We start from the raw sequence: 119,738 nt of genomic DNA on the forward strand, positions 1-119,738 counted from the left end.
TTGCTTCTAGGAGCTTTTATAGTTTCAGGACTTAAAGCCCTTAATCTATTTTGAGTTGGTTTTTGTGTGTTTTGCAAGACAAGGGTCAAATTTCATTCTTTTACATGTGGATATTCAGTTTTCCCAAGACCATTTATTGAAGAGACTATCATTTCCCCATTGAGTATTCTTGGCACACCTGTCAAAGACCATTTGACTATATATGCATGGGCTTATTTCTGAACTCTGTATTCTGATCCATTGCTCTATATCTGTCCTTATATCAGACCATATTGATTTTTGATTACTCTAGTGTTGTGATATGTGTTGAAATCACTAAGTGTGAGGCCTTTAGCTTTGTCTTTCTTTCTCAAGATTGTTTTGGCTATTCAAGGCCCTTTGTGGTTCCATATGAATTTCAGGATTATTTTTTCTATTTCTGTAAAAAAAATGCCATTGGTGTTTGATGGGATTTCATTAAATCTGTAGATCACTTTGGGTACTATGGATATTTTAACAATGATTATCTTATGATCCATGAACATAGGGTGTCTTTTCATTTATTTGCATATTCTCTAATTTCTTTCAGTATTTGTAGTTTTCAGTGCAAAAATCTTTTGCCTCCTTAGGTAAGTTTCTTCCTAAGTATTTTATCCTTTTGATGCTATTGTAAATAAGGATGTTTTCTTAATTTCCCTTTTGGATTATTCATTGTTAGTGTAGAGAAATCCAACTAATTTTTGTATGTTGATTCTTTATTCTGCAACTTTACTGAATTCACTTACTAGTTCTAAAGCTTTTTTGTGGAAACTTCAGGGTTTCTACATATAAAATGTTATTTGTGAACAGAGATAATTTTACCTTTTCTCTCATTTGGATTCCTTTTATTTCTTTTTCTTGCCTAATGTTTTGGCTAAGACTTCCAGTACAATGTTGAACAGAAGTGGCAACAATGGGCATTCTTGCCTTATTCTTGATCTTAAAGGAAAACATTTCAATTGCTTACCATTGAGTATAATGTTTGCTGTGGGCTTTTCATAAATAGCCTTTAATATGTTGAGGTGAATTTCTTCTACACTTAGTTTGTTGACAGTCCTTCCTATCATGAAAGGGTGTTGCTTTCTGTAAAATGTTTTCTTCATATATTGATATAATCATGAAATTTTGATCCTTCTGTTAATAAGGTGTATCACATTTATTGATTTGGGTATATTGAACCATCCTTGCACCCCAGGGATAAATCCCACTTGATCATGGTGTACAATCCTTTTAATGTGATGTTGAATTCAATTTGCCAGTATTTTGTTGAGAATTTTATATCTATGTTCATTGGCCTATATTTTTCTTCTCTGGTAGTGTCTTTCTGGCTTTGTTTCCAGGGGTAATGCTGGCCTCATAAAATGAATTTGGAAATATTTTCTCCTCTTCATGTTTTTTGAGGAGTTTGAGAAAGATTGGCATCATTTGTTCTTTAAATGGCAGAATTTACCTATGAAGCCATCTGGTCCTGGGATTTTCTTCATTTGTGGATCCATTCAGATTTTCTATTTCTTCATGATTCCATTTGGGTAGGCTATATGTTTCTAGAAATTTATCCATTTCTTCCACGTTATCCAATTTCTTGGCATACACTTGTTCTTAGAAGTTTCATGACCCATTTTATTTCTGTGGCATCAGTTGTAATGTTTTCTCTTTCATTTCTGATTTTATTTGAGTCCTCTCTCTTAGTCTAAAGGTTTGTCAATTTTGTTGTTCTTTTCAAAAACCCAACTCTTTTATTCTTTTTTTTCTATTCTCTATCTTTTTTTTTTTTGAGAGACAGAGCAGGGGAGGGGCAGAGAGAGAGGGGGACAGAATGTCCGAAGCAGCAGGCTCTGCACTGTCAACACAGAGCCTGATGCAAGGTTTGAACTCACAAACCATGAAATCATGACCTGAGCTGAAGTCAGACGCTTAACCAACTGAACTACCCAGGTGCCCCTGCTCTAATCTTTATGATTTCCTTCCTTCTGATATGTCTGGGCTTAGTTCATTCTTTTTCTAGTTCCTTGAGGTGTAAAGTTAGAGTTTTTATTTGAGATTCATCTTTTTTAAGGTGGGCAGTTTTTGCTTCCCTATTTGTACTGCTTTTATTGTATCCCATAGTTTTAGTGTTTTATGCTTTTTCTTTGATTTGTATCAAAATATTTTCTAATTTACATTTTGTTTTCTTTGACCTATTGTTTGTTCAAGAATGTGTTATTTAATTTCCACATATTTGTCAATTTTCCAGTTTTTCTTATGCTACTGATTTCTAGTTTTATTCCATTGTGGTTGGAAAAGATACTTGGAGTCATTTCAATTTTCTTAAATTTGTTAAAACTTGTTTTGTGACCTAGCATGTGATCTATCCTGGAGATTGTTCCATTTGTACTTGGGAAGAATGTTTATCCTGTTACTGTTGAGTGGAATGTTCTATGTATGTCTGTTAGGGCCATTTAGCCTATAATGTTGTCAAGTTCTGCATTTCTCATTTATCTTCTGCCTGGATGTTCTATACATTATTGAAAATGAGATATTGAAATCTACTCTTACTACTGTGTTGCTGTCAATTTCTCCCTTCAGTTCTGTCAATGTTTGCTTCATATATTTATATCCTTTCTTCTTGGATGCATATATAATTCTTATATCTTCCTGAAATTGGCCACTTCATGGTTATATATTGTTTTTTGTCTCTTGCAACACTATTTTACTTGAAGTCTATGTTATCTGGTATAAGTATGGACACCCCTGCTGTCTTTTGGTTACCAGTTGCATGAAATATCCTTTTTCATCTTTTTACTTTCAGCTTATATGTGTCCTTAAATCTAAAACGAGTCTTGTAGACAGCATGCAATTGAATTTTTAAAAATCCATTCAGTCACTCTGTTTTCTTGAAGATTTTAATCCAATTACACTTAAAGTAATTATTGATAGGCAATAACTTGTTGCCATTTAAAAAAATTAGAATCTCACTTGTTGTTTTGTCCCTCTTCTCCTCTTTTGCTATCTTCGTTTGTATTTCTTTGACTTTTTTCCGTAGTAGCATCATTTCTCATATTCTTTTGTGTGCTTCTTAAAGGTATTTTCTTTGTGGTTACCATAAGGCTTACCAAGAACACCGTATAGTTAAAACAATCTACTATAAGATGACAGCAACTCAACTGCAATCAAATACAACAACGTTATACTTTTACTTCTTCCCCACCATACACTTGGTTATTGATGTAACAAATTACATTTTATATTGCATATCCATTAGTATATTTTATAGTTTTTATACTTCATATTTTAACTTCCATACCAGAGTTAAAAGTGATTCACACATTGCCATTTCAGTATTACAGTATTCTTTACTTGTCTGTATATTTAACAGTGAGCTTATATTTTCCTATGCTTTTGTGTCGCTGTTTTGCATCTTTTCAACTTGAAGGTCTCCCTTTAACATTTCTCATAAGGCAGTTCTAGTGGTGATGAACTCCCTCAGCTTCTGTTTATCTGGGAAATTCATTTAATTTTAAATGGTGGTGTGGCAAAAAAAAAAAAAAAAAAAAAAAAAAAAGGGAACATTTTGCCAGATAGAGTATTCTTGTTTGGCAGCTTTTTCTTTCAGCACTTTGAATATATCATTGCACTCCTGGACTGCAAGGTTTCTGCTGAGAAATCCACTGATATTCTTATAGGGTTCCCTTGCATGTGATGAGCCACTTTTTTTCTTGCTGCTTTCAAAACTTTGTCTTTGACTTTTGATAATCTCATTATAATGTATCTCAGTTTGAAATCCTTTAGTTTCCTCTTATTTTGTATCTGTTGGGCTTCCTGAATTTGGAAGTTCATTTTCTTACCCATTATTTGTGAAGTTTTCAGTCATTATATCTTGAAATAAGCTTTCTGCCCTTCTCTCTGTCTCTCTCTCTCTCTCTCTCTCTCTCTTTCTCCTCCTAGGACTAGTAAAACACAGATTGGTCCTTTTTTTGATGTCCCGTAATTTCTTTAGGGTTTCTTCACCTTTTTTTTTCTCATTTGACTGGATAATTTCAAATAATCTTTTCTTCAAATTTGCAAGTTCTTTCTTATGCTTGTTCATGTCTGGTGTTGAATCTAAGGAACTTTTCAATTATTGCATTCTTCAGATTCAAAATTTTGTTTGCTTTTTTAATATTTTCTCTTTGTTGAACTTCTCATTTTGTTCATTCATGATTTTCCTGAGATCTTTGACCATCCTTATGACAGCTGTTTTGAATTCTTTGGTACGTAATTCATATACCTTTGTTTCTTTAGGGTCAGTTCCTGGAGATACGTTTTGTTCCTTTGGGCTGTTTTCCCTTGTTTCTTTATGTTCCTTACAACTTTGTGTTGGTATTTGCACATTTGAAAAATAGTCAACTCTCCCATTCCTTACAGACTGACTTCATAACAGAGAAATACCTTCACCAATCAGCTGAGCTAGAGATTCTGGGGGCCTCTAACCCTTTTTTTTTTGTGATGGTGTTTTCTTGGATTTGTGCATGTAGATTCTTAGAGAGATTTTTTTTTTTTCCAGGAGCTTGTAATCTCTTGCTCCCTCTGGTGTATATCTTCTATACTGTTGGTCCTCTGAAGCAGCAGCATGTTGCCCAGCTCTTTTTTTGTTCTCTGCAGCCCCAAGGCATCTAGAGTATGTATGCCAGTTCCTGTCTGTTTTCGGAGACAAGTGAGACGGAAATGCCAGAATGTCACGTGCATACTCCACTACACTCCTCTCCAACTGAGGGAGAGGCCACCAAATTATATTAGCCTTTGTCTGCTGGGCCATGGGCCTTCTCGAACAGCAGCATGCCACACAGTTCCTTTTTGTTCATAGTGGCCCTGAGGCATCTAGTGTATGCTGGGCCCATCCACACTCTGAGATAGGCAAGGTAGAAGCCAGTCCCTCAGGGAGCCCCCCAAAATCCAGAATGGTGGAGACATGTTCCAGTCTTCTCTTCCCCCACTAAAAGAGAGGCTGCTGAGTTATGTCATCTCTGTCTATTGTACTGTAGTTCCCTAGGGTTTTAGCATGCTCCAGCTCATTTTTGTTCTCAGCAACCTGAGAACCAGGCACCTAGACTATGCCAGTTTCCCATCAGTGTTCCAAGACAGGTGAAACAGAAGCCAGTCCCTTGGACAGGCTCCTAAAAGTCAGAACGTTGGATGTATGGTTTAGTCTTCTCTTTCACTTCCTAGGTAAACCTGGAGCTAGGAGTTTGCTGCATATTGCATGGCACTGTGCCAGGGAGAGGGGCTGTGGCCAGAGCGTACCACAAATGCTCCTATGGACTTCAGTGTCACTGGTTTCATGCTTGTCCTTGGGTGCAAAAACCTCTTAACTGGCTTTCTGAGTTCTCACACGGGGAATTGGTTCATATATTGTTGTGGAATCTATTTCCCTGGGAGGGAGGAAGGTCTGGGGCTTCTATTCTAGTATCTTATTGACATCACTCTGTATCTGTGAGTCTTTTAATAGGTGAGAGAAATTACTGTGCCTAAGTTTTAACATATTTTTCTTCTTAAGCAGCTAAATCTAATCCTAATGGATGCAGATAGATGCCTACTTTAGGTGGTAGGTAATATTATACAAAGTCTTAAAGCTTTATAAACATAGGATGATATAAATCTAAGATTCAAAGTATTTTTCTTCTCACAAATATTTTATGAAAAAGAAGTTTAAAAGAACAATGAAAATACATAAAAGTGCAGTTCTCAGGAAAGCAAATCCTCCTCTTTGATTTATTTTTGTTTTTACCCATAGGAAAACAATGGTTCTCATGCTGTTTTGGTTAATTAGGAAGAAAAGAACAGACATCCAGATGTTAATCCTTTAGCCAGCCTCAAACTCCACATTTTTTTGTGGGGGGGGGGTCTGGATACTTAGTCTGCACCACAAACCAGAGTGAGCTTATACTAGATAAATGGCTTCATTTTATTTATATTTAATCATTTGGTAAATGAAATAAAGCCCTTATAAGAGATAATAGACCTCAGATTTAAAAATAAATATTGAGACTAGATAAATATCTCTGCTTTTTCATGACATTTATCTGGCAGCAAGAACCTATTAGACTGTCATGATGTTCTATTCCATTGACTGATCTTCGGGCTCCCTTTTATAGAAGGCCAATCTTTTGGATGCTTTTACACTCATCATTTATATGTACTTACCTACTTATCTCTCCTGAATCCACTAGTATTCTATATCTGAATTCCAATTTTGTATGTCTCAGGCAAAACACAAAATCCAAATGCACAGTGGTTTTGACAAAAAGAGGCTAGGTGTCACCATCTGAATAAAAACCAATTTTACCGAGTAGCGGTGGCCTAGAGATTCAGTTACGTGAAGGTTCTAGTTGTGAATTTCAAGTAACTATGGTGAGCTACTTACCTGCATGTTAAATACAGAGATAACATTGACAACTTTCTGAAACATCTTAATTGAAAGAGAAAATATAATTAAGAGACTGAATAGACTTACTTTTTTCTTTTTTCACTAAGTTTGGGTTGTACAACTTCTAGCCAAGAATAAACAGAATTTCTCTGTCAGTCTTTTCCGAAGTAGTTCAAATAACCAAAGCAACCAAAGACATCTTAGGGTTGTTTCAAAGTTGTGAGAGTTTGGGGAAGTAGGGAGAAAGTTTGGAAAGCTTCCATTGTACTTAAAAGATTGAAAACCAATGAGTCAAACATCCCCCTCATACAGCGCCCGCTTATCCTCCTTTGCACATCTGTTCTCCTCCATGGCTTTATGTCATATGTTTTTACTTTCCTGCCTACTCTTAGCCCTGCAGAACCAGATAGCTTTCAAAAAGATTAATTTTATTCTGTCTTATGCATCAGCAACAAAATTTGTCAACTTGAATCTTTATTATTAGCAATCACATCAAAGCTGAAAAAACCCAGCATGATTTCTTTTTCTACCTTAGAAGTTGAATTTGTCACACTAAAAAAAAAAAAAAAGAAATCTTTAGGCTTCTAAATGGAACATGTTTGACTTAGGAATCATTGAGAAAGAATAGGCAGGCAGAACAAATAAACAAACAAACCCTCCCCCAGCAACTCTTTTCTAAGGAGAATCAACTTAGAAAAAGAGGAAGATACAAGAGGTTAGGTGGTAATCAGGCAGCAGGAACCCACTTCTTGTAGCAACTGCATGCAGAATAATAATGATTTTGGACAAATGCTAACATTTATTCAGAGCTAGACATCAAGATAAACCCTTTATAGGCATTATCCTAACCATCCTATGAGACAGATTCTCTTATTGTCACCAACTTATAGATAAGAGAACTGATGGTAAGGAAAGTTAAATTACTTTCTCAAAGTCACACAGTAAGATTTGGTGGAGCAGGAATTTGACATCAGGTCTCATTTCAACACCTCCACTCATTCATTGCTGAAGAGCTGTTCTCAGTCAGTTCTTGTTCTCAACCATTCCCCCAAACATGACTTCTAACAACCTTTCTAAACATTTTTCTTGCTTCCCTCCCTGCCTACCCAACTTCTCTAAACAAGTCAAAGCAAACTACTTTAAAATATCAAAAACCCCAATTAGTCCAGACTCCTTTCTTTTGTAAGTGACAGACACCCACTTGAGCAAAAGGGACATATGGGATCCCATAACTAAACAGTTCTTCAGGTGAAGCCAGGCATAGGTGTACCAACAGTGTCATTAGGTCACACTTTTTATCTATGGACCACTTTTTATCTACTGCTTTCCTCAGTGTGGCTTTAGGCTCAGTCTGCATTCTCCTTGCATTCATAGCATGGCCACAAGCAGCTGTAAATTTAATCCTACTTTGGCAATCCCAGCTTTCCCGATGGTTCTAGCCTCTCATAATTGCTTCTCTGTGGGCAGGCCTGGGATATATGCTCACCCTTGGGGACACGGGAATGACTTAACTCCCTTCAAACTACATGTTATGGGCATGAGGGATGGCTGTTTCTCAAAGGAAACTCAAGATATTAAGGTATCATTGATAAAAGAAGGGAATGGAAGCTGGGTTGGCAAGCACAACAGACCTTGCTCTGAAGTCTAGCTGCATGCCTTTTCCCATATTTTCACTATATGAACCCATTTCCAAAGCTTACTCTCCACCTCTCTAATAAGACTGAGAGCCATACTCAAAAGTTTTAAAACTGAATTAGCCACTGGTCTCCTTCTCATACCTCATATCTGTTCTACTACCTATATCCTTTGACCTGGTGTACAGCACCTCCATTGGCCCAATTGGCCAGAGCAGAAACCAGCCATAATCACTGATTTTCTTTCATTTTTCTTCCTTACTCTCACATCCAGTCAGTCACCAAACCCTGTAAATCCTACCTGCTTAATATCTCATGACTCCTTCTAAGTCTCTCCATCCTTCCTGCAACTGACCTAGCTCAGATTTCCTCATTTCTTGATTATTCGGCTTATCATTCTGATAAATCTTCCACTTTTCAAATATAGCCTATAAATTCCTAGAAAAAAATCTTTCTTTTTTTAAAATTGTTTTTATGTTTGTTTATTTTTGAGAGTTTGCACATGAGAGCGGGGGAGGGGCAGAGAAAGAGGGAGACAGAGGATCAGAAGCAGGCTCTCTGCTGGGCTCAAACTCACAAACTGTGAGATCACAACCTGAGCCAAAGCCGGATGCTTAACCAACTGAGCCACCCAGGCACCCCAAAAATTGATCTTTCTAAAGCACAGATATGATCCCATCACTCCTCCTTCCAATCATTCAGTGACTCCCTATTGTATGACTGCCATGGTCCCCAGTTTCCTCATTGTTAGAGGAAAGGATTAAATTGATGATTTCTTGGATCTTTTCAGCTTCACTATTCTGTTCATCTTTGCTAACCCAAAGCACTTAGCTTTCTTTGGTTATCTGGTAATGGATTTTTCTGCCTTTTGGACTATAGGCTGGGACCCCAGCTCTTTCTGGATATCACTCCTAATTATATCTCATGAGAATGCTGGGCCAAGTTATATTGAGAAGTCATTTCACATTGAGGACAACTGGAAAAGTGTGAGCGTGAGCATTCCAGAGTCATAATCAGTGTCAATTATCCAAGACATATCTGATCTTTTAACTACCACTTCTGCGTTCATGCAAATGTTTAGCAATTTTATCAGAGAAAAACTCTATATTTCTAACATCAGAACTTCTTTCAACAATAAGAACTATAGATGTAGAAGTAGAAATATTTTTTATCACAAGACAAAAAGCAGGAGTATTAATTAATTAATACATTATTCATTACCAGGTCATTATTTGACACCTGTTGAACTATACCACCATAGGGGTTCTCAATCACTCCTCTCCTCCTAATGCTGAATATTAGAGGAAACCTTAAAAATGACTACATATAGGAAACTGTTAAAATTTTCAAGTTAAAAAATTTACTCTGGCCAAAGGAACACCCCTATCTTCACTTGCCAATTTAAGGTAACTTTACAGAGATTCATCAGTTTAAAATAGAAGCATTTGTGTTTTAGTACTGCCCTGCACAGCAATAATTGATTATAGTGCATTCTAATAACATATCCACACACATACATTATAGTACCCAAAGGTATAATTGACACGTATTTTTCTCATATCCAGTAAGGTAGGGTGTACATTATTACTTGTTCTTGACCAATGTGACTGATCACACTGGGCTGTCCCTCCTTCAGATAGAGTGATAGGTGACAGTTTACTTACTTGTGCCTGGTTCCTAATCTGCCATTACATTGTGTACTGGCAATCATGTTTGACATATAATAGCTAAAAAATGCTTAAAATGGATAATTCTGGATGTAGAGAAAAAGAGTCAAGAAAGAAAATCAAATCTCATGTTAAGAATGCACATTTTTTAGGGCTGCTTGTAAGAGGAGCACTATCGAGAAATTGATCAAGAAAGCAGACAGCAAAGCTTAGCCATGAATTAGGGATTGGTGGAAGTTTTTGACATTAAGAAGGGTATCACAGACATCAATAAATACTTACTGTGCAAATATTGTGTGCCAGGCATTAATCTAGGTGCTGGGGATAAAGCAGGGAACAGGGACAGAAATTCTTGTCCTTCTGGGGATTACATTCTAGTAGAGGGAGAGATACAAGAAACAACATAAATCAGTAAAAATATATAGTTAGTAGATAATAATGGTTGGGGCAAAGGGCTGTAATTTACATGATAAGTTATAGGGGTGCCTGGGTGGCTTAGCTGGTTAAGCGTTGACTTTGGCTCAGGTCATGATCTCAAGGTTTTTGAGTTCCAGTCCCACACAGGGCTCTCTGCTGTGAGCACAGAGCCTGATTTGGATATTCTCTCTCTCTCTCTCTCTCTCTCTCTCTCTCTCTCTCTCTCTCTCTCTCTGCCCCTCTCCTGCTCATGCTCTACCTCTCTCTCAAAAATAAATCAACATTAAAAAATTTTAAATAATAAGTTGCAGAAGACTTCATTAACAGAGAGGTGAAGGGGCAAGTATATCTTTTGAAGAAAATTCCAGGAAAAGAAAACTGCAAAGAAAACTTTCAAAGTTTACACTCATACTAGTTAGTAGGTTTGAGGGCTATCAAGGCAGCCAGTGCGGCTGGAACTGAAGGAGCAAGGGGAAGAAGAATAAGAGGGTAAGTCAGAGAAGTAACAAGGGCCAGATGGCAGTGGACCTTTTGGGCTGTCGTACAGGCTCTGGAGTTTACTTTGAGGGACAGGTACAACATTGACATCAATCAGAAGATAGGATCTGACTTATATTATTCCAGCTGCTATTTTGAGAAGGGGCTCTAGGGGGCAAAAGAACAGAAGCAGAAGTCTCTAAGGTTTAGGTAGCTGAAAAATCAGAGATGCATTTCCAAAGAGAAAGTAGTATAATGACTAGACACAGCACTGACTCAGTTATCTAAACCATTTCCATGAGGCACCCTTTGAGCAAAACTTTGGAAAACTTTCTGAAAATTTTTTTAATGTTAATTTGTTTTTGGGACAGAGAGAGACAGAGAGCGAGCAGGGGAGGGGCAGAGAGGAGACACAGAATCTGAAGCAGGCTGCAGGCTCCGAGCCATCAGCACAGCTGACAGGGCTCGAGCCCATGAACCCCGAGATCATGACCTGAGCCAAAGTTGGCTGCTTAACCAACTGAGCCACCTAAGCACCCCATCTGAAAGTGTTTTTAAGGTGGTTTATACCCTAAGATGTACTAAACCTTAAGTGTTGAGATCTGACAGTTATAAAATTACTGATGTTTTTTCATATTCACCCTTAGATGGCAATGATTTGCATAAGATAAACCCTTTGATTTTAATATTTTCTTTCTGGATAGTTCTGCATCATTTTTATGTGACTTCCTTGACAAACCCACTAAAACTATTTTTCCATCCAGAGTTTTGCATAATCTGAATAAGGAAATCCTGAGGAAGCACTAGGAACTGGGCAATTCAGCAAGATCACAGAAACCATGTGTTGGGAGTTGCTCGTCAGCAAATGCTGCCAGAGATTATGTAAAGATCAGGATAAATCTCGCAGATAAGGGCAAAATAATTGTCTTTGGCAAGATTTTGTATAGGCTGCATATTTCTTTGTGGGGTCACCGCTACTTCTAAAGAACCCAACTCATTATTATTTTGGGACATAATTTTCTGTATGCCTGAATATTTCCTGTTTCCCTGTCCAGAGTTCCCCCAAATATTCCTCTCCCCAACTATCTGCTGCCCTGTTGCATAAGCACTATTGATTACAGGGGACTTTATGGCATTGGACAATGGGAAGCTAGCAAGATACTCTGGTTACCATTGCCGTATAACAAATTACCCTAAAACTTGGCAGCTTAAAACAACTATTTTATTTTGCTCCTACTATTGTGGGCCAGGAATTCTGGAAGGGCTTGGGATGGTGGTTCTCATGGAGCTTCTGTCATCTGAAGGTTCAACTAGACTGCATATCCAAGGTAGCTCACTCACCTTGGGTGGCTGGCAACCCAAGAACCTGTAAGTGGCCTCTTCATGTTATCTGCGCTTCCTCACAACATGGCAGCCTCAGAATAGTCAGATTCTTACAAGGCAGTTCAAGGCTCCAAATATGAGTGCTCCAACATAGAAGATGGAAGCTGCATCTTTTTTTTTTCAGCTTTGGATGTCATGTAGTATAGTTTCCATCACATTCTGTGGGTTATAAGCCCACTCAGATTCAAGAAGAGGGGGCACATACCCTACCTCCTAATGAAAGGAATGGCAGGGTCACATTGTGGAGAAGCACATGGCAGAGGAGATGTTGCTAAGGGCCATATCTGGAAGATGTAATCTCCCACACAGAGTTAGTAAAACCAGATTGTGTGAAGTCACTGGAAAGTGTACCGGCCACAAGACTGTGGAGAGGCAAAGAAAGGAGGTAGAAACTGCAGAATGTTTACATTCTTACATTCATAACAGCAAAAAGGAGCCAAGAAAACAATGGGTAAACTTTCAATAAAGGCTTCATTCTGCATTCTACACTCCAGGTTACCTTGCTATGATGCTCTCATAGTAATTCGTTTACCATTTCACAAACTATTATTGAGTGCCCACTACATGTGCCAAGGACTGTTGTAGGCTCTTGGTGCATATGAGTAAATCAATGTAACAAAAAGCCGTATGCTCATGGAGAGTGTTTTCTAGTGGAGTCATGATATGAAAATAAAAACTACTGCTTACAAATTAAGTAAGTGGCAATTGGAGGCAAGGCCTCATGTGGCCTAAAGAGCTAGCCCTACCCTGAAGGATGCCCTGGACTGAAGTTTTGCCGGGTACAACAGACCAAGTGGTGAGGTCTTTGGGAAAGACATTTGTAGGTAAAAGGGTTAATGTGTCCTGTGAGTTTAAGAGGACTTCCGGATGCCACTAGCTTCCTGCTTCTCCCAAATCATGCTGTTTCACATCCATCTTGTGACCTTTGTTCTACTTGTTGGCATCACTGTCCAAACACCTAGGAGCCCCAACACTTCACCCCACCCTGTAAACACACCCGTTGTCATGTACTTTGGAGTTCCATACAGACACCCTGTATTTTTCATGTGATTTGCTAATAAATTAAGGCAGGTAAGAATGTGCCAGTCCTAAGACCAGACCTAAAGAAGTCTTGCATGTTTTCACTTGTGCTCTTGCCCCTGTGCCACTGCCATGTAGGCATGCTGGGGTTGGCCGGAGGATGAGAGACATGTGAACTAGACAGCCCAGTTACACCAATCACCCCAGGCAACAGCCAGCCCGCCCCCAGACACATGAACGAGCCCAGCCAAAATCCCAGATGCATGAGCAATGAACTTATTGTTACAGGCTGTAAGAGCTTGTGGTTGCTTGCCATGCAGCATTTTGGGGCAACAGAGGAGGTGATGCAACTGGGAAAAGGCAGAGCTCCCTCTCGTGGAGGCCTGCTTACAGTTTTATTTTGAAGTCAGGCGGCACGAATCCCTGCCATTGCTGCCGGGATGTATAAAAGGATAATCAAAGTCAAAGTTAACAGAGTTGCCTCTAGATTCATGACAAGGGGGAAGCGTGGAGAAATGAAGTGGAATAAGGCTTCATTTCTGCCTGTGAAGGTTTTCATTTTATGTCTCCTTGTCTGAAGGAACGAAAGTCACTCCTAAATGCTTCCTACGCCTGAGGGATGAGGAAGAAGCCCCACGGAGAAACTGAACATTCCAGTTGCTTCTTTGATACCTTTAACTCAGCAAGCTCCCTGCCTAAAAGTGGACTTAGCTTTTTTATTGTTATAATTAAAAATAAAACCTGTTGGGGTGCCTGGGTGGCTCAGTGGGTTAAGTAGCCCACTTTGGCTTAGGTCATGATCTTTTGGTTCGGGAGTTCAAGCCTTGAGTAGGGCTCTGTGCTGACAGCTCAGAGCCTGGAGCCTGCTTCCGATTCTGTGTCTCCCTCTCTCGCTGCCCCTCCCCTGCTCATGCTCTGTCTCTCAAAAATGAATACACGGTAAAAAAATTTTTTTAAATAAATAAAAATAAACCTGTTTTGGCAGCGTTTTATAGGATGGATGGAGGCCATACCATCCACTGTGTGGACACGTCAGTCCTGGCAGTAATCCTGGCACACAGAGCTCCTTTTCCAGAATGCATCAAGCAAGGACAGAGGGGCAGGCCATTTAATCTCTGCTTCCAGATCATTGTGACAATTAGCACTTTTGAGGAAAAAATTGCCTCCAAACAAAAACTGGCCTTTCAAGTAAGTTGCTCTCCCCACATAGTGTCAGGAACGTTTCTACCAGTACCAGGAGACACTTATTCTTTTGTGTCCTGCACAGTCCCTATCCAAATGCAAATACCCCTGGGAGAGGAAACCTTTGGCCTTCACTTGTCAACACTTTAGGAAAGGAAGATTTTAAAACAGCTGAGCAAAAGAAAGGCAACTTGTTTGTGTAAGTGCTCATCTTCTTTCTCAGCGGACTACAAGCTCCAAGAGGCCTAGGACCATCTCTACTTTGTTTATCCATCTATTTCCACAGTCCAGGACACATAGGAGACCCTCAATGTCCCCTGGTGGAAGGAGTGCAGGAGGGAAGAAACACAGGGAGGAAGGGAGGAAAGAGGTACCTAAGAACAAAGGGTGAAAAGGCCTAATTCAAATTCTCCCGCAGTATTTGCCTTTATATTACCTAGTTACTGACGCTTACTATGCATGCATGGGAAGGAGGGGTCTCTAGAGTAGGAGAAAGACAGAACCCCCTCTCTCTTACCTTAGCCTGGTGTGGGTCTTTGCATTTTTACTCCTGTACGCTCCGAGAAAGGCCACGCGACAACCAAGGCCAACGGGGTTTTCCTATGGGGGCCTTCCACCGATTCCATGCTTGAAACGTGATGGCCCCAGCCTTTGGGATTGAAACATTCAGAATGAGAACGCCAAAGTGACCAAGATGAAAAAACAAGTTTCAGGACGGCGCTCCGTTTTTTCCTAGTTCCCCCCCCCCTCCCCCAGCTCAGTGGCTTCTCAACCTTTACTGTGCGTGTGAATCACCTGGGCTCCTGCTAAATATGCTGATTTTGATTCAATAGGTTTGGGACGAAGTCTGAGCATTTTTAACACGCTCCCAGGTGGTGCCGATCTGCTGACTCGAGGACCACGCTTTGAGTATACTGGGGACTCGAGGTCTTTCACCTCCACCGCCAGGTGCGTGTGTACGCCCAGCCTCAGCGTTCCGGATCCGTGTCCCGCGCGTCCCTGGCCTTCCGCCGGGAAGGGAGGAGCCGGGGGCGGAGCGGGAGGAGTGGCGCGGGCCCCGCGTGGGTCCTGCCGGAGATCACCTCGGCCCCTTGGAGAGGCGGCCGAGCTGCGGCGGCGCAGGAGGGGGCGGGTTCGGCGAGGGCGCGGCCTCTCGGAGGGGGGCGTACGACGCGCATCCCCCGCGGCCGCCTGGGCCACTCGGGAGCTTCGCGGCAGCCGGGTGCCCCACTTGGCAACCCGCTCTGTGCTTCTTCCTCGCGCCCGCCTCCTCTTGTCACCTCCCGTCTCAGCCTCCTTGCTCCATCCTCGCCGCATCAACCGCCGGCCGAGCGCCTCCGAGAGCCAGAGGTGGTGCGCGGGGCTGCAGGGCGCGCCCTCAGGCGGACCCCGGCCCGGCATTGGGGGGCACGGGCGGCAGCATGGACACCAAGCGCTGCTTCGCCAACCGCTTCGATGACTACCAGGGCAGTCTGCTGGCGGGCCAGTGCGAGGAGGCGGTGGCGCCCTTGGTCACCGCCACCATCGAGCGCATCCTTCAGGAGCTGCCCCCGCTCGGGGGCGGCGCTGAGGCCCGGGGGGCGGCGGCCGCGGCCAGCAGCTGCCAGGGAGGGCTGTACGGCGGCGTGGCCGGGGTGGCCTACATGCTCTACCACGTCTCGCAGAGCCCGCTCTTTGCCGGGGCCCGGGAGCGCTACCTGCGCTCGGCCAAGCGCCTCATAGACGCGTGCGCCCGCGCGGAGGAGTGGGGCGAACCGGACGCCGACACCCGTGCAGCCTTCCTGCTCGGGGGAGCGGGCGTGTACGCCGTGGCCACGCTCGTATACCACGCCCTGGGACGGTCCGACTACGTGCAGCCGTTGGGCAAGTTCCGGGCTCTGTGCGCCGTCTGCGCGCCGGTCTCCTTCCTGGAGTGCGGCTCCGACGAGCTGTTCGTGGGCCGGGCGGGCTACCTGTGCGCCGCGCTGGTGCTCAAGCAGAAACTCGCCCAGGAGGTAAGAGGCAGCCCCGGCCGCGGGGGGGCGCTCGCCGCCTGCCCGGCCCTTCCCGGGACTCCTGGCGGCGGGAGCAGCAGCGCTCCCTGGGTCTTCTCTTGGCCACTCTGTTTGGCGCTGTCATTTCCTTAGTCTACAGAGGTTCATCTCCGATGTTTGTCTTCCCTCCTCTCTCCTTCAGTCTCTCATTTGTTGGGATTCCGCGCCTCTGCGCTTTGTTCGTGTTTTGCGCCGAATGTGGTGGCCTCCCCAGGTGCCTCTTTGCGCAACAGCTTTAGGGAGGCCCTTTGAAGTGAGAGAAGAAAAACTCGAAAATGAAAGGGATTTCCCTTTCTTTGACCCTCCTGCCAAAAAAGCTGAAGCACCCTCGAACCTTAAGAGGGCTAGCAAAGTACTGGAAGTTTTGGGGGCTGGATATGCTATCATTGTTTCTATCGCTAACGTGGAGGTAAATTGCTTTGGCGACTGACCTCCCCCATTACCTGCGCCCCGGGTCTGTAATTCAGAATTCCTGCCCAGCTGCGGGTCTCCTGTGCTTACTGTTTGCTTACTATTCAGTTCATCTCAGGGCTCTTTGAAAATGTATATCTGATGGGGCTTAATGCATAAATGCAAACAGAATTCTACCCCATTGTAACAGAATGTGCATTTTTTCATTTTAAAACGCGTAGTTAGGATTGTCAAGACAACAGCATACTTGACAGGGCAGGTTTTCTTAATGAATAGCTTTCCAGTGGCTCCTTGAAGTGAATTGGATCTCACAACTACATATGGGTTGTTTGTTTTTTTTTCTGGATCCGCTTTGAATACAGCATGTAACTATTAGAAAAGAATGTGCCAGTTCCTGTGGTGTAGGGGGAAAAAAAATCCTCCAAAGGATCATAGTAACTAGAACGGAAAGAGGCATTTCATTCATAATCCACTGGAGCCAAATATTGTTTTAGGGAGGAAGTGACACATTTAACTTGACTTTATTTGGGTGAAACAGGCGTTTGAAGAAAAGTTAAAGGTGCACAGAGTGTTTTAAAAGTGTAATTAGATAACTTCCAAGATAACAGGAAGACTTGATATTTTTTTGTTTATTTATAGCAGGTGAGGTTGATCCACGTGAGAAAAAAAATCACTAAAGACTGTGCACTGTGCTAGCAGGGCAGCAAAGATCTGTGTGACAAAGTTGTCTTGAAATAGTTCACTCTGCTTCTGAGTCACTGTATCTGCTAGCAGTTCCCTAAGGGCCCTTCCAATTGTATGAAACCTTTCGGAAGGCCACGGGGCTATTTACATATCATTTGCATTACATTTGCATCTGCTCCTCAGACCTTGCAGTCTGGTGGTAGGCAATTTTCAAATTCGGTTTTTGCTTCTTTCCTTTTCATGCCTTGGGGCCTTCTCTCCAGAATGAAGTGACAGAGTGGGAGACCCATCAGGTCATACAGGTGGAAACAGACCAACAAGGACTCCTTGCCCCAAAACTGGTGACCCAGGGCCAGCCTGAAACGCTGATCCAAAAAGACATTTATTAAGACCTCTCTTCTGCCTTCCTGCCAAGCCAGATGTATCTTTTTATACTAATCAATTTGAGGTGCTTTGGCCCCTGCTCCCAGGAGATAGAACAAGTTCTGAGGGTTAACATACACACACACACACACACACACACGCACGCACGCACTCTTAACCTGAGCAAGGAAGCCAGTCTCCGTGCCAGCCTCAGCTGCAGTAATCTGAGAAATTCAGGCTTGAAAGGTGCAGGGCAGGGGCTAAGAATGCCTGGCTTGAAGCCCTTATGAGGGGAAAATAGAAATCTTCTGTCCCATCCCCACTCGCACGTCCTAGCCAGCATATGGCTTTGCCCTCAGTAGATGATCCATAAACCTTGATTAAATTGAGTTGCGGACTTCTGTCATTTCTCTCTAAAGAATCTGTTCTTCTCTCCTGGGTTTCCTTCTTTTCAATGTCACTTATATGCACTTTCCTCTGGCAGTTCCCTCAGTTCTCATCCTAGTCTAGATCCTCCCCACACTACTTGGCACAGCCCTGGCACCTAATAAATAGTTGAACAAATGAATCCCCATTTACTAGGATTAGTGCAGTGTACTCTGGGCTGGATTCTCTCAAGAAATTGCATGTACCTCTGAGAAACCAATCTTAAAAGTACTTCATCATGTTATTTCCCCATTCAACATCCTGCGGTGGCTCCCTATTACCTTTTCTCCAGTGGCTTCTCATCTTTTTTAGAGCTAAGACACTTAAAATGGCTGACAGGGTCCCACATGATCTGGCCCCCCTGCATACCTCTTCCACTTTTGCTCACTCTGCTTCGACCACACTGGCCTTCTTGCTGTTTCAGGCATTTATTGTCTCGTGATATTTGTACTCGCTGTTCCCTTTGCGTGGAATACTCTTCCCCTAGCTATTTTTATAGCTAGCTCTCTGACCTTGTATAGGTCATTCCCTCATCAGTGAGGCTTTCCCTATTCACCCTGCTTAAAACTGCAACCTCGTCCCCTGACTTCTGCCCTTTTCTTGTTTCATTTTGTTTATGTTCTTTCCCAATTAGAATATAAGCTCCGTAAGTGTGGAGAGTTTTTGTATTATTGCTATATTCCCATATTAAGGTGGCGCCTGGTACATATTTAGTTACCTCAACCTTTCTTCTGGTATTATTGCAAATATTGTTTACTCTGTGGCTTGCTTTGCCACTCATTTTTAATGGTGACCCATTTATCAATATTTTCCTTTATGGTGGTGGCTTTTGGTGTTCCATTGATAGGAATCCTTTCCTACCACCAAGGTCTCAGCAAATCTGTGTTGACTGAATAAGTGAATACTGGTCTGTTAGAAATTTTTTTGGCGTAACCTTTAGACCAGTGTTTGTTGAACTTTAATGTTCAGAGGAATCACCTGCAGATCCTGTCAATAAAATACAGACTGATTCAGCAGGCCTGGCATTGGACCTGAGAGTCTGCATTTCTACCAGGTCCCAGGTGCTCCTGCTGGTCCAGGGACCACGCTTTGAATAGCAAGGCAGTCCAGTGCTGCATAGGTTTTGGCGTTATACCAGTCATGCCTGCTAAGAGATAGCATAAGATACCTTTCTCTGAAGCTTGATCTATTTTTTTCTAAGGTTGTAGTTGAGAATACTGATTACTGTCTCCTATCATGCTCTTGTTGTAAGGATCCACAAGGGGAATTTCTCTCAGTACTTAGACACAGGAATAGTTGTGCTCTTCCTGGAAATTGATTGAATTTTCTAATCTTCAGAATATGTCACATAACTGACATGTTCCTCGCTTGATGGTGGCTACTGGGAGGCAAATGGCAAGAATTGTCCAAATAAGCTTGGGTAAAGTGCCTTATCACACGTACTTTTGTATGCTAGTGTTTACCTGGGGGTTTATAATTTTTTTCTTTCTTAGTTTACTCTTTTCTGAATTTTCTTTCTTACATTTGATTTTATTGTTGGCTTTTATAAGATTCAGAGAGAAGAAAAAAATGTGTGTATATGCATGTAGAGAAAGACAGCAAAAGGAAGTGTCACTCTTACCAGGTAAGATATTTTTGTTCAATTTGGCTCTCCTGGAAATACTCAAGGGAAGTAGCTTTGATGGTTTGTTAGGCAGATATCCTTGAGCGATGGGACACTAAAGTCCTGTGAAATCACACCATAAAAATTTGTACTGGGTCCATTATGCTTTCCAGATTGGTGAAAATGTAGCAGGGAAAGGGAAGTTAGAAAAAAAAGGTGGAGGGATAAAGGGAAGGCCTAGGGGCCACAGTTAAAATAATTTTGCCAGTGGAGACCTTGGACAAATAATTTGACATCTCTGAGCCTCAATTTCCTTACTTGTAAAATGGATAAATGATAGCTTCCTCATTAACTTATTCTGTCATTTATTCCTTCATTCTGTGAATGTCAGGTTTCTACATGTTCCAGGCACCTTGCTGGATGCCAGGAGTTAGTAGTGAACAAAAATCAATATAATTATGTTATCGCAAGTGCTCTGAAAGAACTTAACAGAAAATAACTGGGGGCGGGGCAGGAGAGGGGAGGGATGCTGCTTGGCAGACATTAGCCAGGAAGATTTCTCTGTGGAGGTGATGTCCTGGCTCATCACTGAAGCATGAGAATGAAGTGGCTGCTTTAAGAGCAGGCATTCCACGCAGAGGAGACAGCAAGGACGAAGCCCCCAAGGTGGGAATCCGCTTGGAGATTTCACAGAAATGGAAGGCTGCCAGCATAGTGGGAGCAGAGCGAACAAGGACTAAAGGGATGGGGGAGCTCCAGACCAGGTAGGGGTGGGGAGCACGGTCAAATCAGATCCTGCAGGGCCAGGTCAGTCAGGAGTTAGCACATGCTTCAGGTGTAAACGGTAATGTCTGTATCTTCGTTACCTTTGAAAAAGATCACCCTAGTTTTCTGTATGGATAGTGGATTGAACAGTATTAAGAACAGTCATAAAGGGGACTGGTTACAGGGGTCCAAACCCCTTTTGTGCCAAGGACTCCTTTATAAATCTGGTGAAGCCTTAGCATTTTTAGATGGATAAAATTAACACGTAGGACTACAAAGGAAACCAATTACATTGACATCCAGTTACCAAAACATTTTTAAAATTGTGATGCAGTAGCGTATGTGTTTCTTTATTAGCACGTTAAATAACAATATTTTGCAGCAACCCTAAGGATTGTGGTACCTTTGAAACAGTGGTGAGGGTCAACGATGTTTCGAGCTGCCTTCAACAGCTGCGGTGTGACAGGAATATATCTGTGATTTTATAGGTGGCAGAGTCACAAGTACTTTGGTAGTTTGTGGTCTTCATTTGTAACGAAAAAAAAAAAAATGCTAAATTGTTTAAATGAGATTTGAGAAAGCCCAGATGTGATTTTATTTCCCCAACCAAAGGGAACTGTTCGGGAAGTTGCTGTGGTGACTCACTTTAGGTAAAGTGCCTAGTGTAGTGCTGGGTGTATAGTAGCTGTTTAATGAAATCAACCTTACTCCCTTTCGTGTCTACTAACAGAAAATCGAAAGTGATTCTGAATAGCCCATAGAAAATTACATGCAGTAATTTGAAGGAATCTATCTTCTTGCCATGATTTAAAAAAATATATATGTATATTGCTGGATTGTTAATTGGGTCCTTGGCTCACTCCTAAGGCGGGTGGTTGGCAGCTGTGTAAGTGGGGATGCTTTTAGCTGCAGATAATAGAATGTCCAATAAAAAGTGATCTAAATAATGGAGACATTTATTACCTCACTTTTTTGTTTTTTAATTTTTTTTAACATTTTATTTTTTTTGAGAGAGAGAGCATGAGCAAGGGAGGGGCAGAGAGAGAGGGAGACACAAATCCGAAGCAGGCTCCAGGCTCTGAGCTGTCAGCACAGAGCCCGAAGCGGGGCTCAAACTCACGAACCGAGAGATCATGACCTGAGCCGAAGTCAGATGCTTAACCAAGTGAGCCACCCAAGCACCCCTATTACCTCACTTTCTAAAGGGTGTCAAGCTAGGCAATTGCAGATTGGTCCAGCAACTCGAGAAAGTCATCAGAACTCCAGCCCTTTCCAACCTTTTTCTCTGCAGTTCTCAGCATCTGAGCTATCTCTCTAGGGTTGTAAGATAGTTACTATCATTCCAAACATTATGTTCCCTTACACCTGAAGTAGAAAGGAAGGATCTGAGGCTTTTTTCTTTTTTCTTTTTTTTTTAATTGTATAAAACGTTTTCTACTTGAAGAATTTCCCTTCTGTCTCATTGTCCGGCACTGGCCACTTCTGGTTTCAGGGGAGGCTGGGAAGACTAGTGTCCTCCATTTCTAACCTCTGTCATTGGATGAAAGTTCTGACCAGAAAGAAGAAAGGCAAGGGAAATGGCTGTTGAGTGGTTACTAAAACGTCTACCTCTTGACACCCCTCGGCAAGGTCTGTCTTATCACCTCCCGCTTCCTTGGCTATTGTGAATAGTGTTGTAGTGAACATGGGGATGCGTACATCTTTTTGAGACCCTGTTTTCATTTCCTTTGGATAAATACCTAAAAGTGGAATTGCTTGATCGTCTGGTAGTTCTATTTTTAGTTTTTTGAAGCACCTGTTTTCCATACTGTTTTCCATACTGACTGTGTCAATTCACATTCTCACCAACAATGCGCAAGGGTTTCCTTTTCTCCACATCCTTGCCAACACTTGTTGTTTCTTGTCTTTCTGATGATAACCATTCTAACAGGGGTGAGGTAAGATACCATAGTGGTTTTGATTTGCATCTCCCTGATGATTAATGATGTTGAGCACGTTTTCATGTACCCATTTTGGCTATTGGTATGTCTTCTTCAGAAAAATGTCTATGCAATTCCTCTGCCCATTTTTAAATCAAGTTTATTGAATTGCTAGGAGCTGTTTATATATTTTGGATATTAACTCCTTCTTCAAAATATGGTTTGCAGATATTTTCTTCTATTCCATAGGTTGCCTTTTCATTTTGTTGATGATTTCCTTTGCTGTGCAGAAGCTTTTCAGTTTGATAGAGTCCCACTTACTGATTTTCGCTTTTGTTGCTAGTGCTTTTGGTGTTGTATCCAGAAAATCATTGCCAACACCAATGTCAAGGAGCTTTTTCTTTCTTTCATGTTTTACAGCTTCAGGTCTTATGTTTAAGTCTTTAATCCATTTTGAGTTAGTTTTTATGAGTGGTATAACATAGAAGTCCAGTTTCATTCTTCTGCATGTGGTTATTCGGTTTTCCTAGCACCATGTATTGAAGAAACTATCCTTTCTCCATTGAATAGTCTTGTTCCCATGTCCGATATTAGTTGACCATGTATGTGTGAATTTTTTCTGGGCTTTTGATTCTGTTTCGTTGGTCTATATGTCTGTTTTTATGCCAGTACCAGACTCTTCTGATTACCATAGCTTCGTAATCAGGAAGTGTGATGCCTCCAGCAGTGTTGTTCTTCCTCAAGATTGCTTTGGCTATTTAGGGTCTTTTGTGATTTCATATGTATTTTAGGATTCTGTTTTTTAGTACCATGTTGACTAGGAGTGGTGAGCATGAGCACCCTTGTGTCTTGTTCCTGATCTTAGAAGAAAAGCATTCAACCTTTTATCATTGAGTATGATGTTAGCTGTGGGCTTCTCTTATATGGCCTTTATTATGTTGATGTATGTTCCTTCTATACCTAGTTTGTTGAGAGTTTTTATCATAATTGGATGTTGAATTTTGTCAACTGCTTTTTTTCTGCATCTGTTGAGATAATTGTATGATTTTTATGTCCTATTAATGTGCTCTATCACATTTATTGATTAGCATGTGTTGAACCATCCTTGCATCCCAGGGATGAATCTCTTTTGGTTATGTTGTATGATCCTTTTGACGTGTTGTTGAATTTCGTTTTCTAGTATTCTGTCGCAAATGTTTGCATCTTTATTCATTAGGGATATTGGACTGTAGTGTCTTTATCTGGCTTTGGTATCAGGGTAATATTCCTTCTTTTCAGTTTTTTGAAAGTGTTCAGGAAGGACTGATGTTAATTATTTTTTAATCGGCTTGGTTGAATTCTTTAGAACCAGTTGGTCCTGGTCTTTATTTGATGGAGGTTTTCAATTACTGATTCCATCTCCTTACTCCTTATTGGTTTGTTCAGATTTTCTATTTTTTCATGATTCAGTCTTGGTAGATTGTATGTTTCTGTGATTTCATCCATTTCTTCTAGATTGTCCATTTTGTTGGTGTATAATTGTTCACAGTAGTCTCTTATCCTTTGTATTTGGGTGGTGTCATTTATAATGTCTCTTTCTTTCCGATTTTATTTATTGGAGTCTTCTCTTTTTCTTGGTCTAGCTAAAGGTTTGCCAGTTTTGTTTATCTTTTCAAAAAAACAATTCTTAGTTGATCTTTTCTGTTGTATTCCTAGTGTCAGTTTTGTTTCAGCTCTAACCTTTATCACTTCCTTCCCTCTGCTAACTTTGGGCTTTGTTTTTTTTTCTTCTTTCTCTAATTCCTGGAGGTTAGGTTGTTTGAGATCTTTTCCTTCCTGGTTTTTCTTAAAAATTATTACTGTCCTCTGGGCATCTGTGTGGCTCAGTCGGTTAAGTGTCTGACTTTGGCTCAGGTCATGTTCTCATGGTTTGTGAGTTCAAGCCCCATGTCAGGCTCTGTGCTGACACCTCAGAGCCTGGAGCCTGCTTCGCGTTCTGTGTCTCCCTGTCTCTCTGCCCCTCCCCAACTTGTGCTCTGCCTCTCTCTCTCTCAAAAGTAAATACACATTAAAAAAATTATTACTGTCCTCATACTCACAAGGTAAAACCAAACAATTAGAGGATACAGAAGGATACATAACAAAATGAACATCATTGTTAATGATTTTTTCTTTTTTAGACACATTCAATGTAAAATACCTATATCTTTATCCATCTACACAAATGATCATATTATATATATTCTAGAGTTTATTTTCTTAACGTACCTTGGACATCTTTACACATGACTGCATAGAGAGAGGTCTCATTCTTTATACTGGTTTGATTACATGGCCGTACCATAATATAACCATTATTGATGGACATGAAATGGATTTAAGTTTTTTTTTATTTTTTTGCTGTCGAAACCAATGCTGTAAAGAACATACACAGATAACAAGCGTCTATACATACACGATACTTACATGTAATGTGCACCTACATACATGTCTTTTTATACATGTATCTTTGCCTTCTGTTGCGCGTATATACATGTAGGTTAAAAATTTTAAAACACAATTGCTCAAAGTTTACAGATACTTTTCATTTGCTAGAGATTATCAAAGCTGCTTTTCAGAAAGATTTCATCAATTTCCTTTCCCTCCATGAGTGTTTGGGAGTGCTGGTGTTTTCCTCATTATTTTTGACGTTGGGTTTTATCGGACTTTTAGTATATGACAGACTGATGGGTGGAAAATGAGGATGGAAGTTTCTAGGGTAGAAAATGAGTCCCCTTATTGTTCCCTTCAACCCCCACCAAACAGAATACATAGGCAGGATTTCACTCAGTCTGGATGTGAGTGGTCTCTGTTTCTAAGCAGCTGTGTACTGCACCCCACATCAGCAAACCCCTGAAGTCTGGCTCGATATAACGGCAAGTTGGGGAATGTGGATTTTTGTAGGCTGAGTCCAGTTCCTAATCGCCTGATCATAGACTGCCTAGGAAGTGGGGCACTTCTGTGGATTATAGCTTAGATCTTTTGTTACTCTTGAGCCAGAACCCTGTAACTGCTAAAAGGATGTAAGAACAGTGATGGATCACTTACTGCTTATGCTGTTGTAAGCACTTTACATATTTTATGTTATTTTATACTACCAGCAATGTTATGACTTAGGTACCATTACACTCTCCATCGTACCCAATCAGGAACCTGAGGCACAGAGAAGTTGTGGAAGTTGTTCCAGGTTACACAGCTAGTCAGCGGCAGAAATAGGGTTCTACCCTCTACAGGCTGATTATCAAATCTGTGCTATCAATTAGTGCTTCTCACACTTTATTTTTTTATTATTTTTATTTTAGAGCCCAAATCTAGAGGGAAGAGAGAGAGAATATCTTAAGCAGGGCTCCACACTCAGCTCTGAGCCTGATGCAGGGCTTGATCCCACAACCCTGGGATCATGACCTGAGTGGAAATCAAGAGTCAGACACTCCACCGACTGAGCCACCCAGGCGCCCCTTTGTTGTGCAGACTTTCATGTGCACACAGATCTCCTGGGGATCTTGTTAAAAATCAAGTTTTGATTCAGCAGGTCTGGGGTAAGGCCCAAGATACTGCATCTCTATCAGACTCCCAGGTGGTATTGCTGCTGGCTCATTAAGCAGACTTGAGGAAAAGCTCCAACTCACTGTTTTTCTTCCAATTTTATGGGATTGCCTATGAACGGATTTGACCGAGTCCCCCAAAACTTCATGATTTTCATCATTTGTCTTTTGTACTGAAGATGATTTCCATAAATGCCAGAATATTAGCTTTTCAGTTTGCAGTTAATGCTTAAGGAAAAATACCCTGCCTTGGCCCATCCCCTTGTAGGTTTAAGGACTCCGTTAACATCTGTGAATGAATGCATGGATTTCCTTTTTTTTTTTCTTTCTGGTAATTATACTTTCATACTATATACCCCAAAGTTTTTTTTTTTTTCTTAGAATTCCTTTAAAGGCTCAAATAGACCAAATTCCAGCAGTTTTAAATCATTTCATAATAATATAAAAGATACTTTATTACAACATTTCCAGATGAGATAGAAAATATGATCTTGATGCTCATGGAACCACTCCCATTTTAGAATCATCCAATGTAATTTACCCATGTGATGTATTGCTGCCCTACTGTAGTTCACATGGAAAATGCTAGACCTTTTCCCGTTTATTTTTTACGATACGGTGATTTAACAAACCTACTCAGTAATGCAGATTTTCTTAGATAGAATTTATTCTTAGCTTTCATCCAGTAATCCACATGCCACTAAAACCTAAAATTTCCGTTTATATTGTAATTATTTGGCAAGAGCATGGTTTGTAATTTTCTTATTAATGAATACATTGGGGAAAATGTGCACAGTAAAAATTCTTTTAAATGTATTGAATTATTCATTTGGCCAATAACTTAACCTCTCTGTGTTCTCTGAGGAGGTTGTTTTTATGGAATTTCACTATATTGATTGGCCTCTGAATGTGAAAGTGATAGATTGTATTAATTTTTTATTAACTTGGCTGTTTTCATTTTTGCTGGTTAATGAGTGATGTTTGTCATGTGACTGGCTCCTACAAAACACATAGTAGATTTCTTTCGAGTGTCAGGGAGTTCCTTTAATATCTCCACATGGTGATGGTCTCTTGGCAAACTGGCCAACAATCCATGATGTGGTCAAGTTAGTGTTTTTCTTCATGATTCACTTGTACTGACTGATCTCTGACCTGTATTCATTAATTAAGTACAACACCTCGGATGTGTGGTTTGTCCCAAAGAAAAAAAACATGTTCTCGTGCATTATTTGTATATGTCTAAGTCCACTTATCTTCTCCTAATTGTTTTCTTTATGGATTTAGTTACTAGGGAAACCTACCAAGTTAACAGACTCATTACTCTTGGGGTGCTAGCCACTTGGACAAATTAAATTTTCAGGAAGTCATTTGATCCATCTTTTAGCAAGCTGAACAAAGAATTTGTTCTGTGTAAGATCATATTTCCTTTTCTGAATAGCTTTACCCATTCAACAGCCCAAAAATATAGGACTTTGACACGTTCAAGTGCGAGTATTGCTACCTGGCCCATAAAGAAGCTGTTTCTCAGATGAGAGGCAGTCTTACATACTTCATGGGTGAGAACATCATCTAAATTAGAGGTGGCAAAACAAATATTGGTCATAGCACTATGTGCAGTTACCTGTCACTGTGCCCATCTGCTGGCTCCATTGCTTTGCATGGAATGTATTTCCCTGTGCTCAGTGGTGTGTTGAAATCTAGTGTCCATGGCAACCAAAACATTACCAGTCTCAAAGCAAGCACTGTGGGGACCAGCTGAATCTCCACTTATACAATGACTTTAGGAGGGAGCTACATTCCTAGCAGACTTTACAGCTATCTAAGGCTGAATAGATCCAGTGCTCAACCAGAAAGGAAGTATTCTCATGCACGTTCCAAAAATATTATCTTACTATTTGAAATGTTCTTTTCTTCATGAAGCAAAGAGAAGTGCACATGCATCATGAATCACAACTGCTGAAGTAGGTTGGTCTCTCAATGAAGGCATTAGAACATAGTGGTCAAGGGCAGCCCTTTCAGAGTCCAATAGCTGTGGGATTGAAGCCTGGCTCCACCACAGTACTTGGTTGATCTTAGCCAAGTTTCTTAGCGTCTTTGAGCCTGAATTTCCTCATCTGCAAAATGCGATCCAAGCAGCACTCACCTTGCAGGTGTGTTATGAAGATCCATGGCGGGGGGCACCTGGGTGGTTCAGTAGGTTAAGCATCCAACTCTTGATTTGGGGCTCAGTTCATGATCTCAGGGTCATGAGATCGACCTCTGTGGTGGGCTCCATGCTGAGAACTCCCCTCCCCCACTCTCTGCCTTTCTCCTGTACTCACTGGCTCATCTCCCCCTTCTCTCTCTCTCTCTCTCTCTCTCTCAAAAAGATCCACTGAGAATGTGCATGTAATGTGCTTAGAGGGTCTGTTAGGCACAGAGTAAAGACTGTAAGTCAGCCATTATTAGTATTTTGAGTATTATCATCAATGTGAAGTGATACTCTGTGTTGGCTAAATAACATAGGTATGCTTTTTGGACATTGAGCCAGTCTGTCTAATATTCCCTGTGGTGGCATTCAGAGCCACTGTGCCCCTCCTCCCCCGCCCCCAGTCACAGCAACAGACCTTTGAGATCTTCATACAGAGGCCATAAAGGGCTGGAGGGATATCTCTGCCATGCCATGCAGGATTAAGCTGAGCAGCTCAGAGAAATTGTGTGTCAAAGTAAATTGAGTGGCTGGTCATCACCCCTAAGACCCGAACTTATGTGTGCTGCCCTCTGCACTTTACTTTCTCTGGGAAAAGGACTGTCCTTTTCTTAAAATTTCAGGCTCTTTGTGGACTTATTCTAGGAATTGGCTTTCTTGTGTCTCTGATGTGTACTCCTCAGAGTAAATCACCTAATTGGCTTTCAGCGAGTGGAAATTGCTATGCAAGTGATGTTGGAATATTTCTTGGTCTGTTCCCCTAGAATCTGAGTGGCAGATTCAGGGAACTCTCTCTTGCTCTTAAGTTCTCTTCTTCTAAAGATCATTTGCTTGCATGGCACTAATTCAGAATTTGAGATGAATTTCAATAGTTGAATCTCTGGTGAAGTGACAACATCAAATGAGTTTTCCTCAGCAAATGTTCCAGATCATATATATTTGGTAGCTTGTTTAAGAAAAGGATTAATACAATTAAGGATTCTTTCAAGTGTTTCTTAAGCTTCTGGGCCCAGAAATTACGTTTTTCTTGCATTAATGCACTTTTCTATTTGCGTTTCAACACCACGTCACATAGGCTCACTTGTCAATTCTACGAACTTAAATCAACCTTTTTCTCCTTAGCTCCCAACTCCTGTTTATATTCATTTATAACATAGTCTTAATATTTACATTGCTCTAATAATAAAAGTATGACTTCCTCCTATCCCTGATCATCGAGTGGTTATGTATGTTCATTAGTGGTGCTTACAATCTTCAATACTACCAACTGGCTCTAGGTCTTGGACTTCATCTTTATGGGGGTCTGTTATATTTTTCTCTGATCTGTGGCCTTAGGTCAGTATTTCTCACATGTGAGCATGCATTAGCACCCCTGGAGGGCGTGTTCTAACACACATGGTTGGGCTCCATCCCACTTTCTGATTCTGTAGGTCTGGAGTAGGACCTGAGACTTTGCACTGTTAACAACTTCCAGATGCTGCTGCTCATTTGGAGACCACATTTTTAGAACCACTGCCTTAGACTATTCCCATAACCTTGAGCAGACCTCTCAGAAATGTGGGAACTAGGTGAAGGCATAGGGTGATAGCACCCCAAACCTTTAATCACCACCAGAAAATAGCTCAAGGACAGGACTTACTATATGACAGGCACTGTGATCAGCATATTATATCCATTTTAGGGGAAAAAAATTATGACTGAGGGAGGTTCAGTAACTTGCCTGTCATCACACAGCTGGTAAAGTTGTTGAACCCATGTTTGTCTGACTGTAGAGCTACTTCACTTCCAGGGCTTTAAGTCAGGTAAGACTTGTGCATGTTTTTCTACTGAAGAGGAGAGTGAGTTGTACCCAAACATTTGGAAGAATAGACTCTATGAAGCTGAAGTTGTTACTGAAGTTTAACTTAAAATTGAATAAAAATGGGGGCGCCTGGGTGGCTCAGTCAGTTAAGCATCCGACTTCGGCTCAGGTCATGATCTCGCCGTCCATGAGTTCGAGCCCCACGTCGGGCTCTGTGCTGACAGCTCAGAGCCTGGAGCCTGTTTCGGATTCTGTGTCTCCCTCTCTCTCTGACCCTCCCCCGTTCATGCTGTCTCTCTCTGTCTCAAAAATAAATACATGTTAAAAAAAATTTTTTTAAAGAATTGAATAAAAATGGCAGTACAAGAAGGTGTTCTACAATTGTCACAAACTTCCAGAAGCCTCAGCTTTCTGGAACACTAGAAAGGTTCAGGAATGGGAGGTTCTCAAAACCCATGGTGGTAGTGTGGGGGCTTGAGTCAGGTCTGAAATAGAACTAGCTGCAAGTAGCATAGCATGGTTAGATCTCTGGATCCTTTCCCAAACCCAAGCAACTAGATTATGGTCTTGGGCTAGTTCTCCAAGATCTGACTCTGGGATGTAGATTGATGTGGAAGTGCTTCATCAAGAAAGTGTGTCTAGGAGAATCCAGCATGAGGGGGGGGGGGAATGGGGGGTGAGAGTGAAGGACAGGAAGCCAAGCAAAGGTGTGATTTAGGTTAAGTCCCAGCTCTGTCTCCTCCTGTAGAGGAGCTCTGAAGTGTAAGTTACATCACAGAGTTTGTCCTGATTAGAGGCCCACTCTTACACCAGAAATTCACTGCAGCTGGGGATGTGGGCTGGAATCTTCACAGGTATGTCCATTCTGTTGGCATATGGCCAGTGTGGCTCTTGTAGCCTAAAAATTGAACCCTGGAAGAAGGCTGCAGGTGAGGGTTGTTAGAAGCAAAACACATGGACCCTGGGGGGGGGGGGGTGGATTCATAGATTCAGTGGAAAGGATCTGAGGGGATCTGGTAGGAACACACAGTTCCAGACCTCAGTAGAAGCCTTGATATTCACTTTCTTGACAGATTGAATTAGAGAACTCTAGGCTTTGAGGCCCAGGTCACAGTCAAGGGCAGAGATGAGGTACTTCACTGAAAATAGCAACATTACATGCTGAATGGTGAGACATCTCCCCTGCCCCCCACAACACGCACGCACGCACACACACACACCCTAGCCTCTTCCTTAACCCCCAGAACACTAGGAGACACACCCACCAAGTGGCAGACTGAAGGAGGGCTTATGGTTGTGAAATAGATTCAGCAAAAAAGAACCACAGATATTGGCATCTGTAGATGTATCCCCTCCCAGTGACAAAGCAGTTACACTGCCTTGTCACCCTACGGTAAATCCCACCAATTGGCTAGCATTCTTCCCCACCCAGAGTTCCCAGTTAGCTTTTTAGGTTGAGGTTCTTAAATAGAACCTGTCAGAAGACCTTTGAAGAAAGCATCTGATGTGAAAGACAGTGATCATAACAGGAAAACCAAACTTGGAATAAATAGTTAATATTGGGAGCAGAAGAAAATTTCCTGAGTGCCCAAATCTATAATTAATACTGTCAGAGAGGAAAGCGATCACATGTATGAAGTAAAGTCAGGATGTTATTGAAAGCAGTATTCAGAGGACAGAAAAAGAACTCTTTGAAATTAAAAATATGATAGCAGAAGTAAAAATAATTCAGTAGAAAGATTAGAATATTAAATTGGGGAAATGTTCCTTAAAGTCCAGGCAAAAGACAATGAGATTGATAAAAAGAGCAAAGACTGATTAGAGGAAGTCCAGCCTCTGTCTAGTAGTCCCAATAAAATAGAACAAAGTAAATGAAAGGGAAAGATGATGAAAAAGACTCAAAAATAGTTTCAGGTGCAAGACCTGAGTTGTCAGATTTAAGGGGCCCAACAACATGTTGAATGGAAAAAAAAGAAAGAGCTGCTTTTTTAAAAAATGTAATTTATTGTCAGATTGGCTAACATACAGTGTGTAAAGTGTGCTCTTATTTTCGGGGGTAGATTCCCATGGTTCATTGCTTACATACAACTACCCAGTGCTCATCCCAACAGGTGTTCTCCTCAATGTCCATCACCCATTTTCCCCTCTCCCCCACCGCCCCCCCATCCATCTTCATATGGTTCTCTGTATTTAAGCGTCTCTTATGGTTTGCCTCCTCCCCTCTGTGTTTGTTAACTGTTTTTTTCCCCTTCCCTTCCCCCCATGGTAAAGAAGAAAGAGATTGTAAAGACTTCCAAGGAGAAAAAAAACAAAACTGGCTCTGTAAAAGGATTAGCATTGGGCTTTGAATAGCAATTGAGGAAGCTACAAGACAATGGAGCAAGGCCTCCAAAATTCACCGAGAAAATTACTTATCAGCCAGAATTCTATAGCAGCCTAAATGATCAAGTGTGAGAGTAGAAAAAAAATATTTGCAAGGTCTCAAAAACAGTTAAAATATTTTTTCTTTCAAAAGCAATTTTTTTTTCTTTCAAAAGCATAAGACCTGAGTACTCTAGGCTCACAGAATATATGTTAAAAGAATTTAGAGGCCAGAGGTTCCAAATAAACCAGCCACCATCTGGAACACTGCAACAACTTTTTAACTGGTAAAAAAAAAAAATATTTTTGATCCATTGCAAAGGAGGACTGAACCAAGAAATAGGACAATATGGGAATCTCAAAACCTGGAGCCCCAATGCAGGTGGAATCATAGGAAGCTCCCAGAGTGATGGTAAAGACAGCCCAAGATGACAGCTGGGCTTGAAGGCAGCCTTGAAGGCAGCCAGTGAGTACTGAAGCAGGGCTAGAGCTGGAATGTTGACAAGAGAGGGGAAAAAATTAGGTGGCCTACCTGATATGTTTCCATATACCTAAGGGAGTTTTGTAGGTCAGTTGGAAAGTTCGGGCATGAATTTGTTACAGGCAGAAAACCCAACAACAATAGAAAAAGAAAAGACCGTTATTAACCCTGAGGTGGGACCAAGTAGGAGAAAAGAAATGGTAATCACTGTACCTAGTTTTGCGCAGTGAGTGTCGATTGAACCAAATATTGTTTTGGCAAAAAATGTAATAAAACTATTTTGGGTGTTGGAGAAAGGAAATGTATGTATGGAGAGATAAGAGAGCTAAATCTTCATCTTCCATGTTAGGAGATTAATAGCACCTAAAATGGAAAATTCAGGAAATCGCTGTATAAGAAGAAATATGAAGATAAATAGGTAGCAAAAATACAGGTAATTGTTTGAAGTTTTTGCCTCAGAGGAGCAGAATATAGATGGAGAGGGGCGGGGCAGGAGCCTGATACTCCTTTTTAAAGCAATGCACGTGTATTTTTTTTTTTTTTGAGAACTCTCAATACCAAGAAAATAACTCTTTTTAAAATTAACCTTGTGCTTTTGAGTTGTGATCTCTCCATATTCTGTTCTGTTCTTCACATTTATGCTGTTCCTGCTCAATGATTCAAAAATGTGCCGAGAGACCGTTTATGGAATGTTACCTAGTAACGGAAATAATGTCATTTATAGGTAAATTTTGTCAACAAATATTTCCTCGTCAAAAATCTGGCTTGATCTATCCCTTATATCCTTAGAAGTCCTACTAAATTAAGAAATAATGGTGTTTCATTCGTTTGAATGGTCAAATAGCTTTGTGTCCGTTAAAATCTTCATGTGGTTCAATTTAAATAGTCGTGCCTTCCTTAAGCCTAAAGTATTGGCTTTATTAAGGACCAGAGCTACATTTGAGCTTGTACCCAGGAAGGAGGAGGAGGAGAGAGCCCAGTTAAAATAATTACAAGTGAAAAGATGATTAGAATATGATAAAGACTGGTTGAAACACTTATGTAAAGCAGAACAAGAATAAAGTGCTTCCAAGTCATTGCAACCAATAGTAACTAATAATTATATAGACCATTAAGTCTGCTCAGTACTTTTCACATAAGCTATCCCATTTAGTTCTCACAATATCTCTTTAAGTTAGGTATTATTACTACTACCATTTTCAGAATAGAAAATAGAAAACCTTGCAGAGAGGTTAAGTAGACTTCTCAAGGATAAAAGGTTGATAAGTAGGATAAGGATAACATTTCCAAGTCCAATACTTTTGATAGGAACCAACCAGTTGGAAAGAGACAAGAGATAGAGTTTACCTATAGGACTTAAGGCTCCCAATTGATAATGGACTGAATCTAGTCTGGAACTCATGTTCTCCTCTGAGGTCATTGTCTGCTGCTGTGGGCTGGCGGTACCATTAATGTTAAAATTCCCCATTCCCTAAATATACTAATCACTGTTCACTGAATGGCAGATCATCATTTCCATTCATGGAGAGAACCCTTGGAGTTGGCAGAGCCCCTAAATCGGCCCTGGGGATCCAGGACTGAATTAGTTGCTCATTCCCACCCCCGGTTCCTCACAGCAGCTTGAAAAGTCAGAGACAGGAGGTGTCTGGAAGGCGTTCAGGTGCCAGTGAGACGTGCCCAAATAGAGCATAGTCCAAGAACTGGTAGTATGATGTTGAAGACCAGCATGGGCAATAACAGGTGAGGATGGAACGTAGATGGCAAATTGTGAGATAAATCATCCTTAGCAGAAAGTTTCTAACACCACATTTGTTATTTTTCTGAGTTTCTTTTGTTATTTCTCTCACAAGCCCTTTTTCTTAATCATTCCCTTTCCGTGGCATGTCTGGCTGCCCTTTTGGGTGTACCGTTCACTGCACATTTCATGTTTGTTTTCATCTTACACGTTTCCGAGGGAACCTTCCCTGCAGCGTACCTGGGGCAACTCCGAGCCGTTAATCTCCACTCCCTTCTTTCTACTACTGAGCCGAATAATAAGCACAATCCTGGCAAACAGAGGATTCTTAATACTTATTTACTGAAGGAAGGAAGGAAGTAATGCAGATGAAATGTTTTTAATTTCATAAAAGTAATAACCCCCTTTATTTGAAGCTCAAGAAGGAACAACCCATGTTTTAAAAGCAGCTCTTACCTAAATGTGATGTAGCTTTTATGGGTCTGACAGCAGAGCCACTTAGGATTAAATATTTGATGGACAGGATACTTGGTTACTCGTGAATATTGTCATATTTTCTCTCACAATCAGCTTTGTGACAGCCAGAGGATGGTAAAATTCTACCACTTTCACATTACAAAATGAGAAATTTACCCAGCTTGTGACAGTTCGGAATGATCACTTCGGCATTTCTGGGCTGACACATAGTACTCTCTGATTGTTAACATTAGAAACTATAATTTTGGACTTGTACAGTACCTGACATCTAAAAAGGTTTCTCTTTTGCTTTTTAAAATAATCTACTTTTATATTCATGTGGGTGATAAAACCTTCTGTATGTTTCTCAACCTTTATCTCCCCCCGTTGTAAGTTTGCTTTGTGCTTGGTAACCACTGACAGATGTAGACACCTGATCAGCTATTAGAATGTCTTTTTTGTTTGTTTTGAAGGACTTAAGCTTTTCCTGTAAAGAAGAAAATAACTTACAGCAGAGAACTGTCACTTTAATTGCATATGAAAATACTGTTACTTAAGCAGTTGTTAAATATTTATGAACCATGTATATATAAGAGTGGAAGAGTGCAGGCACTTTCTGTAAGTATACTTTTACTATAGCTAAGAAATGAATGCCTCATCAAATCCTTGCATAGTGAATCAACAGATAGCTGAAGAGATCATTGAATCTAAGAAATTAGAAGGAAATATGAACCTGATTTTTTATACAGCATCCTATGACTTAATATTTCTTTTCAGCTTAGTGTGAGCTTTTAATGAGCAAGATGGTACCCGGTACGGCACAGCTGTTTCTGATTTCTGCTGTTGAATATAGACCAACATGTAACTAACTCCCCATCAGCATTCGCAGCAGAGGAAAACCCTCAGTTCTTCCTCTTGGTGCTTGTGACTTCTTAGAGATTCTAAGTAAAACTGTGTCAAATGGCTTTTAACATTTAACTTTCAAGCTTAAAAGCATTCTGTGTTTTCCATCAGGCAAGCTGTGTTCCTGTCCAAATGTGAATCAAGGGCAGAATAATACCGCTTTGATTTTTGTTACTGCCTGGCATTTTGGTTTTTTTTCTAGATTTCGGGCCAAACGTGGTACCTTCTGAGGAGTACCTAGTTCTGAAGTTCTGTTCTCTGGCAGTTAAGATGCTGTGATGCCTTCAGTGTGTTCGCAGTGGATTTTGATTGCCAGGGATTTCTGTTTTTAGCTTGGTTCAGTTTCACCATAGTGTGTCCAGAATAGATTTCATTGTAATTCTCCTACTTGTTTCTGTTGTGCTTCTTGTATTTGTGGATTCTTGTCTTTAATCAGTTCTGGAAAATTCTCTGCCATTGTCCTTTCAAATGTCACCTCTTCTCCATGTTTTAACAACTTTATTGAGAGATAATTCACATACCATACCATTCACACATATGGAGTACACAATTCCATGCTTTTAATATGTTCATAGGGTTGTGCAAATATCACCATGATCAAATTTAGGTTTTTGTCACCCCAAAAGGAAACTTCGAAGCCAATTAGCAGTCACTCCTCCATTGTACACAACCCCTCCTCCTACCCCCACTGCCCTACACAGCCACTAGTCAACTTTTTTGTCTTCATGGATTTGCCTATTCTGAACATTTCATTCATACAAATGAAATAATATAATATGTGGCCTTTTGTGACTGCCTTCTTTCCCTTAAAAAAATGTTTTCAGAGTCTGTCCACGTTCTGGTGTGTATCAGTTCTTCCTTTTTATTGCCAAATCATTTTCCATTATGTGGGTACATCACATTTTATTTCTCCTGTCATCAGTTGATGGACATTTAAGTTATTTCCAGTTATTGACTACTGTGAATAATGGTTCTGTGAATATTCTTGAACAGGTTTTTGCTGGACATAGGTTTTCATTTCTCTTGGGTATATATCTAGGAATAAAATTTCTCAGTCAAATGGTAACTTTAACATTTTATGAAACTGACAGCCTGTTTTTCTAAAGCAGCCGCACCATTTTCTATCAACACCAGCAATGTATGAGGGTTCTAGGTTCTCTACAGTCTTGCTAACACTTGTTATTATCAGATTTTTTTTGATAGCCACGTCAAGTGGGTGTGAAGTGATATATAATTGTGGCTTTGATAGATATTTTCCTGGTGACTGTGATTTTAAACATCTTTTCATCTGCTTATTGGCCATTTGCAAATCTTTGGAGAAATGTCTTTTGGCCCGTTTTTAATTTGTAATTGAATTATTTTTTATTAGCGAGTTGTAAAAGTTGTTACATATATTTGTGTTGTATATATATGTATATACGTGTGTGTATATATATATATATATTTTTTTTTTTTTTTTGAGGGAGAGTGAGCGCATGACCATGGGAAGGGCAGAGGGAGGGAGAGAATCTTAAGCAGGCTCCATGACCAGTGCAGAGCCTGATGTGGGGCTAGATCTCATGACCATGACATCATGACTGTGAGATTGTGACCTGAGCCAAAATCAAGAGTCAGACGCTTGACCAACTGAGCCACATAGGCCCCCTGATTATATGTTTTGAATACAAATACCTCATCAGAAATAGGATTTGCAAATATGTTCTCCCATTGTGTGGGTTGTCTTTTAACTGTATTGATGAAGCACAGAAGTTTTAATTTTATAGAGCCCAATGTATCTACTTTTTCATTTGTCACTTGTGCTTTTGGTGTTCTAAGATGAATACCTTGAGTTCACGATGCTTCCCATTTTTTTGATACCGGGGCTTCTCTACCTTGGCTGCACATTGGAATCACCTGGGGAACTTAAAAATTCCTGAAGCTCAGGCTGTGCTCTAGAACAATTAAATGAGACTCTCCTGGAGTGGGGCCTAGGCATCAGTGGTTTTATAGTTCCACAGGTGATTCCAGTGTGCAACCAAGGTAGAGAACCAGGGCTCTGTATCCCTCTGGGATCGGAATGGACATACAATATCTTTTGTATCACTTCATATTGCTTATCCTCTCTTTTACATTTGCCATTTAGTTATTTCTCTGTGTTACATTCTAGGCAACCTCTTCAAATCTATCTTCCAGTTCACCCGTTCTCTTGAGCAACATTTCACCTATTTCGCCCATCCATTCAGTTTTATGTCTGTCAATTTTGTTTTTCTTTTTTGTAAGTTCCAGGTGAGACTTTAAGATTTCATGTTGCTTGTTAAGTTTTGTGATTTTACTTTTTTTTAGAGCTTTTTTTTCTATTTTATTTTATTGATCTAATTTAATGTCAAACTGGATAACATACAGTGTGTAAAATGTGCTCTTGGTTTCTGGGGTAGATTCCCATGGTTCATTGCTTATATACAACACCCAGTGCTCCCAGCAATAGCACTACGTGGAGCTTTTTTTTTTTTTTTTTTTTTTTAAGTTTATTTATTTAGCGTGAGAGAGAGAGAATGTGAGAGCAGGGCAGGAGCAGAAAGAGAGGAGGAGAAAGAGAATCCCAAGCAGACTCCGTGCTATCCGCACTGAGCTCCATCTTATGAACTGTGAGATCATGACCTGAGCTGAAATCAAGAGTCTGATGCTCAACCGACTGAGCCACCCAGGAGCCCCAGCCTTTTTTTGGAGCATTTAATGCATTGTTTTGGTATATAGTATCCATTAATTTAAGTATTGGAAATCTTTGGTGGTCTAATTTTCTTGTTTGTTGTTTCAGCATATTGTCACTCATGGTGGCTTGTTTCCTTGGGTTTTTACTCTTTTACCATGCACACATATTTGGTTGATTTTAGTAAGTGGTGCCTAAACAGGATGCTTTCTTACAGAGATTTGTGTTTGTTCTTTCTGGGATTCAGGAATACCCCCAGCCTGGAACCACTTTGGCCTTTTTCCTGAGTTCCCAGCTTAATACAAGAGATATCAACATTTGCCCTCAGGGCAACCTTCCCTTGCTTATCACATATACTTCAGCTCATGTTTTTTGTTTTGTTTTACTTTTTTAAGGGGGACCTTGGGACTTCCCCTTACTGTATTTGAGCCTAACTATGTATTGGTAAATAGGTCTTGTGAAGGATATACAGTATTAAATCGATTATAAGACTTTGCCATTTATATGATGCATTTTTCTCATGTACCAGTGAGAAAGAGCAAAAACAGTCCATTAAACTGACAATACTTTTTTATTTCTTAAAGAGTTCTTTTTAGAGTCATTTTAACATTGACTTTTATCATAGATCACTCTTGTGTACATCTAGAAAAATATAAGCAAAATAAATTTGTTACGGTATTCATAAAACTTTCTCACATTCACACTCCAACAGGTCTGAATTACTATCTCCTTTGACTCACTGATGTCTGTGATTTTTCAGCAAATACAGTCCCCTGTGCCATCAAAAGCATTGCAATGCAACATTTCTTAAAAGAGTGTTATACTGGCATTTTTTTCCAAATAGTTGACATCCATTTTGGATGTTTTGATGCACATGCACAGACCACGTGAGCCAAGTCCTACTGCCTCCAGACAGAGTGATTTGGAGATACATTCTGATTTCAGAGATGTTAAAATGTAGAAAATAGGTGCATCTTAGAATTGATGAAATTACGTTGTTCCTTTATTAAAAGGAAAGGCCTTTCTGAGTATTTAGACCAGTGCCACTCAAAGAGTATCTTGCAGGCCAATGCCATTCTGTAAATGTGTTACTGGTCTAAAAAGGTATAAGTACAGAAATTGAGAGTAAGCACTTAGGGACTTCTTTAGTAATTACACCAAAAACTTTTGTCAGTTGGATCTAATAATAAAAAAAATGGACTTGTATTTAATATGTATTGTAATTTAATTTTCTGGCAGCGGATCAGTACGTTATTTTTTTTTTAATTTTTAATTTTTTAAAATTTTATTTTTTTAAATTTTTTACATTTATTTATTTTTGATAGGCAGAGAGAGACAGAGCACAAGTGGGGGAGGGGCAGAGAGAGAGAAGGAGACACAGAATCCAAAGCAGGCTCCAGGCTCCGAGCTGTCAGTACAGAGCCCAATGAGGGGCTCGAACTCACAAACCGCGAGATAATGACCAGAGCTGAAGTTGGACGCTTAACTGACTGAGCCACCCAGGCACCCCAAATGTTTAATTTATTTTTGAGAGAGGGAGACAGAGTGCAAGCAGGGGAAGGGTAGAGAGAGGGAGACACAGAATCCGAAGCTGGCTCCAGGCTCTGAGCTGTCAGCACAGAGCCTGATGCGAGACTCAAATGCACGAACCGTGAGATCATGACCTGAGCCATAGTCGGACACTTAACCAACTGAGCCACCCAGGCACCGACGTATGTTACTTTAGAAATAGAAAAGCAAAATGGGTCCTTCACCACTGATACTCTGAATGGCATTGATCTTAATAGTTCTCAAAGTTTAGCTTCCAGCAAAATCACCTGGATAGCTTGTTAAAAGACAAGTCTCTGTGCTTTGGGTTAAGTGTGGGATGGGATGTGAGAATTTGTATTTCTACCAAGTTCCCAGTTGATGCTGATGCTGCTGTTCTAGGAACCTCACTTCCGGAAACACTGCCTTGGACCACCACACTGCTAGAAGCAGAAATATTTCCAGCTCGGTTTATAGGGCAAGAAATCCTGATGTTCTCTTGGAAAATGCCTGCTTCTCGTGAACACTCTTAATGAATTTAAAATAAGCTCTCTCAACTTGAGTTTCATCTCCTTTCCTTGATACACTGTCGAGAACACCACTGACTTGCAGAGCTGACACAATCCATGGAGGCTCCGGGGTACATGTGATTTTATTTGATTAGATGATCACACTCTTAGTAGAGCAAAATGTGCCTTTTACTTTTTAAGCAAAGTGGTACCATGATTTGGGTATACATAAGCTCCCAGTTCTTAAATAATGCTGCGGACGATCTGTCAAAGCATTCTAGGGTCTGACCAAGTAGCACAAGTGCCCAGGATAAACCTTCGTGGTGGCATAGTGGCATAAACCAGACAGCACACCAGGCTTCTGGGATATTTGTGTTGCTTTGTTGAAGTGACAGGAGGAAGCATCTTTATGAGACGCCTGTCTTGAATATCCACAGCATAGCTCCTGGCAACAAGTGTCATCTTGAAGAATGTGTATTAACCTTAGAGACCTTGATAAATGACCTTTTAGGGGAAAATTAATATCTTCAGACCAGTTGAATATATTAATCATTGGTGCCATGGGCAGAGTAAATTTTTTTTCTGGCTGCCATGGCAAATACTATAAATCTTTGCAGCGTCCACAGGCAACATTTATGGCCCACTGAATGTTAGCCGCTGCCTGCCATTTGCTGGCATGGGAATACTTTACATCCCCTGAGTTCTGGTGTTGTAACGTGCTAGCAACGTTCTTAGAGTTTTAAACCAGTGTTTCTCCAACTTCGATGCATCTGAATCACCTAGATAACCTATTAAAGATCTAGGACAGGACCTGAGATTCTGCATTTCGTAGAAGCTTCCAGTGATGCCATTGTTCCTGCTCTGAAGACCACACTTTGAGTGGCAAGATGCTAAACGCTTTTGAACCACCTCCTTTCAGAAGGGTACCCCTTCTTTCAAACTAGCAAGTGGGGTCCTGGCATAGCTCTTCACCCAGAAAAGAACATTAGCCTCCTCACCCAAACTAGTCATTGCCCACATCCTTCTGTTCACTTAGAACATTCTGCTTACTCTGTGGACAGTCTTCTCATCAGGAACCACTCCTTTTATGTCTGTGTCCTTTAAGGTCTTTTTGCTTTGGTCATTAAAGATGTCAACTTTATTCCCATCAGAAAATGCTGTTGAGCCAAGAGTTGTGATGAGTGTCACCCTGAAAGTAACCCCACAGCATCATATCAAAGGAACAAACCCCCAAGTCCCAAGGAGAAGTGTAGGATGCAGGCTCTGTGCTGTGCCACCTGATGACGTCCTCAGAAGGCTATAGTTTTCACATGCAAATCCAACTTAGTGATCAGTGGTGCATGGAAGTGAGTACCGCTTTAATAACATAGTTTCATTGCTTGCTTTGGTCTCGAGGGGGCAATAGAAGTGATGAGAAGAGATATTATTAGAGTCTATGTGCAGCCATTGCTCACTGTGAGGCCCTCGTATGCTTCTGTTCCCAAGGAGCAAAAGACAGTATTCTAACAGGGATTATCTCAAACAAGGAAATCTACTCAGATCTGAACGTGAAAGCTGGATTCCTCTCCTGGCGGAATGTATCAGTGATGCATTTAGTTGTGGTAGCAAACCTGACTCACAGTGGCTTAGGCAGATGGGGTTTTTATTCTACCATGCAAACAAGTCTGCAGTTAGGTGGCTGCTGGCATGCGTGTGAGAGTTGGTGGCGTACCTCTTTGCCTTTCCCACCTGAAGGTTGCAGGGTCTGTGGTGAAGCTCCAGATACAATGTCTGTGTTCAAGGCAGGAAGCAGAGGAAAGGCTGTCCTATGTCTGGACCCACCAGGGAAGCAAAATCTGTCCACAAAATCTCCAGCAAATTTCCCCATCTGTCTGTTGACCAGAACTGTTGGCATGAGCACACAGAGGGGCCTGGGAAAGCTCGTGTTTATCTGGGCCACCTTAAAAGCTGTTGGGGTTCTGTTAGGGGGAAACAGACACTGGTTAGGCACCTAACCATATGCCATACCTAACGTAACCAGAAGCAAAATTTTTCTGCCCTCTGTGACTAAACTTTGCTCTTTTCTTAGAATCCGATATTCATTACTAGGAAATAGGAGAAGTATATGCTGAGAGGGAGGCTTGGTACAGGGAAGAAACAGCCTTTCGACACCCAAACTTGATTCCTTCTGAGTCAGATACATATGCACATTGGGTTTTGAAGGAACAAATTACACCTAAAATTGAAAGGAATGGTAAACGGACATTGTGCACACAAAGTAGCTTGGAAATTCAAAAACAGAATTTCCAAAGTCATAAATATGGCAGTACCCCTTATCCTACAGTTTTATTAGCAAGTTCAAGTATTAAACAGCTTGTGTTGTCAGCTTAATGAATCCCTAATGACTCTGAAAGAAAACCTTGTACTATTAATTATAATTAGAATGCCTCTTGGGACCCTTCAAGATTCACTTCTTGATAAGGAGCAATCAATAAGGTGTTTGGATAAAGAATAAAGCAACCTGGAACATGAAAATCGTGAGAGTATATTCCTTTTAAAAATGTTCCTTGGACATTGATTCTTAAGTAATAAACATCTTACCAGTGATGTTACTGTGTTTGCTGTTGATTTTTAGACAACATTTTGTATCAAGTAGAGTTAATTAGACCTGTGTGAGATTATGATTTTCCACACTTTTGAGCTGGGTAACTGCCTTTTCCCCCCTCTCCTTCTTCATTTAACCTTATTAAAATAATTTAGTTGCTAGAAGTTAACTCTTCTTTTGAAGATGAAGAAAAATGCAATTTTGAGGAGAGGGCGATGTATTTCTCTTGATTAAAAACATGGTGCGTATGGTCAAGATCAGGCTTTTCAGGTTGGCTTTGTAACATTTTGAAGGTGATTGCCTTGTTTAATCCCCTTTCTCCGTGCTTTCTGGCTCTGAATTAGCTCAGACATTTTTATCTGTAGCCTGGTCACTGGATGAAAGGGAATGATGATTTCTGTCTTGTGCAGATTTTAGAATTTGGAGGAGAATAGTGAAATAAAAGGCAACGTTTAATTTTATTTTACTCATCTAGAGGAAATAGAAGTGTTTCACAGGCTCCTGTACAAAGTCTGGCAGGAGATGGTGATTATGAAAAGATATGGGTGGGGCCTCCTTTACTGTGTCTCGAGTCTGGAGATTAGTTCTTAGAATTCCCTTTCCTGCTTCCAAAAAGAGTATAAAATAGTTCGTGTCCAGGTCTAAAGGATGGGCAGGGTCTCGGTAGGATTATGTGGCAGAGATAGAACAAAGGAGAATTTCAGAGTTTTTCATATACTCCTCTGAGTGAATGAACAAGACTCCAGGTCCCTGGGAGCTATGAACAGTGGGAGGCTGGGCTCTAATTTCACATCACATTAGCTCATCTGCCCTTTTGACATACTTGTAAGTGTTATCCCCTCTTTCGTGTTTGCACAGAACTTGGAAACTGCTTCCACCACGGCACTTGGCACTTTGGGTCCTGAGCTGTGCCAGGGCTGAGAGCTCCTCGTGGGCAGACCCAAGAACTCAAACTCTAGGGGGCAAGGAGTGTGTGCTGTCTTATTTTCTGTCTTCCTTGGCACCAAATAAATAGATGCATGAATGGGGACGCCTGGGTGGCTCAGTCAGCTGAGTGTCCGATTTCAGCTCAGGTCATGATCATGGTTTGTGGATTTGAGCCCTGCGTCGGGCTCTGCGCTGAGAGCTCAGAGCCTGGAGCCTGCTTCAGATTCTGTGTCTCCCTCTCTCTCTGCCCCCACCTGCTCGCTCGCTCTCGCGCGCTCTCTCTCTCTCTCTCAAAAATAAACATTAAAAAATTAAAAAAATAAATAGATGCATGAATGCAGAACTCCACTCTGATTGTTAGTTTTTATGTCATTTTATGATCCACATTTTCATTGGAAAGTCGGGCCTGCTTTCACTGTACTTATTCAACTTGTTTTGAGAGAATTCTCGGTATGACTTTGAAGGGTACTTGAAATATCTTGACCTTTTCTTTTCAGAGCACAGTGATTAGAGGGGATACCTTGTGCAGCAGTCAAGGGAAAAAATGGAGTTGAAGAGAATGAAAAAGGCGTTGAGGTTGATGGGCATGGACACATTCAGGTTTTGAATTAACCTTACACGTTGCCGCCTAAGAAACATGCAGTAAAATGGGCAGCTCTGTTGTTCTTGGGAGATGAAAATATTCTCTCAGCTCTGCACAACGAGGCTGTAACATTGAAACGCTGCCAGCCTCCCCACCGGGCAGCCTGCCCACGCTTCACCCAGGCACTGAGTTCTTTCTCAGCTGCTCTGGCGTCTGTGCCCTTCCTGCCGTTCCCCGCTTTGCCAAAGGCCGGCCTCCCTGAGCCATGCGAGAATCTGCCCTTTGTTGTACTTGAGCAGAGATCATTTCCAACATTTCAATTGCTCTTCCCCTGGCCAGCCAGAGAGAGAGAAGCAGTGTGACAGCTGTTGGACTCCAAAGTCCAAATGGAAGGGCTGTTTGGAAGTTAAGCATCCCATCCTGGACGTGAGTGGCCTCCCTCCAGGTCCTCCTGGGTTCAGAGTGGTAGTCGGGTGGGCCTTTGTCCTAAGCGATACTGCGAGAGATTCCACAGTGCTTTTAGCTCTGGAGCTCCTGTTATGAGTCATCTGGAGAATTCTTTCAGAGACACTCAAGCTTGGGCACGTGTGTCAGTTACCAATGCAAAACAAAACTACTTCACAACTTAGTGGTTTCTGTTTTGTTTGTTATTGCTCCCCAGTCCATCTGACAGTTCTGATGTGGGCTGCACTCGGCTGATGGTGCTGATATATCTGGAGTTAGCCGAAAATATATATGTACTCTGATATATCTGGAGTTAGCAGCTAGAACTGGCTGGTGGAGGATGGCCTCACCTGTGTGCCTTTCTGTTGGCCAGCTGTTGGCTGGAGCTATAGGGGTGACTGGATTCCAGGAGTGGGAGTAGAAACACGCGAGGCCTCTTGAGGCTTAGGGTCGAAAGTGGTGCTTCATCACTTCCGCTGCGCGTTGACTAAAGCAGGTCAACCGGTCACATGACCGGTCCACTTTCAAAAGATAGACTGTTGGACTCCCTTCCCCCGTTGCTGAGAGGAACTACAAAGGAAAATTGCAAGGGCGTGGATGCAGAGAGGGAAAGGCTTGGTGTCAGGCTTTGTAGTCTGTCACAGTGTGTGATAAGAGAGGCAGCGTGAAGCAGTGTGTTGCGCCTGCATGTGTGGATGTGTTTTCTAAGGCTTCTAGACTTCTGGGAGGCACAGGCAGGTGTGTGTGACAGAGAAGGTGTGGGGCAGGTGCTGAGTTTTCCACACACCCCCACAACCCCTTTTCCCTTAACAGGTCTCATTGAGGCTGCCACAGGTAATCACAAATACCTTTCTTCACCTCACAGGTATCAGACCCTTGATCCCTCTGCCCCTCTACATGGCCAGTGCGAGGTATTAAATGTATGTAACTGCAAGGTGAGGCCTGAATGATGCAGTGGTGCTCATTGACGTGCCTTTGCTGTTTGCTGCTCACATGAAAAACAAAAAAGAGATAGCAGGTTTTTGTCTTTTTAGAAAAAGTATCTCTAGTTTTAAATTTTTTTAACTTTTAATTTATTTTCAAAGAGTGAGCACAAGTAGGGAAGAGGGGCAGAGGGGGAGAAAGAAAATCCCAAGCAGGCTCCACACTAAGCGCATGGCCTGGTGTGGGGCTCGATCCTATGACCCTGGGTTCATGACCTGAGCCGAAATCAAGAGTCAGATGCTCAACCACCTGAGCCACCTAGGCGCCCCTGGATAGCAATTATTAATCCCAATTATTAAGCTATTATATGGTGCTTTGGACATAATTCTTACCTTAAGATTGAAATACAGTGACTCAGCACCTGAGATTTTCCTTCTCAGACCAATATAAATTCACATCCCACCTAATAGCTATGCACGTCCCTGGTATGTGTATTTTTGTATATTCACCTCACCCTTGACTTCCTCTTAGTTATCCTACTCTAATTTTTATTTCTGTTACCCTCATGGTGGCCTATGAGGCCCTGTATAATGGGCATCCTCCCTTCCTGGCCTCACCTCTCTGACCTCATCTCCTCCCTATCTCCCCCGGCTATCACTGCTGTAGACACACCAGCCTCCTTCTGTTTCTCAAACACCTGGTCACACTGCCATGTCAGGGTCTTTGTGTGAGCTGTACCCTCGTCTAGAAAGTTCTTCCCTCACACATCACTTTGGTTAATATCCTTACCTCCTTCAGGTCTTTGATTAGATGCCACCTTTTCAATGAAACCTACACTGACCCTCCCGTTCAATACAGTATGCTTAGCCCCTTCACCACAACATCCAAACCTCCTTCCCTGCTCTACATTTTCTTCTTTCCTTAACACCAAGCACCTTGTAGTACACTAGATAATTCAGCCATCTATAGTATTAATTGCATAGTGTCTGAACTTCCTCCTCTTGGGTGTTGGGCTTCCCCAAGACCACCCCAGGACCAATGATTCACTGGGAAAACTCAAAGGACTCAGTGTAATAGTTATAACCATGGCTATGATTTATTGTAGCAAAAGGACACAAAGCAAAATCAGCAAAGAGAAAAGGGGCCTGGAGTGAAGTCTGGAGGGGGAAACTGGATGCTAGTTTCCAAGGATCCTCTCTCAGTGGATCCAAAGGACATGCTTAATTTCCCTAGCAGAGAGTTGTGACAACACGTGTGAAGTGTTGCCCATCAGGGAAGCCCATTAGAGACCAAGCGCCCAGGGTTTTCACTAGGGGCTGGTCATGTAGGCACGCTCTTCCTGGCATGTCCCAAAACTGTAGCCTCCCAGAAGGAAAGCAAGTGTTCCCAAATAAACTATATTTCTTGCTTGCACAAATAGTTTAGGCAGAGCAAGACACCCTTACTAGTCCTGGGAATGGTTGCCCAGAAATCCAAGTTCCCAAACGCCAGACGAGGGCCAGTCTTGGAAGCAGGCCTTTCTAATGATGGCAGTCTCAGGCCTGCTGCGATAACTCTTCTGTCCACACCATGCAAGAATATGAGCTCCTTGAGGACAGAGATCTTTGTTTTGTTCCATGATGTATCCCCTGGAACAGTGTTTGACACATAGTAAGTGCTCAATAAATCTTTACCAAACGAAGAGATGGAACTCAGACGCTTGAGTGGACTTTCTCTCCTGATGTACCCTAGTGAGGCTTTACCCGAACCGGCCGATGCCTATACTCCCACCCAAGGCAACTCCCTGTCCGGGAGGCTTGAAATACACTGAGCTTCCACATCCTAATCAAATTCTCTTGTTTCACGTGTAAGTCCATCTCCTCCACAAAGTGTCATTCTTATGATGGGCTCCTGCAGCAGAGGAGCTGGAAAGGACCTTCTCCCCCCACAAGTCCATCTGTGCAGGAGCAACGCGTGCAAAGCAGCCTGGTTAGTTGCTTAGTGAAGACCCCGGTCTCTTGATCCCATTTTGCCCCTTTAACCACATCTGCTTTTTTGCGGTAGCACAGTGCTAAGTAAATGTTATATTGTCCTTGAACATTGTTAGCTGGTTTGGACCAAACAGTGGCCCGGGTTGACCATTTGACTTGTGTCCAGTTGTGACATTTATGCAAGCAATGTCTTAGTTTCTTCTCTTAATGTTTATCCTTGAACGCAAAAGTGCCACGTTAAAGGACTTTTCCCCCCACACCATATACGTATCCTTGCTTTTCTGTGTTTCCAGATCCCGAAACCGTTTTTCACTGTGACTCTGTAAACTCTGTAGTTTACCTATTATCACAGACTCTTCAGGTAAAAACCTCATTTTTCATTTCCCGCTCCCTCAGTAATAGAAAGATTAAGCTAATTTCAAAACTACTTGTGTCAGGATTTCATCCCACCTGGAAAATCTATCTATTTCATCAGAAGCTTGCTTGTCACATTCCGAAGTTTGACAAATGGATGGAATGAATCATTTCTTGAGATTCAGCAAGAGGCTCCCAGCCCACGTTCTGTGTCTCCACTTAGGATTGGTCTCGGCTCAAAAATACCGACCTGAATTCATTAGCAGGAAAAGATGAAAGGTTTCCAAAAGGAGTATCATGGTACCCTCTTGCCATATAAATCGTACGTAACATTTGCTATCAAAATTAAGTTTTGATATTATTGCAAGGATGTGTTGAAATACCATTCCTACTGAGAGAATATGCCAGGTTGGCATCTTAATAACAATCCTACCGAATGCTGAGTCACTTTTGTACAGGAAAATATTCTTCTGAATGGAAGGGGAATTATGAATCTATTTTTAGGACAAATAAAAAATAATTGCACATCAAGGTTCCTGGACTGATCAGATGAATTAATATTTCTGGCTAAGAAATGATAAATTCTGAGGGAGATAAACTGTCAGGGAGCATTCACCAGCAACTTTAACAAATGACTTGATCTTGACAGAAACGTTTTAAATACTGCTTCTAGCTGTTTAAAGTATTTAGTCATTTTGACAAGATTGGGTTAGCCTTTCCTGAAACTTTAAAAAATCTGACATGAAAAAAAAATGGAATCATATGCCATGACATTACAGTACTTGGCTAGTGCTCTTGAAGGCAGCGACCTTGTTACTTTCTACAAGTGGTAAGGACCTTAAAAGAAGTTCTGTCCCAAGTTCTTCATTCTAAAGGTGAGAAAACTGAGGTCCGGAGAGGTGCAGTGTCTTGACGAAGGCCACACAGTAAACTAATAGCAGAGTACAGAACAGGACTCAGGTCCTTTCAATTTCAGGTAACTGTACCATTCTGATCCAATTTTATGTTCTAAAGCAGTGGTTCTCACAACCCAGCAGGCCTCGAAATCACCTGGAGGGCTTGTTCATACACAGGTTGCTGGGCCTACTACAGAGTATCTATTTCCAGAGGTCTGGGCTAGGGGCAGGGAATTTGTATTTTTGTCAAGTTCTCAGGTGATGTTTGATGGTCCTGATGCTGTGACCATACTTGGAGGACCACTGAGTTAAGGGGTAGAGGGAATGGTCAGGAAACTAAGAATAAATGCAAAATTTTCTTGGGGTCGGGGCGGAGGTGGGGAGAGGAATGATCGATTTTAGCTAGTCCTGAGTATCTTTGTACTCAGACAATGGAAGATCTGTTAGTAATTTTATTTTTCCCATTGCACTTGTAATTATTATTAAATAAGGTTTCTACTGTTTGCACAAATAGCTGGTAAATTGCTTACCTGACTTAGAATTATGATGCACTGGGTGCCTGGATAATGGGTGAAAGGGACCATAGCAAACCAATGCCAAGGAAAAGAAAATACCTAAGATCTATCTTAAAATATGGAATGATGGCTAATTGTAAACAACTCTTCAGAATCTAAGTCCTCACCAGGAAATCCTCAAATTGTCTTTATTCATGTTGAATATTCACATTCATGTCGGAAAAAGGAGAGCCAGAAGTGATGACTGAAAACAAACAAAATCAGGTAATTGAGTTGACAGAGGGAATTGAACTTAAAGCAGAAATTGAATCAAATTGCCAGAAATGCGCTTTAGGTGTTCCTCGGTGCTACAGAATGGGAAGTCTTCCGAATATTAAGATTAAATCTAAAAACTAAATTCGCTCAATAGATTCTAAGACACATCTTTTCATTAACAAAGGTTCTTTACTTATTTCCTGTTTTTATCTTTTTGTTGCTATTCATTAGCTAGTTAGATTTAAATGGATGCTTTTTAATATGTTGAGACAAAATCAATTTTGGTGGTAGCATCCTTCCCTCCCACCTTCTTCCAGAAACCTTCTCCCTGCCAAAAAGAAACACATATTTCTTTGCCCAGAATCCCTCTTTATTGTCCCTCTAACCTTCCTTGAGTGGGTAAAAATTACTCCTTGCTGACCTAGAGGCTAAATCAAGGTTTGGGGAGAAGGGGAGAGAAAAGAGAGCAGGGGGTGGAAAGGAAACCAAGTAGATTCTGGGACTTAAGAAATCTTTGGTGTATAAAAGGTTCTGAAGCATCTGGAATGGACAAAGGGATTGGAGAGTGGGGAAGGGGTTTGAGGAAGTATTACTGAGGGTTATGAATGGATTTCTATTATTGTACTTTGAAAGACAAGTAAAGAAAGGAGCTGCTTTTTGATGATCTGTAGCTGCCAAAAGAGATGTGGCTCCAGGATTGGACCACATGGGTCCTTGGATTTATTAGGTTTACCCAAAGTACCTAAGACTCAATCTCTGCTCTAATAAAATTTGTTTGCAAGAGGGAATCCAGGGAATCCGCAGAAAATTAGGTTTCCAAGGAAACTGGCCTGGACAGGATGAGGGGAACACTATGCCTGTCTCTTGGTTGACAAATATTTACAGTCACATGGAAGCTCTTGGCAAGATGGGAAGCTTTCCCTATTGCTCTAGCAGAACTGGTGAAAGAGGTAGAGGTCTGGAGGTCCAGGAGAACACTTGAGACTGCAAGCTTCAGAATGGGGAAAATCTACTCTGGCTTTCAAAAAAGGGTTTTGATTAAACACTCTGAGTTAGCTTTCCATTCTTGGGAAACTACATCAGTTATCTACTGCTGCCTAACAAACTGCCTCATGAGACTCAGTAGTTCAGAACAACAATAATCATTTGTTTTGCTCAAAAATCAGAAATTTGAGTAGGGTTCATCTCAGTAGAGATGGCTTGTTTGTTCTGTTATCAGCTGGGAGGGTTCAACTTCGGACTAAGGGAACCATTATTCAAGATGGCTCACTCACAGGGGTGGCAAGTTGGTGCTGGTTGTCTCTTGGGAGCTCATCTGGCGTTGGGAGCCTTGGTTCCTCTCCACATTGGCCTTTCCACAGACTGACTGCCTGGGCTTTCTTACACCATGGTGGCTGGATTAAGTGAGCACCCTGAGAATATGGCAGAAGTGCATGGCTGTTCATGACCTAGCCTTGGATGTCATATAGCGTCACTGCTAAAGTACTCTGTTGGTCAGAGCAGTCACAGTGGGCATCGGGGCTCAAGGGGAAGGGGAATGAAAAGGTTCTGGAAAAGCATGTGGATGGGCTGTTGTGGACATTTCTGGGTAATGTAGCCTGCCACACAGGGGAACCTGAGACATGCTTTAGGCTTTAAATTAGTGTCTCCCTATTTCTCATCTTGTTTCTTTCCCCCCTTTTATCCCTGTAGACAGAATGCTTGGCCCTTACTAATAGTCTAATCCCAGAAACCGCCCCATTCTTTTTCTTGCATCTTTGTTTTAGAAGCCAGTTTTGGCCATTTTTAAACATTTTGGGCCACAGACCTGGAAAGGAGAGAATAAAAAAGAATTGAACAGGAAAAGCAGAAGTTGCAAGTGTTCATCAGTGGCTTTGCCAGCCAGCAGAGCCCTTCCTCACATGCCAAGAGGTCCATCAATTTGAGAACTTCACCTGTAGTTGCCACTATATTTATTGTAAACACTCCTTGTCTTAGTTCAGGTTCCCCTAAAGTATACCCTGAGATAAGGATTTGGGAACAGGTAGTTTACATGGGAGGTGATCCCAAGAAGCATAGTGAGGGAGTACAAAGTGAGGTCAAGGGGAGAAAACCAACAAACTGTGTGATGATAAGCAGGTTACTTGTAGGCAGCTGGGGCACAATGCAATGGGGACCTTTCAGAGCTGGTGTAGAAACACACCGTAGCGTTGTCCCTTAGGAGGAGTGAGTAATGTGGCGTGTTTGTCTACCAGTTCCTGTCCCTTATTAGTTGGGTGCATTAACTCTAACACCTCCAGCCTACCCCATGTCCAGACCAAACACACCCATAAAGCCAGGGAAAGGCTTCAGGCAAAGAGCACCAGTCTTTACACGATCTCCCAGATGATCCGGCTGCTTCAGTCCAAGACAGAGAAGCAGAGTGCTGAATGCCAAGTAGTTTTCTCCCCTCTTACCAGCGACCCCCCTGTCCCTTGGCCATCTCCTCTGCTCCGTGGCTGTGGCCTTGTCTTTATCGTCTCCCATCCCAAACCATGGTTTGAGATGTGTTTGCTTACCTGTCTTACCATGATTTGTGTTCTATTCATTCTATCCTTCTCATGGATATAGACCTAGTCGTCATTTTAAGCATGAGGATAGGCCCTGCGGTCCCCTTCTGATGTGGGAAATTTGAGAGTTCCCTAAATGGGCCAGGTCAAAGTAACAGTAGTTCTAGATAGAGGGTGCAGGAATTGAAGGAAAAGACTGTGTTTTTAGGCCCGTGTTTAACGATGGGGCTCCCAGACCACCAGCGTAACTGGCTGTGAGTTCATACCGGAGGGCAGTTAACTGAGGAGCCTCACTGCATAGGCTTTGGATCGAGTGCCCGTGTTTGAATCTCAGAGCTACTCACTCGTGTGTTCCTCCTAGGCAAGTTACTGGAGCCTTCTGTGCCTTATTTTCCTCATCTGCAAAGTGTGTCATAGGATTGTTTTGTGGATTAGATGAGATAGGACATGAAATGCATTTAAAATGATGCCCAGCAATCACTAAGCATTCAGTAACGTTGTTGTTTTATTATTCTGGCCCATATCTCAGACCTAGTGAATCATAATCTCTGAGGATGGAGCCTGGAAACCTGAATTTTCTCACCAGCCCCTGAAGTTTGAACACCACTGCTCCAGGCTGAGAGGTAGAGAGAGATCAGGTGATGTCAAGACAAGATTGATTAGCACAGTAACACCTCATTTCCCTAGAAGCTTTGGGAAATGAGGAGTTTCCTGTGAGTTCTCCAGATGGCTGATACTTTTTTCTTGCTTTAAACACGCAGTCTTAAAAGTTAAAGCTTGATGTGTTATTCATTCCGAAGTCTAAATTCTATTACATGCTTACGCAGAGAATTCTGTAAATAGTAATGTTGTAGCAATATTTTGGGGGTGACTCAACTTCATCAGACAGCCAGGCAGATAGTAAATATGTACTGACCACTGTGCTATGTCCCTTTGTTGTAGCAGGTACCGGGGATACAATGACAGGCAGGACCAAATCCCTGCCCTCAAAATGCTCACTGTCTAGTGGGGGAGAGGGCCGGCAATGGCAATGATACCGTGAGAGAAGTGATAGACCAGAAGGCTGTTTTGAGCTTTATCACAAGGATGTCCTAAAGGCTAATGAAGTGGGAAGGTCTGTGGCCCTCACGCTGGGTCATCTGAGTGCTTGGACCTGCTGGTGGACAACTCCTGCATCCTTGCCTTATTGTCAGTTGACACTCTTTGCTCTGTCAGTTTGTCTGCCTTCAAATGATGTTCCCGTCCTCATCTAATGCACTGCTTCTAATCTGCTATGAGGTGGAAACCAGATACCTTAAACTTGCTGGAGTGTAGACCTCTCAGAAAGGCCTTCTCTGACCTTGCCATTGAAAATAGCATGCCCCACTGTTGGTGGGAATGCAAATTGGTGCAGCCGCTCTGGAAATCAGTGTGGAGGTTCCTCAGAAAATTAAAAATAGACCTACCCTATGACCCAGCAATAGCACTGCTAGGAATTTACCCAAGGGATGCAGGAGTACTGATGCATAGGGGCACTTGTACCCCAATGTTTATAGCAGCACTCTCAACAATAGCCAAATTGTGGAAAGAGCCTTAATGTCCATCAACTGATGAATGGATAAAGAAATTGTGGTTTATATACACAATGGAATACTACGTGGCAATGAGAAAGAACGAAATATGGCCCTTCGTAGCAACGTGGATGGAACTGGAGAGTGTGATGCTAAGTGAAATAAGCCATACAGAGAAAGACAGATACCATATGTTTTCACTTTTATGTGGATCCTGAGAAACTTAACAGAAACCCATGGGGGAGGGGAAGAAAAAAAAAAGAGGTTAGAGTGGGAGAGAGCCAAAGCATAAGAGACTCTTAAAAACTGAGAACAAACTGAGGGTTGATGGGGGGTGGGAGGGAGGGGGGTGGGTGATGGGTATTGAGGAGGGCACCTTTTGGGATGAGCACTGGGTGTTGTATGGAAACCAATTCGACAATAAATTTCATATATTGAAAAAAAAATAAAGAATAGCATGCCCCATCCCCCCCCCCACCCCGCTCCCACCCCACCCCCCCACCACACACTGCAGCCCCTTACCCTGCTTGATTTTTCTTCGTGGTATTTATCATAATCCCAACCTGATGATCTATCACACGTATTTGTTTATGTTCTGTGGTGTGCATTTTCACTAGAATATAAGTGCCACGAGGGCAGGGGCCCTGTCAGTTTAGTGCACTTCTGTATCCAGCACCTAGAACATGGCCAGGCTCAGACGAGGCCTTTGGTAAATACTTCTTGAGTGAGTAATAATAGCAAATGAGTTTTTCTTTATTAAGGTATACCTTGCATACAGTAAAGTGCGCCCATCTTCCGTATTCAACTCAGTGACCAGTGTCTACATGTGCACACGTTATAATGCCACCCAGACCAAGATACAGAGCATTTCCAGCACCCACCCAGCAGGCTCCCTCAGGCCCCTCCCAGTCAGTGCCTTCTCTAAAAGATAACTGCCCTACTACATTCTCTCACCATTGACTGTTTTTCTCCATTCTTGACTTTCATATAAATGTAGTCATGTAGCTGGTGCTTCTGATGTGTCAGCCTTCTCAACATTATGTCTGTGAGATTCACCCATGTTGCTAAGTGTAGTGGCAGTTCATGCTTTATTTCATTGCTCGAGATATTCAGAATAAATTTATTGCAATATATTTAACCTGGTCGGCTCACATGAGGGTTGTTTCCAGGTTTGGCTGATAGGGAAAATGAGTTTGAGGAATGGTCCTTGCAAAGTTTTGAGCAAAGGCCATAGGTTTTATGGCAGTTGTTTTGGATGGTTTCCTCCTTACCCCATTTGTCAGTCCTACATTTGTGCATCTGTCCCCTTTTTCCCTCCTACTTCAAGATTCTGATTTCTGCTTGGACCTGTGATGAATGTCTAGTACTAAATCACATCTGCAAAACCTCCAGTTGGCCTGGTAGAGAAAAAGCCACATTTCTGGTGGTTCATCCCAAGACATAGAAACAGAATGCTGATTATCCCTTCTGATAGCCTTCTCTCTCTCTGTCTTTTGTCCTTGATCCTTGTTCACTTTCTGCTGATTCCTTCCACTAACTGGGGGCACCTTTGGGCCTGATGTGTTTTATAGCAGTGTGGCTCAACCATGGCTGCACATTATAACCACTTGGGGAACTTTAAAAATAATACCCATGCCTGAGCTTTACTCCAAAGCAATTAAATCTGTATCTCTGAGAGTAGAGCCTGGGTTTTAGATTTTTTGAAAAGCTCTCCAGACGATTCTCAGGCAGCCAAGTTTAAGAACCATTGCAGGACACACATTGTCCTAGGAAATAGCGTAGATGTATAGCATCAGGTGAGCCCCTTTCCCCCAGTCGGGCAGAAGCGACTTGTTTCCACAAAACTTACCAGATCGTGCTCTTGTGAATGCTGTTCCCTTTATGAATCTTGGGGAGCAACATAGGAGAACTTCTTAAAAATGAGGAAGCCAAGGAACGTGGCTTTTTCTTCCACTATATTAGCCACTCCATGGTGTCCAGAGCAGTCTTAACTCAAGTTTGGCTCGTGAATTATAATTTAGATCAATCGTTTAAACTCCAGGCTGTGGCATGGATGCCTTGACTACCATTGAATGGGTGCTTCAGAAAGACTGTTACTGTGATTTTTTTTTTTAAATGAGTATCACGTGTAAACAGAATTAGTACCAATAGGTCCTAAGTGTCATGAGGTCAAGGTCTAGTTTTAAATCCTGTTTACTGACAACACTCAACAGTATATTGTCCACTACAGCTAATATTTACCAAGTACTTTCTATTTATTTACTGCCCTCAGCATTTACAACTCAATCCTCACTGTAACAATAGTCTTACTGAATACTTCTCTGCTGTGTCCTTTTATAAGCTCTTCACGCATATTCATTCATTTACTCTTCTCAACAGAGAGGTTTTTTTTTTTATTATCCCTATTTTACGGGTTAGGAAACAGAGGTAGAAATTGGTTAAGTACTGTTTTAAGGAGTCACAGATAGTAACTGGTAGAGCTAGGATTCAGGCAGTTTGAGCTCAAGAGACTGTTTTCTTTCTCTGTTTTTGGTTTAACATATTTATGAAATCTGTCCAAAAACGTGGATTAAAGAAAAAAATTACATTAAGAAGGACTCTTGGAAATTCAGCCTGTGATTTAGAGACGTTTAGACTTATTTTAATTCTAGTATTGTTAACGTAGTATAATATGAGTTTCAGTTGTACAAAACTTCCATACAACATACCCAGTGTTCATCACACTGAGTGCATCCTTAATCTCCATCACCTATCCCACTCATCCCCCTGCCCACCTCCCCTCTGGTAACCATCAGTTTGTTCTCTGTAAAGAGTCTGCTTCTTGGTTTGTCTGTCTGTCTGTCTGTCTGTCTCTCTCTCTCTCTCTCTCTCTCTTTGCTCATTTGTTTCTTATCTGGATGACTTATTTCACTTAACATTATACTCTCTAGCTCCATCCATGTCATTGCAGATGGTAAGATTTCATTCTTTTTGATGACTAATATTCTAGTGTGTGTGTGTGTATGTGTATGTATGTGTGTGTGTCTATGTGCGTGTGTATGTATATGTATACACACACACACACACACACAACACATCTTCTTTATCCATTCATCAGTTGATGGACACTGGACTGCTTCCATAATTTGGCTATTGTAAGTAATGTACCCCTATAGATATAGGGGTACGTGTGCCCCTTTGAATTAGTGTTTTTGTGGTTTTTGTGTGAATATCCAGTCATGTGATTACTGGATCTTAGGGTAGTTCTATTTTTAACTTTTTGAGGAGCCTCCATATTGTTTTCCACAGTGCCTGCACCAGTTCGCATTCCCACCAACAGTGCACAAGAGTTCTTTTTTGTCCCCATCCTTGCCAACACTTGTTGTTTCTTGTGATTTTGATTTTAGCCTCTGACAGGTGTGAGGTGATAGCTCATTGTAGTTTTCTTGTTGCTTTCCTTGATGATGAGTGATGTTGAACAAAGTCCTAAAATTAATATGGAATCACAAAAAAAAGCTCAAATAGCCAAGGCCATTTTGAAAAAGAAAAGCAAAGCTGGAGGTATCACGATTGCAGACTTCTAGTTATGTTACAAAGCTGCAGTAATCATAACAGTATGGGACTGGCACAAAAATAGACACATAGATCAATAGAACAGGATAGAAAACCTAGAAACGAACCCACAATTTTATGGTCAACTAATCTTCGATAAAGTAGGAAAGAATATCCAGTGGGAAAAATGCAGTCTCTTCAACAAATGGTATCGGGAAAACTGGTCAGCTACACGCAAAAGAATGAAACTAGACCACTTTCTTACACCATACACAAAAACAAATTCAAAATAGGCTAAGGGACTAAATGTGAGACCTGAAACCATAAAAATCGTAGAAGAGAGCTCAGGCAGAAATGTCTTGGACATTGGCCCCAGCAACATTTTTCTAGATATGTCTCCCGAGGCAAGGGAAACAAAAGCAAAAATGAACTATTGGGGCTACATCAAAATAAAAGCTTCTGTACAGTGAAGGAAACAGTCAACAACACTAAAAGGCAACTTAGTGGATGGGAGAAGATGTTTGCAAACGACATATCCAGTAAAGGGTTAGTATCCAAAATATATGAAGAACTGATATAACTCAACACCCAAAAAACAAACAATCCAATTAAAAATTGGGCAGAAGACACGAACAGACAGTCTCCAGAGACTGTTTTCTTCTCTGTCCAGTGCTTGTCAAATTTTAAGGTACATAGAAATCACTTGGGGATCTTGTTAAAATGCAGATTCTGCCTCACTCGATCTGGGGTGGTGGCTAAAATTCCACAGTTCTTACAAGCTCCCAGTGGTGTTGATGCTGCAGGTTCATGGTCCACACTTTGAGTAGCAAGGACATACTCTATGAGATCATTTCTATTACTGTCTCCATTTTCAGGTGATTACTCTGAGGCTCAGAGATGATAGTGGTTTCACCAGCTTAGCAAATACACAGTGAAGCTGTAATTAGAATTCACACAGTGGGTTCTCAAAGGTGATTGTTAACCACTGAGCTGGGGTATTCAGTAAGTGGTTCTTGAATGAATAAGTAAACTGACGTTGGGTGCTGGCTCCAACAGATCACCCCTGCAAATTCAGAGGCTAGAATGTATTAAATAGAGCCCAGGTAATTTGTCTTATGTCGGTACCTTTTAAACCTTGGAAATGAATCTATCAGCTTTTATCTTGACTACATTTTCTTCGTACGGCCCAAACAGGTCAGTTCACCACTTCCCTGTTAACAAAGAGGAAACAGCACAACAAATTTTCATTGGGGATATCTTTCTGTGGGACTTTTTTTTTTTTTTACCATTGCCTTTGCTTTTGAAAAAGTGACATAAACCTGGCATCCTGCTGACAGGAATATTTCTTATTCAACTGTCTGAATGGCTTTATCCATTCAAAAATAATGCTGTTATTTAAGGTTTGGTCATCAGCAAAGAGATTATTTTCCACTTTGTGGATGAAAGGAAATATTTCCTTCAGTAGCCTTGGCCCCCATACTCAGTGCAATTGTGTGGTGGATGAGATTCAGGCTCCCACCCCCCCACACCCCCACCCCCCCGCTGACTCTGTCCTAACACCATAGATTTTCTTCTTCATGAGGGGCCTTCTGAGAACCAGGCCCATCAGAAAACAAAGTAAGAATCAAATTTAATGTTCCTTGCGACGATTCAACCATTACAGGTTCCAGGAAGAACTCTCTCTGCACTCCCACCATTCTGGATAATGTTTTCTAACCAGATAATGCATATATGTGACAAAGAGGTTTTGCCTGGAGGCAAATTTATTTACTTATTAGATTATTTTAAGTGGCACTTCTAGGCTTAGAGAACCAGAGGGAACAAAGTGTATAATATAAAATTTATAACTCCTAAAAATACGTGACTTCAAGCAACAGAAACCGGGTGAAGTTCTAGCATCTCTACATTGTAATGGGGTCCAGGGTTAAGAAAAGGACTCTTGACTGCATTTTACTGACTAGAATTCTGAACCTGGGCAGAAATGTCAGTTGAGGCAGTAACTTGTCTCATATTTATCACTGTTGGGAATAAGAAAGGTTAGGAAGCTGTATTCACTTCACTCATTCACTCCATTCAGTTACTCTGTAAAGCTTGTAAGCTAGCTACTCTGGAGGTACCAAGGAGCATGAAACATGATCCCTGCACTCAAGGAGTTTGCAGAGTTACTGGGGATACAATACAAAAAGAGGTTAACAGGGGGCGCCTGGGTGGCGCAGTCGGTTAAGCGTCCGACTTCAGCCAGGTCACGATCTCGCGGTCCGTGAGTTCGAGCCCCGCGTCAGGCTCTGGGCTGATGGCTCAGAGCCTGGAGCCTGTTTCCGATTCTGTGTCTCCCTCTCTCTCTGCCCCACCCCCGTTCATGCTCTGTCTCTCTCTGTCCCAAAAATAAATAAACGGTGAAAAAAAAAAAAAGAGGTTAACAGGGGGTGTGTGACAAGGATAATAGAAATAGTATTCCGTGTCTTACAGCAGTGCTTCCTCAAACGGTGGTCCTGGACCGCACATCTCCATCATTTGAGAACTTGTTTGAGATGTGTATTCTTGAGCCCCACCCCAGAACCACTGAATCAGATGCTCTGTGGTTGGGGCTGAGGGATCTGCATTTCTAACAAGATCCTAAGGTGATTTATATGCCCATTAAAAAAAAGAAAAGCTGTTTTTAATGCTCAACATTTCCTAATCATCTGAGAAATGCAAATCCAAACTATAATGAGATGTCACCCCCCCCCCCACACACACACACACCTCACATTCTAGTCACAATGGCTGGAATAAAAAAGACAAGAAACACCCAGTGTTGGAGAGGATGTGGAGGAAAAGGAACACTCATGCACTGTTGGTGGGAATGTAAACTGCTGTAGCCACTGTGGAAAACAGTATAGAGGTTCCTCCAGAAATTAAAAAAAAAAAGAACTACCATATGATCCAGTAATTTCACTACTGGGTATTTACCCAAAGAAAACCAAAACACTAATTTGAAAAGATATATGCATGCTATATTTATTGCAGTATTATTTTACAATAGCCATGTTATTAGAAGCGACTTAAGTATCCATCGATAGACAAATGTATAAAGAAGATGTATATATATGTGTGTACATGTATTAGTGTGTGTGTGTGTGTGTGTGTGTGTGTGTGTATATATATATATATATATATATATATATATGTATGTATAACGAAACATAGCCATAAATAAGGATGAGATCTTGGCATTTGCAATAGCATGGATGGGGCTAGAGGGTATAATGCTGGGTGAAAGAAGTCAGGCTGAGAAAGACAAATACATGTGATTTTGTTCATATGTGGAATCTAAAAAATGAATAAACAAACACACCCATAAATACAGAGAACAAACTGGTGGTTGCTAGAGGGGAGGGCATGGGGGGGATGGGCAAAATGGGTGAAGGGGAGAGGGAGGTACAGGCTTCCAGTTATGGAATGAATAAGTCATGGAGATGAAAGGCACAGCATAAGAAGTGTAGTAAATGATGTCATAAAGCATTGTACAGTGACAGATGGTAGCTACCCTTGTGAGCATAGCATAATACAGAGACTTGTCAAATCACTCTTGTACCCATGAAACTAAGGTAACATTGTGTGTCAATTAAAAATTTTAGAAGCACTGTTTTAAAAGACCACTTCTATCAGAGGTGGAACACATTAAGGTCTTGTCCTCATGGGCCTATAATTTAAGAGAAAAGTAAAATTTGAATATGAATAATCAAATGTGATAAGGAACATTCACAGCTGTGACTGTAGGCACAAAGAAGATGGAAGTTGAGAAAAATTTTGCCTGGTTGGCATGTGGAGAGATCTCTCCGTGTTTCCTGGAAGAGGCTTGGGAGGATGGGCAACCTATGTTAGGAGAGCATTTGGCTATTACAGATAACCTGATTGGCAGTGAATTGAAGACGAAGGTTTCTTACACAAGAAGTAGTCTGGAGGTGGGTGGCCTCCAGTGCTGATTCAGGTATTCAAGGATGTCAGGGTTCTGGGTAGGTGTCTCTGCAGCTCTCTTCTTTTTTTTTTAAATTAAGGTATAATTACCAGATAACTTTTTTAGGTGTACACCATGAGGATCTAAATTGGTATATATTTCAAAATGGTCACGATAAGTCCAGTTTATATCCATCATCATACATAGTTACAGTTTTTTCCTTGTGATAATTTTTTAAGATTTACTTTATTAGCAAAGCTTTCAAGTATACAATACAGTATTATTAACTATAGATGCCATGCTGTATGTTACATCTCCATGACTTATTTATTTTATAACTGGAGGTTTGTAGATTTGACAGCCTTCACCCATTTTGCCCACTTCCCATACCCTACTTCTGACAACTACTATTCTGTCTCTGTATCTGCTTTTTGTTTTTGTTTTTGTTTTTTTAGGGGGTGGTGGTTAAAGATTCTACATATAAGTGAGATCACATGGTGTGTTTCTCTTATTTCACTTAGCATACTATATCCCCAAGGTGCATCTTGTTGCAAAAGTGTAGGTCTCTTTTTTTTTCCCCTTGTGATCCCAAGATGGCTGTTCTAGCTGAGAATCACATCCTTATTCAACTGTATTCAAATGCAAGAAGCTGGGGTTTGGGTGTGGGGGAGATGAGACAAAGAATTCTCCTGATTTCCTATCAAGGAGGCAACTGCTTCCTTGGGCTTCTCAACCAACCTCCCCTTTGCCTCATTGACCAGAATTGGGGCCTATGACCACCCTCACCAGGGGCTGGTCTACCTTCTATGGTGTTTAGGAGTTCTAGCTCAATATTAAAGTAGAATTGGACTTCTTTTTGTGGGGAACAAGTATTTTTAAGTGGCAAACCTTTTGGGTAGTCCAGCAACACCCTGTGGCACAGGAGGACATTAGTTGGTGGAATCCGGAGTAAGGGCATTCCCAGGAGAGGAAAAGACGTTAAGGCAGGGAGGGCCAAGTGTGTATGAAGAATGGAAACTAGATAAACTTCACTGAAGGGGTCTTACAAAGGCATTTCAAGGCATTTATCTTTAATCTGTGGAACCCTTTGTTTAGTTGGAATCATATGTGGCAACCCTATTCGGAAAGGAGAGAAAAAGAGAAAAGTGTGGCTGCTTTGGTCAGAAGTAGGATGGGAGACTGGAGCCAGCCTGCTCAGCCTCTGGCCTACTCCAGCTGAGAGCTCTGCCCCCCCCCACCCCCACCCCGCCTTTTTTTTTTTTTTTAAACTGAGATGTAATTGACATACAGCGCTATATAAGTTTAAGGTATACAGATAAGGGTTTGACTTACATATATTGTGAAATGATTACCATGGTAACTGTAGTTAACATCATCTCATGTAGATACAGAAAAAAAAAGGAAAAAATGTGGTTTTTTCCCCTTGCGGTGAGAACTTTTAGGATCTATTCTCTTAGCAACTTGCAAATATACCATATAGCGGTGTTAACTCTAGTGATCATGTTGTACCAAAAGGGCTTTTTGAAGGCCAAACTGAAGAACAATGCCCAGACACTGCTACTTTGACCCTACCACACCCAGGGTTCTCTGGGGCCCTCTGTCTCCTTGGAGGAGGAGGCCATGATGCATTCAGCAAGGTCACCATTTGGCCTCAGGCTGGAACTTCACAGGTATCTATGCAAAATATAGTGACCCAGGCTGGGGATGTGTATTTAATGGTATTGCTGTTTGCAAATACCACAGGTGGCCCTGCACCTCTCAATCCTATTCCTGATACTGAATCGCTACAACAGAAGTTAAGGAGAACATCATGGGAAAACAACCAGTGGAAGGGGAGTACTATTCCTTGTAAGAAGTGGTTCTGCTCCTCACCTCTTGCCTTTACCACCCTGTATTCATTTCCTAGGGCTGTTGTAACAAAGTACCATGAACTTGGCTTTATAAACAACAGAAATTTATTGCCTCATAGTTCAGGAAGCCAGAGTCTAAGATCAAGGCATCAACAGAGTTGTTTCCTTCTGATGGCTGTGAGGTACGATCTGTTCCAAGCCCTTCCCCTACCTTCTGGTGGTTTGCTGCCAGCCCTTGGCATTGCTTGGCCCCATAGATCTCTACCTTCATCTTCACGTGGTGTATTCCCTCTGTGCCTTCACACTGTCTTCCCCATGTGCATGCCTGTGTCCAAATTTCCACTTACTGTGCAGACACGGTCATGGTGGATTGAGGCCCACCCTGGTGGCTGCAACTTAATCATCCATTTCTATATAAGGTCACATTCACAGGTACCGGGGGTTAGGACTTCAAACATCTCTTTTTGGAGGGATACAGTTTAACCCGTAACACATCCCATATTCCAGACCTTCCACTTCTCTTTCTCTGGGGACTCTCCCTCCCCTTCTTGATCCCGGTGGCCACAGTCCAGTCATTTATTCTTATACCCATGGAATTTACTAGGGAAGGTGGGCTCTTGCAAGGAATATTTCATCCTCTTCTGTTTGAAGAGATAATTGTGTAAGATTAATGCGTGAAAAGAGACACTGGGGCTAAATTATATACCTATATTCAATCTTGTGCATGGGATCCTAACTTTGAATTAAAAAAAAAGTAGAAGCGAAAGACTCAATAATTATAATTATTACCACTATTATCATTTATAGAGTGCTTTCACACAGATTCTTATTTGGAACTACATTCCTTTCTGCCAATGATGAAAATCCCTTTTTCCCATCCACTTTTACTCCATAATAAGTTATCCTCGAGAGTATTTTCTGACAGGATTGTCTGCAGAAAACCCTTTACTTAGAGATGTAACCGGATCTGCCTAAATTTAGCAGAGTTCATGCACCACTGAGCTGAAGCCCAAGTAAGGGAAAATGGAGAGAGATAGTAAATGAGACACTGAAGAAATAAAAAGTGGAATTAAAAAATCATTATTCTTTTTTTTTTTAAGGGTACTGACACAGGGGATTAAAATTTGGCTGAGCCATTTTTAGATTATATGGTTCTATTTGGTACCGTACATTATTATTAAATCTTGAAACTTGCTAATTAAATACTAGTTATTAGTGACAAAATCTGCCCTTGATCAAGGAAGCAAAAAGGAGAACTTACTCTGCAGCCTGTGGTCTCTGCACTTTCTTGCATTCAACCGTGTTGTCAGATGCTCTGACCGTTTCCTCTTACTCAGTGGAGATTTCCTGCCATTCCATTTTTCCTGGAAATGGAAGACAGCTGAACAGAACCTCCATTCACCCCTCCCTGTACTCAGACTCTCATTGTGTCATTAAGTCTTCTCTCTCTCTTACCCCAGTCTATCAACACACTCTGTTCATTTCTCTTCTTCAGAGTACTTTAAGCATGACACTTGGCCATTGCTCACACTGTCATTCCCACCTAGAATGCTTTTCCCTCTTCATTTATATATCCCTTCTTCTGTCAAGATTTAGCCAAGGAGAGAGCTCTGGGGCAAATAGAAAAAGGCATAAAATAGGGATGTCTTCAGGGTGCCTGTGTGGCTCAGTCACTTCATTGTCTGACTTCAGCTGGGTTCATGACCTCCCAGTTCATGGGTTGGGCCCCCATGTTGGGCCCCGTTTCGGGTTGCACACTGGCAGTGTGGAGCCTGCTTGGGCTTCTCTCTTTCCCTCTCTGTCTGCCCCTCCCCTGCTTGTGCTCTCTCTCAAAAAAAAAAAAAAAACAACTTAGAAAATGGAGGGGGGCGCCTGGGTGGCTCAGTCTGTTAAGCCTCCCACTTTAGCTTGGGTCATGATCTCATGGTTCGTGAGTTTGAGCCCCACATTGGGCTCTGCACTGACAGGATGAAGCCTGCTTGGGATCTTCTCCCTCTCTCTCTGCCTGCTTCTCTCTGTCTCTCTTTCACTCAAAATAAATAAACGTTAAAAAAAATGGGGATGCCCCCAGAAAGGCAAGTAAACAGATCCTTAGGTGACACAGCTTGGTTGCCTTTTCTTTTTCTCTGTAGCCCTCCTATTCGGCCATGCCTGAAGTGCTCATCATTATTGACCAGTTGGAGTTTTCTGGAACTCTGCTCTCCTAAGACCCAGCTAACTTCTCGGGTGAAATACAGAGTGTGGGAGTCTGCAAAGGATGACAGTCTAAGGCAAAGGAGCAGATGACTCTTGAGGTCTCTGATGTGGAATGACCACTACAACCAACAGGAGCACACATGTAGATTTGGGTACTACTTGGGCTACTGGAGGATAGAATCCTTCCTAAAAAAAGAGAAGGAGGCAGATATTTGGGCCTGTGATGGAGTCAGTGATTTCATCCCCCCACTTCCCATCAGGTCTAGGGAAATGAACACTATCTCCAGTCTCCCTAGACCACTTTGGTGGTCTCACTGAAGCTAGGACACGTTGATCTTCTTGCCTGGCCTGTGCGAATCTTAATTGCTGGTGGCCCCACGTCCAGAACCACAAATCCCAGCATTATTATGGCTCTCCTACTTTCCACTGCCACTGGGAATTTGCAAATAGGGCCAAGACTGTAGGAATAACCATGAGACCATGGCCAATATGGACAGATTTAGCTATATTCCCTATACCTTTAGACCAGTGACAACAGATGTTGAAATGTGACAAATGAGCTTTTGTGTCCAGAACAATCATTTGGATCCTTGGTTATTCTTTAACATCAAACCCCACATGCCTGACTTAAAGGAGTGTCCTTGTCAAAGCTGAGAGGCCCTTGCCACCATGTGCACTCTTCTAGTACATTCCTGGAATAACCCAAAAGGCTGAGGAGGTGACAGCAAACTCTTAGCTCACAACTTTCTAATGCTGATCCTCACCACTCACAACCTTGTTTCTGTCACATCAGTCACTCCCCCATCTCATTTAAATCCAGATTAAGGAAAGCTTTTAATACAAGATTTCAACATTTCTAAATTAGACCGAGCTGGCTTTAGATATCTCAGTAACAAGTACTTTTGTCTTTTTTCTCTCCATTATTTTGCTCCTCAGACGATCTCTGCAGCTCTGGTAGGTATTTGCATAGCCCTCAGCCTCTCGTCCAGTTATACATCCTTTGAGGTCATGCGCTGTGTCTCTTATTATTTTTGTAAAGACGCTACACAGGGCTTGATACCGCTTTTGCAGAACATACATATACTGTTGCTTGACAAGTAAATTTAAGATATTTGGTTGATTCTGAAGATCAGTTATGTAGTCTCTCTCTAGCTGTAGGCATTAAGTTCCACAAAACCCCTCTGCTGAAGGAATTTCTGGGTGAAGGTCACCTTCATGGTGGATCGATAGCAGCCTATAACAAATATTTTCACATTCCCTGAAATCAAACATTAAAAGCAGCTTTCTAAACAGAATACCAGTAACATTTTATCACCTTAAATTAGTATTTGGTGGGTTTTTTTTCTATTTTCCTCAGCTCACTTGAGAACTATGTTTTTGTTCCTCCAATGTCAATAAAGTGATTTGTTTCAATTTGTTGCAGAAAATACTCATTTGTTAAGACAGCTTTGGACCGAGTCTAGTCCTATGTCTAGAATTTCTGATTTTATGACTTGAAATTGTTGACTTTGAACTCCAGGTGGTCCACCTTAGTGAACCACTATATCCCAGCAATAGGGAGGCACTTGGAAACTTGAGATGGGAAAAGTGATCTTGGTGTGGATCCAGCTCAAACCCTGTCCCCACTCCCCCCTTCACTGCCTTACCACGTGATAACAGATGATCAGCCGAGGGGAGAAAGGGAGGGTCCTGGTCCTTGGACCCATAGCTCAGGCCAAAGCCGTCCTATCAGCTCCTCTCACATTTGTCTCTCAGGTGCCCCCTGAGGATGGTTTACAGTTCGGAGGCCTAGGCTGGTTCTCCTCTTCCTTTGTCTTCCCCAAGACATCCTTGCCAAGCTTCTGCTCCTCTTTACCATCTGTTTTACCTCCTGCTTCTCAGTTCCCTCTTTATTCGAGGAGCCCCCCCCCAACAGCATTGACCTCCCAATAGGAATTTCCTAATATCATACTTCTTAGAGCAGTGAAGAGGTGTCATAATTCTATGTATGGAAGAGGAACTTCAGTTGGAGGGAAACCTGTGTAGTCATAAAGGAGAGTTTATGTTAAGTGTGTAGACCTTGTGCAAGTCCTCACCCTGCTTCTTTGGTCTGAAAGCAGGAGAGGTTCCCTGTTGCCTCTGTGTCCTTTCCCAAACAGAGTGTGATACTGGAGATTGTGCAAAAATATGGACTTTGGGTCAAATATTTTCTTTGCAAACTCTAACCCATTCTTGGAGATTCATACTGTGCCGAGAAATCCTATGTTGGGGGGAAAAACAAACCTTTTTTAACCTAATATTTAGGTTATCTCATATATGCTTTAAGTTTATTTTGAGAGAGTGAGAGAGAGCATGAGTGGGGGACGGACACAGACAGAGAGAGAGGGAGTGAGAGAACCCCAAGCAGGCTCCGTGCTCTCAGTACAGAGTCCGATGTGGGGCCCGAACTCATGAACCGTGAGATCATGATCTGAGCCAAAATCAAGAGGTAGGTGCTCAACTGACTAAGCCACCCATGTACCCCAGTTATCTCAAATATTTAACTGCAAGGACCAGGACCCTCCCTTTCTCCCCTCTGCTGATCATCTGTTATCACATAGTAAGGCAGAATTTTGGAAGCAGGTGGGTAGCACACGAATTGCACACTTCCGCATGGCTTCCAGGCCTGCTGCAAAGTGGACTGAGCTTCTCTGTTCAACCTGAATGTTCCCTCTCCGTCTTTAACAGCATGGGGTGCTATTCCACTGGTGTCCATTTTCTCAAATTTGCTGGCACTCCACCTCTGTGCCTTTGCTCACACTATTTTACTTACCTGGATACTCTTACCTTTAGGCATAGCTTATGTTCCAAATCCTGTGTAAAGCCTTCTCTGGCTTCTTTTTTCTCCAGATGCCAGGAACTTTGCCTTCAGTACTGCATCAATTAAAACCCAACTCTGTCTCCACAACAAAACTGTACATTCCCATAAGGCATGCCCATATCACATTCAGCTGCACTATTTCTCCTTAGCTGCTTTTAAGGATGTAAGAAATGCACTAAATGCCTCGTCATTGATTGACAGGTGATGAGGATATTCATTTGACCATGGAAGTAGCATCTTTTAATAGGCAGGTTTTGTGCTGTCTTCTGTTGTTTTGATTTTTTTTGGGTTTGTTTTTTTTGTTTTTTACATTGAGTGCACTTTCCTTACCCACGTACAGTGGAGCTACTCTGCATTTACCCCCAAAAAGGCCCCCCACGCACTTCCATTGTATTTTAAGGAGAATGATTGTTAGGGGTTTTTTCACCCAATTTGACAGAAGGGATTGCTTTCAAATTTCATAATGGCTCAGTGCCTCAGAAACACTTTAATCCTCCTGGACCAGTCGTGCCGTAGGTGTGACTCGAGGGTCTTTTCCCTTCGGCCTCTCCGCAGAAGATGAGCCGTGAAGATAATGCAAACCTCATCTTTCCTGTGTCCTGTTATGTAAATAACCGTACCTCCCTTACTGACTGAAAAACTGTCATTAGTTTCGTTTTCAGGTCATTCTCTGCCTACTGAATGAAATTCAATAGTCCTTGAAGAGTCAGCCTTCCACAGTCTAATCACTAGATCATTGTTAAAAAAAAGTTTTTGCATTGATTTTTCTAGAGTAATAGGAAGGTTATTAGGCTTTCTTTTCCCTGTGAACCTTTAGGGACTGTTCAGTTATTCCATTTATCTGTATTAACTAGACTTTCATTTTAAAAAGTATTGCATGCATTTGGTACACACACACACACACACACACACACACACACACACAAGTGTAAAAGGGGGTATATAAAATGAGAGAAAAGTCTTCCTCTCATCTCAGACTGCCAGTCTCCAGTTCTCATCCCCAGGTGCAAACAGTGTTACCTCTTTCTTGTGAATCTTCCCAGAAATACTCTGAACATCTCCACACAGATGGATGTGTGAGTAGAGGATGCTACAAACATTGACATACACCCTACTTTTTAAAAACTTATTTATTTATTTTGAGAGACAGAGAATCCCAAGCAGGCTCTGTGCTCTCAGTGCAGAACCCAACCTGGGGCTCGAACTCATGAACTGTGAGATTATGAGCTGAGCCGAAATCCAGAGTTGGACGCTTAATCGACTGAGCCACCCAGGTGCCCCATGCACCCTACTGTTTTAATCCGACCATGTATGTTGAAGAACTTTTCATGTTAACACATACAGATCTACTTTGTACCTTTCGTGGCTCAACAGTATTTCATTGTATGTGTGTACCCTCTTAACAGGCATTTTGGTCGTTTCTAGTCTTTTGCCTTTGCATATAGTGGTGTAGTGTATTATACCTATATCTTTGCACGCCTATAGCTAAGACAGTTTTTCCCCAATGTTTTATTTTTTCCAGTTTTATTGAGATATAATTGACACACATCACAGTATTAGTGTAAGATATACAGGGGTGCCTCGGTGGCCTAGTTGGTTAAGTGTCTGACTTCAGCTCAGGTCCTAATCTCGCAGTTTGTGAGTTCAAGCCCTGCATTGGGCTCTGGGCTGACAGTTTATAGCCTGCTTCGGATCCTCTGTCTCCCTCTCTCTCTGACTCTCCTCCACTCGCGTGTGCGTGTTCTCACTCTATCTCAAAAATATTTTAAAAATTAGAATATACAGTATAGTAGTTTGACTTACATATACTGTGACGTGATTATCACAATGTTTAATTAGCATCCATCATGTCTTATTGATACAAGAAAAAGAATAAAAAAAGAAAGAATTTTATCTGTCTTAAGAGCTCTTAGGATTTACTCACTTAACAACTGTCCTGTATATCCTACAGCAGTGTTAGCTGTAGTCATTACACTGCACATTACATCCCTAGTACTTATTTATCTTCTAACCCCCTTCCTCCAGGTCCCCCACCCCCTCCTCTGGTAACCACAAATCTGATCCCCTTTTCTATGGAGTTTGTGGGGGGTGGTTGTTTTTTTGCAGGGTGGGGGTTACATTCCACGTGTAAGTGAAATCACACAGCATTTATCTCTGTCTGACTTACTCCCATAGCTTAATACTCTCAAGGTCCACCCATGTTGTCACAAATGGCAGGATTTCCTTGATTTTTACGGCTGAATAATATTCTGGTGTCTATACCGTATACCACAACTTCTTTGCTATTCATCTGTCAGTAGACTTTTAGGTTGTCTCTGTGCGCTAAGACAGTTTTTGATCAGTGTTGCCAAATTCCCTTTCAGAGAGGTATCACGTATTTACCTCCCGCCTCGATAGCGTATGGAGTGCTTGTCTCCCCGCCAGTTACCTATGCTATAAATTTATTTACTCGTTTCTGCCACTCTGCTAGATTAAAAATGGTATCTAATTATAATTTGCATCTTTCTAATTGGAAGATAATTTCTGCATAAGTTGGAAGTCTTTTGCATATCATTATATGCAGATTCCTTTTTTATGTCCTTTTCTGTTTTTCCTTTGAATTGTTGCTTTTTCTCGGTTTGTAAAATGTAAAATATTAGTATCGTCTGTCGTATATTTGGCAACGTCTATGAAATCCTTCCTATGCATTTTCTTCTACCACTTTTATGATTACTTTCTAAGTATTTAAGTATCTTATCCATCTGGAAAGTATTATAAGCAATGATTGCCAAAACAATTCTATGTACATCATTACAAGTTCCAGGAGAACAGAGGCAGAGGTTTTTATTAGCTGTTGCACACCTAGTGTCTGACACCTGTATTTAGTATCAGCTGTGGCCACAATATAATGGGTAGCACATTTCTGGCATTTTCTTTGTTCTTCTTATCGACTTTCTCTGGCCTGAAGTTCGTTTTCTTTGTTCTTCTTATCAAAAGATTTCTCTGACCTGAAGTTTAGGAGAGTAAGTGTTCATACCACACTTTATTGAGGTATTAGCAGTTGGGCAGCAACAGTATAGGTAATGGTGGCAGCGAGGGAGTCATTGTCAACCTTGTCTCTATTGCTTCCTCCTTCAGAGTGCTCAGGGCTGGGGATACCCTAACAAGTGTATCAGCCTACATATAGCACCTTCCTGGCATTGCCATGTGAGGATTAGTCCCGTTTGAACTGCCTCTGGAGGAGAACCCGCTCTACCGTGTACCAGTCAAACTGAGTGGACTGGGGAGAAAGGGCTGTCCTAGTAGATTCTTTGGAATGCTCTTAGTAACTACCTGGGAGAGTACCATGTGCAGATACCCCTGGGTAGTCACAAATGGAAGTTCACTTCTACCATTAGCTTCGAGTCTGGACTTGATAGCCAGGTAGGGCTGGGTAAATTTCAACACACTACTATTTTAAAATACGTAACAAACACCTTTAAATCTCAGTGGGTTGCGACAACGAACATTGGTTTGTCCTCACTCGTGGGGTAGTTCTGTGTGGGTTCCGGTTGGCTCCATGTGTGTCCTCATTCTGTTGGGGTTATTGGTTGCCTGGAGGGTGATCTCATGGCACAAGCAGAAGTGCAAAAGGGCAAGCCAAATCATGCCACCATACTGGGCTCACCAAGATCAAGTTGAAGGGACTTCCACGTAGCTTCTGCCTATATATAGATAGAACACAACATAGGGTACTAGTAAAGATAATGGACTTTGGAGCCTGACAACACTGGGATGGCAGATATTGTTGATTGGCTATTCAAAAACCCTTTATCTCCTTTTTCTTCCAGGATGGTGGACCCTCATCTCCACAGTAGAGGCTCATAATGTCAGATACTTTTCCAGCCTCGCTTGTAGTGTAGGAAGCCATGTTACATGCTTCTGGCCAATGAGACATCAGGAGAGTTCTTCTGCCCCTGGGAAATTACTTTCCTGTTTGAGTAAGCCATTTCTCAATACCCTAGTATTCTCATCTGCAGGCAGGGGCTAGCTATAGTTTGCATTGTTGTATTACTAGTCCAAGTTACTTTGTAACAAACCATCCCAAATTTCAGCAGCGTGCAATAACAAATACTGATTTTTCTTGCGGATGATCAGCAGGAGGTGGAGTGGATCTGCTTCAGGCTACGGGTAGGGTTCAGCCCAACTCCATGTATTTCAGGACAAGACAAACTACAGGAGCATGTGTGAAGCTTCTACTACGTCACTAAGATCCCTTTGACCAAAGCAGTTCACCTGGCCAAGCGCATCAGTAGGGCAGGGAAATATGCCCCGCCCGCCATGAGAAATACTGCAGTTACATAACAAAGGTACGGATGTATAATCCTACTACAATAGAACAAGGATTTAGAACAAGAATCCAACCTTCCCCCCTTCTTAGGTGTGTGAGCATAGACAAATCACTAGTTTCTGAGAACCTTAGTTTCCTCATCTCAGGATGGCATGGGGCTCTTTGGGAGGTTGTGAAGGTTAAATGTAAACCATGTGCTACAGGAGGCCCTTAGCCAAAGTTAGCCCTGCACCCCCCCCCCCCCCCACCAAACTCAGTTTACGAAATGGGTTCCTCCCAGAACACAAGTGTATGATTGAATGCTGGTGTTCCATGAAGTTGATGCATGGATGAGAAGTCACCGAAACAAAAAGCTCCCTGAGGGAGGCAGCAAAGTGTTCATTCGTTAAATAAGCATTCATTGAACACCTGAAGTCATTATCTCAAGGTCATTGTCATGCTTTCATGCTTCAGTAAACTGTAACTTTTTCTTTTTTTTTGTGCGAGGTGAGGGGGGGGCAAATGACCCTTCACTGACTCTGACAAGAACATATGACCATTGTAATTCAGGGTTGATTTTGGCTGTTTCATAGGCTCCCTCTGCTGGAGTAAAATGGCATCTTTTTTTCTCAAGATGAAGTCCCTTTCCCTTTAATTGAAAGCAAATGTAATAAGCAATTTGCTGCATCGCTCAACTGGCTTTTCATATAGTGTTTCTGCTGCCATGTCCTAAATTTACCTGCCACAGAGCTGTAACACCAACTGGCGCTTCTTGCCTTTTCAAAACAGAGCCTTACAGAAACCACTGATTTTAAAGAATTTACCCGAAATGTGAATTGTTAATAATCAGGTTTGGATTTCCTGTGAGTAATGCCCTTGTTACTTCCATTCTAACCTTCTCAGTTATAGAACATCTGGGAGTATTATGGGAAGGCTGTGACGGGCCTATTTGGAGGTGCTTGCTAAAAGGAAATTAGCCTGAGTCACCAGGTTCATTATGTAGGTAGACTATAATTTTCTAGAGAAAAAGTGAGGATTGATGCAAAACCAACACCTTCCCTGGCAGGGGTAGCCACCCTGTCTTGGGACACGCATGTTTTCAGGGCTATCAAAATGAGATTTTATGCGACTTTATTTTTAGGAAGCCATTATTCATTACTTAATGTTTACAGAGTTTCACTTTATTTCTGGCTTGGCAGTGTGCCAAATGAGGCTCCTTTGCCTTTGTCACCTCTTTATCTTTCTAGAGTCACTTTGGGGATTTAAATGATGTAGTAGGGTATTCAGTGAGTTCTGAATTGATTGATTAAAAGCAGCTTCTATGTGGTCGTGTAGCGGGGAGTCTTACAGTAGATGCTGACTCTAACGTACGGGAGGTGCTGTTGGCACATCCATTGCTGCCGTAGCCCAAACCAGTGTTCCCTTACAGCTTTGAAACCCAAAGTATGGTCTGGCATCACGTGTGGACAGATTGGTTAAAAACGTAAAATATCAAGCCTTATCCCAGACCTGCTGAATCTGACTCTGCACCTGTACAAGATCTCCAGGGGATTCTTATGCACATTAAAATTTGAGGAGCACTGGCCTAGAGTAAGGGGAAATCGCACAGTAATGCCACCCCTGAGGTATGCAAGATAGTGCTGGCACCTCAGAATCGGCCATAGCCAGAAACAACCTTACTCCTGCACTCCACTGAGGTCTGTGACTAACACCCACGGGCCTGGAGCCAGCTCGGCTCACTAGCTCTATAGTGCCGGGCAGTGAGCCCACACCCCCTGCCCTGCAGTCAGCGTTTACTGTCCTTGTTGATTGGTGCTTGCAGACTTTGACCTCATGGACTCTGACTTCCGGGACCTACCCCTCTCCCTTCCACTGACTTAGCTGACTTTCCTAGTGATTTATCACAGGTCTTCTGTGGCCCAAACTCCTACTTCCCAGCTGGGATGTCGCCAGGCCTAAGTGATGACACATGTTGTTGTTGAAACCGTATTAAAAGACCCCATGAGTCATCAACTAAACCCTTAGTCATAACTTTTAAAATCTCAGACGATCGAAATTCAACTTGAAGTACCTTACTTTTAAAAGAGGGGCACCAATAGGGATCAAATACCATGCCATGATTTCTGGGATATTCCTGCTCCAAATGCATACCTCGAATCTGATCATGAGGAACACTGTACACATCCTAATTGAGGGATATGCAATAAAATAAATTGCTTGTACTCTTTAAAAATGTCAAAGTCAAGAAAGACAAAGGCTGAGGATCTGTTCCAGATAATGAAGTCTAAAGGACATGACAGTCAATGCAATGTGTGATTCTGGATTGGATCCTGTAACAGGAAAAAAAAAATCCTTAAGGGGAATTATGTGGGAGTATTAGAAAAATTTACACATGGGCTGTAGATTAATAGTGTTGTATCAGTGTTCAATTTCCTGATTTTGCTAGTTACACTGTGGTCAGATAAGAGAATGTCCTTGTTTATGGGAAATATACACTCAAGTACTTTGAGGTAAAGGGGCATCATCTCTGCAACTTACTCTAAAGTGCCCCCTGAAGAAACAAAACGAAAAAGCAAACATGACAAAATGTTAACAAAACAGACTGGGCATAAATAGTATATGGGAAATTTTGTACTATTCTCATAATCTTTTGGAATTCTATACTAAAAGTTTACAAAAATAAAAGGGAGTTTTACCAACAGAATACTGGGGGACTTCACAGAATTAAAGGAAGATATGTAAGACTCGGGGCAGCACGGGTACCTTCAGAACTAGAGGTGAAGACTTGATGCCAGCTGAGCAAACTCTGATCTGGACCAACTTCTTTAACAGGGTAATGGAAACCTGGAAATTCAGAGTAAGAAAAGGGCTTTTAAGGTCCTTTAATATCTCCCATTTCATGGATGAGAAACCCGAGATCCAGACAGCAAAAGTGTCTCGCCCAAGGATTGGCAGAAAATTAAGTTTCCAACTGCAGACATTTACAACTCCTTTTCTTATTGGTTGATAAATGGATCCCTAAAGTTTGTGCTTTTCCTCATACTTTTAAGTTAGAACACGTTGAAGCAAAAACTGTATGTGAATTTATGTTCTATGAACAAACATCTAAACAAGATTCCCCCTCATGTGTTTAACCTCTCCCCCCAATTTTACCTTTAAATGTGTTTATGATATTTAAACATAAAAAGCAGTGGTAATAGTCTTTTAACACATTTTATTTGTGAAAATCAGCCAGAAGATTTGAATTTCTCCACTTATCATGTGGGTGAGTACATTCTGTCCTTTTCCATGGCATTTTTCTCACCTCATAGAATACGTCATCTTCCGGTTGAAAAATAACACTAATCTAGACTCGGTTCTTGGAAATGTCCCCGTGATTTGGAGAAACTCTGATTGCAGTCCATTTGGAAAGGATAATCTCAGGCATGTAGGGACACGTAAAAGCCATCTAGTCCCACCCATTCCTTCTAAAGGTGAAAACTGCCTGCAGTTGGTAACTCAGAGACTCTCTCCCTTCACTTCCTGCACCTGCTTCACACTAAGGAACGGATTTAAAATGGAATAGTATCTATTTATGTATATTGAAATAATTATCTTCGACATCACTTCTGAAATAGCGGTATAGTTAGAGAAAACAGAGCTCCTTTAATCATCCTTCCTATAATCCTGTATTATCTGTATAGAAGAGGCATTTGTGTAGTGGTTGGATAATGAGTCTGGGAGCCGATAAACCTGCCTTGACCAATTACCTCCATGACAGCTTTTGAAATAGAATTCAAATCCTAGCTGAAGGATCCTACGTGATGGAGTGCAAAATTGAATATATATATATATATATATACAGTGGCTTAGTGTGTGGTGAGAAGCAATGAATTAAAACAGAATTAAGTATGCTTTCCATCACCTGTGTTCAGACACGATCATGAATGGCTAACATAAATTTTTCAGAGAATATGGATTCCAAAATTCACTATGGTGACAGACACTGTTGCCTACTAGATATCCATTTTCCACACCATCCTTACTAACAGAACTGTAATCTTGTTTGACGTAGCATTGTTCTCAGATAATTACTTGATTTTCCAACCTCTCTGTCAAGGTGGCTAAATCAATCAGTACTAGCTAATAATAATGTCAATGTAAGTCTACTCGGGAGTTCTGGGAAACCTTTTCCTTTCCTGATTATTTATATATATATAAAGAAGAATGGATATGAGTGGTGCCGCCCTTCCCCATTTCTTCCTGCTTTGGATATAAACATGGTGTCTGGAGTTACAGCAGCCATTTTGTACCTTTGGGCCAACATGGGGGAAGGAAGAAAGAATTGGGACATTCTGGCTGATTCCCAGTAATCACTGATTCACAAATCACTGATCACAAATCACTGAATAGTATCAGCAGCCCACCACTTCCAGACTTTGTTATATGAGAAAAATAACCTTTTATTTGATGAAGGCACTGGAAGTCAGGTTTTCTAAAAATTTAACTTAAATACATCACTGATACAAGTATTGTAGATCCTTCTGAGGAAGTCTAGCTAGCTCAAAATAACCCCAGTTCTCTGTGAAAACCCTATCCTGCCCCCTCTCTGACTGGACTTTTGCACCCATGTTGAGGCAGTTGGGGTAAATGTACCTGGCCGAGGCTGAGCCAATCACATTATCTCTCAGGAATTTGAAATTGGGTTTCATCGGTTCTACTTGATCTTGCAGTGTGGCTAAATTTGAGGAACGTTATAAAACTAGGAAGCCGGTATGTGTTATGGTGTGATGGGAGGTCATCGTCAGCCATAGAGAGGTGGAAAAATGGGTCTGTGGAAAGTGAAAGAGTGAGGCAGAGACCAATGTCACCAAGATGGAGAACACTACCTGGGGCCTGGTGCACTTCTGGGTCCAAGTATTAGTCCCTTCATAGGTTTGGCTGCCTATTCCAGGAGCGGCTCCAGCTTCCTTCCAGAGAGCCAAGCAGCCCTTGGAGAAAGAAGTGAAATCCAGCCTCCACATTTTGGTCACTAAGCCTTAACTGCGGGTTGCATCATCCCAGAGATAATGTGCTTCTTTATGCAATTCGTTTGCCAGAAGGGAGCACACCATTTTTAATTTCATACAAGATTTAAGAAAGCCCTTCTTGGGGCGCCTGGGTGGCGCAGTCGGTTAAGCGTCCGACTTCAGCCAGGTCACGATCTCGCAGTCCGTGAGTTCGAGCCCCGCGTCGGGCTCTGGGCTGATGGCTCAGGGCCTGGAGCCTGTTTCCGATTCTGTGTCTCCCTCTCTCTCTGCCCCTCCCCCGTTCATGCTCTGTCTCTCTCTGTCCCAAAAATAAATAAACGTTGAAAAAAAAAATTAAAAAAAAAAAAAAAAAAGAAAGCCCTTCTTCAGGATAGCTAGTAAGGTTAGTGTCTTATAATCAAAGGATCTTGACATTCAGACAAAATGTATTAACAAACAGCTAAACCATTTGTTCTAGTGTTGGGCAAATACGCTCATTGTTCAATACCCTGATTTATTTTGCTTTTTAAAATGAAAGCATAGGGGCACCTGGGTGGCTCAGGCGGTTAAGCAGCCGACTTCGGCTCAGGTCATGATCTCGCGGTCTGTGAGTTCAAGCCCTGTGTCGGGCTCTGTGCTGACAGCTCAGAGCCTGGACCCTGCTTCAGATTCTGTGTCTCCCTCTCTCTGACCCTCCCCCATTCATGCTCTGTCTCTGTCTCAAAAATAAATAAAAACGTTACAAAATAATAAAATAAAATAAAATGAAAGCATAGTTTCCATATAGCAACATGTACAAATCCTAAGTGCATAGTTCAATGATTTCACTGTATAACTCGCATACTCACTACCCAGGTTAAGAAAAGGAACATTTCCGGGGCGCCTGGGTGGCTCGGTCGGCTGAGCGCCCGACTTCAGCTCAGGTCATGATCTCACGGTCCGTGAGTTCAAGCCCCGCGTCGGGCTCTGGGCTGACGGCTCGGAGCCTGGAGCCTGTTTCCGATTCTGTGTCTCCCTCTCTTTCTGCCCGTCCCCTGGTCATGCTCTGTCTCTCTCTGTCTCAAAAATAAACGTTAAAAAAAAAATTAAAAAAAAAAAGAAAAGGAACATTTCCATCATCCCAGAAAGTTCCTCTATCCCAGTTAGTACCACTTGTCCCCCTCCCCCCCCAACATACACACAAAGGACACAGGGAGGTAACCACTCATCTGTAGCAGTGTAATTTGTTTTGTCTCTTCTTGAACTTCATATAAATGGAATCATACAGCAAGTACTCTCTTGTTCAACATGTTCATGAGATCCATCCATGTTGTTGCATGTATCAATAATTTGTTCTCTTTTTGTGGAGTAGCATTCCATAGTGTGAACATACAATTTATTCATTCATTTTAGGATGTTTCCAGGCAGGTCTTATGAATACAGCTTATGAGAGGCGCCTGGGTGGCTCAGTTGGTTAAGTGTCTGACTTTGGCTCAGGTCATGATCTCACGATTCGTGAGTTCAAGCCCCACACTGGGGTCTCTGCTGTCAGCACAGCACTCTCTCACACAAGTATCAAACATTAAAAAAAAAATGACTAAAGCTCATGAATAAACTCTTATGAAGAAAGCTGTTGTGGACATTCTTATACAAGTGGACCTGGGTACTTATTTCCCTCCGACACTGATGTACTATAGAAGAAGTCCAAGTTATACATCTTACATGGTAAATATATCTATTTACATAGATCTGTAGATACATATCTCACATGCATGCACCTGGATAAATTTTGTCTCTAGTTCCTTTATAGTGTAATTGGGAAACTTTATTTTGTAAGTACCTCTTCATAATTATATTTTAATGTACCTACCCACTTTACATATTAAACATGGGGCTACACTCTCAGTATTATGGGGATTCATGCTTTTTATTTAAAAATTGCTAGGGGCGCCTGGCCTGGGTGGTTCAGTCAGTTAAGCGTCCCACTTTGGCTGAGGTCACGATCTTACGGTTCATGAGTTCAAGCCCTGCATTGGGCTCTGTGCTGACAACTCAGGTTCTTGGAGCCTGTTTCAGATTCTATGTCTGTCTGTCTGTCTGTCTGTCTGTCTGTCTCTCTCTCTCTCTCTCTGCCGTTTCCCTGCTCACACTGTCTCCCTCTCAAAAATAAACATTAAAAAAAATTTAAAAATTGCTAAATGGTCAGTAGGATTTTGTGTTACAACTAATGAAACAAATTTATGGGGAGGGTACCTGGCATTAAACTTATAATTAAAAGTCTAGTCTGCGACCAGGTATAAATACAGCAAAGCTATGTGAACCACATAAGACAGTTCTTTGTTCCAAACACCTGTGCAATTTGCAATACTAAATAGTACTGGATTTGCAATGCAAAGCCCTATAAAGCACTGCCTGTGTCCCAGCATCATGAGTGGGGCTTTTTACAAAATGTGAGTGTCCAGTCGTACCCCACCTCCCATAAAATCTTGGTCTGAAGTGGGGGCTCTGTTTTTAAATCCCTTCATATAATTATATGCTATATAGTAGCTGACCAGCTCGCCATTTCTTTCCTATGTCCATCCTTAATTCTGGTGATTACCCTCAGTTGAACATCGGTGACTGTGAATGGCTTTCATTTCCTGTTACACTTTCCCCAGGCAACATGAGATGAGGCACACAATTTACTAAAGATATTTCTTTATGAAGACAGCGACATTAAAATAATAACAAATGATGCAGAGTGGCCGAATAAGACCCGTTTGGGTTAATATAGAGCACATAATTTATTCAGACTAGAATATCATCTCCACTGATGGCAGGGAGTTTTCTCTCTTGTTCAGTGATATTCTTCTGGTGAGCCATAGGAGGGCTCAATAAATATTTACAGAATGAACCCTGTATAAAGCAAGGATCTTAGTTCCTAACTTATGAGGTTATATATCCTGCTTTGCTTACTACTGGTTATATATCCCAGCTGCTCACCCCAGCTCCGTTAAGGACCAGGAAAAAGCCTCCCTAGGTCTGTTGATTAGGCAGCAACCCACTTGGAATTTGTGGGAGCTCAAATCTAACGAAGAGGACTTGGGGACCTTCTTGTCCTTAACAGAGGAAAGATGTCGATTTACTTCATTCTTCTCTCATCATCCACAGAGCCAGCTCCTCCTAAGATTCTCTATTCCTTCTCCTTCCTTTAGGAGTAAAATGAAAATCGAAACTAACCACGGAGACTCTTCTCTTTATCATGGCCACCTGATCCCTAACCAGGGATGACGGTGGCAGCTCCCTTCATGCCCAGGTCACCCAAAAGGTCCTTTTTCAATGTATCGTTTATGTAGAAAGTGATTCTAACTGAATTTTATAGTCTAGCTCTCCTAAGATCGCTGGCTAAAACTTTCTGACTGGAAACCAGAAAACAATAAACCAGAATCACTTTCCCTTTCAAGTACCTGAAAACACAATGTCAACATAACAAAAATACTTTGGACATGATCGCACAAAGGGTTCTCTACCGAAGTGAACACAAAGGGAAGGAGGAAAGTTCTACATGTATGTATAAATCATACAAATCATGAACCAGAAAGGTTGTGAGTCAGTAATGTCGTTTTATAGATGAAAACCATGAAGCAAGAGAAGTTAAATCACTTGCTCAGGGCCATATAATGACAAAGGCAGAAATTCTGAATTTCCCAGCCATGGTCAGACACCCCACCTCACCCCCACCACACCGGCTTTAGGTTTCATTTTTGTATACAGAGATGGTAGCACTTATGGTCAAACCCCCACTGCATCACACTGGTTCCTTTAGCCCCAAGGAACAGATTTATTAAAATGTATTTTAAGGTATTGGGGGAAAAAAGAAAAAAAGATCTAAGCAATTTTAAAGAACTCTGCCTTCCCTCCCCTGTTTCTCTGACCTTCAGGCCACCCATCACTCCTGCGGGCCCACGTCAAAAAGCTTGGGGAAGGAAACCCTTTTAGCTTGTTCTGTCAAAAGCATCTAGGTAAAAGAGTGATTGAGCCCTAAAATGTCACAAATTGTTCAGATACTGTTCTTCTAAGGCCATTTTTGTGAACAGCTCTCTAAAGGGACAAGGTAGGCAGTAATCACTTAAGTTGAGGTGACAATGGTTCCTGGAAAAGAAGATAATTGCTTCACAGCACTTGTTGCTAAGGCTCTCATGCACTTCCTCCCTGTCTTCCCGAATCGACCTTGAGGATTGGGGGACCTGCTGTCATGGTGGCGGATTGGAGAGTGCCCATTGTCTCTGATCTGGAGCAGGATACGTTGAAGGAGAAGGGAGATCGCCCAGGACAATGGTAGCAAAGGTGACCGTTTGTTTTAAAGGCCTGACCTCTGGGCTCTACGACAGCACTTAAGAAAGATCAATCACAACTTTGTGAGCGCAGCCAGAACTGGAAGCTGCATTTGCATTTGTCGACTTAGACAGTCAGCCTCACTTTAAAGAGCTGCGTGGCCAGGGTTTCTGTAGAAACAGAGGTACACGTGGGCAAAAATTGCTTCGCCAGGAAATGAATGCTAGCAATGCTGTTGGGTTGGCACTTTATGGCTACCCAGTTGATGGGAGTGTGGCCGTTAAGTCACCCAATGAACAGTGACTTTTAAAAAGGGAATAATTTTTCCCTCCTAACAAGAGTCTGGAGACAGGTAGTCCTGGTTGTGGTACAGATGCTCAATGATTTCCAGAAACTGCAGGATCTTTTTTCCTCCTCCATCATTTGCATGTTGGCCTTTGATCCATGTGATCATTGCCTCAGGATGCAAAATGGTTGCTGTAGTTCTAGGCCTCACACAAACATCCAAAGCACCAAAAAAAGGAGAGGCAGGTAACAGCCAAGTCCATCCACTTTATTTTCATTTATCACGAAATAATAAGCTTTCTAGGAAGCTCTTGCCCCAGCAGATATCCCCATTGATCAAAATGAGGCTACATAGCCAACCCTAGCTTCAGGGAAGGCTGAGAACTGAGTATCTGGCAAGAGACAAAAGGATTGAGATGATTGGCTGAGGCTGTTCACTATTTATAACCTGAAGCTAAATACAGTTGTCACTCTAATAAAATTGAGATCTAGTTATCAAGGAATAAGGGGGAGAATGGATGCTTAGTAGCTAACTAATGGTGGAAGGCACAAATATGTAATCAGAATTTCCTATTTGGAAAGGCATTTACTATATACTATTACTATATACTATATACTATATACTATACTATTACTATTTACTATATACCTGATTACACTCAACTACTCATCTCTATTTTCTGTACTCTCTAGCACAGTATCATGCACCCAGCAAGTACTTGAAAAAATGTCTGTTGAACCATGATTTGAGAACATTGCAATGATATATTCATTCAGCAGTGGCTTAGAGAAGGGTGTGATGTGAAATGTCAACTATGCATCCAGCCTTAATAACATACGTATGTATGTATGTACGTATGTATGTATGTACGTATGTATGTATGTGTTTAGGTGATCTCTACACCCAATGTGGGGCTCGGACTCACAGCCCTGAGATCAAGTGTCCTGTGCTCTTCCAACTGAGCCAGCCGCGTGCGCCTCATTCACTTTAGAGACATCAAGAGGCCAGAGACTATAATATTCAAGTAATCAGTGCCAAGAGGCTAAAACAATTTCTAGTTCTTTAAGCTTTCTACTTAGGAAGAAAGTACATAAGAGAATATGCATCTTGATAACATACCTAGGATAGAGGACAGGTTAAACATGCATTAACATCTCACTGCAAAGGACCTTTGGCCTAGCCTATAAGACATGAAACCACTGAAACATACCATCTCATCCACATCCCAGAATTAGAGCCCAAATAAGCATAGATAAATTTGTAAGTAGTTGTCATGAATCACAAAATAACAAAATTCTATTGCCAAAATCACATTAAAGACCATTTTGGAGCGCCTGGGTGGCTCAGTCAGTTAAGCGTTTGACTCTTGATTTTGGCTCAGGTCATGATCTCACGGTTGTGAGATCGATCCCGGTGTTGGGCTTTGCGATGGGCGTGGAGCCTGCTTGGGATTCTTTCTGTCCCTCTGCCCCTCCACCACTTGCACACGTGCACTTTCTCCCACTCAAAAACAAAAACCAAACCACCAGCTTAACTCCTTATTTTTTCACATGAGGAAACTGAGGTCCAGAGAGGTTACATGATTGGTCTAAAGTCACATAGTTAGTGAGACACTTGTCTAGAAACCAGACAAACTTGAGAGGTATTTTACAGAAGCAAAGAAACATGGTTTGGGGTAAGTGGGACCCTGTAAGCTTAAAGTTTGGGGATGAGAAAAATAAATACACACACATGAAGGGCCATCCATTACTAGTATATCAATTATAAATTACAACAACTTAGGGATGTGAGCTGACACAAGCTGGTCCTTGGGTGGAGCCTGGGGCTGAGTGGTGAGCAACAGCAGGGTTATTTTATGATACAGATCCTGAGCACAGACCCCCCCAGGCCTATGGTACTGAATGGTAGGAGTTGAGTCACTAATTAAACTTTGGATGTCTGTTTCAACTATAGCTTATGTATCAACTATAGCTTATAGCTTACAGCCTGTTTCAATTTATAGCTTATGTATCGTGCATATGCTTAATGCCAGAAATTGTGCTAAGGGTCTTTGTGGAGTCCTTGTAGCAATGCAGTGAGATGGGTAGGTCTTACTTTTGCTGCTTTTTCCAAACGAGTAAACTGAGGCTTAGAAAGTACAGCAGCCCCCCCCCCCACACTTATCCACAGGGTATACATTTTAAGACTCCCCAGTGGATGCCTGAAACCAAGATAGTACTGACCCCTATATGTACTATGCTTTTTCCCATACATACATACCTATGATGAAGTTTAATTTATAAATTAGGCACAGGAAGAGATCAATGACAAAACTAACAATAAAATAGAATTAAAACAATACATTGTAATAAAACGTATGTGAATGTGGTCTTTCTCAAAATACCTTACTGTACTGTACTCTTGTGCTGATGTGAGATGATAAACTGCCTACGTGATGAGCTGAAGAGAGGTGAATGACACAATCGTTGGGCGTCTGGGTGGCACAGTCGGTTAAGCATTCGACTTTGGCTCAGGTCATGATCTCATGGTTCGTGGGTTCGAGCCCCGCATCAGGCTCTGTGCTGACAGCTCAGAGCCTGCTTTGATTCTGTGTCTCCCTCTCTCTCTCTCTGCCCCTCGTCTGTCTCTTTCTTAAAAATAAATTCACATTAAAAAATAAATTAAGGAAGGTAGGGGCGCCTGGGTGGCTCAGTCGGTTGAGCATCGAACTTCGGCTCAGGTCATGATCTCATGGTTTATGAGTTCGAGCCCCGCATCTGGCTCTGTGCTGACAGCTCAGAGCCCAGGGCCTGCTTCAGATTCTGTGTCTCCCTCTCTCTCTGCCCCTCCCCCACTTGCACTCGCTCTCTCTCTCTCTCTCTCTCTCTCAAAAATAGACATTAAAATTTTTTTTTTAAATGACACAGGCATTGTGACTTAGCAATAGGCTACTATTGACCTGATGACTCATCAGAAGGAGGATCACTTCTTCGGGACTGAGTTTGCCCAAGGGTAACTGAAACCACAGGAAACAAAAGCTCAGATACAGAGAGCCTGCTGCGGAAGTAACTTGCTTAAACCCACCATGCTAGAAAGTGCTGAAGCTAAGTCTGGAACTCTGGTCTGTCTGATCTGAAAGCCCCTATGTTTTCTTATGCTGTGCTCCTTCTTTTGGCTCAAGAGCCAGACCCCTTCAATGCCTCGGGAACCAGAGTTTGGAATCCTGAGGAACCTTAGAGGCCACCTAGTACAGTGCTGTTCACTGGGCTGTTTCCAGACCAGCAGCATGCCCACTACCTGAGAACTTGTTAAGAATATAAGATCTCAGGCCCCAGTCCACAGCTATTGAGTCAGAATGTCTGCGGGTAGGGCCCAGGAGGCTCTGTTTTAGCTAGCTAGCTCACTAGGTGATTTTTAAGGCACACTAAAATTTAAGAAGCACTGGGTTAGTAGACAGATTCTAGTCCAGTCTCTTTATGTTAAAGATGAGGAAACAGAGTTGTGCTGACTTAACCATGGTCACTGTAGCTGAGTTGGATCTCAAGCCCAGACCTCCTGAATCCTAGTCCAGTGTGCTGTCTGCTGTGTTCTTTAGTTTCTCTATTACTGTCCCACAATATGTGCATTGGTTCCTGTCTTGGAAACACCGGGTGAGGTTCAGTAGACCTCTGACCTGACCTAGTATATCCACTCATGTGGCATATCTGGTTTCTCCCTTCCACTCCTCTGTGATTCAGACCAAAGTTGTTTATCCAGACCTGGGAATATCTTCTGTTTGGGAAGTCTTTTCCTCTTCTTCCCTTTAGCTCTTCTCCTGTCCTCCTTTTCCTTCTTCATCATGTATTATTATTATTATTATTATTATTATTACCTTGCTTTTGAAAACCATTTTGCATTCATTCAATATTTCATAGCAGTGATTCTCAAATTTTACCATACTTTGGAATCACCCAGGGAGCTTTACAAATACTGATGCCTGAGTCTCACATCCAGACAGTCTGATGTAATTGGTTGGGGGTGTGGCCAGGCCTTCATGATTTTTAAAAGCTCCCCAGGTGATTGCAGTGTGCAGCCAACCACTGGCAACTGCTTTTTTAGGAGTCTCACCATGACTGGAGGAGGTAGGTGGGGCAAGTGTTTGTGATCCCCTTTCCATAGATAAGGAAGCTCAGGCTCTGAGACATCTGGTGTCTTGCCGAAAACAATGAAATCACCTAGTGACACTTGGTGGCTTACCAGGTACTTATAATAAATCTTTAAAGCCAGCTGTCAGTCTGCAAGAATGGAGTAAAACCTGTTTTTCTTTTCTGCTTCCCAGTGTTTTTTGGGCTTGTGTTTCCTGACATGAGAAGGGAAAAGACACAACTTTGCAATGGCATCTGGGACCAAATGTTTATAACTGAAATTCCCTGCTCAATGCCTTTAATAACTCGAAGATAATCATGAACTAGCGCACCCCCCCATCCCCCCTGCCGTTCATCACCCAACATAATAATGGTCAGAGAACATCAGGAAAACCAGATGGAAGAGACTTGCTCATTCTGCACCAGCACATGTGCCCCATTTGGAGACCAATTAAGAAAATAACAAACCTGGCCACATTGGCTAAGGGAACTCTCCACTGGGGTTTGCAAATTTGAGCACGTGTTTCCCATGCACGGTATATTGGAAGAGAATTTCCCATTGGTGTTTGCTTCTCTTTTCTGGGTATCCTGATCATTTAAATTATGGTGTGCAGTGTTCTTGGCTGGTGCTCCCTTTTATTTCCCTGGATGTCTCTGGGAACTTCCTATAGTTCCTTCAGTCTAATTTCTCACCCTTCGCAGGAGAGATCGTCTGCTGCAACCAGCCTCTCTGTTCCCATAATGCCTTGCTCCTTCAGGTGTGTTCCCTGCACCAGCAGCCACAGCAACAACATTACCACCTGGGAGCTTATTAGAAATGTAGAATCCCGGTCCCATCCCAGACCCACTGACTCAGAATCTGCGTTTTAACAAGAACACCGAGTAATTGGCACATGGTGGTTTGAGAGGCGTTGCCCTAATACCCAGAGTTTTTCCCCCATCATCCCGCAGTTTAAAATGCTCTCCCTCCTGGCTACTTTCATTTATCCACTTCCTAATTGTCCTTCAAAGCTTAGCTCGGATCCCTCTCCATCTGTGAGTCCCCCAATATTTATTCCCTCCACCTTACCGCTATAGGTCATGACTTTTAGAATTTGAACCAATATTGAATGTTTCGTTATTTAAATAGTTCGTGTATTATTAGCCTAATTATTAAGATTACTTCTCCCCCCGAAGTGCCTTGCACGGGCTTTGCACAAACATGAATTGTTCCGTTCATCAAGATCTATTTCCTGCTTGAAAGCTGTCCTTAGCCCTATCCTTTCTCTTTAAGCTCCTTCTACCTTAAAGGAGCTTCCCTGAGTTTTTGTCCCCTCAGCACCTGAAGTAAATCTCCACCCACTCCAGAGATTTTGTGAAGCCCTGGCTCTTCTCTGTAACCTAGTGGGTTCCAACCAAACCACAATTCCAAAAAGTCATAAAAAGTAAAAAAACAAACCAAAAAACAAAAAAACAAAAACCTAACCAATTGTGGATATTGACTTTCTCCAGAAAAGTTTCCCTAACTTTTTCATTTGAAATTATTTGGACTGGGCATTTTTAAAAAGAAGTTTCCTTTTGGGGTTGGGATGTTTTTCCTGCCTTACGATGGTGCCCATGGGAAACTTAGGATTGTCTCTGGCTCTCTCGTGGGATGTGCCATGAAGTGTTCTCTCTTTTACTGCCCCAGACCCTGAGGCAAGAGACACATCTTTGAGGCTACCATCTCCCCAAATTGCAGAAGGGAGCAGGGGCACATATCCTAGCTACCTATAAATCCCAAGACCTATCCCGGGGATTGGAGGCTCTCTCCTGAGGCTTGGCACAAGGGGGTGTAGGAAGGAGAGCAGGAGCTCCAAACGAACTTTGAACTTCCTGGTTTCCTTTCTGCGTCAACTTTTCCTACCGTGAACAGCTTTTAGTTCCATCTTGACCCTATATGTCCTTCAAGTCTACTGTTTATGGTATCAACTTAAAGTTCAAAAATACCCAGGTTCTAACAACTCAAAAACCTTTTCCTCAAAGCTGTGGTCCATGGTTATCAAGTCCTTTTAATGTTCACAGGTGGTCAAATGGCTTGTTTCTTTTCTCTGGGAAGAAGCCTCTGCCAGCACATATGGTAGTCAAAGGATTGGAGTCAGATAAATTGCTGATGAAAACACCAAAATTAGTATAAGATTTAGTCTGCTACATATTGGTGTGATATAGGAGTGGCTTTCTGCATTCCATGTAGATGGGCAATCACATACTCAGGACGTTTTGGACTGTTGGTTACTGACATTGGCACTGGCTGATCTCTAGCTGTAGCAGGACTGCCACTTCAGAGGGTCTGTGGGTAGGAGACTTGCCCTGGAAGGATATGTGTGGTGAAGGAAGCTTTCTATGGCTTGGTTCATCTCATAGATTTCCTTAATGAAAATCTCTCTTCCACATGGAGGTGGTTCAACCACCGCACAACCTTCAGGTCGGGCCAGGAAACATAGCGTGGGCCTTATTGTTCTCTGTCTCTTCAATCTCAGAGTCCAGCCCAACAGGACTAGTTCACAACAGACACCTGTTTGAAAGCCAGTGAAGGGCATCAGCTAAACTAATGAAACTGCTTAAATCAAACCACAGCTGACTTGCTTTGTATTTTTGAGATATTGTAATTTATTTTAATTCAGTGTAAAAAAGCAATTAAAGAACCAAATCCATCCAAGATATCAGTACACACATAGGCCTTAGGTGCTACAAATACAGGAGAGGGAGTTTGGGTTTGTTTTGGTAAATGCCTAATGGGCAGGGAGCCCCTTTTCTTCCATCCCGTCACTCCCCCTCCCCCCACCACCCACCCCACCCCGAAATGTCACTTCCTCATTCCGGGGCCTCTGCATCTCAGAAGCACAGTGGCCATCTTCTCAGAGGTAGAATGTGTGCTCACGTGGGTGTTCCTGTGTGTCAGGTGCAGGGATGGAAGAATGCCGGAGGAAGCAGACAGATGCGGTCACGTCTCTTCTTTCTGTGCTGTTTGCTCAGGGGGAAGAAAAAGAGCACACTCTTCATCTGTGTTCCTCCTCCACACACCTTTAATGAGCACTGTTTTCAGTTTTTATTTGCTCATCAATAAACCCAAGGGTAGGTCTTGTCTGTTCCCAGAGATAAAAAACTGCATGCATAACTGGTCTTTATCCAGCCAAACAAGCACAGTTTCTCTTTGTTTGTCACAGTGTTTCAGGGAGATAAGAGGAAACCACCCAGACATGATGCACAGACCCAGGAGGTTTTGAAATCCTTTGTAAACTCATGCTCTATTCTGAGCTGTGGATTAGTGATGGAAAGAAAGGAAGAGGGCATCACATATAACCTAAGTTGATTTTGCTCCTAGGTTTAAAACAAGCAGGTGAATCCCCCCGCCCCCCCCACACACACACGCAAAGAGACAGAGAGAGGGGAGAGAGAGAGAGAGAGAGAGAGGAAATCATTAATAAATGTTCAACTGAGGAAAGAATAAGCTGATTCAATTATTAGCACAGAAGTAAAAATAGGGAGAATTTTAGTAATTCAAATGAGAATATACCCTGAAAATAGTGGACCTTTTTCCTATCACAAAAACTTTCTGTCTTATGGATTCAGACCAATATTGGCAGACAGGATCTAAGTTCAGTTGAAGAGCCACATATATTGCCAAGAAAACGTGGGCTGGGACCAGGTTAGAATCCTATTTTAAATTTTTTTCTAATGTTTATTTTTGAGAGATCAAGAGAGACAGAGAGTGAGTGGAGGAGAGACAGAGAGGGAGACACAGACTCTGAAGCAGGCTCCAGGCTCTTAGCTGTCAGCACAGAGCCCAATGCAAGGTTCGAACCCATGAACTTCAAGATCATGACCTAAGCTGAAGTTGGACACTTAACCGACTGAGCTACCCAGGTGCCCCAAGGTTAGAGTCCTATTAAGCCCATGCCTTTTGAGGCTTTTGCAGGTTTCTGAGAGCAAGGCAGCCTAGAGGGGTTGATGTGAGACTGGTGATGGAAGCTATTAAGTAGAGTAACACTAATAATAAACATAAGATCAGTTGGCACCGATAGAAAGGCACAAAGGAAAAGATGTTTTTAATAGCAAATGAAAGTTTGGGGTAGCAATTTGAGTAGATGCAGGAAATCTCCTAGGAAATCATCTAGGAGAAATTTGCTATTGAGCTCTGGAAAAACCCAAGGTTGAGCCCTGAAATGATGGTGGGAGGGCCTGGGAGGATAGAATCGTCAGGAATTTAAGGCAGAAAGGAGAATACCCAAAAGACAAAGATAGGTAGCTAATGGAAGGAAAACTTAAGTTGAAAGCCACAACACCATTGCTTCAGAGCAACCAGGTAGAAAATGAGGAGATAGTGAAGTCTTAGTGAAGCTGAATGGTGCTTCATGGTCTGTGACACATATTCTGCATTACTGTCTCTTTCCACCCTTAGGCTCATGAACTTAAATTGCCCTATGGTAGACTTTTGACTATATCTCATCTCCAGTTCTGGATAGTGAATTCCCTGTAGGGAAAAGATATGTCCCAGGCTTTCTAGAATTTCCCCTGTAGTACCGAGTATGGGGCCTCACTGGAATAGTAGCTCAGTAAGTGTTAATTGGCAGAATTAATTAGTTAATGAACAGCCTCCTCTTTAAGAAATTAATTAGGTAATCCCAAATTAAATGCTAGATTTGAGGAGCCAAAACCTGGATTATATGTTACCCTTCTCATGTTGAGTAAGTCAGAGGAGCAAAACCCTGCAGAAGGAAAGAGAGAGAGGAAGAGAGGAAAGAAAGGAGGGAGGAAGGAAGAAAGGAAGGAAGGAAGGAAAAGAAAGAAATCATTAGTACTTTAGTTCAGAAGGAATCGGTGAGTATAATGCTAGATATCGGGCAAAAAGATTTGAGGTGTGAGTCTTAGGAGAGAGGCCAAAATAGAATGGACTTTTCCTTGATCATTGATTCATTCAATCAGGCCAAGGCTGAACTTTAGGTGATTTTTGGAGGGGTGGGTGTGGAGGTGAGCAGTGGCCATGGTTACTCTGGCTAGTAATTTTCTGCTGCAGGTTTGTGTTTTTGGAAGGTTGACTTTGTGAAAGCAGAGGTCTTGTCTACCTTGTTCGCTGTCATACCTCCAGCATCCAGAACAGCTCTCTTGCCATATAGTAGGGACTTAAGAAATAATTGGGGAAAGAAGAGAAAAAGGGAGGGCTCTGCTTTTCATGCAAGTAAACCTGACACTCGCTCCCTTATGGGTTACCAAAGGCCCCCTCAGGTTCTGTGTTAGCAATCAAAGATACCAAAAAGGTGAGATGCCACAGTCTTTGCCCCCAAATAAGTGATCGTCTAGTGGAGAGAGAGGGAGGGAGAGACAGAGAGAAACATAGCAGGTGGTTAAGTGCTCCTGCAAAGAGTCATGGTAAAGATAGAGTGGGCCAAAGGGAGCAGGGAGCATCTCATCTGCCCTGAGGAAGAGTGGGCAGCAGAAAACATCTCAATCCTGAGCAGAATCCTAATAAACTCAACGAGGCTTTGTAGGCTTGAGAACGTTTTAATCTCTATAGTCCTAAAACGGACTGTGGGTATATTGAGTCAACTATGGAAGACGGCGAGTCATTGCATTTTAGCCATTGTCTATTCAGGGTCATTTTGCTACTGAAAGTTATTTTGCCTTGGTGCCCACTGGACTTTGGTTTCATTCCGGGAATGCAAAGGCTACAGTGAGTCTGTCATGCGGCAGCGTCTCATAGAATTGTGGCTTTATAAGCGCAGTCTAAATGACACAGACCGAAGGCCCATTGTCTGGTCCAGACCTGCACCACACACTGGGAGTAACAGCTTTGTTAAGCATGATGGGTTAGGCCCAGTCTTTGTTCTTTTCTGAGCACTTTCTCCTTCCAATGACAAGGATTAATGATACAACCACTGTAAAGTGGTCTTTGCATTTTATAAAAGCCTTTAGCAATAAAAGTGCATGTTTCCCCATCAACACAGCAAATTTCCTGAAGAGGGTGGATAAACTTGACAACAGAAAGAGCATCAGTTGTTTGAAAAAAAGTTCTGGCTGGCTAAGCTTATTTACACATAGGAAAAGGATGTATGGGGTGGGGGGTGGATATGCTGATGAACTCTTTAACAAGAAAATCCAGGGTCTGAGGAAAAAAGAAGATCCTGATTGGACTTCTGCTTCTTGATTTCCTTACACAGGTACTGAGCCCAGCACAGATCAAATCAATTTGTCAGGCGATTCTGGACTCTGGGAAGCAGTACGCCATGAAAAAAAGGAAGCCATTCCCTCTGATGTACTCTTACTATGGAACTGAATACTTGGGTGAGTGAAGGTGTTGTTGGCAAAGTCCTGTAGGAAGAAGGGAGTCCCTGATACCCTCACTGACTACAAACTAGATTTTTGGGGGGGGGGCATAGGTCATTCCTCTTCATTTCACTAGAAACACTTTAAAATGCCACTTGAAAACAAATACTGATAGATACTACAAATCACAATTAAATGTTTGTTTTCATAGCTTGACAGAAGGGCAGCTATTGTAATGATTACTTTTACTGATGACTAAAATCTTTATTCTAGATCGTGAGTTCATTGGCTGAATTTCACTGAAAGTTTGTGAACAGTTTATACGCTCATTGCCAATAGTGCCAATGCACAGGGAAACACAATGAAGCCAGTAAAAGTTTCAAGTGTTTAATGCTAGTGGGTTACTAACAGACTGCTTACTGAATCACAACGGCCCCTTTTGAGCTAGAAGGCATGTAAAGTGAAAATTACTTACTCCCCTTTTGAATCTTTCAGTGGCTCCCTGAAAGAGAGTCCTGAGCATGACTTGCAAGGCCATTTGTAGATTCCTGTTCCCTTCTCCAAACTCACGCTTTATCTCCCTCCCTTTTCTGGGTCTGTGCAGCATAATCTCCTCCAAGCCAAGTGTTCTCATATCTTCAGAATCTCTGTGCCTCTTCCTTTTGCCTAGAAGGCCCAGCCTCCTCCGACCCCTTCAATTCTCTGTAATACTTCTACACAGACTTCAAGACTGATCAGACATCACCAGAGCTATTGAGAAACTTGGTGCTTTTGGAAAATGGGTCTATTGAATCCTCTCTGGAAAAACAGTCACATGTTTCAGGTTGTGCCCTGAAGCAAAATTGGCCTGCCAAGTGTGGTCACCCTGCCACACTTATATTGGAGCCCTTATCACATCACACTCTATTTAGTGGCTTACCTGTCCCACCGCCTCAGCCAGGTTTGTGCACCTTCAGGATGTGGACTTTTGCTTACTTATCCTTGTGATCCCTGGTCGTCTACCAAGAACCTGTGCCTAATGAGGGTAACCAAATGAATGAGTGAATAGCTGATGAATAACTTCAGCAATGAGCATGTGGACTGGGAGTTCTCTGAGAGACTTCTCAAAGAACCTTTAAGTTCCTGACTGAGTTTCTCTAGAATCAGACCTTGAGACAAGGATTTGGGTATAAATGGCTTGACCCTAGAAAGTGTTGCTAGAGGAATGAGGAAGCGAGAGTACAGAAAAAGGTTAATAGAGGATGTAATAGTGAGCAACTGTGGATAACTCAGGCTTGGTCCCACTGGGGTCCCTGAAGGCTGTATAGAATGTGCCTCAGAATTATCCCACCTAAATGATGAGGAAACTGGAGTATTCATCCACCAACTCCCTGCTTCATGGGTTGAGGGTCTGCTCCCAGACCTGCTAATTCCCTAGGACTTCCACCCTGCTCCTGTGGGCTGGGCATACCCTGTGGCCAGAGAAAGCCTCAGGCAGAATGATAAATGCTTCAGATGGAAGGTGAGGAGGAGGATAGGTGCACCAGAATGGTGAGTGTAGATGAGGTGATGGGCAGGACACTGACAGTGTCTGCTAGAGTTCCTTAATAGAACTATTCTTTCCATTTTTTCATCTTTTTAGAGAAATTAACATTCTAGACATTTACATGTATAGCACAAACCAGATGGCTATCTGATGCATAAATATTTTCCTGAAAAGGAAGCTTTTTTTTTCCCTAACAATTTAAAAGCCATTGAAAGAAAGGCACCTTCAAGTATTACAACTGAATTTTAAGAAGAATCATCTTTGACGGGATAAAACTGTAAGGCCTTTTTTGGGCAGTCAAGAGTTCCGAGGGCCTGAGTGTAAAGAGAAAGCTTCACAGTTACAGAGTTGAGTTTAAAGAACAAGCCCTCCAAATATATTGAACCCAGCACCTCCCACCAACCAGCATTCTACTCATTAGGAATGAGTGAAAACCCCTGCAGGGCTGGGCTGACTTTTACCTTTGTTGAGCTAGCTCCTTCTCTGAAAGCAGGCTCAGGCCTTTGCTAGTACAGTACCCTATGCTGGAACTCCTAGGAATTTTTCAAGACTTGCTCAGATGACACTACCTGTGTAGACAGAACCTCAAGTGCCCCCTCAGATCCTCCCATGATTCTCTGTTAGCTCCTGGTACACATCTCTCATAACAGCATTTATCACTTCATATTCTATTTGTCTATTTATGAGTCTGGCTTTCTCACTGTACCATATGGGGAGGTCTTCAAGAATCAGACCAAGTCACATGCATCTGTGTACCCCCAGGGTTTAGACAGTGCCCGATATACAGTGCTAAACGTGAAGGATTAAGTAAATTAATACCCGTTATTAGTGTTTAACTTTACAGAAGAAGGGATTTAGTCTGTTTTGTTCATTCATTTATCTTCAACACCGAGAACAGTATCTGGTACGTATTAGGTGCTTAATTCTGATGTGTTGAGTGAATGAATGAATGTTTAGATACCTGGAACAAATTATTTTTAAGCACCGTAGGAGGATTTTCATAAAAGCTGTTGGTATGTTAATTACAAAGTTTAAATTTTTTTAATGTTTATTTGTTTTTGAGAGAGAGAAAGACAGAATGCAAGCAGGGGAGGGGCAGAGAGAGAGACACACAGAGGATCTGAGGCAGGCTCCAGGCTCCGAGCTGTCGGCACAGAGCCTGACGCAGAGCTCGAACTCAGGAACCGTGAGATCATGATCTGAGCCGAAGTAGGACGCCTAACTGACTAAGCCACCCAGGTGCCCCACCTTTCTTTAAAAAATTTTTTAAATTACATTTTATTTTTTTATGTTAATTGAAAAGTTTAAAAAAATCTTTTCTCTAAAACAGGGGTTGTCACTAACTATTTTTCTATAAAGGGATAGACAATAAAGATTTTAGGCTTTGTGGGCTATATGTCTCTGTCACAAACACAGCTCTGCCACTGTAGCACAAAAGGAGCCATAGATAACACACAAATGAATGAACGTGGCTCTATTTCAATAAATCTTTATTTACAAAAACAGGCAGTGAGTCAGATGTGGCCTGCAGGCTGTAGTGTGCTGATCCCTGTTCTAACATATGCTCCCCAGAAGCCTAGTTCTTAGGAGCTTTATTATTATATGATATTATTATATGACTGTGTGTGCTTTCACATAATATTGCCATTCATTTTTTTATACTCTGTCCCTTCACTAAACAAAATGGCTCTCTTCCCAATTGTGTGAATTAATTATGCTTTGTGTGTTGATATAGGAGCGGCTCATGGCCTGTCGTCCATTCTCCAGATGCTTCTTTCTTACCACGAGCACCTCAAGCCCTCAGATCAGGAGCTGGTATGGCAGAGTGTGGACTTCCTCATGGAGCAGGAGCAGAACTGCAACTGGCCACCTGAGCTTGGCGAGGCCATCGAGAGGGAGAATGAGCTGGTGCACTGGTGCCATGGCGCCCCAGGTCTCACCCACGCTATTATCTGAAAACATTGCCTTTCACTGGGCTTAGCCAAAGAGAGGTGTTTTTCTCTGAGAAGTGACGGTATTTCTCATCTATGCGATGACTACATGAGATTGAAAGGTCAAGATGAAACTTGTCAAAGCTAAAAAAGTCTTGATCCGTAAAGGATCTCCAGGACTGATCGTGTAGTTTTAAAAATACATGATCAGTGTCTATTTGTATATAAATTAAACTAGCACTGTCCAATAAAATATAAGATGAGCCACATATGAAATTAAATTTTTAGTAGCCTCATTAAAATGTAAAAAGACACAGGTGAAATGAATCTCAGTAAGATATATTTTATAACCCAACACACCCCAAGTATTATTTCAACATGCAAACAATTTAAAAATTAAGCTGTTTTATACCTTTTTCATACTAAAGTCTTGGAAACCCAGTGCATATCTTATACTGATACCCCATCGCAATTCTGACTAGCCACATAGAAAGTACTTAATAGGTACATTGGACAGTGTGGATCTGGAGGCTGCTAGTTCAAAATGTGGTCCCTGGACCAGTGGCATGGGCAACATGGAGCTGGTTAGAAATGCAGAGCTTCAGGCCCCACCCCAGACCCACTGAATCAGAATCTGCACGTTCACGAGATCACTGCGTAATCTATATGTGCATTAAAGTTTGAGATGCACCATTCTATAATTCTTCAAATGAGGATTTTCATCATTACCTCATAAAAAGTCTAGAGAACTGAGAAGCCATTTGCAGTGAACTCTCTGGAATTGAGCCTAGAAACTTATCAGACTCCATCTTTTCTTTCTCTTTTTTTAAAAAAATCCCATTACACTGTTAGGCCTTCTGAGAAGGGGCAGTTTGAAATAAGTTAAATTCAAATAAATCAATTAATTTCAGTAGAGTGGCCAGGGGAGAGATTTAAAATAGCAAAATAACACAAAAAGTTTGGATTAGGAACAGATTTAATTTTCAAGGCTATGCTTCAATGCTGTGAGCACAACTGTAGAATATATTAGATTTCTCTGTAGTTTGTTACCTGATTTTTATTACTTCCTTTCCCCTCCTTCTCTAATTAATGTTCTTTAATCCCACTGTAATTCGGTTTTTTTCTTTGGTCCTGTCTCAGTTCAATAATAACGTAAGTTTTGGCTCATTGGCCAGATTTTCTCTGCCGGCCGCATTTACCTAAGGAAGGGACTTCAAAGGCTCCTGTGTGTGCTTGTACCAGCGCCAGGCATTGTGCATTATGTCCAAGCTAATTCCCGCTGGTGGTAATTTGAGTCCATTTCTTCTTGCTTTGAACTTTTTGGAGAAAAACATGGTTGTTGACCATTCTGGAAATGCTCTCTCTTCATGTTACGCTCAGCACTCCACTTCCCATTTCCCGTGAATCATTTTGAGTGATGGTTTCTGGGTATCCGCCAAGCACCCCCAGAATCCTTGAATTTCGGAGGTGTCCCATGTTAAATATAGAATATTTGAAAGGGACTCAATGTGCTGGTAAGAGCCCTATGAAGCATGGGAAGATAATCCATTAAAACAAGTGACTGGGTCAGTTCATTGATGTGGGTGTCTTACAGGGCACTTATTTCGTCCTCTTTATATGCCACATGCCTTCTGTCTTTGTAAATCCTGTGCTGTAACAGTATAGCGTAGGATTCATCACCTTGGGGACTTTATTTGTCCTCATATATCATTCACGTTCAGTGTCTTGGTAAGATTAAATATAGGCTGCAGAGCAAAATCATTTAACCCACGTTTTCACTGGACTGCCCCAAATAAACCAAGTCACAAATGAATAAAGAACCAATTGGGGCTCGTTATTTATGCCAACCTGCACTCCCAATCAAGGGTATTAGTCTTCCTTTTATGAAATGTGCCCAAAACAGCATAAGAATGATTATAAGTCTGATAAGTACAGGTTAAAAACCATCAAGATTTTTCTGAATTCAGCAACAGTAAGCTCTCCCCAAAATTCTAAAACAGATGACTTAGAAAAATAATTTTCACTTGTTAGAGGAAAATATTTTTGAGGCTAGATTTATGAACAGCACAGATGGTTTGGGGCAGCAGACTGATTCTGTGATTAAAAACCTGCCAGAGATAATCCAAATGTGGAATTTCATCAGTGATACCTTATCTCCCCCTATAATTGTTTCCTATTGACTGTCCTTCACCCCACCTCTACAGGTGACAGACAGCCTTAGTTACCATGTATGCGGTGTGGAAGTAGTTCTTGACTCGAAGTGAATAACCTTGGGTTCTAATTGTAGCTCCAACACTAACCACTAAATGACCTTGAGAAAACACTTTGTGCCTTTTGTGCCTCTGTTTCTTCATCTGTGAAATGAGTGTGTTGAGATTCCTATGACCTCTTCATAGCCTTAATGATTCTGAAATGCAGGATGAGAGTCATTTACAAAATCATTAAAATAAATGCTGTGGCTAAAATAAACTCTGGATTGCATTATGTTATGTCACTACTGTGGTGACACTGACAGTGCATTTCCTTTACTCTGTGTGAAACACAGGTGTGGCTCTTTTTTAACATCATTTCACAAGGGCTCCTGAGTATGTGATCTTGAATGGAGAACAAGGGCTTGTGCAGTGCAAGCGTCTTTGGTCACTAAACCTTGTCATGCACTGTATAATGCACACCTCTGTGCAATTACGGACTGCACAGCGGACTTGGGTGGTGATTCTCCAATGTGTTGAAACTATGCATGCCAAGTCGAGCTGTCACAGGGCTCTGCTAGATTGCACGCTTGCACAGGTTTGGCTTCTCAAGCCATATTTCTTAAGTAATGATTTCTTCCCCCCCCCCCCACCTTGTGCTTGGTAAACACATAATCGTCGCTGACTTAGGTTTCTTATCAGTGCTCTGGCGACAAAATGACACGGTTCCTATCAAAAGCAAAGAAACCCAACATCCTTCCTTTTAGATTAAGCAGCCTTATTTTGGATTTCAATGGGGTCAGGTTAGAATATGTTTAGAAGTCTTCTAAGGTCCCTTCCATGTACCATTCTGTGATCCAGGCTGCAGGAAGAGGCCCTTTGTCTCTTGCCAGAACCATAGAATCAATGGCTATTAAGCTGCCTTGGGCTAATACATCCGTTGGACCGTATCAGCCCTTCTTGTTTCCACACCTCATTTCCGCTTCAGGGTTGGCCTGTACCGGGGTGGGAAATGAGACGTTCTAAGGTCAGCAGACATTTGTGGAGCCCCTGCCATGTCAAATGCCATGCCACAGACTAAGGGAGCAAAAACGGATGGGATGGAGTTCCCACCCTTGGGTGGTTTGCACTATCCTAGGGGAGCCAGGCATATAAACAGGTATTTTTAATATGATATAGTGTAAGTGCTAAGATTTGTATAGGGAATTATGGGAACTCAGGAGAGGGATTCCTGGTGCCCCTCCAGGTTTAGGGAAGGCTTCCAGGAAGCAGTGATGCCTGAGGTAAGTTGGCCAAGCCAGGAAAGTTGGGAAGTGTGTTCCAAGAAGAGTCATTCAGAGGTTTGGAACCACATAGTGAAGGAAGGGGAACTGTGGGTGGTTTGGTTTTACTGAAGTGAAGAGCTTCAAGTAGGTAATGGAGGAGAAGAGGAAGAACAGAGTCACAAAGCTCAGTCACAAAGGGCTTTCTGTGTCTCACCTGGATACCAGCTTCACCTGGTCCTGAGGGGAAGCTGAGAAGCACAGATTACACCACAGAGTTGGTCCATCTTGAGGCAGGAGAGCTGACCTTTGGTATCGCTGGGTCAGCCAGTCATTGGCTGAAATCTGCGGGGCTGGTGGGCATATAGCATAGCCTCCCATTTGACTGAGGGCAAATCTCCCAGGAAGAGGGCAGCTGTGAGCTTTATTAGTGGCCAACTCCTAGCAACTGGGAGATGGGGCGCATGCCAGTAAGGTCAAGGGGATCCAGCAGAACACCCAGGGCTTTCAGTTCACCTGGCTAATACCTCCTCATCTTTGGTAGTCAGGCTACATTGTGTCCCTCCCCCTAGTGGGCCTTTCCTGCCTCTAGGTGTGGGTTAGGAACCTCCCTGTGTGCTTCCCCTCACATAACCTAATGGATGCCTCCAGTTAGGTTATAAACACTATGAAGGCAGGGGCTATTTAAAACCTGGGACACCTACTACTGTACCTGGCATATGGTAGCTACTCAGTATCTTAACAGCCACCAAGTCCTGTGAGCCTTTCATTATTTAGCCTCTTTGCCATCTTTCTGCCAACATGATGAGCTCATAGCTACCCCATTGTACTTCTGGAGGTCTCTCGACACCACTGTGGGACATTTTGTCTGTAATGCTAATCCTGTCATTAAAAACAAAAACTGGGGCGCCTGGGTGGCGCAGTCGGTTAAGCGTCCGACTTCAGCCAGGTCACGATATCGCGGTCCGTGAGTTCGAGCCCCCCGTCAGGCTCTGGGCTGATGGCTCAGAGCCTGGAGCCTGTTTCCGATTCTGTGTCTCCCTCTCTCTCTGCCCCTCCCCCGTTCATGCTCTGTCTCTCTCTGTCCCAAAAATAAATAAACGTTGAAAAAAAAAAATAAAAACCAACCAATCCCCAACAAAACACTGCACCGCTGGTCTTCATGTGGGTTTTTTGTCCTGGCTCCAAACCTTTGCCTTGTTGATCTCGATGCCTAGAATGCTCTAACTCATGTTGGGCCTGGAGTTGCCTATGCATCCTACAAAGTCCTGAAGAAAACCCTACTTCTTCTTTTTTTTTTTTTTTTTTTTAGTTTTATTATTTAGAGAGAGAGAGAGAGAGAGAGAGAGAGCACAAGCAGGGTAGGGGCAGAGAGAAAGGAGAGAGAGAATCCCAAGCAGGCTCCGTGCTGTCAGCGTGGAGCCAGACTCAGGACTTGAAGTCACGAACCATGAGATCATGACCTGAGCTGAAATCAAGAGTCAGATGCTTAACTGACTGAGCCACCCAGGTGCCCTGAAAACCCGACTTTTATCCTAGGCCTCACCCAACTGTCTCCCTCAGGGAACTTCTACTTTTCTGATCCCAGTAGTGTTATTAACAGCATCATTCATTTTATGCTCCAACAGCATCATGAACTACATGTCCTATTATGTGTCAGTCACATGTACAAATTTTTCTCTCCCTTTCTAGACAGTGCCTTCCTGAAGGTCAGGAATCTTGTTTACCATTTATTTTATATTACCCGGGGCCAGGACTGGCTACATAATTTGGAGGGCCCAGTACAAAGTGAAAATGCAGCCAACTTTTAAAAAATGATTATTCATTTCAAGGTGGTAACACGCCCATGAAGCAAGCCCTGCCTGGGGCTATATATACAGTAATCAATGAGCACTTACAAATGAATGGATACAAAAAATGAATAAATGTATAAATAAGTTCAGTTCTTTCAAAATCATCTTTCAGCTGGTGGGAGACACTTTGTTCCTAGAACCGAAGAAGGACAATGCTATAGGTGACCATTGTCAGTGATTGACTCGAAAGCCTTGGCTGAGGAGAGCCTGTTGTTATATGCTAAACATAGGAAGTGTTGAAGGATAATTTCTAAAAAGAGATTGAAATCATGACTCATACAAATATAAAATAAACATATATCAATGATTTTATTTAGCTCATTAATTAATGAGGGAACCAGAAAGGTGTTACAGTTGGTTTCAAAGGAAAATCCAAGGAGCAGACGTACTTCTGCCTATTAGGAATGCTGACATGAATTTGCTTATTAGATGCAAAGCTGGCTGCTTCTGAGGGAAGTCAATCCAACCTCTACCAGACAGAATGTGTTTTCTAGGAATAGGAATTATTTACATTGCTATTAGTTTCCTACAAGGTAATTTCTAACTCCACAGAGTTGTAAAATAGCCTAGTCAAAATGCAATGAAAAGCAGAGATAACCCTAGTTGAGATAGCTGCGAAATTCTAGTCTTTCTCACTTTATGTAGGAGAAAGGTAGAGGCCATTCAGGAGAGAGAGTGATCTTGCGTTACTAATCTCCTCTCTGAATATGAGCACCTGGAACTTGGGGGAAATCGTTTCTATTAATAGCTGTCTCTTCTCTTGTTTCTGTTCCTGCCGGTGTAATTGAGATTGCCTTTGTTGAGGAGTTTTGAAGGCAAGTGTCTTCCTTTGGAACAATTGAGTAGGGAAGGACTGGCTTCACAGCTGGAGTAGAAGTCTTAGCCAAGTGGTTTGGAATCATCATTGTTTCTGGAAGGACTCCCAGTTTTGTCTTAAGAAAAGGTGTATAGTTATAAGTACTTTAACATTACAAATTCTGAACCCCTGTGGGGGAACAGCAGACTGTATAAACACTTAGCCATTTCAAATAGCCAGCTTTACATAATGCTCACCCGAGTATGCATCATTAAATATTAATCCATTTGTAAATTACGGATTTTATCACTCTGTGTACTTGTTGCTCTTTCTCCAGGGGCCAATACCACAATACCATTCAAACAACTTAAACTAAATCTTACAGGTAAAATTCTAGAAGGTTCTATAGCATTGCTACTCAAAATGTGGTTCCTGGAAGGGCATTGGTTAGAAATGTGATATCTCAGGCCCCTCACCTCAGACCTACCAGATTAGGATGGGTATTATGCACTGGTGATTTGTAAGCCTTTTATAGTTTGAGAAGTTCTGCTCAATAGCATCAAGCCCAAAAGTCACCTCTGATGTCTTTGATGTTTTCACAGGAATTGCCTACCTGTTTGCCAAAGCTTATCTCGTTTCCAAAAAACCACAGTACCTGGACACATGTATCCGGTGTGGGGAACTTACATGGCAGAAGGGCCTGCTAAAGAAGGGGCCTGGCATTTGCCACGGTGTGGCTGGCAGTGCCTATGTCTTCTTGCTGCTATACCGGCTCACGGGAAACTCTAAATACATCTACCGAGCCCAAAGGTCAGCTTCTCTGCACATGTATTTTTTTTTTTCTAAATGACATGTATTTTTTTTCTAAATGTTAATCTAATTCATGTTCTGAATAGGTAATAGGGTCACATAGTTTGAGAAGCGAAAAAAGAAATACATCAACTGTGCACTCCAGCAACTCGGTTCACTTCCCAGGTGACCATCAGTGTTACCAGTTTCTTAATGATCTTCTCAGAGATATTCTGTGTATATATATAAGTGAATAGGTGTACTATATATAGAGTTTTGTCTTTTTTTTATACCAGTGGTAGCACCTTGCTATCTTAGCGATTACCCTAAGTACATAAACGACTCTTCATTTTTATTGTTGCATAATATTACATCATATGATGAACCAGAATTTAGTCACTGGGTCCCATGGAGAGGGATATGTGGATTATTTCCAATCTTTTGCATTACAAATAATGCTATCATGAGTAACCTTGTGTTTATATCATTTTGCATGTGTATGGGTATATCTGAAAGATAAAGCCCTAGAAGTGGAATCACTGGGCCAAAGGGTGTGTATATTTGTGATTGCTTTTTTATTGCGGTAAGAACATTTCACATGACATCTATCCTCTTAGCATATTTTTAAGTATATGATACCATATTGTTAGCTGTTGGCACAGCATTGCAGAACAGATCTCTAGAACTCATTCACCTTGCATAGCTGAAACATTATGCCCATTGAACAATAATTTTCCACTTTCCCTCTGCCCCCAGCTCCTGGCAACCACCATTCTATGCTTCTATGAGTTTGGCTATTTTAGATACCTCATATAAGTGTCATCATGCAGTATTTGTTTTTTGTTTTTTGTTTTTGTAACTGGCTTATTTCACTTAGCCTAATGTCCTCATTTATCATTTAGAACGGTGTCTGACACATAACTGCAATGTAAGTGTTTGCTGTTATTATTACTAAGAATTAGAGTTCTATCATTCCAGATATTTCTCTATGCACAAATGCATGTTTGTATACCTGTGGATATCTACCTATCTATATATGTATATATTAATAAGATCCTACTATTACGTATGTATAATAATACTATACATACTGTTCATAGATTATAATTTTAAATGAACAATTTTTAAGGGATATCCTTTGTTTTGGTTTGTATAGATCTATATCTATCTCATTGTTTAAATGACTATATAGTTATTCATTAAAGATGTACCATGATTAATTTAACCAGTCTTTAAGTAATGGACACTTGGTACCTGTGCAATCTTTACTAATAGCAGACAAAATTGTCCCACGTATCTAGTGCATACATAGCTATGCACTTGTGCAAGCATTTCTTGTCAGAAAAATTTAAAAATTGAAGTCATTAGACTCATAGGTCTCTCTAGCCTGTTTTTTTTTTATCTTTTGCCCATTTTTTTCTATTGTGATGCTTATATTGAGAATTCTAACTCTGTTACAATATATGCTGTAAATATTTTCCTACTTTGCCATTTGTCTTTCTACTTAGCTCATCATCTTTGGCAGACCAAAATTTTAAATACTTTTCTTGTCAAACTTTCAAGATTTCTGGATTTTGTGTTAAAAAGACCTTTGCCACTCCAAGATTACAAAAATATTAATTTACATTGACTTTTAGTACCTTTGTGATTTTAACTTTTAAAAAATAAATGTATACCTCCTTCACCCATTTCTCCGACCCATTTAAAAGTTATCTTAACTTTCAAATCTTTGATTAATCTAGAACTTACTTTTTTTTAATGGTGTTATCTGGGTATCTACCTTTGTGTTTTTTAATGAAAAAACAAAACTTTTCGTTAATATCTGTTGACCAATTACCTGAATGATTTGAAATGCCAATTTTATCGTAAACAAATTTATATAAACAAAAATTTATATAAATGTTTGTTTCTGGACTTGCCATATTTTATTATTCATTTGTTTCTAGTTTTTCTTAGCTATTTTCTCTCATTTTCTCTTCCAATTGTATTTTAGAATGAATTTTCAAATTTCAAAAACTCCTGTGTCAATTTGACGGGAATTTCAATAAATTTATAGTTTATTTGGTGAGAATTAACATCTTTAGAATGTTGTTTTTCTATCCAGGAATATGGTATGTTTTTCCTTTATTTAAGTTTTCAGAAATATCATTTGGTAAAGCTTTGATCTTATGAAGAAGGTCTTGCATGTTTCTTGTTAATTTTTATTCCTAGATATTTTCTGTTTCCAGGTTTGTGAGTAAAATCTTTTCCTGCATTATATTTTCAGGTCATTTATTACTGCTATTTATGAAAGCTTTTTAAAATATGCATATTATTGCAGTTTAGCAATCTAAGATAGACTTCTTGCCTATAAATCTACATGTATCTTATAAACATCTTGGTTTTGATAGATATAATGATATATCTGGCCACCTTTCTGAACTCCATTACTATTTCTATGAGATTTTCATTAGAGTCCATTGGGTTTTCTAAACAGACACACATATTTGCAAGTAATTATAATTTTGTTACTTCCTTCCTCATTTGTATACTCCCCCTCTCACCTTTTTCTATTGCCTGGGTCAGAATCTCTATAACAGTGTTCATTAATAAGAGTGATAGTAATGCTGATTTTATTAGGAATGCTTCTGTGTTTCACCCTGACGTTCGAAATTTATCCTTAGGATGTTCATGTCAGATCATGACACTCCTCTGTTCAGGATAATCCAGTGGCTTCTCATATGCCTTAGAGTAAAAGCCAAAGTGTGTCCTCTGAACGAACGGCATTATAGGATCTCGCCTCCCATTACCTCTGTGACATTATCCTCTACTCTTTTCTTTCTGGTTCTTTCCACGGTGGCTTCCTTGTGATTCTTTTAAGATACCAGGTGCAACCTACCTTGTGGTCTTCGAAGTGTCAGTTCCCTCCACCTGTAATGCTCACTTTCTACATTTATCTCCCATCCCCCTCACTTCATTCAAACCTTCACTCTAAAGTCGTTTTCTCAGAAAGGCCTTCCCAAGCCAACTTACTTAATATTCAGTGTTAAAAAACATGATATATTGGGGCGCCTGGGTGGCTCAGTTGGTTAAGCGTCCAGCTCTTGATCTCGGCTCAGGTCATGTTCTCATGGTTCATGAGTTCAAGCCCCACATTGGGCTCTGCGCTGACAGTGCAGAGCCTGTTTGGAATTCCGTCTCTCCCTCTCTCTGCCCCTTCCCTACTTGCTCTCTATCTCTCTCTCAAAATAAATAAATAAACTGTTAAAAAAAAAAACCATAAAATATCCTCTATGATATTTGCCTGTATGCACTGAGGGAAAAATACTAACGTATGTCAGTCCTCCATTTGAAGCTTCATTGTTCAGGAATTCTGTTAACATATTTTGATTCATGGCTGCCTAATCTGTTTGGTTGCAGCCTGACCCTTTATTTCCTAAATGTAGAAAAAGAAAGTGATTTGGGACTCTGTCTAGACTAATGCAATATCACCTTTGGGATAGATTTCATCAGAGATTGTCATGCCCTAGAAAGCCTATTAAAAAGGGCCAGAATGGGGCATCAGGGTGGCTAAGTTGGTTAAGCATCCAACTCTTGATTTCGGCTCAGGTCATGATCTCAGGGTTGTGGGATCAAGGCCTGTGTCATGCTCCACGCTGAGTGTGGAGCCTGCTTAAGATTCTCTTTCTCCTCCTGCCTCTCTCCCCTGCTTGTGTTCTCTATCCCTCCCTGAAATAATAATAAATAATAATACTAATAATAATAAGGGCCAGAAGAACTGCTCTATTTTTCTGGTAGAACAGTCCCAGCTTACAGAGTCTTAGTTACAAGGTTCTGGGGTCCAGGGCCCTTCAGACAGCTTCCATTTCTCACTTATAGGTAGAGCCTGAAAATGTGCAGGTAATATCTGAATATTTGGGGGTCACTGCATTTAATGCTTTAGTGTACTGAAATTTCCACGTCATTATAATTCAAAGTTAAATATGTCATGGCCCAAATTGGGGAAACTTGCCTAATTTTGGCAGTTCCTAAAACAGTAATGTCAAACAATATGTACCTTTCTTTAATAAACATTACTTGGTCATCAGTTGAAATTTATAGTTGCAAAAAAATAGATGATAATGATTTCAGATTTTTCTATCATTATTTAATTATTCAGGTTTTCTACCTCTTCTTGAATTAATTTTGGTAGTGAAGATATCTCTGTGAAAATACTTAGCTCATATGGATTTTCAAATGTTTTATGTAAAGCTTTAACAGTAGAGTTCCATGGTATTTTAAATTTCCCATATCTGTGATTATATGCCCTTTTGCATTCCTAATGCCTTTCCTTTCTCGTCAGACACCAGCGTTTTGTCTATGTTGTTCATCCTTTCAAGGAACTGAGTTTTGGTTTTGTTTATTGATTCTTTTTGTTTTTCTTTCACTGCTTATTTCATTACTTTCTGCTTTTATTTTGATTTTTCTAGTGTTCTTTTCCTTTATTTTCTACAGTCAAAAAGGTTAATTAGAATACCTTACACCTTTCTAATAATAGCAATAATAACAATAATAAAATCCTCAAGTGAATGAATTTTCCCAAGTTCAATTTTTGTCATAATCAATAGGTTTTTATATGTAATGTTCTCAGTGCCTATACTTCTTTTTAGTTCTATAATTACCATTATGACTTATATTTTCACAGAATTTTTTAGAAAAATGAATTTGTTATTTTGAATTTTGCATCAGTGTGTAGATTTTGAAACAGTCATTATCATTTTAATATGATAACGCACGATACCGTTCAGAACACACTGAAACTGCTACTCTCATACATTTCTGGTACTCTTATAAATTGCTATAAGGCATTTAGGAATTATTTTGAAAAGCACAAAAATGTTTATCATATTATTTTTAAGTAAAAAAAATGTAGGAGACTAAACATTGTACCGACAATAATTTCACTAATAAATAAATCAAAGCTGAGGGGAAAAAAGGTCAGAAGGAGAAAGAGAAAAATTAAAGTATGGTGGAATGATAGTCTCTGTTTTATAAATATTCTGCTATGTTTATGTGAAGAACGATATATCGAATGCTTGTCATATGCTCGGAGCCTAATATATGGTATCTTTAATCTTGGCCAAGAATCTTTTTTTTAATTTTTTTTATTTATTTTTTTTAATATATGAAATTTATTGTCAAATTGGTTTCCATACAACACCCAGTTCTTGGCCAAGAATCTTACAGAATTCTGCAACTTCACCATTTTAAAGTCAGATTAAGAAATTTGCCAAAGGCCGTATAACGTGAAATTATCAGGGTTGAGTATCTCAACCCCAAATGCTTCCTCTTTCTTAGTCTAGGGTTTGTGAATTTACTTGAGAAAGTATTATGTGTCGAACTGAAATGTCGCATTGTCTTCAACTCTGAATGTGTGTAGTAAGCCACAGGAGAATTAGCAGTGGCTGTGACTCTCACCAGTAGAATTCATAGATATTCTCACATCATATGACTCTTGTTGCAGATATTATGAAATATATTTGACTCTCATTGCTACTTGGAAATGTCAGCAGCTATTAGACCTGCTACTAGATCTTGTTATTTAATGTGTTAATAAAGAACACATATATTATTATTCCACAAATTTGCTTTAAAAACTTCTGCTAACTGTGCCTTAATATAATGAATTTCCTTGGGGATCCTATGCATTTTATTTTCTGAATTTGAAGACTTTCTTCTGGAAGGAGTCCAGACTGCAAAATGATCCGTGGCACTGTAAAGGTTATGATTCCTTGAAGCTATACTTTGAAGTTTCATTGCATAATTACAAATTTTGAATTAACTCTTAAGAGGTGTCATTATTCTACTGTTTAAAATCTTGAACCCCATTTAAAAAGTACATACTCAGGAAAACAGTTGGTAGAAAAATTGTACCAAACAGAATTGCAATGTGTTTCTTGCTGATTTATTTTAAGCTGCTCTTGATAATTCCAAGAGCCCTAAAAAAGATCAAATAAGTAATTATGCTTTGCAGGGCCCCCCTTACATAGTAGCAATAATCTAAATTTATGGCAGTTTCAGCTCTCAGGCCTTACCAACCCATGAGTTCCAGCCTCTGAATCGGTGATTGTTTGTGTTGTTGACAGAAACCAATAGAGCAGGTCCCTAAAGAGATGACACAGGTCACAGCATTTTCAAAGCTGTAAACTACTAAAAATGTTACTCATTATAAATAATTTGGATAGGATTTGTGGCAAATACAGGTAGAAGAAAAAGGATCTTTCATGGAGAATCTAGAGGCCAGTGATTTAGTTTTAAGGCAGATGTCCTAAAAATAATCTATCTTGTAGCTGAGTTTGCTATTTGATGTCATGATTATAAAATGTTGCTTGCCTTTTCCCATTTATCTTACTCCTTTGTTTGCCCAAAGCACAGATTGTATAAAACCTTGCCCATTTATTTTCACAGCCTCTGCTCTCTGTCACATATAAATGAAACCCAGCTCAGAAATGATATGCCTGCAGAAGCACAGCGTATTTACTCTTTTAAAGGAACAGTCATATATCAGCTTGCTTCTATTCAAGATAAATAAAAAATATGGCTATTTATCTGTCTCTTTTACTTTTCACTATTGGATGACAGAAGGAATGAAGTCCTCAGAAAATACCAAACTGCTCTGCTTTGCAAACTCTGACAATAGTTGAATTTGCTTGTCAAGATAATTTATTGTGAAACATACACAGTGATATAATGGATCCTCTTTAAAAAAACAAAAAACAAAAAACAAAAAAAAAGCTTTCTTGAAATATTATACAGTTCCAGAAAGAAAATGGTGCTAAAACCTTAACTTATCAGAGAGGAGGAAGAAGCAATCCAAAACTAATATGTTAAAAGTGTTCATATTTTCTTCTTCTCTTAGGTTTGCTGAGTTTTTATTTACCGAGGAATTCAAGGCTGGTTCTCGGGTCCTTGAAAGTATATACAGCTTGTATGAAGGCTTCTCCGGGACGGTGTGCTTTCTGATCGATCTGCTGCAACCCAATCAGGCGGAGTTCCCTCTCTTCAGCGTCTTTGTCTAGAAGGCTCCATCTCCCACTGTGGCCCTGCAGAAGGTCCCTGAGATTTCCCAAGCCTACCCGAGGCAGTTTCCACATAAGCCACATTCAATGGTATCACAACCATGAGCCTTAACATTGCCGCCCGGAAGGAAGGGAGGGAGAGAGGGAGAAGGCAGGTGAAGGCATGATGCTAGACTTAAGGGAGAACGGTTTGAGAACCTGCAAAATAAAGACACCACAAGTCCTTTAAAAACTGTAGAGATTTAACATTTCAGGGAGTAGATGTGAAACCTGAGATCAGAGGAAAAAGGGAAAGAGAAATCATGGTTTTCAGTTATGGCATAGAAAACAAAACTGAAATGTGGACTAGGGTAATAAAATGGCAATACCTTTGCAATTGGAAAGAGAATTTGACCATTTATGGGTGCCTTCCACCCCTAAATTCAGAAATAAACACAACCGAAAGCTAAAATAATTGCCCAGCTGAAAATTGCTAGCTAGGAGGGATGAAATGTCAGGTTGCTGAAGGACAAAAAAGGAAACTCCTGGTTGTTCAATCCCTTTACTTGTTGAAATTCATGATTTTTACTGAATGGAGAAGTTTGCATATGAATCTCTATTTTTAATCACTACCCTGATCACTTTAAGGGAAACATATCATAACTTTTTTTAAGATTTTATTTTTAAATAATATCTACACCCAACACGGGGCTCAAACTCACAACCCCAAGATCAAGAGTCGCACACTCTTCCGATTGAGCCAGCCGGCCACCCTGAAATATATCATCACTTAGTTTAATCTTGAAATACGAAGTTTCTTTAGGCCTTGCATCTCTTTTCCTGGTTCCTTTTTCTTTCCTAAAGCTCAATTAGAATAGTAAAACTCATAGGCTAGCAAATACTGTGACAAGTGTTGCTGTCAAGTGTTTTTCTCAATTTGAAGCGTGGGCTGTGTATTGTCTATTGTTAATCAATATTAAAATGCTTATGTAATCCCTATGAAGCTATCAGCTGAATTGTAAAATACCCTCGTGGTAAAAATCACTCACTCGTCTCAAAGATCAGGGTAGCCACTACAAAGGTATGTCGTTTCTGCCTTTGAAGGAATACTGTGTCCCCTGGGACAGGCAGACCCTGGCTGAAGAAGGGACCTGGTGATGGTGAAAAGAACATTGCTAAAGTTTCTGCTATTAGATTAACACATGAGTAAACTCCCTGGCTAACCACCTTACTTTCCAAGACACAGGCTCCACTAGAAACTGTCTACAGTACCCACTGAGCCAAGTTGCCATATTAAATCCAACCCTCCTGTAAACACACAGAAGTTGTAAAACTACTTCAGGTAAATAGGGGTTTGCAGAACACTGTAGAAGCATTTGTCAGATGAGAACACACACTGACCCTTTCCTAATATTTGGCCACTGGCAATTTCATATATCAGAGGAGGGAATTGTGTACTGTATAAGATTTAAGAATTATTGAAATAGTCATTAAATATTTGCATATGTGATAGATGTAAAAATATATATATATATATATACATATTCTACATCTATCTCCATGTAAACCTAAACACTAAGTTCAGTTGTTCCTAACTTCTTGATTTATAAACTGAGAGGAGTTGGGGATATTCTGTTGCCTAAGAATATGTGTGTGTGTGTGTGTGTGTGTGTGTGTGTGAGAGAGAGAGCACGCGCTGGCGTGTGTGTGTGTGTGTGTATGTGTGCTGTGCGTGTGTGCACACTCATTTTTCTGGGAAGAGGTTCTCTAGCATTCATAACATTCTCAAAGAATCTGTGGCTGAAGAAAGGTAGGAGGTACCTTTGTATATTTTAAGACTGAATGTTTACACTCAATCAGAACAAGGTTGGACAAAATGGTTCGAAAAGCATGCACCTTTTTTGTTTATTGTTTCCTTTTCATATCCTCAGATATAAATATATAAAATTGGCCTCAGTTGTTCATTTTTGAAGATACTCAGGTTGGAGCAGCACCACATAAATAACAGCTTTCAGATGACTCCCAAAGTTGGGTTCTAGAGGTTCTTTCCTGAATAGTCAAGGCCTCTCAGAAAGCCTTACGTCAAAATGCCTTGTATGGAGTAGTCTCCTTTTGAAAGGATGGTGGTATTTGCTTTTCAGCATCTGTTTTTTTTTTTTTCAACGTTTATTTATTTTTGGGACAGAGAGAGACAGAGCATGAACGGGGGAAGGGCAGACAGAGAGGGAGACACAGAATCGGAAACAGGCTCCAGGCTCTGAGCCATCAGCCCAGAGCCCGACGCGGGGCTCGAACTCACGGACCGCGAGATCGTGACCTGGCTGAAGTCGGACGCTTAACCGACTGCGCCACCCAGGCGCCCCTGTTTTTTTTTTAATGTTTATTTATTTTTGAGAGAGAGAGAGAGACAGAGTGCAAGCAGGGGAGGGGCAGAGAGAGAGGGAGACACAGAATCTGAAGCAGGCTCCAGGCTCCGAGATGTCAGCACACAGCCTGACACGGGGCTCAAACTCACGAGCGGTGAGATCATGACTTGAGCCAAAGTCGGATGCCCAACCGACTGAGCCACCCAGGCGCCCCTCAGCATCTGGTTTTAAATTCATTTCCTTTGGCTGGAAGTAATAAGCATCCTATATACAGGGCTTAATGGAAAACATGCTTTTTTCATCATCCAATAACACCTTGAGGTGATTGAGGCCATTGATCCAAAATCTCACAGCCAGGAAGGGGCAGAATGAGGATTCACATCCAGGGTTTCACTTCACAAGTGTATTTATTCAGTATCCTAGTCTAGAATCTGGGGATATAGCAATGAACAAAAGTACCCCTGGAAGGTACCTTCTGTTTCTGTTTGCTGACCCTTCTACTATTCATCCGTGAGACCTTAAACCTAAAGCACTCAGAAGTGATCATCTAGTTCAACATATCAGTTTCATTGCTAGTAACTTCAGAACAATTGGACCCATTCCTGCCCACCCACCCTTTTAAGGTCTAGCAGGGTAGCTATGACATTGTGCAGACCCTTATGAAATGACAACACTTTCAGGTGTCGAATCCAAGCAAAGGCCATGTTCCAGTGTGTCTTTATGAATTGACACCTTGGTAATTTAGAAACAAGGGTAAGCTTGTTTAGCACTTAAACATGCTGAAAGTTTTCATTTTCCTGAAAGAGTAGAATTGTAGGTTTAGGAAGATCCTCTTCTATCTTGTTTTCCCAAGAAGTGGGGAAAAGACCTTTAAGTGTTGCTGTTGAAAGCATGACATGGCACTTCTTATTTAATTAACTTATTCCCTTCTTTTTTATTTATTTTTTTTAAATTTTAAAAATTTATTATATATATATATATAGAGAGAGAGCGAGAGAGAGAGAGAGAGCGCATGCGATGGGGCAGGGTGGTGGGGGGACGACAGGGGCAGAGGTGGGGAGAGAGAGAATCCCAAGCAGGCTCCACACTCAGCCCAGAACCTGATGCAGGGCTCCATCCCATGACCCTGGGATCATGACCTGAGCCAAAATCCAGAGTCTGACACTCAACCAACTGAACCACCCTGGCGCCCCCAATTTATTCCCTTCTAACCAGTAACACCCTTTTTTGAATAAGTGCTTAGGCAGGTTGCCTCGTGAAGGCTACAGGGGCATTTTCACCACCACTAATGTAACTTTAATATTAGTCATTATATGTGGCATGGACAATTGTAAACCCAGAAGGTAACAGTGGAAATATTTGAGGATAGATTGAAAGAATCTCTCAGCAATGGGGAGACTGCATTATACTTTAAGAGTAGGAAGTTTTGAAAAATATTACAACTCTGTGTATTTTGTTTCATCAACACAATTACGTACCTTCTCTTCCACACATACCCCCAAATAGATATTTTGCCCAATCCCATTTCAGTCATCAGTTTTTACTTTTTTGCTCTGTTTATAACCTAATAACTGAGGTTTGACAAACAGGTTTTTCAGCATTTACACCCCTGTGATTCTTCAGGTAACTGACTGCACTATTAAGATAATAGTATTAACTTTCTGATAATTCGAGAAACAGTCATTTTCTTGGTCTGTGTTAAATTGGAAACTCTTTCATGGCAATTTATAACCTTAACTTTCTTTGACACACTAAGATTGTAATCAAGGTAGTACTCAAATTGTTTCAATTTCTGTAGAGAGCAAATCTCAATAATTTCAATGCAACCAATGTAAGCTTGTGATTTATAACCATGTTAAGGAAACGAATAAAAGGAAAAACATTAGTAATGCAAAGAGACCTCTCCACCTCACAGGATTCTCATGAGAGGTGTCGGTGATAAAACGAATATCAGAGAGTTTTGTAATAGGCAGTTAATTTGTATATTTTAAAGGGAAGCTGTATTTTCAGTACCTACTATGTGCATAGAAAATCGTGCTCAATTTTGACTTCAAGTAAGCATGTCAGCCACATGGAATCTCCCCATGGATGCAGTGCTTGGGGTCTGGATCACATGATGGGTAAAAATGAAGTGCATGTTTTTTATATTCTAGAACCAATCCTGACTATACTATTCGTGCCTCAGTAGGTTCTGGTTCACTGGGGCTTAGTAAATAGGAATAGGCTGGTTTAGCTCCGGAGCTCCTTTTAATGCAAATATTTATTTTGCTTGCTGGAAGCAAAGGATTACAGTGCCAGAAAGGAGCTGACAGGCTAACTCAGCAGAGCAAAAGTGAACTGGAAAATAAAGTATTTTTGGTGGAGTTTGGTCTGCAGTGTAATTCAGGACTCAGAACTGTGCAGCATATAGCGATAGAAATATACTCTCAATTACATATAAGACCTGCCTTTGGGGATCTGGGTTATTTATTCAACACAGTCCTGGATTAATAGCTAAATGACCAGCCTCAGATTCGCCAAGCCAGTGTTATCTTGGCATAAACTTGGCAAGGAAAGCAAATGATAGGGCAGCCTAGGGGTGGGTGGGGAAGGCTTGCTGGAGCTGGGCATCTCAGTGTGAGTTGTGGATGTACTTTTAATGCTAAGAACCAGTCATCTTACTGGTTCTATTGCTGCTGGGTTACTGGTGGGTTCATCTTACTGGTGGGCTCTATCGCTTCCTGGGACCTCTACACACCCCACCCCGATCTTGATTCAGCAACTTCTTGTTCTCCCTTTGGTCTTTAAATAGTACATTCTGATGTTTATTTTTTCCTGTGTGTGCTTAATCATGTGACCTCCTTTTGCCTGGGAGGGCAGGCTTTCTCCTTATCTCTTCCATCCATGTCAGTCAGTTCGTAGTTAAAAGCTCCAGGCTGAATAAAGCTGGACTCCCCTCTGGACAGAAGGGGAGGCTTCTGACCTTGAGGTCAGCCACAGCAGGAGTTGGGCCCACTGTGCAGTCAGGTCACAGGTCCAGGACGGCTCACCCTAAGTGCAGCTGTGCAGGAGAATAGAACGGCAGCCGCATTTATCCTGCTTCTCCTCCATAAAGAAGCCTGGTCATTTTATTTGTACTGTTGTGAAAAATGCCATAGTTGATGCTACATTAAGTATCTGGGCCTCCTGCATTATCCTAAATCTCATGGCGGGAGGGCGGCCCTCTCTCCTGTTTCTTTAACAGAAAGTACTACTGAATTGAGTGGATAATGTCTTTAGGGTTAAAAAATAATTTTAAAAAATTAAAAAAAAATTTTTTAATTTGCTTCAAATACTGAACCTTGTCATTTCCACCTAGATTAGACTCTTCCACAAACGGCAAAGTCCCTTATCTGCAGAAATTCCTGCATCTTCCTTTGCCTTTGTACCTGTTACTTAACACCTCTGAACTGAATTTGGAAAATCACTTAAAATGAAAACCAAATCCTAGTTTTGTTCTTTGGAGGGGTTTGTCGGTGAATAGTGTGGTCAAAAGAGCAGACTATCCTTTCTTTTGTTGTCTTTCTTCTCCCCGTACAGTATTGAGGAAGAAGGGAGAGAGGAAGAAAAGATACAGGAGGCGAGGCTTGACTGTCAAGGACTGTGAAAACCCGGTTTACAAGCCCTTCCTGTTTGTTTCCTCTTTGGTTTTTCTTAGTTGTACGTGGGTGTGGGTGTAGGTGTGTGTGTATGTGTGTGTGAGAGAGGTGGGGGGAGGGGGACGAGAGGGAGACTGACTTAGGGAGAGTCAGTATCACATATGATATAAAACCCAACAGTTAGCCGTTAACTGCCTTCTAATAAATTAACACATAATTAACGAGGGCGCTAGTTATACTTCTCATTGTCTATTTTAAGCATTCATTTTCATTAAAACTTCTGCCAGGTTAGAGCCATTAGTAGCCAACTGTAGAAGATAACAGGAGTTTCACAAGTAGAGCCGCAAATGTGAGTTTCACGTAATTTTAAAATTGTCTAGTGGCCGCATTAAAAAAGTAACAACAAAAAGATGAAATGAATTTTAATAATGTAGTTAATTTACTCCAGTAGATCCAAAATATTATCATCTCAACACAGAATCAGTGTGCAATTAGTAATGGGATATTTGACTTTTCTTGTATGGAGTTCTCAAAATCTGGCATGTATTTTATGCTTACTGCATGTCTCGAATCAGACCAGCCACATTTCAAGTGCTCAAGAGCCACATGGCCACATGTGGGTTGGCTACCGTATTGGACAGTGCAGGGCTGGCATCCCACCTCTGTTTCAGGATATTGAAAAAGTCTCCCTGCAGCTTATGTATGTTTTTGTTGTTAGGAGAGAAAAGTGGAAACAAAACCCTGCACTGCATGTTGTTTGAGTACTGTCGTGTTTCCTCAAATTTGGGACACTAGTACCAAGAGCTGCCCTGGGAGAATGGATTCTGTGATTAAATGTTAGGAAAGTTCCATTCTTCTACCCCCTTTTGGAGATTTATATGGTGCATTAACATATCACAGACTGAGAAAACTCTCTGTTGCCCAGCCGTCACTATAAAAACGTGGTTAGTCTGGCATGGTACGTTTATGGTATACTTATAAATTTTCTTCTTTCTACGGAGGAGTTTTAATACTCTTCCCCACCCCCTGGCCCATTAAAGATACCAGAACGATGGTTCTGTCCCAGACTATTAATCCCTATTAATTATCTTGCCCTCACAAAGACCTGAGGTCACTCTTTACTACACTTTGGGGGACAAGAATTCTGGAAATTGCCACAAGTGTCTCTACATAGGAAAAAATTTGTGTCTTCCCCTCTTTCTCCACTCTTCTTGGAGCCTATCTCTACTTATTCTTTGGATTTAGAATCACCTGAGAGCCAAGATATATCTTGTTCTAGAACCACCTACTAAAATTGAAACCAGCAGATGGCTTTAATGTCTTGCACATGGACCTAGATCTTCAGAAGGTACCCAAATACACACCTTCCTCTCATTCTCTCAATTATGAGCCCTCTAAAAAGATGAGGGTAGAAACATCTGAATGTGAATATGTGTAAACACAGAATACAGTTTCTTAAGTAGAGGAATACCGTTCCTACTATTGCTTTCTTTTTCTATTTTGTGTGTGATGTTCATTTACATGCTTTAATGTGTACTGTTTTTGTAAAGTGTGTAAAGTAGCTGTTAGCAGTCAGTTTAAAGAACATGTAGACGATACTTAACAGCTGTCAATCTTCAGCAAATTATCTTCTTGCCTTTGTTTTAGTGGGACCTCTGATGCCGCCCCATAGGTTTCGTTTTACTATCTGTGCTTACGTGGCAATTACAAATTATTAACTTCTGTGGCTGAATTTGGTCCAAATTGCAGTAACTCTTACAATGTCGATGTATTCAAATAAGATTGATTTTAATGATCAATTTTGTCTCTGTTTCTTAGGACGTTAGTATTTCAATATGAGAAATGTCTTCTGAAGTTTTATATAGACTCTCCAGGAGTAGGAGTGGAACATTCGAAATGCAACCGTTTGGTTTTAGAATCTGTCTGATAGAAGGACAGCCCCTTCTCTAAAACGGTAACAGCTTTCCCAACTTTGAACATCTGGGGGAGCTCTAGTTGGAAAGGAAGTCTGAATTTTAATCTCATGGATTTAATGGCGCTAAATTAACATTTTTAAAATGGATTTTGTAGAATCCAATTATTAAGGGAAACACTTTGCAAAGCCATATAATGGGGAATAGTCAAGCACCACATGTTAGTTTTGGAGTGTGCGTTTACCAAGTGAATAGAATTTACTTCACCAAAAAGATCTTTTGCACAATTCACAACACTTACAGAAATATGATTGTATCACTGGAGGAAAAATTCTCACCCTCCTAATGATACATTTCACATTCTCTAGTAAACTAGCGCAATTCCTTATTATTTTAGGGGATACAAAAGAATAATCTGTCACTAGACTATAACTGCTTATTCCTAATTGTATCTAGGAAGGAATACATACTATTTAAAGTAGTATTGAATTTTAAAGAACTTATCAGTAAATTATTAATAAAATTGTACTTTTGCAATACATTTGCCTCAGCACAAATGCAAAGTTAACATAAAATTATAAAAAATACACCAAATAATATAGATTAGTTGTTATCACTTTAAACTCCTAATTTCTATTAACATCAAATCCAAGTTATCTGTTGTATATAACTAAAATTTTGGAAGTCTTGCACACAAAATGAGAGGCTTCTTAAAAAATGCGTTTTTGCCAAAAACAGGTTCTAAGACCTCTTGCTAATTATTATATTTCTTTAGGGGTACTTTGAGGCGCTTTCAAAGACATATCTTTAGCAGATAGGTCTAAATTTAGAGCAGAACATTCTGTTAGATATTTTACTATATCACAAAATGTTGTAGTACTGTATTTTATAATGAAACCAAATTCTCGAGTATTCTGGTATGTTACATATTATTATACCAAAAAAAACCCACTTTCTATAAGACTATTATTATGTACATAGTATTTTTAAAAATGGGTAGTTCAGTCCCAGGAAGAAAGTAATGCAATACATGACATTAAATTGATCTTTAGTCAAAATCCATTTAGGTATTACAGGGAAAGAGCAATCATAAGCTTGAATGTATACATTATTCTCAAGGACAAAATGGTAACTGATAATGCATAAAGACACGGTCACTGGGGCAAGTTAGCTGGTGTGCACGCTGAGAAGAATCAACTTGCAAATGCTCATCAGATTTTAGCTTTTCGTATTGGTTGTTCCTGGAGGGGGAAGTTCGGTTGATGTTGCCTCCCCTTTACGTGGGGGGTTTTCTCACAGCTGCTGCATGGTATAATGAAATGTCTTTAGAAACAAGATTGAGTCAGAAGCTTAGAGATGCACCTTACTGTATTAAAAACTGCTGTTACAATGTTCTAAACACTGTGACCTTTCCAAATGTGTTTTCTGTATTAGTTTTGTACTGTAGACAATAGTTCATCATAAACTGGACTCTCTAGTGTTTAAAGCAATGTTATTTATTGGCTTATCCTTCCCCATATTTATGTACAGTCTACTTAATCATATGAAACCTGTGATAATCCTTTGCCTTAAAATAAAATCCAATGCTAAATATTGAGTGCGCTCGAATTAATAATTCTAAGCTACAAATTAACTTCTCCTTTAAAGCTTAAGACAGTGTCAAATAAAATATTACACAAATATTCTGCGGAGTGTTGCTGTCTATTCTGTATTTGTGACTGTGTATGTATCTTGATCCAGGGCATGGTGGCCTGCTGGGTT

The 119,738-nt window shown here is 41.3% G+C and overlaps 2 protein-coding genes across 2 annotated transcripts; one reads left to right on the top strand and one right to left on the bottom strand.

Moving 5' to 3' along the window:
• Positions 1 to 8,607: 8,607 nt before the first annotated feature.
• Positions 8,608 to 15,581, bottom strand: LOC123383399. The gene is made up of 3 exons (XM_045050927.1): positions 14,976 to 15,581; positions 14,698 to 14,829; positions 8,608 to 10,075 (listed from the first exon to the last, which is right to left on the bottom strand). The coding sequence occupies exons 1-2, from the start codon at positions 15,579 to 15,581 to the stop codon at positions 14,725 to 14,727; spliced, it is 711 nt and encodes a 236-aa protein (XP_044906862.1). The 3' UTR covers positions 8,608 to 10,075; positions 14,698 to 14,724.
• Positions 15,351 to 111,080, top strand: LANCL3 (LanC like 3). Its single transcript, XM_019823420.3, has 5 exons — positions 15,351 to 16,174; positions 92,615 to 92,738; positions 95,981 to 96,178; positions 102,879 to 103,086; positions 109,943 to 111,080. The coding sequence occupies exons 1-5, from the start codon at positions 15,602 to 15,604 to the stop codon at positions 110,100 to 110,102; spliced, it is 1,263 nt and encodes a 420-aa protein (XP_019678979.2). The 5' UTR covers positions 15,351 to 15,601; the 3' UTR covers positions 110,103 to 111,080.
• The last annotated feature ends 8,658 nt before the right edge of the window (positions 111,081 to 119,738 follow it).

This window comes from Felis catus, chromosome X (assembly GCF_018350175.1).
Source record: "Felis catus isolate Fca126 chromosome X, F.catus_Fca126_mat1.0, whole genome shotgun sequence".
In the NCBI taxonomy this organism is placed as follows: Eukaryota; Metazoa; Chordata; class Mammalia; order Carnivora; family Felidae; genus Felis; species Felis catus.

What these genes read in the sequence shown, in the direction of transcription:
- LOC123383399 (XM_045050927.1), bottom strand. Translation starts at nt 15,581, where the DNA reads ATGCCGGGCCGGGGTCCGCCTGAGGGCGCGCCCTGCAGCCCCGCGCAC. An exon ending in CATATTTAGCAGGAGCCCAG is followed by an intron (nt 14,830 to 14,975) that starts GTGATTCACACG and finishes TCAATCCCAAAG; the next exon opens with GCTGGGGCCATCACGTTTCA.
- LANCL3 (XM_019823420.3), top strand. Translation starts at nt 15,602, where the DNA reads ATGGACACCAAGCGCTGCTTCGCCAACCGCTTCGATGACTACCAGGGC. An exon ending in CTATGGAACTGAATACTTGG is followed by an intron (nt 92,739 to 95,980) that starts GTGAGTGAAGGT and finishes GTGTTGATATAG; the next exon opens with GAGCGGCTCATGGCCTGTCG. An exon ending in TACATCTACCGAGCCCAAAG is followed by an intron (nt 103,087 to 109,942) that starts GTCAGCTTCTCT and finishes TTCTTCTCTTAG; the next exon opens with GTTTGCTGAGTTTTTATTTA.